At 45.0% G+C, this 119,881-nt stretch overlaps 2 protein-coding genes across 2 annotated transcripts; one reads left to right on the top strand and one right to left on the bottom strand.

The window, feature by feature from the left end:
- Positions 1-28,124: 28,124 nt before the first annotated feature.
- On the top strand, positions 28,125-47,108 carry PDX1 (pancreatic and duodenal homeobox 1). Its single transcript, XM_083500431.1, has 2 exons — positions 28,125-28,610; positions 45,022-47,108. The coding sequence occupies exons 1-2, from the start codon at positions 28,181-28,183 to the stop codon at positions 45,417-45,419; spliced, it is 828 nt and encodes a 275-aa protein (XP_083356557.1). The 5' UTR covers positions 28,125-28,180; the 3' UTR covers positions 45,420-47,108.
- A 19,633-nt stretch (positions 47,109-66,741) lies between these two features.
- CDX2 (caudal type homeobox 2) lies at positions 66,742-90,572 on the bottom strand. The gene is made up of 3 exons (XM_083499008.1): positions 89,779-90,572; positions 75,995-76,140; positions 66,742-66,947 (listed from the first exon to the last, which is right to left on the bottom strand). The coding sequence occupies exons 1-3, from the start codon at positions 90,281-90,283 to the stop codon at positions 66,747-66,749; spliced, it is 852 nt and encodes a 283-aa protein (XP_083355134.1). The 5' UTR covers positions 90,284-90,572; the 3' UTR covers positions 66,742-66,746.
- Between the last annotated feature and the right edge of the window lie 29,309 nt (positions 90,573-119,881).

The raw sequence follows: 119,881 nt of genomic DNA, 5'->3' as shown, positions 1-119,881 counted from the left end.
TGTCAAGGGGTCAGGCGATAATAAAATGTGGCATCTTTGAAACTGCTCAGCCACGTGAAAAAGGCTGTAATTGATCAAATTAATTCCGTGAAGCACACACACATTTAGGGTGCGTGTGCGTTGGAGAGGGTGCTTTCTTGGGTTTTCCTTTTTTTTTTTTACACTGGGCGGCTCCACAATAAATCGCCCTTTTTTGGGGTGGGGAGGAGGAAGAACTCCTGCTTTTTTGGAATCGGGAGCGAAGCCGGCCTGTTGTATTCGTTACGCCCCCTTTTCTGCATCGCGCTCGCCACCCCCGGCGCCTGCACACCCTCTCCCCGCATCGCCTCGGGGCATTGTGAGCTTTTTGACCTGATAAACGCGCTTGGCTGGCATCAAATAGTCCAGCTTTGACCGGTCCCATTTAAATATGTGAATAAGTCATGAAGCCTGACACAGCTTGGTGAACTTGCAAAAGGGCTGGGTCTCTCCAGAGAAGGAGCGGGACGGGGCTGGGGAGTTGGAGGGGGCGGGTAAACAGGCCAACATCAGCCTCAACACGCTCCAGCTACGGCCCTTGGGCGCAGCGGTACAGCATCTGACTTGCAGGCAGAAGGAGGTCCCAGGCTCAAATCCCCGCATTTCCAGGTAGGGCTTAGGGAGATCCTGGAGAGTTCAGCTGCCAGTCAGTTTTGAGGGCCACTTGCCCGTGGTGGGTGGGGCCAGAAGCAAAAATGGGTGCAAATTTTAGCTTTGCACTGAAGTCTGGTTTCTGCACACAGAGATCCCCTCTAACCTTACCTGGGCCAGCAAGAGGAATCAGTGTAGCATTGGTTGACGGTGGCCAGGGTGGGTGGCCAGACCGTGCAGGGGGGCACAGACCAGGTGGTGGGCAGGGTGCCACCCAGCCCTCACCGCTGACATCGCTGGAGCAACCCCACCCCCAAAGTGGGGCTATGCTGAGCAGCCTGCCCACCCATGCAGGGGGGAACCTGGCTGGCCAATGTGGCTCTTTCTGGGCGGAGAGGAGCACTGGGCCATGCTGTGCTGGGAGCACCTGATTTGCGCCCCATCGAAAATTGTGTGCCCGGGGCACAAGCCTCCATGCTACGCCCCTGAGAGGAACGATCAGAGTTGAAGGACACATTCCAGTCAAGCAGCAGGGACAGTTTCAGGGTAGCATGACAGGTGCTGCCACACTGGGCGCCACAACAATGCTGCAGAATGGAGCAAGAGAGGCGGAAGGAAATTTGGGAGCCCAGAGTCCTCCACTGCAGGCAGAAATTGTGGGAATGTTCAGGGATGCAGGAGAGGATATATTGTGAGATTATATCCTTATCCAACTTGTGCTAACAAGTTCCCAAAATAGCAGAGTAGGACATTCCCTTTTTAAGTTCACAACAGTAACGTGTTCTCAGGTTCGCTAGAACCCCTATAATAATTACTCTGATAATTTCCCCTTTATTCCCTCTTAAAATAGAAGACACGACACAGTCTTTTATAAAAGTATAAAAAGAGTTTACTCACGTTCTGTTCACAATAGGATCCCAGAAGGCAGACAGGCTTAAAAAGGTTACATACATTTAGAATCTATCTTATAGGAAGACAGTCCCTTTCTCCTCTCTTGGCTGGGAGCCAAGAGGGCATCTTTAGATGTTTCTTCTTCGAAGGAAGATGGCAGAGAGAGAGAGCAAGAGGCAAGAGAGAGATGGCTGTCCTGCCCTGTGCTTTTAGCATTACCTGCACAGGTGAGGCTACACCCACCTCTGGTCACATGCGGAGGAAGTCTGTCCCAGGAAGTTTACCTGCTGGCTGGACAGACATCCCTCCCCATGTCTCAACATGTACACTCTAGGAATGTTGTAACTGGCTGCTCCTGTGTTTTACATCCCACAGAAATGCTCAAGGAGGGCGTTGGGCAAGGAGATTCAGGGGTGTGGCCTGGAGAGAGGGGTGGGGCTGGTGTCCCAAGGGGACTAGACAGAGATGCCTTGAGGGCTCATTTAGCCTTCAGGTGGTGAGGTGCCCCATCCTCTGTTCAGTGATTCAGAATGGAGGAGCGAGGCCTCAGGACTACTACTACTCACTCGCACAGTGGTTTGCTCCTTTACTTTGGGTTTACAGTGGTACCTCGGGTTACAGACTCTGCTAACCCAAAAATAGTACCTCAGGTTAAGAACTTTGCTTCAGGATGAGAACAGAAATCACGCGGCAGTGGTGGCGGTGGCAGTGGAAGGCCCCATTAGCTAAAGTGGTGCCTCAGGTTAAGAACAGTTTCAGGTTAAGAATGGACCTCCAGTATGTATTAAGTTCTTAACCTGAGGTACCACTGTACTCTCATAGAACAACACTCTGATGGAGGCCACTGCTTTACTCCCTGCAAGTGAGGGAACAGAGGGAAAGAGAGTGAAAAACAGCTTGCCCAACAGGGAGACCCGAGTTCAAATCTCTCCTCATTATCAAGTTCATGAGGTGGCCTTGGCTCCGAAAACTCTCCCAGTTTAGCCTGCTTTGCCAGACTATTGTGAGGATGAAATGGAATAATTCCCATGACCCTTCGAGAAAGGGATGATACAAATGGATGGCATCATGATCAGCCCGCCTCACAGGGCCGTTGTGAGGTTAATGTTGGGGAGAGCCAGGTCTACTGATTTGGGAGGGGGGGTGGTGGAATATAAATGCAATACAAATAATAAATTACTATGCCTGCTATAACATATACAGATAATCAGTATAAATGCTTTCAGATATGCTGCTTCTTGGAATTTAATCTTGAATTTGTTGTTGTTCTCCCCACAGCAAAGGTGGAGAGCCCACAGCCGATTTCTGCTGGCCCAGAGGAGAAGAAAAAGAGCTCCGATGATGTGCAAAGTGTACATTTGCAGCTCTTTTCTTTTCAGGAATATCAAAGCCAAGAGGGAAATGTCTCAGCAGAAAGGTGGACTTGTGCACCTTTGTTGTTGTTGTTTAGTCGTTTAGTCGTGTCCGACTCTTTGTGACCCCCTGGACCAGAGCACGCCAGGCACTTCTGTCTTCCACTGCCTCCCGCAGTTTGGTCAGACTCATGTTTGTAGCTTCAAGAACACTGACCAATCATCTCATCCTCTGTCGTCCCCTTCTCCTTGTGCCCTCCATCTTTCCCAACATCAGGGTCTTCTCCAGGGAGTCTTCTGTGTCAATGCATTTTTCAGTTGTATGCATGCAAGTTTCAGGATGTGCTTGCTTTTGAACTCATAGAATTGTAGAATTGGAAGGGATCTGAATTGTCATCTAGCTCAACTGCCTACAATGCAGGAATATCAGCTACAGCATCCATGACAGATGACCACCCAATCTCTGCTTAAAAACCTCCAAGGAAGGAGGGTCCACAACTTCCTTGATGGGCTTTGAATAGCTTTAAGGCAAGGCTTGTAATCCAGTTGTGCCTTGACATAGTTTGCATCATTTTCCTTGGGATTGCTTAGTTCTTTTTGCCTTTTGCAGTCTGCAGGGCCTTCAGAAATTTCTCCAGACACCCACACACCCACTGGGATCTGAAATGGAACCCCCATTGCCCAAGGCTATACAGTGGTACCTCGGGTTAATTTGTTCCGAAGGTCTGTTCTTAACCTGAAGCCAGTGGCGTAGCGTGGGTTGTCAGCACCCGGGGCAAGGCAAGTAATTTGCGCCCCCTAACCCTAACCCATGGATTTGCGCCCACTAACCCCCAGATGTTGTGCCCGGTGCGGCCGGCCCCCCCTGCATCCCTCATGCTACGCCACTGCCTGAAGCTGTTCTTAACCTGAAGCGCCACTTTAGCTAATGGGGGCCTCCTGCTGCTGCTGCACCGCCAGAGCACGATTTCTGTTCTCATCCTGAAGCAAAGTTCTTAACCTGAAGCACTATTCTGGGTTAGCGGAGTCTGTAACCTGAAGCGTATGTAACCCGAGGTACCACTGTACTGTGACCCCATGGCAAGGCCCCATGACTCACCTGGAGACTCATGTCCCTCATAAAGGCAATGGCTAAAGGCATAAAAATAGGCAGACCATTAGATCGAGCTGCCTGCTATGTTTCAGACCTCTTTTCTCCACAAATACTGAGGGTCCCATGGCCTGCTCCAGTCACTTGCAGTGTTGGCCTGACCATAATGTGCAAATCAGAATGTCTACTAAATAATAATTCAGTGGCACAAATGCAAGCAACTTTCCTGATTCCACTGGGAATAAACACTGGGATGTTAGCCTGTTAAAGGCCCATGGAAATGCATGTCAAGCATTTGTTTCAACAGGGCTTGTGCAGGAGAACATCCCATCAAACCTCTTTCCAAATGTTTACTGTGGCTAGGATAAAGAGGTTGGGATCCAGTGACATCTAGTGGATCCATCTGGCTTACAGCAGGGGTCAGCAACCTTTTTCAGCCGTGGGCCAGTCCACCATTCCTCAGACCATGTTTTGGGCCGGACTATATTTTTTGGGGGGGGAAGAATGAATTCCTATGCCCCACACATAACCCAGAGATGCATTTTAAATACAGTGGTACCTCTGGTTATGTACTTAATTTGTTCTGGAGGTCCATTCTTAACCTGAAACTGTTCTTAACCTGAAACACCACTTTAGCTAATGGGGCCTCCCGCTGCTGCCACGCCGCTGCCACACGATTTCTGTTCTCATCCTGAAGCAAAGTTCTTAACCCAAGGTACTATTTCTGGGTTAGCGGAGTCTGTAACCTGAAGCATATGTAACCCGAGGTACCACTGTAAAAGGACACATTCTACTCATGTAAAAACACGCTGATTTTAGGGCTGTTTACAAGATAAAAATACAAGATAAAAGCACAAATAAATAGTTAGAACAATAACCCCCTCCCTGTTGGCATATACTGTACCACATTAACATGCTATTATAACCTGGTTATTCACCTCTGGGATTATATCCTGAGAGATTCCTTCTCAGGCTAGTCTGTTGTGCTGGTTAATGGGTGATTCCATCAAAGTATGTGAGTTTTTATTGAATTACAAGCTTTAAAAAAAATTGCTAGAGATGCACATGCTGCTGAAGCCTCAAGCATATTGGTGTGCATTTCACATTGCCCTCAGCAAAGCTGATATTGGGGCCTTTCCCAGGGCCTTGCTGTTTCACAATTACAACAAGCCTAGCAAAACTAGCTTTCAGCAGAAGCAAGGCAGGAATTCAGAAAGGCTGCTCTAAAAAGTGTGAAGTTATAGCGCCCCCTGCCAGTTTATTGCCGCTATGTCAGGAGAGTGTTCCCCGGGCCTTTTAAAAAACTGCCTATTATGAAGTTACAAAGCAAACCTTGGAGAACTCAGCTTCTAACAGCAAACCCAAAAAACACCCGTGATTTTTAAAAGAGAATTTTATTTACTTCTCTTTTCTGCATCAAAGCTGCAAGACTTGCAAAAATTAATTTTAAAATCCTTATATTTCAGTTCTGAGGCTGCCATTCCAATGGCATTTCATTGAGACTGGTGCTGAGAACATCCCTGGTGGGTTGTGCCATGTGGACCAGATCTGCCTGCTTCACATGCTGCCACCTTGAATGGTGCTCAGAATCCACCACTGGATTTTGCTCTATGCCGTGTCTATCCCTGCTCACCCATTTTACCATATAGGGGGGGACTAGATGCAAAAGAGGACAACAAGGCTCCTGCCTCTATAAGCACTGGGTAGAAGAGAGAAATTCGGCAGGTGTAGCTTGCAGGACAAGCAGCACCTGACCCTGAAACTCTCTCTTGCAGGCAACTGTTAAAAGTGAAGAAGTCATGTCCTGGTCCCGGACTTTCTCCTAAGTTTTGGGTTCCATGGTAGATGAGTTGATGCAAAAAGGGTTTCAAAAATCACTGGCCTAAACTCCTGTGAAACCTCTCCAGGTTGCAGCAGCTATGCCTCCTAGTCATGATGGCTATGTTCTGCTTCCAGGTAGGCATAGTGTTGTTGCAGTACATTTCCGAGCACAATTCAAAGTGTTGGTGCTGACCTTTAAAGCCCTAAACAGCCTCGGTCTTGTATACCTGAAGGAGCGTCTCCACCCCCATTGTTCAGCCCGGACACTGAGATCCAGCGCTGAGGGCCTTCTGGCGGTTCCCTCACTGCGCAACGTGAGGTTACAGGGAACCAGGCAGAGGGCCTTCTTGGTAGTGGCGCCTGCCCTGTGGAACGCACTCCCATCAGATGTCAAGGAAATAAACAACTATCTGGCTTTTAGAAGACATCTGAAGGCAGCCCTGTATCGGGAATCTTTTAATGTTTGATGTTTTATCATGTTTTTAATATTCTGTTGGGAGCCACCCAGAGTGGCTGGGGAAACCCAGCCAGATGGGCGTGGTAATAATATTAATAATAATAATAATAATAATAATAATAATAATTCAAATCCAGCTTGCAAGCTTCTTACAGACTGGCCACTGTGAGAATATAATGGGTGGGCCATTGGTTTGATCCAGCAAGTTCAACTTATGTTCTTACCTTCTGCCCCACCTTCCAGGTCTCTCTCCAGCTCCTCCCCATCCTGTCCCTCAAAACTACTCCTTGTCTGTATCACTTGCATAAACCTCGCCCCTCTGCCCCCCCAGGACATGCAAAGAGTGGTAAGGTAAAGGGACCCCTGACCATTAGGTCCAGTTGTGGCCGACTCTGGGGTTGCGGTGCTCATCTTGCTTTATTGGCCAAGGGAGCCGGCGTACAGCTTCTGGGTCATGTGGCCAGCATGAGTAAGCCGCTTCTGGCAAACCAGAGTAGTGCACGGAAATGCCGTTTACCTTCCCGCCTATTTATCTACTTGCACTTTGACGTGCTTTTGAACTGCTAGGTTGGCAGGAGCAGGGACCGAGCAACGGGAGCTCACCCCGTCGCGGGGATTTGAACTGCCGACCTTCTGATCGGCAAGTCCTAGGCTCAGTGGTTTAACCCACAGCGCCACCCGTGTCCCTGCAAAGAGTGGTAGATCTGTGCAACCCAATAATGTCCTTGCAATCCTGAGGACTGGCCTGCCAGTCCGTTCAGTCCAGGCTCAGGGATGGTCGATCAAAACTACATTAACATGAAAACAAAAATGTTACATACTTGATATTGGTGCTTCTTACGGGGATTTTGGGTGGGTTTGTGTGCTTAGAGAGGCACCGTGCTCAAGGAGACTTGTGGACCAATTGCACTTCCCCTTCCTGTTTTTGTTTCCTTTGAACCTTAAACATGGTTTGTTATATCAAAGCCTAATTAACCTTCTTGCAGGGTGAAGGTGCTGAGGCGGCTAGCTGCCGCCGCTTGGCAAGCAACTTTTATCAGTAGCCCACTGAATCCAGCATATATCAGGATTTATCAGCCAAGACAGTGTCAGTTTTATAAGTGAAAATCAAAGAGACAATAAATCATGTGGAGCCCAAGCAATGCCATTCCTTTGATAAAAAGTATCATGAATGCATTCGGCGGGCCACAAAGGCTTGCAAACCAGAGTAGAAACAAGGCGGTGCCTGCAGCAAAATGTTGCAGCGCTGGGTCTCCTAGTCAGGGTTCACAGCAAATTGAACTATGGAACTCCCTCTCGCAGGAGGCCACCAAATTGGACAGCTTTAAAAGAGGGTTAGAGAAATTCATGGAGGATAAACCTCTCAATGGCCACTTCCAGGCTGTGTTCTAACTCCACAGTTGGAAACGATATATAATGAATTGAAAAGGATGCTTAAAATAACCTTTGTAAAAAAACAACAACAAAAAAACAGAAGCTTTTCTTTTGGGAATTATAGGGACAGAACCACAAACTTGGCTCTTCAGCTGTTCATGGACTACAATTCCCACCATCCCTGACCACTGGCGCTAATAGCTAGTGATGATGGGAGTTGTAGTCCAAAAACAGGTGGAAGGCCAAGTTTGGCCACCACTGACCTAAACTGTATAGACATTTATTTATGTATGCAACTACAGTAGCAAGAATGTTACTCGCCCCAAAATGGAAAGAAGAAGTCCTAGCAAAGGAAGAATGGATACAAAAACTTATGGAATAATGCAGAAATGAGGAAACTTAGTGGAAGAAGAAATCAAGATAACAAACTTTTTTATATAAAAGAATGGAAACGGTTTATTGAATATTTGCAGATAAATTTCAAACACATAAAAACAATGGCAGGAATACTGTAATAATATATACTGTAATATATAAGAGTATATATTTAAAGTAGATAATTAAATGAGCAAATTAAATGCATTCGGATATGCAGAAGATATTAAGAAATAAATTTGAAAACTGCAGAAAGAGGGGGAAGGAAGTCAAACCTTGAAATGTTGAAATGATTGTAAAATTCATGAAATGTATAAATTTGAAAAGTATAATTTTTTTAAAAAAGAAAACAACCCTCCACAGTTGGAGGCAATATGCTTCTGAAACTGCAGAAGGAGAGTGCTGCTGCACTCAGGTCTTGTTCCCAATGAACTTCTGATGGCAAGAGCTCTTTGAATGAGCTACCACAGAAAATGGGTCACTCTCCTTCACTGAATGTTTTAAAACAGAGTTTGGATGACAATCTGACCCAGATTCTTTAGTTGTGATTTCTGCATTGCAGGAGATTGGACTAGATGGCCTTTGGGGAGCCTTCCAATTCTACATTGATTCTGTGATGGGCATCAAGTTGGCCACTATGAGAACAGGATGTTGAGCTAGATGGGCCGCTGGCCTGATCCTGCATGCTCGTCTTATGTGCTTATGCTTAATAGTACAGCTAGCTAGACAGACTTTGGATCACACCAAACATTTGGATGGATGCCCCAAGTCAGGGCTGAGGAATCAAGGATTATGCCAGCCTTTGCCAACCTGGTGCTTTAGGCCACGACTCCCATCAGCCAGCATGGTTGTGCAGCCTGGCACTATGGGGAGTTGTAAGACAATCCATCTGGAGGGCACCAGGTTGGAAAAGTCTGGATTATGGTCTGTTAGCTTCCTGCCCATTTGGCATTTTCACCCAGCTGTTTCAGGGCAGCTTTCTGCTTGGGGGTTATCGGAAGAATAAATAAACACTTGCCCCAGACATCTGCTCCCTGTGCATTTAATTGCTGATGTTCAGTTTCTAAAAGGAGTTGATCTGCCTGGCTCCACTCTGCCAAGTTTCAGGCCTCGGGTAGCAAATGAAACGTACGTCTTCTCGGTGTTCTTATATTTCAGCTGGCTGCTGAGCTAAATTCACTTGGTAAAACTGATCTGTTTGGATCGGCTGATGTGGCTCTTGCTTTGGACATTCTGAATGGGAGTTTTCCCCGGTTCCCATGCCTTAGTGACAAACTGGAAACATGGAGTGAATTCTCAAGGTGTCATGGGGCAAAGTAAAGAGAGACAATATGGTATGGGTGAACCCCGTGTGGTTATCACTCCAGTGCCATTGACCTTGGCTTTGTGAATCATCCCATCTTTAGCACAAAGTCTGGTTCAAAGTATTATGGAGCTTGTATGATTAGCTATTTGGGGTGGGTAGGAGGAAGTACAGTTGTAGCCAATCCCCAGAAGAGCAACCTTACAAGATCTAGTTTCTGCCAGGGCTGAGCCTCAGCATCTATTTTTAGTGCCAAGACTAATCTGAGCTATAGAAGTAACAATGGTCTACAGTGCTTTTCTGCGGGTTCAAGGTGCATTTTGCTCTCTGCTGATTTATTAAATGATGCATAAATATTGGGGGCAGGGGGCAGCTTCCAAATCACACAGTTTCATTTTCAGATACATTTGAGGTCTGGCACCTCTTTTTCCAGGAATCAAGCATCGATAATATATAGATGCGAAGATCTTCACAAACTCCACTAGGACTTCCCAGTTTACAAGCTCCAAATACGTGTTCACTCAGATCACTTCGACAGCCACAGCAGCCAACTGGGTTCTGCAGCCTCTGTTATCTCTGTGTGTGGCTCACCTCCTGTGTCCATATGAAAGTCTGCTTTATTTGACAAGTAGGACAGGTGTTTACTGTTCACTGTTCTGATGCATCAGATATCAGAAAATGCTGAATTAAAAGCACAGCAATGTCTGAAGCTAGAACATCCACTTGCTAACATGCTTCAGCGAAACTGTCTCATACTTGACACAGTGCCTGTGGCTAATGGATATTTCACAGGCACCTCCTTGGGACTGATCCAAGCTTGTACTTAAGTGGTATAGTCCTCCCATGTGACAGTGGCCATCAAAAATCAATTTTAGGAAATCACTGGTATGAAAACCAGTGGTTTCACATCCAGCCTGATGTTCCATACAAAGGACATTCTGTTTAAATTCTGAGGAAATGCCATCTCGCAGAAGGACTGTACCACATTAGGTTTTGCATGCCTCAACTAACGCTCCTTGCCACTAGAATTCCCTGCCTGTTTCTTGCACTGTTCCTCGCCTCTGTGAGCACTTCCATGTGATTTGTTCATTGAGTAAAACCATCCTGCTTTTTTTGCAGGGAGATTATAGTCAATGCTGTCTATTTAATGAACACGCATTCTGACCTGTTTGTAGGGAAACTAAATGAAGTTGCATGACTACAGTGTTATACCACACTTTCCAATGCATTTCTTGCATCACTTTCTTTATCGCATTTTTTTCGATCTTTTGGGGAAGAAGTTTTGTTGTGCAAGACTGCTCGATCACCTGTAATTGTGACATCTGAATATGCCAGTATGTGATTGAATCTCACCCCAAAACAGAGACTGCCTGGAAGTGCCTTGTGTTATAGTCACTCCATCGATCTCCTTGCTGTTACAGAGTGCTAGAAACATGCAACAAGACTGCAAAAACAAAGGTCCTTTAATCTTTTGGGATTAGCAAGCTTTTCCTTTATCCTTGTATTCACACCTTCCTTCGCAAACACTAAAAGAATCTAAAGAAGTGTGCATGCACACGAAAGCTCATATCAAGAACTAACTTAGTTGGTCTCTAAGATGCTACTGGAAGGAATTTTTATTTTTTTTAAATTTTGTTTTGACTAAAAGAATCCTTTAAAGAACTCTCAGCAGAACACAACTGAGGACATTGAATCATTCTTTAACCACTAAGAAGAAGAACACATCTGGATTCACCTGCTCTGCTTTCTGCCTTGTTTCCTTCACCAAAATACACAGAAAACATGACAAAGGCACCAAACTGTTACCCTGGATGCCTCCCTTTTCTTTAAACCTAATGCACCAATCTAGGGAAAGGCAGTGATGTTCTTCTATTACCCTGTAAAAAAAAAAAGAGAGAGAGAAAGTTTACAAGGCACACTAGCAGTTTAATGAGACATTATGGCAATCACTTTCAAGCTTGAGGAGCCTAAGTGGATAGATCCCGTTCAAATTGCCAATCCTTTATTTGTTTATCTGACAATCTGGCTCTTTACAGTATTTGTCTGGATGTATAGTTTTATGTGAAAGCTTTATACGATTGTCCATTTACCAAGAACACCTCTTCCTTAGACTTCCTGGGGCTTGTGAAGCTACATGAGGCTGTGGCCTAGCCCTGCCACTCTTCTGATGGGGCCTCCCATGCTCCCATAGATACCGTAAGTCCTCATCCTTCCAGCAGGTTGTCTACTGAAATGACCTGGATTGTTACTTAAAGGCTCAGAACCTCACCTTGTTCCCAGTGGTACCTAGATTGGTCAATTTAGATTCTTAGAGAGGAAGGACGTTATTGAGATGATAATATAGTGCTGCAAGGAGGGATGTGGGTGGCACTGTGGTCTAAACCACTGAGCCTCTTGGGCTTGCTAATTAGAAGGTTGGTGGTTCGAATCCCTGCGACAGGGTGAGCTCCCATTGCTCTGTCCCAGCTTCTGCCACTGGTCAAAGCACACCAGTGCAAGTAGATAAATAGTTGCCACTGTGGTTGGAAGGTGTTATAAGAATTTTAAGGCTATATATATATACGTAATGTTCATAACTCATTATATATATATAATGTTCATAACTGCATGTATAAACCACATGTCTGAAACCCCACAGAAAAAGTCCTGAAACCATTTTGTCCCTCCCAAATTGACCTCAAATATTTCTCTGCAAGGTCAAAGGAAAATGGAAAAGCCTCCCCATTGTCTTTTTGTTCACAAATTCTGTCTTAAGGGTATGTCTGTGTATGAATAGGGTGAGCCTGTGACCTGGCTCAGGAACTAAATATTTATCATTACAAAAGACTGGCCAGGCTCCCCAGGTAATCCAGTCAAGTGACCATTAACAAGTAACCTGCCAGACAGGAGATAAACAACGCACTCAGATTTCTGTTGTAGACAGCCTTTTCTGTGATGTAGGTATGATGTATCTGGGGGTGGTCTTGGGCTACACCCCTTCTGTGATGTATGTATGATGTTTCTGGGGGTGGTCTTGTCTTCCAGGGTGGGCAATTTAAAATGTCTATATAAGGGTGGGCACACCTTTGTTCTGGGTCCTCCTCCTGCGTGTGAGGGGAGCACCCAGTTGCAACAGCTTTAATAAAGATCAGGCTTACTAGTTGCTTTGCTTCTCAATATTCTTTGGTTGGCCTCTGTTATTTTCTCCTACCGATAGGGAACCCACTTAAGGACTCTATACGGGCTCTTGGATACCCCATAAGGGAAGAAGTGCAGGTTTTGTTTACAACAAAGGTAAACAGTGTTTCTGTGCGCTCTGGCTTCGTCATGGTGTTCCGTTGTGCCAGAAGCGGTTTAGTCATGCTGGCCACATGACCTGGAAAGCTGTCTGTGGACAAACACCAGCTCCCTTGGCCTGAAAGAGAGTTGAGCACTGCAGCCCATATTCACCTTTGACTGGACTTAACCATCCAGGGGTCCTTTACCTTTACCTTTTTATATATAGTGCTGCAAACACACCAATTTCAGAGCGGCAAGAGACTGCAGGGATGCCTGTGCACCTTGGAAAGAAGGTCAATAGAGACTGCGGTGTTTTGGGATATATGGTTTTATTTACACACATATACAATATATGATGGAAGGGCTCACAGCATTATTACTCCTACCAGTCTTGCTTCCCACTGGGTTTCCAGAGGGATCCCCAAAGCCAGAGCTTTGGATCTAGCACAGACCAAGACATGTCTCCAGTTTCTGATCCAGCTAAATCCCCCATACAAAAACCACTAACTCTATTGTTCTTCTGCTTGCAAGATGATGTCATGTTCAGCCTGGTGGGTGGGTGGAGCAATGTTAAGGAATGTGATTAAGGGGTTAATTTCATTAGAGAGGAAAGAGCTGATTCATTCTGACTTATTCCTGAGATGCACCTGGGAGGCTTCCTTATCAGTATTACTGGAAAGATTAGGCATGTAACTTTGTGTATAAAAGGGCTCAGATAATAGGATGGGTTGTGGGTCATTTGTTGTTATCTAGAAGAAGCGGATCATTGTGGGAGTGTGAGGTTACCTGAACACTCAACTGAGAAGAAGCTCATCTGAGAAGAAGACTCAGTGATTTGCCAGACTCCAGGATTCAGAGAACTCTAAGCCATTGCAAGGCTCTGTGCAGATTGTCTTATTTAGAAGATGTGTGTTCAGCAAGGACTTTGAGGTACATAAACCCCTCCAGGACCAGAGGGAGAAAAGCCTTCCAGTGTCTACATAGTGTGTGTTTTTATGTGTGCCAAGTGGAACAACTCTGCTTCAAACAACAATTGCATTGGGGAGTTTAACAGCTTTACTGAAGTTTCTGTGGCACACAGACACACAGAGCAAGAGTCATAGATGTTGAAGATAAACACACACACACCCAACAAGAGAAACTTATGCCCTTCTGGAGAGCACCATCATTTAGTGGCCAACCCTCAGTTATCCAGATGGAGGTAATTAACTTGACAAAGAACCTAATCTGGCCAGTTCAGCAGTTTCTTCTCCTAAAGGCCAACCAATCAGAGAATTGTAGAGTTGGAAGGGATACCAAGGGCCATCTAGTCCAAACCCCTGCAATGCAGAAATCATGGCTAAAGAACCCTTGACAGATGGCAATCCATGCTCTGTTTTAAGATATGAGTTGAAGGGAGAGTCCTATAACAATAGGGGACGCGGGTGGTGCTGTGGGTTAAACCACAGAGCCTAGGGTTTGCTGATCAGAAGGTCAGCAGTTTGAATCCCCGTGACGGGGTGAGCTCTTGTTGCTCGGTTCCTGCTCCTACCAACCTAGCAGTTCAAAAGCATGTCAAAGTGCAAGTAGATAAATAGGTACCACTCCAGCGGGAAGGTAAACAGCATTTCCATGCGCTGCTCTGGTTTCGCCAGAAGCGGCTTAGTCATGCTAGCCACATGACCCAGAAGCTGTACGCCGGCTCCCTCGGCCAGTAAAGTGAGATGAGTGCCACAACCCCAGAGTCGTCCGCGACTGGACCTAATGGTCAGGGGTCCCTTTACCTTTTACCTATAACAATATATTACTTCACTGACTTCAAAGATTTGTAAGCCAGCCCTGCTAAGGTTGGAGACTGCCCTGCTCTGTCTGCTGAGTGGGGCCCTGGGCAACTACCCCAAAGTCGTACTATGGTGGCGCCATTCCTTTCCTAGTTAGCTTCTTACCCCTACTAAACAATTTCTTCCTCTTCAGTGCTGCCAGTCCTTCCAATCACCCCACCTCCATTTGAGACCATCCCATGGAGGGTGTGGGGCCTGGTGCAAATCACATGGTTCAGCCCACCACAGCGGCATAGCAGTTGCCCCAGGTGCAAAATTTGTTAAGGGCACGGAATTTCAACACCCGGTGCTGCCTCAAAACAGCTTCCATCAATGGGCTCTTTTGAAAACAGCTTCTGCATGCAAACCAGGAAGTGGCCTCTCCAGACAACAGAACAACTCTTCTTTTCTTACCTCTGTGGCTGCAATCTCTGCAGTTCACCAGTCAAGCAGCATGCATGAAAAGGCATATAATATAATATAATATAATATAATATATAATAATAATAATAATAATAATAATAATAATAATAATAATAATATCTTTATTGTCATTGCCCCCTCTCGGGGACAACGAAATTACTTGGCTGCTCCATCCACCCAGGTAGGGCACTCCACACAAAATCAAAACAACTATAAAAACACTAATTAAAACAATACAGTATATTACCTCAAGGAAGATTAGATGACTTTCAAAGTCCAGGCTTCCCATTCAGGGCCGAGATCGCTCTGGGGAAGAAGCTGTTCTTAAGACGGCTCGTTCTTGTCTTCATCGTCCTGTATCTCCGTCCCAACGGCAAGAGCTCGAAGAGACAGTGACCAGGATGCGATGGATCTTTTACTATGTCCAGTGCCTTCCTATGGCACCTTGTGGCATAAATCTGCTCTAAGGTGGAGAGTGGGCAGCCAACAATGCTCTCTGCTGCCTTAACAACTCTGCACAACCCCAACCTGTCCCGGGTAGTACAGCTTCCGTACCACACACATAAGCCATAAGTGAGCACGCTCTCAATGGCACTAGTATAAATGTGCATATAAATGTGTATGTTAGTGAAAATAACCTTAAAATGCATTATATAAGAGGAAATTGCTTTGCAAAAAAAACAAACAACAGCAACAACAATAGGTGATGCATTCTGGGCAAAATTGCATGTGGTGTTGTTGTATTTATTATCCAGGGTTTCAGACAGGAATTTCTCCGAAATGTACCTGGAGATGCCAGGGATTGAACTTGAGACCTTCTAGATGCAGAGCAAGTGCTCTGGCACTGAGCTATGGCCCTTCCCCTAAATGCAGAGTAACTTTTCACAGTCTCCTATACTCATATGCACACACACAACTGGTTACAGTTTGGAATCCTCTCCAAAACCTCTTTCTTTCCATCAGTTGACTGCTCTGAACTCACTGGACCCCAGAAGTCCTTTCTCTCTTGCTGCAATCCAATATCCCTCGTTCGCAAAACATGTCTGTCATTTTCTTGCCTTTATCTCACCTTCAAAATCGGCAAGACGGCTCTGTTTTCACATGGTTATTGATTATTAACCAGCTTTGTGAATAGTTACATTTCTTCCTGATATACCACTGCAGGGACTTTGGGGGTGGGGAGGGAAGGAAATCAACCGCTAGGAAAGTTCTCTTTCTCCTTTAACTTTTCTCCCTCCTACCCTTTGCGAAGTGCAGTCCTTCCCACACTGCCTGAAGTGAAACAATGAAACCATAGGAATATTTTTAAGCATTACTGAAACAGAAGCCTGGCTGCAAAAACGGCTAATATGTTCTTAGCTCTTTCGGCCTTAGTGCCAACGCTGTTCTCCTCCAGCCTTGCACTATCATTCTGTCGTGTCTTGCTTATTTGCAGATTTGATTTTATACATTCGATATTTTATGAGAACTGCCCTGAGACCTTCGGGTATAGGGCGGTATCAGTGGCGTCACAATGGGGTGGGGCGGTGCGCCCCAGGTTCAACATCTGGGAGGGTGACAAGGCGGCACTGCGTGGGGTGCTTGCCCTGCCATCCCTGATGTCTTAGAAAGTGTTGAAATGCACAGCAATTATTGAGCAGCTTCCCAAAATATGTGGTGGATTAAAATGATGTGGGGATTAGTGGATTTACATAATTATTTTTATATGTTGAGTGTTGTACGTGGCTTAGAAATTTTTCTTTGCTATTATAATAGTATAATATAATTAATATTATAAATTGTTAACATGTTTAAATAAATACATAAATAAATTGATTGGGGACACGGTTGGCATACCTGCCTAAGCTGGTAGAAAGCAAACCTGACCTACTCTGCATCCACTCTTGACAGTCATCACTTCCTGCATCCCATATTGACAGTCATCACTTCCTGTTGCAGTCATCAAGCGACGCATTTGTAAGCTGGCCCTCGGTGGGTTTCTCCTTTGCATTTTTGAAATGCTTTGAAAAATCTGTATTCTGAAGAAAGATATAGTGAGAAGAGGCAGCACAAACAGCCGCTGTGAAGTAGCAGCTATTTCTACAACTTCTACAGAAGACCGTGCCATTTTGATTTACCCAGTGCCTGGATACTGGGCTTAAACACACACACACACACACAAGCTTTTTCTTCCTAACAGCTTCAGTTGCTCTTAGCTGGCTTAACATTCCCTTATCACCTGTTCATACAAGCAGAATTAAAGAGAATTAGCTGTAAATCATATAAAATTCATGTACTTTTAAAGGCAACTGTTTGTTCTACTAAGAAATGCTCATTAGAGAGAGTGGCTTACATCAGGACACCAGCTAATGGTTCTCCCTGGAGAGGAATCAATTTGCACTGCTTTTTATTGCCTTCCCTCTGTTTGTCCGGCTTGGCTTGGTGTGATAGTTGTTGTTGCCGCAAATGTGTCACCGTCAGCTCTGGGTGGATTTACCATTCGGAGAGAACAGCTCAAGTGAAAGTGACTTGGGGTTTTATGGAGTAAGCGGTGTTTACAGGAACTTCACTGCTGCGATCACCTGTTGTTTACAATGTATAGGGCAGATGTACCATGGCAATTGGTTGCCTTCATAATGGGAAGCCGGCCCTACCATTGGAAACACATGACAAGTGCATTTTGTCCCCAAAGGCTTATTTGGTATTATAAAAAAAGAGGATTTTATGTGGCTGTGTTCTCTGTAATGGTAGCAGACTGTTCCAGTCCTGTAGAACTCAGAAGCAAAATGGTTGCCCCACAAATGGTTTATACCAGTGGTTTCCAAGCTTTGGGGTGCTGCTACCCCCTTGGTTCCACAATGCACTCCCAGTGCCCTCTTAAACCTGCCCTTTGGCTGATTCATATTCTACAGCCTTTTACATGTGTCTTTGGAAAGGGTATTGCTTTGCTGTTTTGTTTTACTTCTTTAGTTGGTTTTATCCTGTATTTTATTCTGTGAACCGCCCTGCTATCTTATGACCAAGGGTGGTATATAAATAAAATAAGATAATAAAAACAGAACAGTAGATTGCATGACCAACTAAGGAAGATAATAACAGAATGAAATTTAAAACACTAAGAAATAATTGCACATTTCATTAAATTCCAATTAAAACTATTTTGTTTAATTAATTCAACAAAAGGGATGAACTTGATCCAGTGACACAAGCATTTCAAAAACTGAGTCATTTACACCTTCACTGTCTTCCTGTTGCCTTTTAACACCCCACTAAGTAATCCTACTGCTCTCCAGGGGGGTGGTATAATGTGGGATGTAACATAAGCAGTCAAATACTACATTTCCTGTTTGCCTAGAGTGGGCATACAGGGGAATGTTGAACTTCCTGTTACACTTGGTCTAGACTCTGGAGCATCCTTCCTTTGCATGTGACCAGGTAGGTGGGTGGGACCCTTCCAGACCCCACAAAAGGTCCAGTCACGCAGCCACCTTCCTCTTTTGATGCCTTTTCTTCACTTGGACTGCACTGCTGGCTCTCAGCCAGCAGCATATGGGATGAGTTCCCATATGGGATGAACTCAAACCCTCTTCTATAACTCTAAGCTAAAGCTTACCTTCAGGGATCCAACCGTGAACTGAATGTGAGTAAACTTCTTATTACTTTTAACCGAAGACTGTTGTGTCTTTATTCATTTAGGAGGGAATCAAAGGGGTCTTACAAGGAACAATAGAACTTAAGAGATTCTAACGAATCTGCAACTAGCTGCCTGCTGTGTAAAGAGGGGGATGTACTCTGCTGTATGAATAAACTCACTAGCATGAGTTAGGAAGGATAATATTTAATCACTATACCCTCTCCTGCTACCCACAACATTCCCACAAAGAAAACCAATCCCAAAAACCCAGGCTGGAATTTTCTTGGGGGAATCAGGTGGTGCTAGCACACAGGGAGCAACACCAACCCTGTTAAGGTAGGAAGCTGCTGCTACTACTCCTGTTTGACCTCCCAACCTGAGGCAGGAGAACTCAGACTGTATTTTAGACATCCCTAAGATCCCAAGGAGCAAGAACTAAAGTACCACTCTCTGTTTCTGGGCCTCAGGTAAAGGTAAAAGGTAAAGGTACCCCTGCCCGTACGGGCCAGTCGTGACCGACTCTGGGGTTGTGCGCCCATCTCGCTTAAGAGGCCGGGGGCCAGCGCTGTCCGAAGACACTTCCGGGTCACGTGGCCAGTGTGACGAAGCTGCATCTGGCGAGCCAGCGCAGCACACGGAAACACCGTTTACCTTCCCGCTAGAAAGCGGTACCTATTTTTATCTACTTGCACTTAAGGGTGCTTTCGAACTGCTAGGTGGCAGGAGCTGGGACCGAACGACGGGAGCTCACCCCGCCGTGGGGATTCGAACCGCCGACCATACGATCGGCAAGTCCTAGGCACTGAGGTTTTACCCACAGCGCAACCCGCGTCTCAGGTAAAAGAAGCCAAATTGCACAGTTGCAGATGTGACCCAAGAGACTAGGCCCTGGTTTAGAACCAAGGTTTAACCCAAATAAGACACCAAAATGAAGAGGTGGGTGATTTATTAGTAATAATTACAACAGCAACATAGAATGAAAACCTCTTTACCAAAGAACATAGGAAGAGTTTGCAGAATTTCAGACATCTGACAGAATTACATTTCTCCTCTCTCTCTCTTTTGTAAAAATATTTTTTATTGAATTTTCAAATTGTAACAACAAATTTTCCACAAATCTTAATTGAACAATTTATATATCCATATTTCTCCCCTCCCTGCTTCTTTGGCTTCTCCCGTATTTCCGTATTGATTTATTAAATAAATTCTATACCCTGCTGGTTTTACCTCTTATATAGTTGTGAAAGTTTAGTCAAAACCTGCTAATGGGTCCAAATCTTTATACTGTCTTTTTATATACTTTATAAATGGTTCTCACTCCTTTTTAAAATTGATGTTGTCTCTCTCATGTATCCTCTCTGTCAGCTTAGCCAGTTCCGCATAGTCCATAAGCTTGACTTGCCATTCTTCCTTTGTTGGCGTTTTCTCTGTTTTCCATACTTGTGCTAATAAAATTCTTGCTGCTGTTGTTGCATACATAAACAATCTCCAGTTTCCCTCTCTTATATCATGATCTAAAATTCTGAGCAGGAAAGATTCTGGTTTTTTAAACAAAGGTTTTATTCAACATTTTTTTCAATTCATTACATATCATTTCCCAATATTCTTTAACCTTCTTGCATTCCCACCATACATGAAAAAGTACCATCTTTTTCTTTGCATCTCCAACATATCTTAGATCCTGTTTTGTACATTTTTGCAATTTTTTCCGGTGTGATATACCATCTATATATCATTTTCAAGTAATTTTCTCTTAATAATATTCAATCTGTAAACTTTAAATTTGTTTTCCATAATCTTTCCCATTCCTCCAACTGTATATTCTGCCCAACATCCTGAGCCCATTTTATTTGTGCCGATTTTACCATCTCATCTAAAGTCTCTCCACATAGCAAAATGTTATATGCTTTCTTAAATAATAAATTCAATTCTATTCACATTTATAGGAAAACCCTTATAATTCACATTTTCTGAACTACAAGGGCCCAAACAAATAATCAAAACTTACCTGAATTTTCACAATGCGGTTCCAACCAAGCAATGTGCACTAGGATAAAGCATGCACTGGGATAAAGTGTGCATAAAAATGCACATTCTCCCGAAAGTAACTTACAAAAGTGTGCTATATTACAGGAAAGTGGTTTGCAACAATGTGCACATTAGGCAAAGCTGCATCGAAAAATGTGTCTATTAGGAGAAATGCAGATGAATTTTCATGAATACCTTCTTGGGGAAAAACAATGTGGACTGGTGTGTAAATGTGGAGAACTGAAGAATGAAAAAATGAGAAACTGAACTAGACATGTTCATCCATCCCTACTCATGAGACAAGTATCCCAACCATGGGAATATCAGTTATGAGCTCTAGTCGACAAAATAGGCTCAATGGCCTGGTTATTGGTTATATTAAATGGTATCTTAGAGATAATAGTTGGGATTTAGATTTTAGAACATATTTTGGAACGTTGTTCTCCAAGACTTTCTTTCTCTGTTGGTGGAAAACTTAAAGCCAGGATGGGGGGGTCACAGATGAGCTAAAGAAGAAGCTATAGCATCTATCTCATTCCTGTTAATAGAATGCATTTTCACTGTCCTTACTATAATTGTTTTACTGCCCTTTATGTTTATTTATCCATAAGGCCTGCTGTTAAATGGCTTGGGAGGGCAATTGCCTAATGGCTCGATATTGAATCAAATGCTCAGTGGCCTTTGGATGATATTGAGAGTAGGGGAGGCCCAAATGGGTTCTTGAAAGAAGCTTTTGCCCATCAAAATTGATCTGCTGGGTTTTTCATCCCAAGGATATAGACCTACCTTTAAGGGAAGAACTCAACTTCCTCCTGTTTTCACACTCAGTGAGATAAATTCTGCTGTTTCAAGTTATTTGTTTCCCACAGTGAAAAAGCAGCATACAATTTAAAAAACAACAACACCTAAAATCATATTAGGTTTGTTAGGGGTGCTACAGTTCCTAGGATTATTTGAGGGAAGGCATGGACGCGGGTGGCACTGTGGGTTAAACAGAGCCTAGGACTTGCCGATCAGAAGGTCGGCGGTTCAAATCCCCGTGACAGGGTGAGCACCCGTTGCTCGGTCCCTGCTCCTGCCAACCTAGCAGTTCAAAAGCACATCAAAGTGCAAGCAGATAAATAGGTACCGCTCCGGTGGGAAGGTAAACGGCATTTCCATGCGTTGCTCTGGTTCGCCAGAAGTGGCTTAGTCATGCTGGCCACATGACCCGGAAGCTGTATGCCGGCTCCCTCTGCCAATAAAGCAAGATGAGCGCCGCAACCCCAGAGTCGGCCACGACTGGACCTAATGGTCAGGGTTCCCTGTACCTTTATGTGCTATAAATATGCTTCAAATTTATGGTGCATATGCAACCATAGCCATCATAACTAGTAGCTTTGTATAGCTTCATCCTCCATTAATCTCTCCAATCCTCTTTTAAAGCCATCCAAGTTGGTGGCCAACTATGGAGCAAATTCCATAGTTTAACTACAGACTGCACAAACACATTTACCTGTCCTGAATCTTCCAACATTCGGTTTCATTTGATGCCAATGAGTTCTAGCATTCTGAGAAAGGGAGAAGAAACTTTTCTCTATCCACTTTCTCTTCTCCATGCTGTGCATAATTTTATAAGCTTCTGTCATGTCACCTCTTACAGGCCTTTTCTGTAAACTAAGAAGTCCATCATACTGCGTGGCACAGCCTCTTTGATCATTTTGGTTGTCCTTTTCCAACAGTATCTTAAGAATCCCAGGAAAGAGCAAATCTGGTGCAAACTCCTCTCTGAGAGCCAGCCCGTTCATGTGGCCATAGACCAGGGATCTTCCATGAGCCTGGATCTCAGCCTGAAAAGCAAGATGAGCACTGTACCCCATAGTCGCCTTTGACTGGACTTAACCGTCCAGGGGTCCTACACAAAAGCTTTTGACTGTGTCAACCACAGAAAACTTTGGCAAGTTCTTAAAGAAATGGGAGTGCCTGATCACCTCATCTGTCTCCTGAGAAATCTCTATGTGAGACAAGAAGCTACAGTTAGAACTGGATATGGAACAACTGATTGGTTCAAAATTGGGAAAGGAGAACGACAAGGCTGTATATTGTTTCCCTGTTTATTTAACTTATATGCGAAAGGCTAGCCTGGATGAATACCAAGCTGGAATTAAGATTGCCAGAAGAAATATCAACAACCTCAGATATGCAGAAGACACAACCTTGATGGCAGAAAGTGAGGAGGAATTAAAGAACCTTTTAAGGGTTCTTTTGAGGGTGAAAGAGGAGAGCGCAAAATATGGTCTGAAGCTCAACATCAAAAAAACTAAGATCATTTCCACTGGTCTCATCACCTCCTGGCAAATAGAAGGGGAAGAAATGGAGGCAGTGAGAGATTTTACTTTCTTGGGCTCCATGATCACTGCAGATGGTGACAGCAGTCACGAAATTAAAAGACACCTGCTTCTTGAGAGAAAAGCAATGACAAACCTAGACAGCATCTTAAAAAGCAGAGACATCACCTTGCCTACAAAGGTCCGTATAGTGAAAGCTATGGTTTTCGCAGTAGTGATGTATGGAAGTGAGAGCTGGACCATAAAGAAGGCTGGTCGCCGAAGAATTGATGCTTTTGAATTATGGTGTTGGAGGAGACTCTTGAGAGTCCCATGGACTGCAAGAAGATCAAATCTATCCATTCTTAAGGAAATCAGCCCTGAGTGCTCACACTGGAAGGACAGATCCTGAAACCGAGGCTCCAGTACTTTGGCCACCTCATGAGAAGGGAATACTCCCTGGAAAAGATCCTGATTTTGTGAAAGATTGAGGGCACAAGGAGAAGGGGACGACAGAGCTCGAGATGGTTGGACAGTGTTCTCGAAGCTACCAACATAAGTTTGACCAGACTGCGGGAGGCAATGGAAGACAGGAGGGCCTGGTGTGCTCTGGTCCATGGGGTCACGAAGAGTCGGACATGACTAAACGACTAAACAACAACAACACATATAAGCAATTATATTATGGAGCTGGACAGTCTCCTCCAACCCCCACTGTCGGTATGCTTTTGGGCAAGTGAGGTCTTGCTCCACCTACTATTGACCTCCCAGCCTTCCGCCTTGCCATTCCCAATGGGGAATTGGCCTCTACTGGGTGACCTCTACTGGGTGACCAGCCCATTGCCAGCCAAACTAGGATAGAACTTCAGGCCAAAGCATTTCAGCAGCATCTGTTCACACCATCGGTAAATGGCAGAAGTGTTGAGTCATCAAGTGATGTGGCATGAATTTGTGAACTGTGCTTTGAACAGTGGGAGAAGTGAAGTATCATTGGCCAGGTGTAGAATAACAAATAAAAGGGCCTGTACGAGAGGAGAGGTGTGGGAGAAGAGCAATCTGCACATTGTTTTCTCTCTCCCACCCCATGTGTATTTCCTCCTAGGTTCTTCAGTTTGGCCAAAGTTGCTCCCTTCATTTCTCCTCTTCTGGGTGCCAGGAGAAACCAGATGCAATGTGGGAACCCGTGAAGCAATGAGATGGGTTTAATTTTCAAGGGAAAGCTGCAATTAGGCAAAGAGTGCAAAGTCAATATGAGTAGTGCATGAGTGAGAGCGCGCAAGCGAGCGAGAGACCAGGGAAGGGAAATGATCTTTGTCCTTTGGGCAGCTTTCCGCCCCCTCATAGCCGCGTCGCCAAGTCAACCAGTCCCAGCTGGGAAGGAGCAGATTACTCATCTCCAGGGGTCAACCTCTTTCAGGCTACCAAACTAGCCCTGGGCTAATCAATGGTTCTCAATCTAGATGCACCACTACATCCATTATACAATGAGCTCATTCACAGATCCTACAGCACATGGATGGTAGTGGGTGGTGGGGGAGAAGTAACCTATCGGTCAAATCTTTACCCTGTTGTGCATTCTCTCTCTCTCTCTCTCTCTCTCTGCCAGGTGGCTTTTTCACCTGAGAAAGAACACACACCTCATAGATACCTGTGCAAAGATAGCACCTGGACAGAGAGATTTGTGCACAATAAATAGTGGCACATTTGTGTGTACTCAGACATAGGCAAGGGTCCATGAGATGGGTCTGAGTAGGCACAAATGTGCCACTATTTCTTGCACATCTCCCTGTCCAGGTGATGATACCTTTACATGTTGATATGTAGCAGAGCAGCAGTTTACAGTCGATTCACCTTGCACGCAGCATCAGGCTGTGAGAAAGCTCCTTTCTAGTGGTGATGGTGTACAGTATATGGGGAAAGGGAAAGTTGGAAAGTTCCCTGTTGTGTTCTGCAGTTCCCCTGAGTGCATTGCACAGAGGAAGCATGCCAGTGCCACCATGCTATGGGCATGAAAACACAGGCACGAAACCACTACATATTTTTCAGATCTTACTTTCCCCAGGTACTGTGGCTTTGAGCAAAGCCTTTCTATGCCCGGCACGTAGGGTGAATAACACTTCCAAACCATCCCTTAGAGCAGAGTTCAGATAAGTGGAGTCTACTCTTTTCTTTCCTCTAGTGGACCACCACCTGGAACCAGATGCCAAATAGTGGCTCAAGAGGTGGAACCAGTTGCCTACTGTGCTCCATGAGCTATGGCTATACTGGGATGGCTTACATAACAGAAGTACAAATTAATATCTAAATTGCTGCAGATTGTTGATTCTAAGTGCGTAATTCGGGATGTGTGTGCATTTCTGGAGATGCTCTTTCTGATCTACTGCAAACTCTTTCTGATCTACTGTACTGCAAATCGTTCTGTGATCTACCAGTAGACATGGGTCCATCTTCTGCCCACTGCTGCTCTAGTAGAGTATGTGCACTAGGCACATGCCCCTTTAAGAAAAACGCCATCCATGCTTGTACTCAAAGTCACTACAGGGAAATTGAGGGCAAGTTAAGGAAAACAAGGTTGAGAGTGAATTTGAAAATCCTCACCCTGCGCCAGAGGGAATTGAAGGCAGGCAGAGCTGGATGGGTCAGGTGAGTGTGGGACCCCAGGGACCACGGCTCTCCACCTCCCCAAAAGTGTCCTATTCCAAGAACAAGCTTTCATTATTTGTATGGAAGCAGTAAATTGAAGAGGCTGTTTTCTCAAAGCATCCTAATGTGGAGTAAATCAGCCCAAATGGGTTCCTAAAGGAAGCTTCTGCCCAGCAAAATGGATCTGGTGGGTTTTTAATCCCAAGGATATAGGCCTACTTTTATGAGAAGACTCTCAACTTCCATCTGTTTTCACACTCAGTGAGACAAATTCTGTTGTTTTGAGTTGTTTGTTTCAAAGATTTCTATCCCACAGTGAAAATTTTCCAGACGTTAACAAAAAAAGCACCTAAAATCAGATTAAAATCTGACCTTCATCCTTGCTTTCATATTTCTTGCATTGTGTTTTTATACTAAAAGCCTGTAGGTAGGCCTCAAATCAACTTTTGGTCGATATATTATTATTAGGCACTCTAGTAGTAATAATATTCAGGGCACAATCTAGCCAAAAATTAAGCACATTTAGTATTAGTAGTATTTTATGAAAGATTTAACCATGTGCTTAACTTTGCCATTGAAATCCACCGGGTTTCTAAATGCCAAATATTGGCTGAATTATCCCCATATTATGTAAGTACCAGGCTTTTCCTTTGTTTGAATATTCAGAGTGCTGCACAAATGACACCACTGTGATCCTGTAAGCAGCCTGTAAACTAGGCCAGGGTTGTTATACCCATTTTGCAGCTGCCAGAAAGGAAGTGATGAGGCTGAGAGAAAATACTTCCTTTTCAGGCAGCGTACAGCCCAGTCCTATGCACAATACAGAGGTTACCCTCCTCAGTAACTATGCATATGATTGCAGAGGGGAGACTGAGCCAAGGCAGAAATCTCTACTGAGACTCACAAATTGATTTACTATTAAACCAATCATAAAAATAATAAATAACAATAAATAAGAGAGGTTAACCCAAGGGCAACACATTTTTAGGCTAGAGACTGGACAGTCCAAATGACCACCCTCCTCCAAAAATAATATAATAAATGAAATCAATTTTGGGTCATTTTACAAACAGATAATTTGTTAGTCTTTAATGTTATCCAAGACGACAGCAAGCTGCTGTATATAGCAGCAACAACAATAAATATGCAAATATTTGTTAAGCATGTAAGCAAGGAATTGGAGGAGAGCTGGGAGCATGAAGAGTTTTAGGAAGTGTTTCTTTTCTGTTTGCACGCTGAGCCTCCTTGCTGCAGGAACTGAGAAAGTTGATAAGCGACTGGTGGCCTTTTCTAATCTCTGGCTGATAGAATTCACCCAGGTCGACAGGTTTCCCAGGTTGGAGGTTTAAAAAATCCAACAATCCTGGACACTTGTTGATTGAGCTTAAACAAACGTGCGGGAAAGCGGGGCCCTGGCCACCTGCCCTGTTCTCCACGACGTGGAGGACGGTCCCCCACAACTTTAAGCCCTCCCTCCCTCCCCAAACACTCTCCCAGGTGCTTTCTTGACCACACAGCAGGCGAGCTGTTAAAGGCCAGCCCTTCGAAACGACTCCACTGGACTCTGCCCAGCGCAGTGTGTGGACTCGTCAACTTGCAACGCAAAAGGCGTCCGGGAAGCACTCAGCACAGTGAGGGCGCGCTTTGCAACCGACTTCAACGGGATGTGATTTGCGCAATAAGCGATGTGGCCATGGCAAGAGACAATGGCCCTTTTTCTTTCACTCACGCAAGCCAGGATGGTAGATCCGGATTCGTTTCCATTTGTAACCCGCTCTGGAATTGCATTTGCAATGAAGAGAGGGTGAGAAAGGTTTTTAACATAATTTATATTTAAATAAAGATAAATAAGTCAGGAAAACATGGAGCCTGGATTTCCGCAATCCAGTCAATTCAATACCACTTACGGTCATCTTCCAGCCAAAGCAGCATAGAGCCACGCTGCACTTTGCGCCCCGGCAACCAGCACAGGAAATTCGTTTTAAACTAGGAAGCAGCACAGTAAACGGCCCGCGGATCGGGCGGAGGAGAAAAGGCTTGGCTGCATAACTGATACTCGAGCGCGTGCACCTATATATTCAGCCTTCTTTCTTTCTTTCTTTCAAAAAGAGGAAGTTCGTAACTACCTGAAAGGTTCTGGTGCAGTGCTGTCTGGGCAGGACTCTAGGGGCAAAAGTACAGCGCTCCACTCAGCAGAATAAGAAAGAGGCGCCCCCCACAACTGAGCAAAGCTGGCTTGCCACATTTTGAAATTAATGAATACATCCCATCTAAAGAGCGCCCGCGCTATGAAGACTATGAAATTCAGAGACTAAAACTCATGCCTCCGATCTGAAACATTCCTGTTTCTATTCCAAAATATGGTTTTAGCTATCCAGGAAGGAAAGCTCTTTGTACATGTTCGAAGACAGTCTTGGTTCAGTTACTGTTTCCCTTTTTCCGGGGGGTCGGGCTGTTGCTCCAAGCCAGCTGCAGTTATAGCACAGCCACGAGGTGAATGTCTTGCGAATACAGTGAAGTTTATTGGGGAGGGGACGCTGCTGTTGCTGTTACTACAGTTGCTACTCTCACCACGTTGCGCGCGCACTCACACACCTCAAGAAAGTGAAACTCTCAGGATCTAAGCTTCAGCAAGCGCGGATTCTTATTGGGGAGGCTCCGCCCAATGGGGGCAGCCAGGCGGGCTCACGCGCCTGCCGGAGAGCCAATGGGAAAGCTCCCCGAGATGTCCTGGTCCTCGGGGCTCATCAGCCGCGGGCGCAGGTGAGTCGCACCTGTCAAAGGCTTCGCAGCGCAGCCCTGGCCTGTGCGCGGCTCGCCCCGGTGGCTCCTCCAGCCATGAACAGCGAGGACCAGTTTTACGCCTCCAGCCAGCTCTTCAAGGAGCCGTGCGCCTTTCAGAGATCCCAGCCGCAGGATTATAGCCAGAGCCCCCCCGCGTGCCTGTACATGGGTAGGCAGCCCCAACCGCAGCAGCAGCAGCAGCCCCCGTACCCGAGTGTTTTGGGGGCCTTAGAGCAAGGCAGCCCGCCGGACATTTCCCCCTACGAGGTGCCCCCCATCACCGACGACCCAGGCATTTCACATCTCCATCACCACCCTCACCACCAGCACCACCACTCTCAACTGCCTCACTCGCACCAGGAAGCGCTCCCCTTTGCAGATGGGGCGGACTCTGGGGTGCTAGGGGAGCCCAGAGTGCACTTGCCATTCCCCTGGATGAAATCCACCAAATCCCACGCCTGGAAGGGACAGTGGGCTGGCACGGGTAAGACGCCTTCCCCTCTCTTCTTCTGGCCTCTCTCCTTCTCTCTCGGTCCATGCTGAAGCAAGCCGCGGCGTCTCGGTCGGGGTTATGCTTTCAACGTGTGCACGGCTCTATGCCTGACTGCCAAGTCGGAGAAATGGGCTTCTTTCAGTCTCTCTTGGGCAAGGGTGGGGGCGAAAGATGGTGATAACGACAACCAGCACCACCTTTGAAATAACTTGATCCCATAAATGCATTCGTAACACAACCCTATAGGGTAGTCAGGCGGGGAAGAAAACCCCATTTGGGGCTTCTTCCAAAGGGGAGCGTGCAAAAGACTGCAATCACACTTGGTAAGGAGGTGCCGCTGAAATAAAATGTGCGTTTTATTGTGTTTTTATGTGCTGGAAGCCGCCCAGAGTGGCTGGGGAATTATTAATAATAATAATAGCCACTGGAATATACTTAACCAAGCTGAGGGTTCTACATCCCACGCCATGGCAGGCAGGAAATATTTCCTCTTCTGGTTGTTAAATCTTCAGAGAGTCTTGGGACACCCTAAGGACTAACAACAAACTTTCACAATAAATCTGTGAGTCCTGAAGGTGCCACAAGCATTTTGGGAGTTACTGCTGCACATCAAACATATAAAACACATAGCTTTCCTCATAGAACCCTGAAATCTCTAGGCTGTTAAGAGTGCTGGGAATTGTAGCTCTGTAGATAAACTACAGTTCCCAGGATTGTGACTGTGTGTGCTTTAAAAGCACAGTGATTACTCAGTCTTAATGCAGCAATGCTTCTGGATGTTGAAGGTCTTCCATTTCCTGACTGGAACTGGGGGTCACTTTAATGACAACAGACCCAGTCTTGGGAATCCAGGGAGAGATTTATATTTTTACAGCATCTAGCAATCTGTATGTGATGATCTTCTTCTTCTTCTTCATGCATTTTTCATTTCAATATATTTTGCCTATGGCCAGCCTTTAAAGAAACCATTAGGCTGGATCCCTGGTTGCACTTTTCTGATGTAATTAGGAAGCAACCAAGAAAGGGAGAGAACTAAGACTACAATCCTGTATTATATGTTTACCTGGAAACAGGGCCGGCCTACACATGAGGCAAGGTGAGGCGACCGCTTCAGGCGGCAGGATCCACAGGGCAGCAGGTCCCAATGTCAACCTTTCTTCCCCACTTGTTCCTGATGTAGCTCTTCCCTTGCCTCTTCTTCCCTGGTGTGGAAGGAGGCACCATTTTGGGGTCCATCTCAGGTGCCAAAAAGTCTTGGGCCAGCCCTGTCCGGGAAACAGTTTTGTTGGATTCAAGTGGGCTTCCTTTTGAGCAGGAATGTGCATATAGGATTAAATGAATCCCAGACTCAAGTAGAGTATCATTAAGATTAAGGCCACTTGTAAAACAACAACAAAGGTGCCCCATTAACCTGGTCCTGCTACAATAGAAAACCTTACTACAGCGTGTGATGCCTTAGAACTACGCAACAGTCTACCAACAATAATTTATTAGGCAATTAATATTGGGGCAAAAAAATTATTTCTGTAATGCCATAATCCTACACAGCAAAGAAGGCAAACACTGAATCAGCTGTTCAGTTGAGAGTAAGAACTTAAAGCTGACCTTATCCAAACCGATGCTTGGTTTGCTACTGTTTTGAAAACCAACATATTTGGGAGCTAAAAATTAGATCCAAAGATGCGAGTCACCTCACACTATGACCACTGTGCGTCAAATTCAGCTTCCTTCGCTTGCAGTCCGCAAAAGTGTCTCCCCAGACTAGCTCTTCAAAAGTATTCGCCCTTCATGAGACAGTTTCTCGTTTTTGCTCACAGAGCTCCTGGAAAAAGTGGCAAGAATATGTCTTATTATTAAGACATATTATTAAGTCCGTGAAACTTACTTTTCTCTTATTATTAAGACATACTTGGCGGGGGTTTTGCCTCAATCGTAATCAAGTCCTTACTGGTTCTTGGGAATTGAGTACAGCATTTCAGCAAAATTTTAAAAGGATTCGGTTTTTTCTTTTATGTTCAGATTCTCTTGGGGCAGGTGGAGAAATCAGTAATCTTATTCCACTATAACCCCGCTAAGGCAACCAAGCCACTATGTCTGGATTTAAAGTAGTCTAGTAATCATTTTAGAAAACTTGCTTTGATAAACATTTCTACGTGTTCTCCAAAAAGGAGAGAAAGAGAAAGAAGAAATGTAAAGGGGAAATTATTTTCCATTTAAATAATTTTTATTCCAAATGCCTTGGTTTCACTGACTCTGGGCAGGTCGGAGATCTTGCATTTTTATGCAGGAGGGGGGTTTCCTGGCCCGGCGTTTGCTCCAGTTATAACAGGATCTAAACCAGAGCGTGCCAACTAATTTCCTCCACTTAGCCTAGTTACCTTCACGGGGAGCAAAGCTATCTAATATGGAAACAGAGAATTGGGAGCGATAAATTGCCAGAAACCATTTCCATAAAGATTAGCAAGCGGAACCCTGGAAAGGCAATCCACCGAACCGTTCAGCTGTTGCCTCTTGACTTTAGCCAAGTGGAAACTGATTCTGCACTCCAGTAGTAAGCGAGCCCCACTGACGTGCGCGGAACTTTTGCATTAATGCGCTGAGGATTAGACTCTTGTTGGTGGCGAAATTGTTTCCTTCGCAGTGTAATCCTCTGCACCTTTAGTCGGAGGTATTAGCCTGGCGCCTATTCCCACGAAAGTGCAAATAGAGATTGCAGTTTAAACCGATTTATTCTCAGTGTCGCCGACAGGACCAAACCGGATTTAGATGGTTTGTTGTGGACGGGGCCTTATACCGAAACCGACGAGAGGGACTGCCCGCAACTTATGCGTATCGATATGGAACTAAATCCTATTGATTTTTACAGGGATTGGTATCATTAGCACATTTACTAGGGGTTAAGCTCCGTTGAACACAATGGGCCTTGCTTCCTAGCTGTCAGGCGTAACCTTGCGCTGTTAACTTTGGCGATCAGTCTTAACTGGTTTCAGGATCGGGCTCCAGAGCCCCAGCAGGATCGCGCTGCCCAAGGATTCCTGAAGCGCAACTTGCTCTGCTTGAAGCGCGTAGTGCCCGCCTGCCCCGTTGCACCCTAACAAATGACGCTTTCTGGGCACAAGTTCTACGCACGCGTTTTGGAACAGAATCAGCATAGTTTAAAGCTCCAATCCTCTATTCAGTGACTTCGACTGAACCCAGTAGGGCTTATTTCCAATGTCCATGATCGATCTTCATACGGAATGTACTTCCAAAGGCGATTAGAAGAGATTCAGGATTCACACTCTGAATTTAAACTTATTGACTTGAAAGTAAGGCCCAGTTGTTTCCACGGAACTCTTAACAATAAAATATGATACAAAAGAAATGTCCCCGCTGTAAAGCATGTCAGTATTTTAGTACAGTATGATACAAAAAAACCAGTGCGTCTGTATTTAAAGTGTACACATTGGTAGGAATCCAGAAAGAGAGATCTGACAGCGGGAAGGCGCCTTCCTCAGACAGCCTATGGCTGGTTCCTTCCTGGATCGATCCAGGTGATCACCCTTCATCTTACCTCAGAGATGCCCTGGCTGCTTTTGATGTGGAGGGATCTGTACAGTCCCATCCGCAGCTTTGAATTGTGTCTAGTTGGGTTATCTTGAGCCGTATGCACACTGAATAAATAATAAATAATATAAATAATAAATAATATATATTCTGGCACCTCGCTCTTAAACGAATTTATTTGGGAAAGAGCCCACGGCTTCTAGTGGAAATCACAGGCGTTCTTAGTCTTTTCTCATTAGAAGAGATCCCTGCGCCATTGCCCTTAACTCGTGCCACTACAACCATTAAGGCATAAGCCCTAAGAACTCCCTTACTTTGAAATAAATATCATTTAAATCCATGAGGTCCCCCTCTCCCATTTATATTGCGTTAGGCTCTATGGAAACCCCTACAAAGTTGCGGCCCCGTACAATTAAATGGGAATGCCTGCTGACCGGCATAGGGCTTGCTTCTGAGTTAACGCATCCATAAACTCGTACATCAAATTCGATTGTAACAGCTCCCTGATTTCCAAAACAAAAGTGTTGTTTTGAGCCACTGTACAAGCTTCCTCTACGTTTGAGGCAATGTGTCTCTGAATGCCAGGTGCTGGGAATCGCTCCTGGGGCCTTTGCTCGCGGGCTTCCCATAGACACCTGGTTGGCCACTGCGCGAACAGAGTGAGCCTCTCGCCTGACCCATCAGAGCTCTGCGGACGTTGTTACAGAATTATTGTGTGTCCTTGCTGTTGCCAACCGCCAGGCCTTGTCTACTTCTCAATTCCAGATTTTCAGAGATGCCTTAGGCGGCAGCCCTATATACACTTTCCTAGGAATAAGCCCCCTTGAGCTCAGCTTATTTCTGAGTAAACCTGCATAGGGTTGTACTATACGAGTCTTATGGCACAAATAGATGTATTGTAGCGTTCTGTCCTGAGGCTCATTTTGTCAGGTGCGCGCGTGTATAATTTTCTCTCAGTCTCCCCACTTCTCCAAATATAATACGTTTCATACATCTAATAAAATGAACCCTCGTCAGCGAAAGCTTATGCCTCAATAATTCTGTTGTTCCTGAAGGGAACCACAAGCCTCTCTTATTACATCTCATTTTATTTCTACGATTTTTAATTCCACTCTTCGTATTGATTTCACACGGGTTTACAAATTGGAACGATGTCAATATTTACGGATCTATCCGTTTTGTTAGCTTCGAGCCTTCCTCTCTTTCGTTACCCACCCACCACTTTCGCTGTTTTCCAGCGACATGATCTGGTCAGTGGCCACAAGAGAAAGTCTATTTGTTGCCCCTCTTAAGAACTTTATAGGGATCCCCCTGCCCCCATGTCTGCTATCTGGTGGAACAAAGCCCTTAATGCAATATTTGCAGAAAGGCGTGACCTGGAGCGCGCAAGGCGCAGGGCCGATAACATTGTGCAGCCAGACACAGCTTGTTCCCCCAACTGCCCTTCCTTGATCACCACGGCAAAGAAAACTACAACTTCTTGATCCTCCTCCCTCTCTCCCGTTCCCTCTGGAGAAATGAATAGTAGGTTGGGAAAAGATGGTAATTTAGCATGAGCCTCATAAAATAATCCGGAGTCTGAGCCAAGTAAGTTCTCCGGAGTTGAAGCCCATGCCTAACCACCTAGGCTTGAGTCAACGGGTCAAGACTCTTATAATGCAATCCTATTCATGTTTACACAGAAGTAAGCGTCATTGAGTTCAATGGGGCAGATCTCCAGGTAAGTGCGTACAGATTTGTTGCGTAGGGCTGCAATCCAACAGATTCTTCCTCGGGGCCAAGTCTCCTCAATTTCAGTAGGATTTACCACCTCTGTAAAATAGATTGAAGACTTTTCAAAGGAGGTTCTGAATTAAGGCTGCAAGCCCATGTTCACTTACTTCGAAGCAAGCGCTATCTCCATCTAAACAGCGCTGGGAACAAAAAGCTGTCTGTTTTATCCCCCAAACAGTAACACTAACTCGGAGACAATCGGGTGGGCCCGAAGTCCTTAACTTTTCCTTTTTAGACACTCCTCGTGAAAAGAAAATACGAGATCTTCCCGAGTGCTCCGCACCCGGTATGCGCGTAATTCTGCAGTTTCTTTAGACGGTATATACTTAATTACACAACTTTATCCTCAAGAGATTCCTAATGGGAAAGAACGATTTGTGATCTACCCTTCCCCACCGGCTAAAAGTCTGGGATGTGTATGAGGGGATCTAACAGAGTTGTCGCTATATTAGGCTGAATCAGAGGGATGTTTTCTGGCAGCAATTGCCCTCGAAATCTACGGAGCTCCTATCCGTTTCAAGCATTTGCACGCTGAGTTTTCGCTCGAAATGCCACTGAAAGCAGCGTAGAAAACCTGGGTGCAGACTTAACCATGTCTACTTAGAAGTAAGTCCCATCGAATTCCCAGGTAAGTGGGGCTAGGATTGCAGCCTAAACAGCCTTCAGCTGGGATCAGTCCAGAGCTCGTTCCAACCACTGCGCATTACACAGTCCGGTTTACTCCGCATGAAGCGCGCTCCCACCGCTGGTTCGGGAAGCGGTGTGTATAAAGTGTTAGCCACAAACCATATCTCTTCTGTTGTTCCTTGGGAAATACTGCGTTTTGTTGCATTTTCCTCCAAACCAGCTTCCATCCAAATTGAGAAAAGGAACGGACTAGTTGTGTTTTAAGCATGTAATGCGTAGTCAGCGTAAGATAATGCGTAAAGACACAAACACAATATTTTTGCTCAGTGAGACGTGCTAGGCGCTAGATGTGCCCTATGCATTTAACGTGGATATAATTTTGTGTGTTTGGGGGGGGGGACGTGTGTGTACCTATATCTGCCTCTCTCATAATATTATTTTAAAGCAATTATATCTCCCCTTTCCCACCAAGGGCAGGACCCAAAGACGCACATCAGGTGCACATACTGACTTGTCCAAGCCCAAGAAGATTCTGGATAATTCCCCTTTGTAGTGCAGTCCATATCAGTGGCGTAGCGTGGGGGGTGCAGGGGGGGGCGGCAGCTCCGGGCGCAACATCTGGGGGTTAGGGGGCGCAAATCCACGGGTTAGGGGGCGCAAATCCACGGGTTAGGGGGCACAAATTACTTGCCTTGCCCCGGGTGCTGACAACCCACGCTATGCCACTGGTCCATATCATATCAAAAAGTGCTTTTCCATTTTTCCTCATTTTCAATACATTCGTCACACAGCATGGGGGATTGCTTTTTGGAGGAGAAACGTGAGCTTCAGATCTCCCTTGGGCATGAGAATCTTGCCACATGGTTCTTTGAATCCAACTCAAGGTCTTGAGGGCGGCTAAAAACTAAGATGAAGCAATATAATCCATATGTCTCACAGTAAAGCTGACACACAAACCAGCCTACAAAGTAGATGTTATTTCAAAGTAGGAGGTGTTTCAAGGTATATTTCGTATGCAATAGAAACCATTCTTTTTGTTTTCAGTAGTCCTGTTAAAGCTGAAATGAATGTGCCTATGAAAATTCTATCCTGGAATTGTTAACATTGAATACACTCTGGGTGTTGACCAAATATAAAATATTTTATATTTGCTCCTTTTTGGAATGCAGTAACCATTTCTCATTTGACAACATTTGATGATTTGGCTGCAGTTGAGGTTCACATTTGATGGCTGACAAAGGACACCCATACAAAAAAATAAGGAAGTGCCAATAAGCACAAATTCAAAGGCCCAAACATCACATTTCAAACATAAGTTTGAATTCTAAAGTTATCTTTTTCCCATTCCAAACCTGAGTGGCAAAACCAGACTCATTGGAAGCCGTTGTTGAATATTCATTTCAGATCCAGCCTAGCTACTTTTTACTGGATTGAAAATTTGCTTCACTTTCACTGGATCTGGAGATACTTTATAAATGAAAGCAAAATGCAAGTTGTATAGTGCAATCCTTTAAAAAAAAAATCAGAGTCCTGCGCATTTATTAACAACAGAAGTCAACCCATAAAGTGGTGTGAGCAATTCATTAATGCCCTCATCCAAGAACCAAAATACTGATTTTTCAGGTATACACATTCAATTATTCAGACAACATGGTTAAGACAGGAAATATCTAGGGCTTCCTTCAGACTTAAGGGTGCAATCCTGATAAGGAAGTCCCACTGAGTTTGATAGGGCCTGCTCACAAATAAGTCTGCTTAGCAGACTACAGCCTTTTAAAATCAACTGAGAAAACATCCCAAATTAAAATAATAATGCCTTTCTGCTTTTTTTAAAAAGTAAATTATTTTATTTACAAAAACCACAGATGACAATCATTTTCCTAGACAAAATATCCCTGATTATACCTCTTCCAAGATGGTCCCTACTGAGATGTATAAGGTGATATGCAACATTAGTCATACTCGGAACAGACTCATTGCAATCAATGAATGATATGATTGGGTATCATCCATATTGCACATCTAAAAACGCAGTATGCCTCCCCCTTCAAAATCTATAAATTCCTCATCCTATGCATCTCTACTCAAAAACAAGCCCAACTGAGTTAAATAAGACTTGTTCTCCGGAAGAGGGGGTTATTGGGTTGTTGTTGTTTTGATGATGTATTTTGTGGTTTTATATTGTGATTTTATCTTGTGAACCACCCTGAGACCTACAAGTATAGAGTGGTATACTAATAATAATAATAATAATAATAATAATAATAATAATAATAATATCTCAGCGATCCTTCTGAGCAGACATAAACAGAACTGAATGGGTAATTGAGGCAAACATTCTATCCATTGACTGAACTTTATTTCATGCTTCCTAATAAATATTATATAATGATATGTTGACTGCAAATAAAGAAAGTAAATATTATAGGTAAATAAGTGAATGGCATAACAGATTCATTTATGGCTGTTTAGTCACTCACTTATTTACATATAGTATAATTTAGTGTTTGACAATATCCTTTGAAGATCCTGTGCTTCTTGCCTGCAGGACTGTTCAGGTGCTTTCCAACCATCGTACCAGAGTTCCTAAAATCATAACCCCATTTTGGTTTGCTTTCTTTTTCTTTATCTTTTTCTGGACCATGAGTCTGATCCTTGCTTAACTGAAAACATCTTCAAGGAAATAGTGGGACTGATTTCTACCTAAAGTATTTTTAATCAAGGGACTAAGCTGTTCATAAATCTAAAAGTACCAGAGATTAGTGGATTTAGCGTTGTGGTGTGATATTCTTTTAAAAGCCCTAATATATTGCATATGTTGTGATGGCAACTCAGGTGCCAGTTCTGAACTGCAGGTCCTGTATTGAGCTGGGAGTTCAACTAGAGTTACTTAAAGGACAACTCCTAAAGAATCCTGGTTTAAGGGTGCTGGGAATTATAGCTGTGAGAGGCATAAACTTGAGTTCCCAGGATTCTTATTTTTTGGGTCCCAAAGCTATGCGCTTTGAATGAGCTTTAGATGTATGGTGTGCATGTGACCATTCTTCACCAACCTGGTCATCTCCAAACGTTTTTGGAGAGTATCAGAAACTGCTGGGAGTTGTAATCCAAGACATCTGCAGTCCACTAGGCTTGGTAAAGGCTGAACTAGATGACCCCTGATATCCCAACTCCATGATTCTGTGATTTCTTGAGCTGATGTGCATATACAAGAAAGGTAACAAACATGTCAGTAAGTAAGTCATCAGACAAAGCTTTCAACAACAACATGTTGAGCACTCCCAAAAGGTATCAAAGTGGGGGAGACATACAGATTGACAGAAGGGAACTGGGGGCTAAGGAAAAAGTATTCGGGGGTGGGTGGAAGACGTGATTAATCAGCTGCAGCTTTTCCAGCATTTATCTCCACAGCATGAAACGTTTTACCTTTATCTGTCCAAAGTGGCAGCTTTGTGTGTGTGTCTATGTGAGGAATATAACTGTTAAAAGAATACATGCAAAGCTAAGAAGTTGTGCTCAAGCACATTGCTATCCTCTGTGGTTCTGGAACATTTCAGACCAAGGACCTGCTTTCAGCTTTGCTCATTATTGATATGTAGGGGAATCCATGGAGACGCACAGTTCCCATCCAAAGCAACTTGAATGATGCAATTCATTCATCAACTAAAGCAGGGTATCCCAAACTTCTGTCTCCAGCTGTTTTGGATTACAATTCCCATCATCCCTGACCTCTGGTCCTGCTAGCTAGGGATGATGGGAATTGCAGTCCAAAAACAGCTGGACAACCAAATTTGGGAAACCCTGAACTAAAGCAATGGAAGGAAAAGCCAGAGGTATGGAGCATTTTCCGCAAGTTTCTGCTGCAAACTGAAACAGGTTGGCCGAGTAGCATGCCAAGGTACGTAGTTAGACTATCAGCCTCGGAATTAACGCTCGATACGTTTGAGCAATAGTAAGCCAGGAGCAAGCAAGGGTTCCCCATAAGAAACGCCTAAAATTAAGATTTGCTGCTGATGGATCCTCCTGATGTCAACTACATTATGCGGCAATCTTAAACACATTTACTTCGCAGCAAGTCCCCACTGAACACAGTGGGACTTACTTCGGAGGAAATGTGCATTGAATTGCAGGATTAGCGGCCCCAATTCGAGCTGAAATGAAAAAGCTCACAAAAACCTGAGTCTTTTTGAAATTCTGTTTTCAGCTTTCAGGGATATTTGGAGGGAGAATTTGAGTATTTTCCAACAAAATGCTTTTGCAATTTGTATCGTTATGGGCAGTTGGATCAGCAAAAGTTAGTATCGACGCTCCATTGAAACTAATAGACTTTTGGCTGAATTGACGCTTGCCTGAAGGCAATGACGCTTGCCTAAAGAAAGGGGCCAAACGGCATATTAAAATAATATACGAGTTTTCACGTCTGATGACTGGAAGGACCTTTCAAACAGGATATCAATTTCCATTACACGTAGAAGGGAATTACCGTCCTCCTCACTTCGGTTCCACATTGGGTATGGGGTTGCCCTGAGAGGATGGGAACAAGCTCATACATGCTTGCCCGCTCTTTCAAGATCAAGTCAAACTGGATTTCTTACAAATTAGATTGGCTATCAGTCCAATCCTGGACACCCTACTCTGGCAGAAAGTCCAATCGATCTTGGGCGGGGAGGGAGAGCTTTGCCATGTTGTTTTATCTTTTCTTAGACCTTACAACAATTTAACTACAGATAAGCAAATAGGATGCTAATATATATAATTTGGATTTAAAGAAAAAACACACACCACTGGTTTTAACAGAATTTGATATCATACAAATGAGTTTAGGAAACAGTCCTGTGATCTTGAGTTCTATGGAGCTTACTTCTGAGTAGCCAGGTTTACAATTGCATGGTAAGCTTGTTTTCTCCAGAAACAACATCCGAGTCCGCCTTCGGTTCTTGCGGATCTTAGAAGGTAAGCGGAATATTCCTACCTATTGTCTCGGAGGCCAAATTTAGAAGCCTAATGTTACCATAAGCACCGTCTTAGGGCAGGATCTGGCCGAACTGAAGCACTTTAGAAATTTCGTGCATTGTGGGAGGAGATGAAAAGTCAGATCCTACGAAAGTTAAGCAGGAAATAAATGTCTGTTAAATGGATCTTACCCCCACTTAAGCGTAACATTGTGCAGCCTTAACGCATGGGCTTACCGTAATTTCCCTGTTGCGACGCGCAGCCCGATCCTGGTAGCTCTTATACGCAGATCCTTTGCATGTTTACTCGGAAGTAAATCCCAGCAAGTTCGGTGCGGGGCATGCTCTTTAACGCTCCTGTTGGAGTGCAGCCTTATAAGTGCACAACTTTGGCTGAACAGCCTCTGTTGAAAGCGATTCCCACAATACGTATAACATTAGGAGACTTAGGTGAAGTGGGGGCTTAATCCCAAGTATGTGCACAAAATCTTAGAAGCGTGGAGCCCTATCCTAAGCCAATCGATCGGTATTAAATTATTTTAAGAGTTAAAATGATTGGGTTTATTATATATCAGGATTCAATAGATCAACAGTCAATCAAATCCAATTTGGTTTGCGTGCGTGTACCTCGGCGCACTGTTCAGCTGTTTAAAAAATCCGAGAATAGGGAGATCAAAACGTTTCTTGCGAACTACCACCACCGTAAGATCGATGAGACTTTTTGCCAGGGTAAAGTGGATTAGGTTGGCAACCGATTTATATACAAGAAATCCAGTTTAACAATAGCAAAATCCCATGGAATCCCACTCTCCATCCCAGCCAAGAAAAAAAATTCCAAACAAGTTTTGAGGTGATGGTCTATTTCCACGGCTATATAAACAATTAATCTCTTAAAATTAATAAACTGCACACCCGAACTGTGAAGCTAAAGAACTAGAGAAATGCTGGGATCAATTAATCGGTTAGAATAAGGACGAAATCAATGTTACTTAGGCTGTAATCCTCATCCAGTTCCAATGTTGGGAAGTGGTTTAAAGTTTATTGATTTGTTTAGGTAAGGTAAAAGCTCTGCTAATATTATTAGTTGATATGGGAGAGGAAATTGCGGGTTATTCATAGGTTTTTTTCCCTGTGTTGCGAAGTAATTTTCCAATATGCCTGAAAGATGACAACGGGAATGTGTGTGGAATTATCCTATGACAAAACAATGAAAAACTGGGCATTCTTAAATTTCATTGATTTCAGTGAACACAAGCATACCTTTTTATGTCCCACGAATTTCATTGATAGGAACTTGGGGGCGGGGGGGGCATAACACCCCAGATTTTCTAAACATAGCAGTAAAAATAGTATTTACTAGCGATTAGAGTTGAAATGTCAAAATCAGAATCCGATTTGTTTTCGCTTATAGTTTTTTTCCGTGCGGTATTTATATTGGCTTTATTGTATAGTTATCTGGAAAACTTGTCCTCCTCTGAGAGGTTTGATAAATATAATTAATTAACTGGATGGCTGAATAAATTGACGGTTGGTGATTTCAGTATGGGTTGCTTTAGAAACTGGAAATACCTTCCTTAGGAAGAACCCGCTCCCCAAATCTTGAAAGGACCTAGAAATCTAGCTGCAGCAAAAATTACTCCAGACCTCTGTCAAGTAGGGAAATAGTGCGTTCGATGTTCTCGGTAGTGAGAACAGCTAATTCTTGAAGGTCCTCAGCTGCATCCCACGGGCGCCCCATGAATTTCTTAACAAGACAAAAACACATCTTAGGGACCCGATCTGTTCACGACTTTGGTATTGATTTGGTTTTATTTACTGTGATGATTTTCGGCTGTAATTTTAAAAAGGAGGCGAAGAGTTGACGTTCAGAAAGGTTTAGCACCCACCCGCCCACCCGAGACAAATTTTCAAGTATATTGAAAGTTACTTTTTAGTAGTACAGCACAGATGGACGCAAATGCGCAGGCTGCTTAACTCTTAGTTTTAAAAATGGACCGTTCCAAGTTTGCGTCTCACTGCGCAATCCTATGCGCATTTCACCAGGAGTAACACCTACTGTGTTCAGTGGGGATTATCCCAGACATCAGTATTACAGCCCTTGAGTACTTAATTCAGTTTTTGCAGCCCCAACAGGTATTTTTCAACTCCTGGGCTTTCTTTGCTCGCAAACGACCCCATCTCCAATTTGCTCTACGCGTGTTAGAGACGATTCAGACAACCTGAATCTTAGTGTAGCTGATGGGTTGTATTGTGCTGTGGGCAGAAAGCAGCCAGCCCAAACTGTAGGCAGAGCCCAAGCCAGTGACAGGCAGAGCCAACACTTTCTAGGTTTATCTCCGTTTTAATTCCGGTTGAGTTTTACAAGAGGGATACTGAGACTAAGAAAAAGGAAGCGGACACCCGAACCTCTCCAAAGACTGGTTGCAGGTAAGGAGGCAGACAGGTGGGGGCTGGGTTGGGGTTGATGGGGTGATGCCCCACTTGTCCTAAGGGACCAGCTGCTGACATTTCCTTTCCACGAAGAATCCTGGGAAATGTAGTTCACCCCTCACGGAGCTACAGTTATCAGCGCCCTTAGCAAACTATAGTTCGAAGGTTTTTGTGTGTGTGTGATTTAAATGTGCTTTGAATGTACGGTGTATACATTGTTGTGGGCCCTTGTGCAAAACGTTTTGGTTCTTTTGGGAGACGGGCTTCCAATTTAGCTTGGTTTTCACAGCGGTATCCAATTACATGCCTTCTAATTGGAAATGAAACATTATGATGCGAAGAAGAAACTTAATTCTGTCTCCTCGGAGTGGATATAAATGACAGGTGGATCTTTATGCGTAATATGGCTTGACATGACAAAATTGCATTAGAATATTCCAATCCAATCCAAAGAACTTTATTGTACTAGCCATTGGCCAAGACAAATCTGAATCAAAAATAAATACAAGCAAAAGGAGAGTCGTGCCACAAATAATGGTCTCTTTTTAGATCTCTGCGTCTCCCTTACAGTTCACTGCTATATTTTCTGCAGTCTTCTTTCTGATCTTTTTGGAACCCAAAGCAAAATGGACAACTTTATGAATCACTGAAGCGTTAAGAAGTCATAGGACCGTCTCTGCCGTGGAGAGTATTAGAATATTGCGAGAATTTAATTTTTTCACTTTAATAACTTTCAGCTTTTTCGAAGAATGTTAAGTTTTTCTACTCAAAGGCTGGAGAGAGAGAGGACGAATTCATTAATGATTGACTATATTATATATATATATATATATATATATATATATATATATATGCATACATATACATATACATATACATATACATATACATATACATATACATATACATATACATATATATACTGTTACACATGACAAAATTTTCGTGTATGATAATTTAATAGCATTTGTGGTTTGGTGAGTCCTGGAGACACCACGCTTTCTGAACACCCTAGATGGCCACCTCAGTAAAAATCTGCCTTCTACTGAGCTAGCTTAGTATTGTCCACACTGACTGGCAGCGACTCTCCAGGGTTACGGACAGGAGTCTCTCTCTCAGCCCTAACATGCAGATACTAGGAACTGAACGTCGGACCTTACGCCTTAGCTACGACCCTTCCCCAAAGACCAACCATTATATTCCCATTTCTTTCCGGTATAGTTCAAGTTGCTAATCCCTTTCTGGTCTTCCATATTCAGAATTCTTGCTGGCTCCTTCCTAGTTTTATTCAGTTTCGGTTCGGCGTGCTTCAAACGTTGTCGGTCACGTTTGTGCTTGGTGGAGGCGAATTTTAAAGACCGAAGGAGTGCTTTAACATAAAACACACAGAGAGAGAACCCTATCTACGGTTTTACTGAAACAGAAAACGAAGCAAACAATATTTTAAATGGCATTTCTATCGGTTTATTTATTCGACATTTTAGGTAACATGCCACAGCAAAGCATGACAATTAAAACATTCCCAGACAGGTTAGAATATTGTTACAGAATTAAAATCCGCAACAAACAGCTTTAAAAGGACCGAAGTACAGCATGCGCGAAAAACCATTCCTCTCAAAGGTTGGGTGATGTTGGCGGTGGAATCAAGGTCTTACCTGTCAGCAAAACTCTTATTTAAGAGTCCGGGCAGATTGCATTTGAAGGGGAAGGCAGGTCCATAGCCTGGGGGTCTGGATCAAGGACGACCTCGGGTTCCCAGTAAGGAAGGCAGTTTCAGAAGAGCATCCGCATCAATGTTTGGGCAGGTGCATATGAGAAAAGGAGCCTTCTGTTCATTAGATTTATTTCACGCTTCCTTGTTTATTTCATGCATCTAGACTGACGTTTTAACGATAGGCTTTATTTAGAGCAGGGTTTCCCAAACTTTTGTCTCCAGCTGTTTTGGGACTACAACTCCCATCATCCCTAGCTTACAGGACCAGTGGTCAAGTGTGATGGGAAATGTAGTCCAAAAACAGCCAGCGACACAGGGAAACCCTGATTTAGAGCAAAAACCATAGCTCAGAGGTAGGAGTGTTTGCTTTGCATGAAGAAGGTCCGAAGTTAGAATCAGGCTCCTGTCTGGAACCCTGGAAATCCTGAGTTTTGAATCATAGAGCTGTTGTGTTGGAAGGAGCCACGTGGATCACCTAGTCCAAACCCTTGCGATCATGCAACACAGACCCTGAGATTAAGAAGTCTCATGGTCTACCAACTAAGCTATCCCGCAGGTTTTGCTGGGCCAGTGGTCAGACTTACAGTAATGGCAGCTTCATATATTTTGTCGTGTGACTTGGGCTCCTTGGAGGAAAGGCAGGTGGTGATAATGATGATGGTGGCGGCGGTGGTGATTACTGGAACGCAAAATCGGTTAGAAGGCAGACAAATAACCGAATGAAGCGTCTTTCACCTGCTGACAACTCTGCATGGCCGAGTCTAGAACTGCTCTAAGACTTGTTTCTGCTGAAATTTTGTTTAGAGCCACGATGGCTGTTGTGTGAGATGCATTATGATCCAAATGGTTACCTGAGTTACACACAGAATTATAGAGTTGGAAGGACCCGAGGGTCATCTAGTCTGACCCCGTGCGGTGCAGGAATCTCAACCACATCAACACAGATCAGGTTGCTAGACATTTCCTTGCTATCCTAGGAACAGCTGATTTTGGTTTCCTTGGATTTATAAAACAAAGAAAAGCGCCTTCCCGAAGATAGAGGGCCACGAGGAATTTAGATCTATCTCCTTTTTAACTCTGTTCTGTGCTTGGTACAGTGTTTACAAAACTTGGGTCTCCAGTTGTTTTAGGACTATAATTCCCACCATCCCTGACCACTGGTCCTGCTAGCTAAGGATGATGGGAGTTGTAGTCCCAACACAGTTGGAGTCCCAAGTTTGGGAAACCTTGTCTTAGAAGAAAAGTTAGAACCAGGTCGTCGCCGCCTCAAGGTTCTAGTCCTCACGAGCCATCCACGGCAACGCCCTCCCTGCGGTGCCTCCCTCTGGGTCGATTCTCATTGATCTGTTCCTCTTCCTAGGGGGCTCTTTCGTGGTGGAGCAGGAGGAGAATAAGCGCACGAGGACCGCCTACACGCGGGCGCAGCTGCTGGAGCTGGAGAAGGAGTTCCTCTTCAACAAGTACATCTCGCGGCCTCGCCGGGTGGAGCTGGCCGTCCTGCTGAACTTGACCGAGAGGCACATCAAGATCTGGTTCCAGAACCGGCGGATGAAGTGGAAGAAGGAGGAGGACAAGAAGCGAGGCGCCGGCGGAGGAGGGAGCAGCCAGGAGCCCGAGCAAGACTGCGCCGTGTCGTCGGGGGAACTGGCCGGGAAAGAGCAGGGCGAAGAGGAGCGCTCGGCGCCCAGCCTGCTCCCGGTGGAACTGCTCCCCTCCAGCCCCGACGCCTCACCCAGGCGGCAGCAGGACGCACGGTGAAGGAAGCCCAGGCTCCGGAGCCTGCGGGAAACGCAGGAGGAGCAGATCTGGCAACCTGTCTTGGACGTCTGTCACCGCCGTCCCACAAGATAAGCCCTCAGAGGTCTCTGGTCCCATCTCGTCCGAAGGGACAACATGGTGCCCTCAAGGTGTCACTGTGGACTACAACTCCCATCAACTCTAGCCACCCTGATGCCTTTGAGATGTTCTGGACTGTGAGCTCTAACTCAATTTGATGCCCTCTGGATGTGGACTGCAACTCCCATCAGCGCTAGCCGGTATCACCAACATTCCCACCAAAGGGATGATGGGAGTTGTAGTCTACAACATCTCCAGGGGACCTGCTGTAGACTGCAGCATCCCTGGGCGGGGGCAGGCGCAAAAAGAAGGGAACTCTCAGGTGTGGGGACCGGGGGATCCTCCAGGTGTTGCTACAACTCCCCAAATCCCTGACCATTTGGTCATACTGGCCGGAGCTCTTGGGATCTGGAGTCAAAGGTTCCCTGCCCCATGACCTAAGGAAAGAGGGAGGGAGGAAAACATGAGTATTTTCCCCTTCAAATTTTTAGTGTCTTGTTTCTTTTCATTTTTTTAAAAAAACAATCTCAATTAAGAAGCCTTTTTTTAACGTGCTTGTTTAAAATGTTTTTGAAAATTGGATATTTAAGAGATTATTCTATATTAATAAATATTCAGACATTGGGGGGAAATTATGTAGGTGTAAGTGTAAGGACATCCTTTAGACTCCTTGCATTAGAATGGAATTGGGAATATCATTCCCTGGTAAACAAGGAAGACACGACACATGTTTGGTGACTGGAGTGTGGGGCTCACTGGAGGAAAGATGGTTGGAAATGTAGCAAGATATTTTTTGCAGTCCAGCAGCCTGCAATAACTGTTACGGGATTGCAACGCTAACAGTGTCTGTACATAGAAAGGTGCTTTCAAGTGTTTTAGAATATTGGCCCATCTATATTATTCAAGCAAGCCTTTCCTGGAGATGCCCAGGGACTGAACCTGAAATCTTCTGCATGCAACACAGATGCATGAATGCCTAGTTGAGGCCCTTCCTGTGGGAATGTTCAGGGATGCAGGAGAGGATATATTGCTTGATTATAGCCTTTCCAACTTGTGTAAACAAGTTCACAATTTAGCAGAGTAATATTCTCCTTTTTAAACTTGCAGCGGATGCGTTTGCTCAGGCTCGCTAAAGCCTCTGTAATAACTATTCTGGTATTTCTCCCTTATTCCCTCATAAAAGATAAGACACAGTCTTCTATAAAAGTATAAAAAGAGTTTACTCACATTCTGTTCACAATCGGATCCCAGAAGGCAGACTTAGCTTAGAAAAGTAACATACACATGGAAACTATTTCATAAGGAGACTGTCCCTCTGTCCTCTCTTGGCTAGAAGCCAAGAGGGCATCTTTGGCTAAGCAAATGTTGCTTCTTTGATGCATGTAGTAAAAAAAGAGAGATGGAGACCCTGCCCTGTTCTTTTGTCGTTACCTGCACAGGTGAGGCCATGCCCACCTCTAGTCACATGCAGAGGAAGTCTGTCACAGCTCAGAAGGAAACAGGAAGTTTACCTGCTGGCTGGACAAACATTCCTCCCCATGTGTTCACTCTAGGAATGTTGTACTTGACTACTCTTGTGTTTCACATCCCACACTTCCTTCCTCATTCAGCAGTAAAATCGGATGCCATAAACAATACTGGATCCTAAACATGCCTACCTGAAAGGAAATCTCATTGGGTTTACTTTCCTGCGAGTATGTTCAGGCTACAATCCCATGCCCTCTAACCTGGGAGTAAGCTCCATTCAGTACAATAGGAGACACTTCTGAGTAGTGCTGAAAGGTTTCCAAACATATGCATATTTACTAAGGAAAGGAGGTCCCAGCATGCAATGGGGCTCAGTCCAAAGTCAGTGTGCTTTGTAGCCATAAAAGCATACATAGGTCTATCTTGTCCCAAACCCTGTGTTCCACAGCAGCTAATAGAAACATCAGGCAAGCCCACAAACAGGGCATGTATGCATGTATCTAGCTCACTATTGTATTCTAATAGCAGAGATTATGGCCACAGTCAGATAGGTTACAGAGGATAAGGTAGGTTGGATGTCTCATTTTATTAGAAAAGAAGAGATCAGAATTTTGGGTTTGTTTTCAAGATGTGAATTTATACAGGACAAGACACTTGGAGCATAGTTCAGCCAAAGTTAAAGCATTTTTTCTTGCCTCATTTAATTACAGTAATGGGAGAATTAACATATACTTAAGGCTGCAATCCTTTTGCTCACTTACCTAGGACTAAGTCCCATTGAAGGCAGTGTGGCTTTCTTCTTAGTAGACAGGCACGGGGCTGCACTGATCTTTGAATTCAAGAGGACTAGGGAATCAACTCCATACATATCTATTCAGGGGTAAGCCCTCCTGAGGTTCCAGGGGTTTACGTTTGAGTAGGCAGGTATCAGATTATACCGCAGGTATAAGGTTTTTCATTCCAGTTTATCCCCCAAATGTATAAAGTGAAAGCCAACTCAGATCCAAGCCTGGCTTTTACTTCCTTTCATGTGAAACTTGTGCAGAGTAATTTCTACTGATAAGAAGGCAATTTGTATACATTCCCAGAATGGACAGCTGAGACTCTTGAAAACAGGTTACATAGCAATGTGTCTTGTGCGATATCAGATCATTTCTCCGTCCAGCTCAATACTGCCTTACAATGAGTGACAGCACCTCTCCAGGGTTTCAGACAAGGGATTGGCTTGGCACTAGCTGGTGATGCCAGGGATTGATCCTAGGACAAGGTCCTGTTTTGTGCCCAGAGAACTGACTCAGAGAGTGAAAAATTCAGAGAGATCTTTGATCCAACCAGGTGAGAAACACATCAGAAAGAGTTTCCTTGTTACATGGTTGTGAAGTGGCCTTTATCAAGGGCTGGGTGACTGGGCAGTGGTGTAGCTACAGATCAATCGTAGCACTGAAATTCAGAAAGCAAAAGATGGTGGAGGGTGGAGGCAACTACAGTGGTACCTCGGGTTACAGACGCTTCAGGTTACATATGCTTCAGGTTACAGACTCCGTTAACCCAGAAATAGTACCTCAGGTTAAGAACTTTGCTTCAGGATGAAAACAGAACTCATGCTCCGGCAGCAGCAAGAGGCCCCATTAGCTAAAGTGGTGCTTCAGGTTAAGAACAGTTTCAGGTTAAGAAAGGACCTCTGGAATGAATTAAGTACTTAACCCGAGGTACCACTGTACAAACAGGCCTGGCATCAGCATCTGGGGCCCTCCAGTGTTAGCATATGGAGTTTATATGGAACAGCTGAAGTTGAGCTTAGTTATGAATCCTTGTCTGGAGCATGCTTTAACCCTGAAAGCAATCTTTGAGTATGAAAATAAGAAAGCTAAGTTTATTATAGGAAACACATGACTGATAGAAAAGAGCTTCTAGCTAATTAAGCTGAAGATGCAAAGAACCATGCTTGCTCTTTTATCTCTGTGGTGGGTGGGGGTAGAGACAGAAAGAAGATGTCTCCTCACTTGAGGTAGGATGATGAAGAGCAGGAAATGAGGTAAAGACTACTAGTATCAGTCTCGCATCTGAAGAAAGGTCAGTACAGGTTAGGTCAGAAAGATGGTCTAGGAAGTTTGGAGGTTCCCTTCTCTCTCTACTATGCAAAACCCCATCAGCCTTAACACAAGTTGAGTTACATCCCAACACTTTCACATGGTTATAGATGCTCATTTTGTTATTTTTAATTTACATATATATTGTCCTTTTCTACAAGTAAATGGATCAGGGCAGCAGGGCAGCAGAAGGAAAGCCCATTTTATTTTTGGAGTTCTGGAGGTGCTCTGATTTAATGAGTTTAAAATGTACAACCACACATTCCCAGGGTATTTCTTTTTAAAGAGGATTGGGAAACTTTCTAGTTTCTTTTTGTTTATCAGGAATGCAGGAGCAGTTGTAAAGTATGGAATGATTGGGTAATCCTTCCACATTCTTCTCTTATCTAGCCAACACTTAGGTGTTAGTCCCACGGGAATCCTTGTTCTCAACACAAAGAGAGTTCATTATGGGATGTGGTTTTTGCAGTGCTGACCAAAACTGGTGACAAATCACCCTTGTTGCCATAAAGAAGCAGCAACCCAGGTTGTGCATTTTCGGGGATCCCACCTCCTTCCTGCCATTATAGTCCATAAAGTAGATAAGGCTGCTGCAATCCTAAACACGCAAAGAGTGCAATCCTATACAGTGGTATCACAGGTTACAGACGCTTCGGGTTACAGACTCCACAAACCCAGAAATAGTACCTCGAGTTAAGAACTTTGCTTCAGGATGAGAACAGAAATCGTGCTCTGATGGTGAGGTGGCAGCGGGAGGCCCCATTAGCTAAAGTGGTACCTCAGGTTAAGAACAGACCTCCAGAACGAATTAAGTTCTTAACCCAAGGTACCACGGTATACACGTCTACCCAAAAGTAAGCCACAGTGAATTCCGTAGGGCTTTCTCTTAGATAAGTGTGCCTGAAATTGCAGCCTCACAGGAGAATAAGCCCTACTGAACACAGCCAGTCTTATTTCCTTGAAAACTAACAGGATTGCACTGCAAGCCTAACTATCTTCTTATTTAATTTGGTCTTATGGACTCAGTAATGTAAGAGGAATGATGCAGGTTTCCTAGCTGATGCCTCCAAACCTCAGCCCCTATTTGTTGACAGGGGAAGACAATAATAATTATTAATAATTATATAATAATAATAATAATAATAATAATAATAATAATAATAATAATGCAGTGGGAGAGCACCTGTCTTGCATGCAGAAAGTCCATACTAATACTAATACTAATACTAATACTAATACTAATACTAATACTAATTTTCATGTCACATTGTCAAGTTTCAGAAGAGGAACTGAAGCTGGTAAGCAATAGATTGAATCATAGAATCACAGAATCATGGAATTGTGGAGTTAGAAGGTACCCTAAGGGTCATCTAGCCCAACCCCCTGCAATGCAGGCATCTCAGCTAAAGCATTCATGACAAACGGCCATTCACAAATTCACAGATTGCGATACCTCCATGCTCAGAACTCCTCAGGAGCAAAATTAAATCTGACAGGAGTTCGCTGGGGGAAAGTATATAACTTGCATCTGAAGACGCTACAGATTATTAATATCTTGGATAGTTTATTTCAATTTTCTGGCATTGGAATTGGGTTAAAATTGGAAAGAAATACAGTGGGAATGGGAAAATGCACCTCAAAATCGGAATGTTTGGTTATGCCACTGTCAGGATCGGTCCAGACATGCAAGCATGTTCTTTGCTGGCAGACAACAACAGCAGCAGTCAAATCCCAAGCCCTGAATAGAATTCACCCATTCCTCAGAATGTCAGCATAGCTGGCTGATATGTTCCTGATCAGGCTTACTTTGCATAGATGCATGGAAAGGTGACAGGTTTGTGCTTATTACATTTATATACCACCTAAGGAGCAAAAGGTGGGGTACATGGCTCTTCTCCTCATGTCATCCACACAACAACCCTGTGAGGTAGTGTCAGGGAACTGACATCAGAGAGAGAGGCGAAGGTGAGGCTCTTGGATTCTGCGGGCGAGGGACCCAGCACCAGGGGGAGAAGGAGCTCGGTAGAGGGGGAAGGAAATCAGCGCAACACCAGGGATAAAGGGGGGCAGATGGGGGAAGCGGAGAGAGAGCTCCGGGATTCTTCTCTGGACATCAGTGAGGAGAGCACAGGTCCTCCACTACCCACGCCCTCCCTGCGCAGAAGACTCCCGCGCAGTGAGAGGAGGAGGCGACTGGGAGTCAGACAGCTTCTATGTTGGAAGAGGTTTAAGAAACGCCCACAGACAGATTCTGCCAGCGACTGAGACAGCCACACGGAGATGGGCTGTGCAGTCAGGACGGTTTAACTAAGGCAATTAAGTCTAGAGAGGCGGCAGTTTACGCACGAGTAACTCATAACCACTACAGGTAGTTTAGGCCAAGAGATGGTAACTGGCCCAAGCTCATCCAGTGAGCTTCATGGTTGAGTGGGGTTTCAAACCCCGGTCTCCCAGGTCCAACAGATCCATGGGAGAGGTGACCAACACAGCATGCCAGGTATGAAATGTTGTCAAAACCATGTTTCACGTCTGCTACCAACATCCACTCATGAAAGCTGCATTCATGTTGGCCGCCCATTCATATGTTCCAAACAGACAACTTGATCTTTCCATTGATCCTGTTTAGCTGTGCAAGTGCCTAATAATAATAATATATTATTTGTACCCCACCCATGTGGCTGGGTCTCCCCAGCCACTCTGGGCAGCTTCCAACAAAGATTAAAAATACATTAAAATGTCACACATTAAAAACTTCCCTGAACAGGGCTGCCTTCAGATGTCTTCTAAATGTCAGGTAGTTGTTTATCTCTTTGACATCTGGTGGGAGGGTGTTCCACAGGACGGGCGCCACTACCGAGAAGGCCCTCTGCCTGGTTCTCTGTAGCTTTGCTTCTCACAGTGAGGGAACCGCCAGAAGGCCCTCGGCGCTGGACCTCAGTGTCCGGGCTGAATTATGGGAGTGGAGACGCTCCTTCAGGTATACTGGGCCGAGGCCATTTAGGGCTTTAAAGGTCAACACCAACACTTTGAATTGTGCTCGGAAACGTACTGGGATTATGTCTCAAACATGTTTGTTACTGCACCCCACCCACCTAAACTAGCACTTGGGCTGAGGCCTGCAGGCTGTGAGTTGTGGAAACTTCGGAATTCACAGGCAAGGGAGGTGGTAGGAAAACAAGAAGCATCAATTTTCCCACTCACCTGGAAGGAGTTTTCTGGTCCGGCTCCCAAGTAAGAGCCAACACTGCCATCTAGTGACCTTTTCACACCACAGCCATGATTTGAATCCTCACTTGCCCTTGCCAACAATCTCTCATGAAAACAAGGGTTATGGAATCCAAACACTATTTTACTGTCGGTTGACTTCCCTTTTGCCTCGTCTTCTTTGTGTCCCCACCTGCATCCTGATATGTAGAGTACAAAGCAAGAGTTCAGGCATAATAAAGTGATCCAAGACTTGCTTAAGAACATGAAGAGGCCATTGCTGGTTGGGTCATGTCAGTATTCACCATGGTAAAGGTAAAAGTAAAGGACCCCTGGTTAAATCCAGTTAAAGGTGACTATAGGGTGTGATTCTCATTTCCATGTGCTCTGTCCACACACAGTTTTCCGGGTCATGTGGCCAGAGCACAAGGAAATGCTGTTTACCTTCCTGCCACAGTGGTAACTATTTATCTACTTGCACTGGTGTGCTTTCGAACTGCTAGGTTGGCAGGAGCTGGGACAGAGCAATGAAAGCTCACCCCATTGTACAGATTCGAACCACTAACCTTCCGATCAGCAAGCCCAAAAGGCTCAGTGGTTTAGACCACAGCACCGCACGCTCCCTAAAGATGTCATGATGGTAACATCCTTTGAAGACTCCCTTAAGCCAGCTTGCAGTAGGGCAGGGTATCCTCAGGCCTGGGAGTCAAAAGTGGGTCTCCCTCTCTGATCCCTGGAGCTATCCCAAGGTCAAGCACCTTAACCAGGCCACATCCCTCACAGGTGTAGTTTGCCACCTCCTCAGGTGCTTTTGCTTAGCTACAATGTGTTAGCTGTGATCATGCTTCTTCTTTGCCTAGATGGAAGATGGGCAGTCAGATGTATGTGTGTGTTTTCACGTGTAGAAACCTCTGATTTATGTGTGCCTTCTGCACACGACAGGCATGATGGCATTCTGAAGTGACAAGGGCAGGCTGTTCTGAGTAACCCAGCTGCTCCTACTACTAATCTGCTTATTTTCATTTATGAAGCCACTTCCCATTTTTTAAAAATAATCACAGAGCAATTTAAAAAGAAAACCATCAACAAGAAAAACATATATAGAAATGCTTTGAATTCCAATGCAGACACAAGCAGCGGTTTAAAACAAACAAACAAAGCCTCCTTTTAAAAGGCTTGTTGAGAAAAGAAAGTCTTCAGTAGACTTTGAAAAGATAGAGATGACGCCTGTCTGATATGGTCAGGAGGGAGTTCCAGAGAGTAGGTGCCACCACATTAAAGGCCTCATTCCTACAGCAGAGGCAGCAGACCTCCTGATGAGATGGTATCTGCACATGGCCCTCTCCTGCAGTGTGTTTTGTGAATCAATCCCCAAGGATGTTCCCCCTGAATTATAATTTTTAAAAACTACTGAAGGAATCCATTTGAGGTAGACTGACGGTCTGCCAACCTTTTAGGCAAACTCTTGCACCCATGCAGTGGCGTAGCGTGGGTTGTCAGCAACCGGGGCAAGGCAAGTAATTTGCGCCCCCTAACCCGTGGATTTGCGCCCCCTAACCCTAACCCCCAGATGTTGCGCCCGGTGTGGCCGGCCCCCCCTGCACCCCCCACGCTACGCCACTGCACCCATGTTAACCCCAGAACTATTGATGGTTGGCTTGTCTTTCGATTCCCCCTGAAAGGCGAGACAGAACTTGAGTAAACTTGGGTCCCCACATAATAGAGATGACACTTTGTCCTTGTTTCCCCTGAGAGAAAAACAGAATGCCTATCAATACCTGCAAAGATGGATGGCTCTAACAATGAAGGGTCAGCAGCTGTTGTTATTTTTAAACAATGCATGCGGCTGCTGAGGACACATTACATGCCACTCTGAAAAGTGTGCCTGTAAAGTCCAGAACACTAGAAATTAAGACATGTCCCCGATTTTGATAGAGGGATTCAAATAAATGCCCCATTTTCAGACTGCTTTTCTATATAGCAGAATTATATGTGCCAAATTCCAGCTTCCTAGCTGATGGAGAAGTATTATAACTATTTTGGGAAGTAGCCTAGAAGCATCTTTTGCAAGCATATTATTTACTATGACACTATTGGAACAACCTATGGAGAATGACCCTAGTTCCTTGCCCTCCTCCATAGCCACAAGTATTTTCACTTCTGGAAATACATTTCTGGTAATGAGAATTCTGCTGAATCCATAAAAAAAAGTCTGAGTCCATGTTTAGTTAGGTTTGCACACCAGAAGAAAGAAATAAAATTGCTCTAACAATATGTGTGTCCTGGTATTTTCTAATGCGTCATTCCAAGCTGCAAAGCCCTGTGTAATCAATGAGAGTCTTTAGGAGAGTTAAGGAGCAATGTCCAATTTCAAGGTAAGTAAACTGGAAAGTTTCCATTGACTTAAAAAAAACCCACCCCAACCATTTAGATTAGGTCCTGCAGGAGTTTTCAGTAACCACCCTCTTAAGAACTCAGAGGTTAATGGAAAGCTGACAGTGTACATTGCAGGGCTGGCTGAGGGTTTCTTCAGATCCTGCTTTATATATTAAAATCGCTCTTCATTTTCTGTCTTTAAAATGGGGATGGGAAATCTATTACTCATCTTGCAGGGCTGATGTAGGAATAATAAAGAGTGGAGATGATAAAGTATTTTAGGGTTTAAGAGTGCCATGTGAATGATCAACAAATAGTAACGCTGGTACTGTAATAACAAAGTGTTGCAGCTTTTCAGGTACACTGAGACAAAGAACATAATTATTTTGCTAAATTTTGTAGAGTAAATCAGTGGCAGAGATCAACGTTCCACTCTTCCTCAGTTCCTGGCATTTCACACTTTCATGACACTAGACGGCGCTAGTTCTAAGCCTCAAATTACAATTCAAAGCGTAATTACTTCAGAGTAAATATTGCAATCAATGGGACTTGCTTTTGAACAAACACGGCAACAACTGGGAAGAAGGCACCACCAATTTGTGCAGGTTTGTGTCCAGCATTTTATTCACAAATAGATTCATAGGTGGGAGTTGAAATGATCTGGCAGCCTTCTCCACCATTCAGCAGGCTGCAACTCTTCTTCAGAAGCAAAAGCAGCAGCTGTTGTTGTTGTTTAGTCATTTAGTCGTGTCCGACTCTTCGTGACCCCATGGACCAGAGCACACCAGGCACTCCTGTCTTCCACTGACCATAGCTTTAACAAAACAGCAGTACTGGCACACAAAAACCTCCATCTTCCCTTTGCAAGTGTCAGACAGAGGCATTTGCTCAAACATAGATCTGCTACATGGCAGAAGACAGGGAAACTCATGGGTGGGGCATCAGCCTTGCATGCAGAAGGTCTCAGGCTCAACTCCTAGTATCTCCAGGTATGGCTGGGAATGTCTCAAATGCTGGGCAGCCACTGTCTGTCAGACCAGCCAGTACTGAGATAGATGGACTAATGCCCTGGCTTCCTATGTTCCTGCCCCATGCAGGAAACAGTAAGTTGGAGTGCCTCCCTTCGAGTAGATGTACTCTTACAAGCCACTGCCCTGATTCAAGCAACTAGACTACAGTTGCCATCATCCTCATACCTGTCCATACATTGAAAGGAACACTTTCTTGGAGAACTGGCTTTCCCACAGCAAAACACTGTACCTCCGAGGCAGGGCCAACTTCACACCATGATGCAGCAATGCAAGAACACGGGGCTCCAGTATTTGTTTTGCAGCAGGAGCCATTATCAGTGGTAGGCGGCTGGTGGGAGGTGGTTCTGTGCCTGGCACAAGGTCACCCAGTAAGCATCATGGTTTATCTGGGATGTCAGCCCAAGACTTTAACCAAAGCTGAGCATGCTTTGCAAGCTCACTATGCTATGACTGTCACCTGATCCTAATAAAATAAGTGTTATGCTGTATATCTCCATGCTTTGGAATATGGGGTTTGGGTGGGTGTGTATGTGTGAGCTGCTGTTTGGAGTTAACACACAACTCGGAAGCTTGGCTGAATCATTGTTAGAGGAGCACACTTTACCCTGGATATCATAACACCGAGACTCTGAGTTTAGAAAATAAGAAAGCTAAGTTTATTCAAGGAAGCACATACTTGATAAGAAAGATCCTAGTTCTGTCTGAGTAAGTTGGCGATACCAAGGAACCAGAGAAAGACATCAAGATGTCTCCTTTCCCAAGATAAGGATGAAGAACAGGGTAGAAGGAAATGAAGTCAGCAACCCTCAAAGCAGTGCTTTTTTCTTGAGTGGAGTCAAGGGTAAAGGAAAAAGGGACCCCTGACCATTAGGTCCAGTCGTGGAGGACTCTGGGGTTGTGGCGCTCATCTCGCTTTACTGGCTGAGGGAGCCGACATTTGTCCACAGACAGTTTTTCTGGGTCATGTGGCCAGCATGACTAAGCTGCTTCTGGCGAACCAGAGCAGCACACGGAAACGCTGTTTAACTTCCCGCCAGAGTAGTACCTATTTATCTGCTTGCACTTTGATGTGCTTTCAAACTGCTAGGTTGGCAGGAGCAGGGACCGAGCAACGGGAGCTCACCCCGTTGTGGGGATTCAAACCGCTGACCTTCTGATTGGCAAGCCCTAGGCTCAGTGGTTTAGACGTCAGGGGTACGCAGTACCAACACTTTTCTTTTTCAAATGTTTAAAGTGCGGCACTCACTGTAACAACTTCATGGTGAGTACTGGCACCTTTTCTCTTTTCTTTTTAAAAAAGCACTGCCTCAAAATATCAGTCTAGCCCCTGAGGGAAGGTCAGCCCAGGTTAAAGGACCACCTAGGAAACTTGGAGGTTCCTCTCTCTCTGCTCATTCCCCTGCGGACACATCAGCCTCCAGCGCAAGCTGAGTTGCATGTTGGGCAGGCTGGCTTCCAGCTTATGAACCTCAGCTACACTCCAGCCCAATATTGGCTAGGCACTTTTGAAATGGCTTCAGTTTGGTTCCCTTTGTAAAAAAAAAAAGGCTGCAGGACTCCTGCTGGAAATGTAGCTGGAGGAGTTAAACGGATCACCTCAGTGTGACCAATATCACAAGTCATATGCACTGCACAGGAAGTGACTTTTGGTGATCCAATCAATGCAACCCAAAAAAACACTGCAATTGTATGGCCCTCGGGAGAGGAGCTCATTGTTCAAAACTGGATCGAATCAAACTAGCTGAAGAGTCAATGCCGCCAGTGGCATAGCGTGGGTTGTCAGCACCCGGGGCAAGGCAAGTAATTTGCGCCCCCTAACCCGTGGATTTGCACCCCCTAACCCGTGGATTTGCGCCCCCTAACCCTAACCCCCAGATGTTGCGCCCGGTGCGGCCGGCCCCCCTGCACCCCCCACGCTACGCCACTGAATGCCGCCACCTGTCTCCGCAAAAGAAAACACTTTCACACAACTCATACTAAGCACAGGAAATGAGGAACACCACCCTGCTCCAATTAATGTTGGATTTTGCTATGAAGCGTATATACAAGAGTATAAAAAACTCCAGACTTCACGGGGGGGGGGGGGATGATTCTAGTTACCTTGTTCCACTATAATAATAAATTTTATTTATTTATACCCCGCCCTCCCCAGCAAAGACTGGGCTCAGGGTGGCTAACACCAAATATAAAAACAATTGAAATCACTTGCTGAATCATTTAGCCAGTCAGAACTCTTCAGCTTTCCCTTCACTATCTCTGGTTCCCCACTTATTTCAGCTGCTTCAAAGCTCATTTTAATGGCTCTGTGGTTCCCATTTGGCCATTTCCTGCAAACCGCAACAACCTGTCCCCACCTGATAACATATGGGACTTCAGAGGTGGGGCAGGTAGAAGTGCAGCTCTTGCGCAGTTGATCCCAGCCAGAAGTCCAACCTTGCTTCTTCACTATCTCCCCTGTGGGCCAACTTTGACAGATGGGCACAACCACCTACTTGTTAGCCACCGGACATAATTAGGACATCAGATGATGGACAGACAGGTGGTTCCTCCACATGTCAAAGTAGGGCGGGGGGGGGGGAATAAAGATCTGGCCCACCAGGCCAAAAAGGTCCTGACCCCTCTGTATCAGTATTGTCTACAATGCCTGGCAGTGGCTCTCCAGGATTTCAGACAGAAACATTCCCAATTCCGATTTGGAGATCCCAAAAACCTTCTGTATTCAAAGCATGCACTCTGCCACTGCACTATGATCCCTCCCCATAACTCATATCTTCCAATGTTACAGCAGCTCCCTGCACTATTGTGGAAAGAGGAGTTAATTTCAAATTGGAAATTAGGAAACCTGCCTTATACTGAGTCAGACCACTGGCTCATCTTGCTCAGTATGGCCTGACTAGAAGCAGCTCCCCAGGGTTTCTGGAAGTGGTTTGTCCCAGCCTTACCTAGAGATACTGGGAACTGCAGCTTGCAACCTTCTGCATGCAAGGCAGATTGGCTACGGCCCTTCTCATCATCATTGTCAGCAAGCAAGCATCATGTTGGGTCAACCCAACCTCAGCCTGACACCCATGTCTTGGACAGTGCAATAAGCAGAATTTTGGACCATGTCTTGGACAGTGCAATAAGCATAGCCCTGCAGATGGGAGAGGAAGTGGTGCTTTATAGGCTGAAAACCCACAATATGGACGGAGGAGGGTGGCAGGGGAGTGTCCCATAGCTGTGTGAGAGAGCATCTGAGCCCTCTTCCGAGGGAACAGGAAGCAGAGTGGAGCGCTGCTCTTTAAAGCAAATCTACCCTGAGCCCATTCTTTTCCAAATTCCAGCCTTCAAACAAAACCAAATGTCCAGAGAAGCCTGGACCAGTGCTTCCCCTTTGAAGTCAGGAGAGGCAAAGGGAAAGGAAGAAGGCCCAGCCCAAAGGCAAGGACCAGAAGAGCTCACAATGGCCTCTGACATCAAAGAGCACCTGGAGGATGACAAAGGAGCCTAGGATGCTCCCAGGGAACGAGGCCCTTGGGTTTTGTATGCTAAGCATGTTTGCTGCTGCCGTGTGTTCCCGCTCCGATTGCCTGACCTTTCCCCCCTTCGATGTTGCTTCCTCCGGCCCTCCTGCAGCCAGGTCTGCTAAGTGATTGGGTGCTTGCTTGTTGTTGAGCCTGCTTTTTTGCATTGGGGTAAAGGAGCTCCGAGAGTGTGCTAATTGTGCCCGATGATATATATATGCTGTGACACTAATTGTTTCCAGTACTAGGGGTCAATAGATTGTAAACGGCCAGCTGGAGGAAGAAGGGCACTTCTGAAGAAGGGGAAGTCACTTCTGTTAATTAAGAAGAATTGAATGGATGGGTCACTTCCATTGCAGATAGGATTAGGAATTATCTGTAATGGATAACCATCCAGAGCAAGATTAAAGGGCAGGGAGGTGAGGCCTTCTTCTGGACACACACAGAGGCAGGGTCTCCACAATAAATGTGTGGCTTTGGAAGTGTGAACACCAGTGCTCTATGCATTTGTTGCTGTCAAAGTGCTAATGTGTTACTTAGGAACGTTTTCAGCTCATAAGGAGTGCATTTCATAAAGAGTTCTATCAACTTTTTCAATGAATCCACATAATGAGGATGCAAATGTATAATCAATCAATTAATCATTTTATTTGCATGACACCTTTTTAAAGTTAAAACCATGCTGAAGGCGGCTTACAACATATTAAAAAATTTGCACAACTACAAACCCTACCAAAGTACTCATAAACAATAAACGTTACAAAGTACACAACCAAACCAAACAATTTCCACATAACATACAAAAAAAAGCAACAGAAAAAAACCCTAAACAATACCCGGGCCCAATATTTTGCACCTGAGAATATGCCCCACTGAACTCAATAGACCTTACTCCTGAGTAGAAACATACAGGATTTAGCTGTTAGTACCTTGTAACGGGCTCCTTAAAAACATGTTTACCCAGGCTTTTCTGCACTGTGATTCGTAATTTTGATTTTTTTGCTTTGTACACCGCTCAGGTTTATCTGTGTATATAATTTTGTTCTGTTTTTACTTAGTTCTTTGGAATCTCATTGAATGTTATTGTTTGTACTTTTATTATTCCCTATGTAAACTTCTTGGAGATCTTTATTAGATTAAGTGATACAATATTTCAAAAGTAAATAAAATGCATGGCATTATTATTCTCACATTAAGAACATAATGGATGAGGTCCGTGGCCCGTCTAGTCCAGCATCCTGTTCTCACAGTGGCCAGCCAGATGGGAAACCAGCAAGCAGGAGTCAAGGACAAGAGCACTCCTCTCCCTTTCTGCAGTTTCCAGCAACTGGTATTCAGAACCATTGCTACCTCCAAATGTAGAGCTTTGCCATCATGCTTAACAGTCATCAACAGCCCTCTCTGTGGATTTGTCTAATCCTCTTTTAAAGCCATCTAGGTTGGTGGACAGCACTGCCTCCTGTGGCAGACAGTTCCAGAGTTTAACTGTAAACTGCATGAAAAAGGACTTTCTTTCGTCCTGAATCATTCAGCTTCGTTGGACATCCATGAATCGTAGCATTATGAGAGAGGAAGAAAAACTTTTCTCTGCTTTCTCCACACCATCCTTGCATATTTTCATATAAACATTGGTGTTGTCACCTGTCTCTTACGCCGAACATCTACAATGTGGGGACTGTTGGCATTCACAAAGGAATGTTATCAGTCCCGCATGTTGCCTTTGAACAGGAAAAACCACCCACTTGTTTTCTCGGGAGCTGCTCGTTCCACTTCTTTGGTTCTGTTTGTGAGACTTTGTATTTGGGTTTCTGGGTGTTCTACCGGAAGAACTAAATGACCAGAAAGGAATCAGGCCTGCTGTGCCTTTAACAGCAATTTACTGCGCAGAAGCCAGGAGACTGAGCTTTTCACAGCTTCAAGACAAATATATTTGCTAATATTTGCACATCAGGCTGCTCTTTTCATGTCAGCCAGAAACTCTCACTCTTCTATATTTTGGTTTCTTTTCCATTATTATACTGTTTCACTTATTGTGTCTCCTTTTTTGATACTGCTCCTTTATTTCTTTATATTGAGCTTTTATATACTGCTTAGAGACATTTAATTATGTAAGCTGTTTTAAAACATCTTTAAATAAATTAAATATATAATTATGTATCCTGGCATGGGGAGAGCCATGGAAAAGGGTTAAGTCAGAGGGTGGAAAGGTATTTATTGATGGAGACGAAATGGGCTGGTGGGAGAGGGATTTCAATCTGCTGATGTATTGCTTACATGCTGATTGTTTTGTTAAAATACTGGTTATTAAAACATGAACTGATAAAAATTGGTATGTACATTTAAAAAAATTAATCAGCAGCTGGATAATTTTGCAGCATGGAGACAAATATTTTCATCTAATGTCTACAGATCAGCCACTGCAAATGATACAAGAGCACGGACTGGGTAAAAAATAAAAGTTGGCGATTTCAAGAAAGTTCAGGAGTGAGGCATTTCCTCCTGCTCCTCTTGTAGGAGAAACTACATCCCCATTTGCCTAGTCTGGAATGAATGTGTACAGCTCTGGGGTTATAACTATGAAACAGTGGACCATAAAGCACAGTGGTTCCCAGGAGACACAAAAAGGCCAGGAATGGAAACAGGGATCTTGGAAACAGAGAAAGCACATACGTATACCCCAAATCTGTTAGTACTCAAAATAGCACTAAAGTGACACTATCTAGAGGGGATGGAGAAGTATCATATGAACCCTAGCAACAACTCAAAAGGGAGCTTGCACAAAGAAGCTCTGATTTGTCACAACACCTGCACATTCCTTGTGCAATAAGCAACTTCTGGACAGATGCACAATCTGCCCTTCTCTTATGGTTCTCAATGGATGCCTATTAGGCTGGCCATGTGTCCTCCTTTGCAGAGGACAGTCCTCTCGTTTGAAGGGCTTTCCTGTCCATGTCCAGTTAAAATATAAAAATCCATAAAACTGGACATCAAAAGCCTTGGAGTTAGCACCTGTTCATGTCTACTTACATTTTAGTCCTTATTCCTGAATTTGTATCTCCCTCTACAAATTAGCATGTGGAAATTATATACAAACAGGCATCTTTTTATGAGGCATCGCCTCCTTTTCTGGCCATGCTTAAGTAGCCACCCTAATGGCTGCCGGTTCAAAACTGAAGTCCCACATGCTCAAAACGCCTAAGCAGGACGATAACGCCATAATCCTATGCACCTGTCCTTGCTCTGGAGTAAGGCCCATGGGACTCACAGCCGGGCATATATTTCTGAGTAAACAGGCTTAGATCATGCCGCACCTGGAGCTTTAATGAAACCGCTTGCTTTCGATCGATTGTTTCCAGACCAATCCTATGCGTGTTTACTTAAGAAGGAAGTCCAAAGGAGTCCGGCAGATCTTGTTCCCTGGCTTTAAGTGTACCTCGGGTTGCAGCTTTGCTTCGTAACCCAGTTTGCCTTAAATCACATTACTGATGAACCTCAGGGTCCCTTCCATCTCTATAGTTCTGAGATTCTTAGGCCCTCATCCTGAAAAGCAGGAGGCATCTGGGGAGCTAAAGGTCCTTGGTGTGAGCTCCCCCCACCTTGGAAACTCTGAAAGGGTGCTTCACTTTCCCTCTAAGAATAACAATAACCAGTGTTTTTTCCCGGGGGTATGCACGGGTACGCATACCCCTAAACATTTTGTGAATCTTTGTACTTTTGTCTATTTATTGTATTTATTTTTCCGGATTTGAATGTGATTTTCTTGAGTCAAAATGAGAGTAACCCCAAACATTTGGGGGGGGGGAGCACTGATAATAACCATAACGATAAGCTGCTCAGCGAGCAACGCTCCTACGGATTGGTATGAAATCAAACAGGAAAATTCCAGGGCAAGTTATGACCCAGAAGCCTTTTCGCGCCCTGGGCAGATTTTGCGCTCTTCGCGGCCTGCTTCCTCCGGGCTACAGAGCGCGCAGGCTGCGCTGTTCCAGAAGCTCTTGCGCTTGCTCTCCAGCTGCGTGGCTGGAAGCGCGGATGGCCGCGGCCGGGGCGCCCTCGAGCTCGGGCTGCGGAGCCTCCTGTCTCGCCCTCCCCCCGCGAGCCCCGCTGCCAGTGGGACAATGCCGACTTTTGCACCTCTAACCACTAAGCAAACAGACCTTGCGCTTCGCTCCACAATCCAAACACGCTTTATTGACCTGCGTTCCATAGCAACGGGGGCACACGAGACTTCCTCCGTCGCCTGCCTGCCTGCCCAGGCTCCGGGTGTGGCTGCGGCGGCTTCCAGAGCTGCCGAGCAGGCCAGCTTCAGCTGCGCCTGCCCTTGGCGCCCTGCACCGCTATTAGGCGGTTATTAATCCCTTTTTAAAGAGGTGCCGGGGCTCCAGCTTGCCTGGGAGAAACAAATGGGGTTTGTTTTTCCATCCTATATTATGGCCCTTCCTCCCCCGCTTCTCTGCCACAGGTCTTCTTCAAAAGGGACAGAAATTCAACAGGTGAAGGTTTGGCCTCTGGTAGTAATGGGGGAAGTTGCACCTGTTGGATTTCAGCATGTCAGGCGGTGGGTGTGGGGAAGATGTTAATCTTATTACAGTCGTTTGCTTCCAGGACTCGGATGAAACTCAGTAGGGAAAACGTGGCACTCTGCACCTGCCTAGAGGCAGTATTTTATTGCTCCTTTTTACTCCAGTGCTGAACTGGTATAGATGACTTACTAAGCAGATCCTGCTTACTAGGCAACGACAGATAACTGGGTTTAAGTCACAAAGCCGATACTATGAAAATATATAAAGTGGTTTTTTTAATCAGATCAATTTAACCAGAGGTATTTATTTTATTTATGCTATTCATATACCACTTGGTTAACAAAGTTAATTAAGGAGCATGCCAGTTTCTTAATTTGGAAGAACTAACCATGTGATGAAGAGCCTGGGTTCAAAACCTTGCTGGGCTCTGACCAGTTGTGATCAGTCTAAGGCGGCTTCACAGGATCGTTCTGACAGTGGAATGGCACATAACTGCAAGTGGTGAAATCAAGTGCTCCTTTGAGCATGTAGGGGATACAAATGTGGAAAAATACAAACTGAACTTGAACATAAGCACGCTACTGAATCAGTAGTCCAACATTTCCCCCTTACACTGGCCAACCAGATGACTATAGGAAGCTGGCAAGCAGAACTAAGCTCATGTTCGCCAGCAACTGGTGTTAAGAGTCATCCTGCCTCTTAGACTGGGGGTAATATAACCATCACGACTAGTGACCACTGATAGCTTTATTCTCCATTAATTTGTCTAATCCCTGTTTAAAGTCGTTCAAGTTGGTGGCTGTGGCAACATCCTGTTAACTATGCACAGTGTACTTTCTTTTCTCCTGAATCTTCCAGTGTTCAGCTTCATTGAATTTCCCCGAGTTCTAGTGTTAAGGGAGAGAAATATCTCTCTCCATGTTCTCCACAGCATGCATGATATTATAAACCTGTCATGACCATCCCCCACCTCACATTTTTTCGAAACTAAAAAGCCTCAATATCTTTGCCCCTTCGAAGAGTTTTTCCAGCCCCCAGTAATTCTGCTTTCTCTTTTCTGCACTTTTCCTAGCTCTACAATAACCTTTTTGATGTGTGGTGAGTGACCAGAACTATACACAGTATTCTTTTATTTTTATTTTAAAAACAAACAAAAAAAACCCCTTGGATATTACCTGGAATTTTGGGGACCAATTTGGTAATCTCATAATCTCCATTTTTTAAAAACAACCTTGTTCCAAATAGATCCAGTGAAGTCAGTACAAACCACGTGGATGCTTCTCACATGGTAACTGTAGCATCGAGTTATGACTTGCACATGTGAATGAATCAATCATAGATACAATATCCCAGATAATTATTTTCCTGTCACCCAGTGTTGTATAATTTAGGGTTGCCATATTTCAAAAAGTGAAAATCCGGACACAAAAATTGTTGAGCTTCTTTTGCAAAATCTCAAGAAGAAGTTTCGGAGCTATTTTTAAGGAAATTTGTCACTTCCGACATGGATTGCCATACGTCAAGGTTTTCCTGGACATTTTTGACTGCCGAATCCTGGCTATGTCCAGGAAATTCAAGACATATTGCAGTCCCAGTACAGTGGTACCTTGGGTTACAGACGATTCAGGTTACAGATGCTCCAGGTTACAGACGCCGCTAACCCATAAATAGTACCTCAGGTTAAGAACTTTGCTTCAGGATGAGAACAGAAATCGTGCAGCAGCTGCGCAGCGCCAGCGGGAGGCCCCATTAGCTAAAGTGGTGCTTCAGGTTAAGAACAGTTTCAGGTTAAGAACGGACCTCCGGAACGAATTAAGTTCTTAACCCGAGGTAAAGGTAGAGGGACCCCTGACAGTTAAGTCCAGTCGCGAACGACTCTGGGATTGCGGCGCTCATCTCGCTTTATTGGCTGAGGGAGCCGGCGTCCAGCTTCCGGGTCATGTGGCCAGCATGACTAAGCCACTTCTGGCGAACCAGAGCAGCACACAGAAACGCCGTTTACCTTCCCGCCAGAGTGGTACCTATTGATCTACTTGCACTTTGACGTGCTTTCGAACTGCTAGGTTGCCAGGAGGTACCACTGTATAATTTAAGCATGCCTCTTACTCCAGGTAGGTCCCCAAATAATTTACTATTTAAATCCATTGCAGGGTACAATATAGTTGTTGTACTATTCAATGTAGGAGCCGGGAAGTGAACTTGGGATGTTCTCCATGCAGTACAGATGCTGTACCGCTAACTGTGGTCCTGAGTGCCTCATATAAGTTTTCTGCAGATGTATAAACCCTGTCTTTTCAAAGCATTTGCTGCTTGAGTACCACCTCCTGATCAAAATGGATTTGCTTCTTTCCAGTTTGCAATGCCACAGAGATGCATAAATCTGAAGAGATGGCCTTCAGTGCCAACTTTGCGATCTCTTGTGCAAGCAATTTGTATCAAGCCATTTCTTTGGAGCATTTCAGCTGCTGCTTATCTCAATCTTCCCCGCAAGCTGTCATGTAAAACAGTGCTCCTTTTGATATATCTAGAGTACCAGGAAAACAAAGTGAAATATGCTTTAAACCCCCCCGCCCCCGTTTTCTTCCACCCACTAATATTTATCATTTGCTCAACAACATTGGTAATAAAAAAACAGGAATGACAAGAACAAACAAACAAACAACAACAAAAGGCATTCCAGGCCCAGTTCCCTGAGATAGCAGTGTTTTTCATTTGCAAAGGGGAGTGTCAGTTGCGTGGCACCTACCACAAGCATGGAAACAAAGTGAAGTAAATTATGGGGGTGGGGGGAATCAAATCTCCTCCCCTCCCCTGTTGCCGCACAATGTGGGTTGATCACAGTACATTTTGTACAAATGCGCAGGAAACCAAAAGCTGGAGTGTGGTGCTGTGTATAGAAGTCCAGGTGGAACGCAGAGCCACAATGTCCCCGTATCAATTTCACCAATGGACCAGTGGCCTTTCCCCACCAGGGGCTGGTGTGCATGTGTGCCTCTCCTTCAACAAAGGAGAGCAGGACGTATCCAGCTGCTCAGTCTTTTCTCCCCAGCGGCTGTCACTGTGCAGTGGCTGGCACTAAACCGGGAGCACTCAACACTCCTCCATTGGGGCCGGAGCCAGTTGTCCCCGGCTGCATGGAGGACACTGGGCTCATGGGTTCTGATCCACTGTGCACACCCCCTGGCTGAGACTGTTGCAACTTCTTCTTGTTGATCTTCCTCTCCTTTGCCCGCCTGTTCTGAAACCAGATTTTCACCTGGGGGAAGAGAAAGACAAAATAAGTTCCAGCAACTTAGTGCTATAGACCCATGAAAATGGCTCTCCCATTATCCCACTTGAAGATACTGGAGAACTGAACCCCAGAGCTATGGTCCTTCTGCATTACGTGTTTCCTCAATGTGTACTAAGAAGGTACTTTATGGACTACAGCTAAGACTGCATTCCTGTACATGCTTACCTGCGAAGGAGGTCCACAAATACAGTGGGACTTACTTCAAGAAAAGATTCAGAGGATTGGGCTGTTTGAGCAAAAAATCTTCCCGTCCTGCAGAAAAGGACAGGGAGTGGAGAATGTGTAGAAAGAGGGTGGGCTCCTCATAAATTCCTGAGAATCTAAGCTCTCCTTTTCAAAGCAGAAAGATAACATGTTTTTCAGGGGGAAGGAGGGAGCAAACAAACTTGTATTGTCATGGGGATGGAACATAATTTCCATATTGTTAAGTTTGCATCTTCTTAGCAGAACTGATAGGATCCTGAATTATTAAATTAGGAGTATTTCTTTTTCTTCACACCAAAATGTAAAATTATAGTCGGGTGATACACTTCTGAGCCCCTTTAATTCAGTGGAAGGGTGTTAAAGAGTGCATTCGGACATACCTAAAACACTTTAGTGTCTGCACTCTGGAATCACACTCATCCTAGTTTGACGCCTACCACAGGCCTAATTAGGTTCCCCAGGCCAGGTCATTTTTGGGCTAGCCACACCCACATTTCTCAGGCATTAAGTCCAAGCAGGCTAAAGGAAGACTGGGCTCAGGAGAAACTGGTTCTGTAGTGTGGAAGAAGGAGCCAGTTACTCACAGAGCACATTGGCTGATGAGTGTGGTCCTACTCCCACCTTCTCCCAGAGCAGTTTTGCAACTTAAAAAAAAAAAGATTGAGGTTTACAGTCAATAAATATGTTTTCCAAAAAAGCACCCAGTGAACTTCTAGTCACATAAATGATGGGCACTTTTAAAAATATGAAATGACAGCACATGATCAATCTGAAGCACAACAGAGGGGTAGACATGACGACTAACCCACTGTTAGAGGTTTTAGGCCAAGTGCTCCCAGTCTGTGATCAGGGGACCATCAGTAATCTGCAAGCTTTATTCAGGTGGTCTGCAGCATGTCTGTGGATTTGTGGTTGAAGATAAGAGATAGCACACTGTTTAATGTTTGGATAAGATATAAGGATTTGTTAGAAAATAAAACCCCAAGATGGTTGTCACCAATGGAAGCAAAGGCTCAGAAAAAACTCAATATGGAGGCCAAATGGCCGAAGTATTGGGAAATTTTGGAACAAGAAGGTGATAGATTAAAACTACAGAGCTTTGAAAAATTAAAAAACAGAGTACGAGATTGGCTTCATTATTATCAAATAATGGAGGCATATAACTTGGACAAAAAATTAGGCTTCCAGGTGGAAAAATCAAAATTGGAAACAGAATTGTTAGACCCTAAAGTTAAGAATTTGTCAAGAATGTATAACTTGCTGTTGAAATGGAATACTCAAGTTGAAATGGTGAAATCTGTTATGATTAAATGGGCACAAGATGTTAGACATAATATTATGATGGCTGACTGGGAACAGTTATGGACCACTGGTATGAAGTTTATGGCATGTAATGCCCTAAAAGAGAATTTAATGGAAATGATTTATAGGTGGTACATAACACCAGTCAAGCTTGCAAAAATCTACCATTTGCCCGATAATAAATGTTGGAAATGTAATGAAACTGAAGGTACATTCTTTCACCTTTGGTGGACATGCCCAAAGATTAAGGCTTTCTGGGAGATGATCTATAATGAAATGAAAAAGGTATTTAAATATACCTTCCTGAAGAAACCAGAGGCCTTTCTTCTGGGCATGGTCGGCCAATTGGTGCCAAAGAAGGATAGAACTTTCTTTATGTATGCTACAACAGCAGCAAGAATACTTATCGCAAAGCACTGGAAGACACAAGATCTACCCACCAGGGAAGAATGGCAGATGAAGTTGATGGGCTACATGGAACTGGCGGAAATGACTGGCAGAATTCGAGATCAGGGAGAAGAGTCGGTGGAAGAAGATTAGAAAAAAATTAAAGTATATTTACAGAAACATTGTAAAATCAATGAGTGTTAGAAGGATGCTGGAATGAAGCTATATGGTTTTAGTAGAAATGTAACAAAGAATTAAGTAAAAGCTGATTGATAACGGGCCAAAATGAAAAAAATTAAGGTTAGACTGTTAAGATAAATTATAGAACAAAATTTGAGAAAGATGGAAAGAATTTGCTGAAATAGTGAATTGAACTAGAATACAAAAAAAGGGAGGTGTGAGGAGGTCGATGAGACAAGTAAAGGAAAGGTAAAGATATGGAATATTGGATGTGCATTTTTTTTCTTGTTTTTTTCTTTTTTGTTGTTTCTTTTTGCTGTATTGTTGAATTGCTTTTTATGTTTTCTTTTTCTTTTTTATTGTTGCCTGTTTTTCTTTATTTTTTCTGTAATCTTTAAATTTTTAATAAATATCATTTTTTAAAAATGAAGATAAGAGATAGCACACTATTTGCATTAAATGCTTAAACTGCTTTTAAACTGAATTTTAACTGCTTCTTTTATTTCTTATGTTGTATCACTTTTTCAATTCTGTGGAATAGCATTCCTTTTGAAATATGACAGATGCTCACTAGGTGCATATTCTGGAAATACGGTAATTAAAGACATTTTTGTTCTGAGGTACTTCCCAGCTGGATAAATGAGTCTTTACCATGAGTGTCCACTTATTAGGGTTTTAAGTCTTGTTTTAAATGTATTTGTTATTGTTGTGCCTTTAATTGTTATTAATTATATGTAAATCACCTTGAGATAATGGTTTAGAAGGCCAGTGGTAAATTAATCAAAATGGAGATAACAGTAACAACACTAATACTAAATACATAGATAAGAAATAAAAGAAGCAATAAAAATACAATTAAAAATCATACAGCATCTAGCACAGGGCATTACAATTGCTACCACAGCTAGAAAAAACATTAAGTGGTCCACCAATACCCTCAATAATTTAATTTTTTTAAAAGTAGTCAGTGGGTAAACATTAATTGTGGGGGGGGGGATGATTGGGAGGCTCAATTCACTGGACTGAAAAGTGTACACACCCTTGTTTTTAGATACATATGTACATAAACTTAAGCATGTTCTTAATTTTCCATGGAAATCAAACAAAGCCAAGTCTAATTCACTTGGACTGAATTGTGCTCCATGTTTATAAACTAATGTGTGAGCCTCCAGAGTTAAAATTTCAAGCAAACCAGGGCAATATTATTTCTTTGACATGTTCTTCAACAACAGCTGTTGAAAAGCTAATAAATCTGTTGCAAGTCAATGCCTATATTTGGCGGGTATCAAAAGCAGAGAGTGTATGTTCAGCACAGGAAATTGCCTATGTCTCTAGATTACTTCATTCAATGTAAGGGAGGCCCGTGACACACCTCCTTCCCACTTCAAGGGTCAGCCCTGTAGAAAAGAGCCTTGTCATGTGAACACATGGAGCTGCCTTATTATGAGTCAGAATTTAGGTCCGTCTTGTTCAGTATTGTCCACATGTTCACCTTTCCCCATAGTGAGGAAGACCTAAGGTGCCCAAAAGTATGTTAGTTGTGGGATGTGATACATAAGTAGCAGTCAAGTACAACATTCCATGTTTTCCTAGAATGGACATGCGAGGGAATGTTTGGTCCAGCCAGTCGAAAACTTCCTGTTTCCTCCTGGTTGGGATATACTTCCTTTTGCATGTGACTAGAGGTGGGCGTGACCTTACCTGTCCAGGTAATCTAAAGGACAAGGCATGCTGCCACTCTCTCTCTTTGACTTCCTCCATTTGTTGAAGCAGCAGCTTTTTAGCTAGAGACACTGGTACTATCTTCATATGGGATAGATCCACATGTATATACTTTGTAACTAAGTCTGCCTTTAGAGATCCAACTGTGAACTGAATGAGTGAGTAAACTACTTTAATACACTTTACTCAAGATTGTGGAGTGTTTATTCTTTTAAGAGGGATATAAGGGAACTTACCAGGAATCTAATATTGAGAGGCTTAAACAAGCCTGCAGCCAACTATCTGCTGTGCTTTTAAAAGGGGAATGTAAAACTCTGCTAAATTATAGAAACTCTGCTAAATTATAGAACTTGCTACCACAAGTTAGGAAGGATATTAATAAACAACATATCCTCTCCTGCCTCCCTGAACATTCCCACATTAGTGACCCCAGTTCCAAGTATATGATCTGTATTGTGTTGTATGGTTACATTTTACATATCCCCCCCCCCCCCTTGCTGGCATTACACATATCATATTTTAAATTTAATTGTTACAGAGGTTTCTGTCCTGTAAGGATTTGCTGACATTTTTTTTCTTAGGGCTACCAATGACTGTATCCATCTTCTTGTCAAGCAAAGCATTTGGGATATAATAGCCTGTTGAAAGAAAAATGCTATGCATTCTTGTGTTTTGATGTTGTAAATAGCCCTGTGATCTTCAGATGAAGGGCAATATAGAAATTTAAGAAATAATAATGTTTATGGGTAATTTCATTCTTGTAGTTCTCTATTTTCAAATCAGACTAGAACCAGGCAGCCTTTCAGACAAGGGACTGTCCTCTCTAAATTAGGAGACATGTCAGTGCTACCTGCATAAGAAACACCCTTTATTCAATTATGGGGGGTTATAATAAGCCTTCCATTTACATTTCTCATTACTCATTACCTTAGGAAGCTTACTAAGGGGACAGGATGAGGCATATCTATATTTAGGATTGGAAATTGTCTGGGCATGCTGAACATTAGTTTCAATTTAGAATGGTTTGCTCATGGGGACTATTTTTTCAAAGTGGTTAAGCTGGGTTTCCCTCACCCCATTTTAAGGGAATATATATTTGGAGTGGGAAACTAATGGCAAGCTCAAAACAGGAAGAGTGGGAATGGGAAATAAATCCCAGGTTTATATCCAAAATACAACCGCAGTAGCAAACGGATATGGTACATTAGAGCTTAGCTGATTTCTTACGGCTTTCATGGCCAAACAGGGACTCTAGAAATCAATGCAGCCATCATCAAAACACCAGCCCTTATATAAGTGACAGAAGAAAAGAAAAGCCATTATGCACATGGGAGCCTGACTCAGAACTAATGCATTTCCAGGAAACGCAAGGACACTCGGAACAGGGGTGGCACTCAGAAAAGTTAGAAACACAACTCTCTTGGACTTTGAGAACGAAGGTGTGTGACTTTTGTAATATCCGCAAAGACTGCAGTTAGGGAGGCTGCCTGGAAAGTCTCTTAAGGTGATCGGAATGGAATAAACAAACTCTCCCTCCTGAGCATGTTGATATATACAAAGCAGCCTCATAACCCAATATGTGAACTGGATATATGAGCATACATGGAGTTGTCATTTCCGCCTTAAACCTAAAACACTGTCCAGGTGTGCCAAGATTCCGTGGACACCAAAGGGATTTAAGCAAGTTCTCAGTGCTGCAGCTAGGTCATTTCAAACTCTGGACTTAAGGGTCAGAATGCCTCATGAGCATAGACAGAGCATACCTTCTCAGCACTAAATAACCACAATAGATTCTCCACACTTCTGTAGGATCACAGGAAAAACATTCCACATCAGAGGCGCTTTCCCCATCTCCCATCTTGCATGAAATGGGAAGTGAAATAGTAAAGGCAGTGATATGGCCCTCATCGCTTTTAGATTGGCCACATTGTGTTGAAACTTTAATCCAATATTTTATATGTTTCTGGAGCCAAGCCCAGTGGCTCCCTTTGGTGAGCCACTTGTTTCAAAGTAGTGCTGAAGATCTCTTAAAACTAGGGAAGGGGAACCTTTGGCCCTCCAGATATTGATGCCTGGCCAACAGACAACACCAAGGATTATGTTCAAGAGATAGTGCCTAAAGCCAAAATTGTGTGTAGTCAAAACACATTAGGTTCAAATGCAGGTGGGATTACCAAACAGTTTTTCCCCCAGACACCCACCCCAATTTTAATGTTTTTTGGAGTTTTTTGCCAAGTGCATAAAGCTGAATGTGCCCAAGTTAAATGCATGTAAATTGTGAATAATCTGTGTATCACTATTTGAATGAAAAGCAAGTGCAATTCTCAAGCCATGGACTCCAGAAAGGGGGGGGTGGGGAACGACGACAAAGGGACTTGCCCTCATTGTGCATTTACCTACTATATTTATAAAGCCTCATTGCAATAAAGTATCAATACACTCTGGAGAAAGCCCAACCAGTGAAAATAGAATACTCAAAAGCAAAAGAAAAATGGTTAATAATGCTTAAAATTACAAACTATAATCTCTCTACACACACCCCCCTACCTCATTTTTATGTTTTGCCCAGAAATCATATCCTCTAAGGAGAAAGTGATGATACCTCTGGGTTTTGTGTAGTGAGTGAGAGTAACGCTGCATATCAGATGCTGAAAGGCACTTTTATCTTGGATGACTTCTTAAATTCCATAGCCAACATCTGATTTTATAAATAGGTTATGGGCCAGTCAGGAACCTTGCTTGCAGTTTTGATTAAAGGCATTCAATTCTCTCTCTCTCTCTCTCTCTCTCTCTCTGTGTGTGTGTGTGTGTGTGTGTGTTTAATCACCTGGGCCTGATTAGGTCTATCAGATATTAGACCTTGGAACCTTTTCATACAGAAGTCTTCAGTGCAGCCCACAACACTCCCAACACATTCCACATAAAATTGTGAAGCCACACAATGAGTGCTCGCATGGAATGAGTGCTCAGCCACATACCATACCTGTTTTGGTAGTTGGCTTTTGGGGTGATAGTGCTACGTTGCACAGCAAAGCAAGTCCATGCATACATAACAACTTTTTTTCTTATCATGCTGAATGTTTAAAGAACAAATAACCTGCCAGAACTGAAAGGGTAGTGATGCTTTAAAAAGGGGTGGGGGTGCGGATGACATCTAATTGGAGTGGATTGAACGGCTTGCCATCAAATTCATGGGGAGTTGACACTGTTCACGAAACATTGTGATGTGGTCTCTGCAGGGTGGTCTGCTGACCAAAATGTGACACCAGGACACTTGCCCTAGATTGTGGCATTCTCTTGGAAATAGATACATTCAGGGAAATCCTATGATTACAAGTGATCGAAGGAGCAGAAGTGCTGATTTGCTCAAAGTCATTTCCTTTGACTTGAGCTGGTTGACTCTGGAGTGAATCTTTGTACAAAATACTGGAAGTGTAGTGAGTTGTTCATACCTCCATTCAGCCTCGAAACCCACTAGTCTTTACTAGTTAGAACCTCATAGGGTCATTATGAGGATAAAAATGGGAGGTGGGAGAGCTTAGTACAAATGCTGTGAGCTCCTTGGAAGTGAGATGATATAGCCATGTAAATGAACGTCCCTCACTTCCACTGCCATAGAACTTAGCCTCATACCTACCTAACACTTTCAGCACAAGGACTTGAAAGGATGTTTTCAAAGAGGACACATAAACATGCCTTTTAACCCGCATTTCTAAATGCATGCATTTCTAAGTTCATGCAGATGAGAAAGCCATTTTGAAATCAATTGCATGCTTTAAATCAGAGGTGGGGAAGCTGTGGTCCTCCAGATGCTGAGGGACTGCAACCCTATCAGCCCCAGTCAGCATGGTTAGCGGTAAGGGATGATGAGAACTAGGACCACCCCTGCCATTAGGCAGAGTGAGGTAGCTGCCTCAGGCAGCAGATTTTAAGTGTCTGGAAAAGGAAGCAAATTCTTAAATTTATTTACTATGATTTTGCTCTCCAAGAGGCACTTAAGGGATTTCTTTGCTTCAGATGCTAAAATAACTTAGCTGGCCTGGGGTATTGTATGGCTTCATCTTTTCTGGAGCAGGAAAAAACATTGAGCTAGCTCTGATGGGAGTTGTAGTACAAAAAATTCTGGAGGACTAAAAGTTCCCTGCTCCTGCACTGAATAGTGTTAGGGTTAGCATTACAGGAGGAAGGGGTATAAACAGCTGCAGTTTGTTGGAAGTTTTGTTCCTCTTCAATCTGACCTTTAGCTGATTAATATTCTATGGGCTTTTGAATGTGTTTGTGGGAGTGGGGTTTTTTGTTTTGTTTTGTTTTTGTTCTAACTATTTAGTTGTGCTTTTATCTTGTATTTTTATCTTGTAAACTGCCCTGAGATCTTTGGATAAAGATAGTAGTAGTAGTAGTAGTAGTAGTAGTAGTAGTAGTAGTATTTTAGCAAAAAAGAAGTATAGCACAAAATATTTTTTAAGATACATTTTAAAGTTAGATTTATATCTTCCAATACGAAAGTGAAAGCTATGGTTTACAATTCCCTGGAGCCAAGCAATTTCTCTTGTTCCTTACAGAATCCAGCTTTGCCACTTAGCGTATACACAATAAGCAGCCATAGCCAGCTCCTGGCTTGCTGGCAAATATACCTATAGAATAATGCCTCTCTAGACAGAAAGGCCAGAGCTTAATGGGAGAGCACATCCTTTGCATGCAGGAGGTCACAGGTTCAATCCCTGACTGGTAAACACCCCTGTTCAAAATCCTGGAGAGCTGTTGCCAGTCCGTATCACCCTTAATGGCTTAGGTGGACCAGTGTCTGATTCAACAGACGGCAGTTTTCTAAAGACACCATGTGCAGGAAGTCCCATGCTTTTGTTCTTGGAAGGACATTAGCTGACATACTTTAAAAAAAAAACATGAGGCTTTTAAGAGAGCAGGTGGCACAATGAGTCAGTGCATCTGGCTGTTAAACAGAAGGTTGGTGGTTCGAGCCCACCCAGGAATGGATTCCTGCATTGCAGGGGGTTGGACTAGATGACCCCTGGGGTCCCTTCCAACTTTACAGTTCTATGATTCATGGGAGGACCTTGGCCTGACTGCTTCATGGATTGTACTGATAGGTCTTTTTTTTTTGGACTGAAGCTAAAGCACCATGCCAAAGAGGATTTTCTGGGAGGCTGCAGGGGCCTTGGACATCTTACAGAGCAAAGAAATAGCCAAAGTCGCACCTGTCTCTCTGACAATCCCAGATTGGCTGCCAGTTCAGCTTTCCTCCGAATCGTGATGTAGCGGCTGTAGTGAAACTCCTTCTCCAGCTCCAGCCGCTGGTGATCTGTGTAGACCACGCGGTACTTGTCTTTCGTCCTGGTTTTCACTGGGGAGAGAGATGCATGTCCGTTAAAGGAAGTGCGATTACAGCACCATTGCTTTGGAGCATTCTTTGGACGGTATATTTGGAGAATGTTTGGCTTTAGCAAGAAGCTAGCCCCTGTGAAAAATCCCCATGAGTCTCTAGCAACTGAGGCTTCTGTAGACAGTTGACCAAAGCAAAACAAAACATTTCAAAATATCCCTGCTTGGCATGTTTATGCAGGAGGGATTCCAATGACCCTGGGCCTTTACGGTTTCCAAAACTTAGCTGTTGCTTATTTCCACCCCATCCCCCAAACACAGCAGGTTAGAAGGGATCCCTCTTCTTCCTGCTAGTTTAAATTATAAGCCCTCAAACGTCTGGCTTCAAGAGGAAGTGATTTTCAAACAATGCACGCTTGTAAAAAGGAGGCAGCTGCTGGGTTTATGGCCCCCAAGCCAAACACACACAAAAACACAACCGTAAAGCAATGCATTGGGGGGGGGGTGCACCTTCATTTGTGCATCTGTATTATTATTTGGCACTCTGTAATTTGGCCTGTTATGACTTCTACAAACTTCTACTTACTTGGAATGGAGTCCCAAAACTTCAATAGAATTAATGGGTGGTATTGCACTAAGTGTTACTCAGGGTAGACCCATTAAAATTAATAGAACAAACTTAGTCATGTTCATTCTACTACTTTTGAGTAAAACCTAGTGGAGTGCCACTTCTCCAAGTAAATGTGTTTGGGAGAATAGCTCTCTGATATGCACAACCCAGATAAACAGGCACTTTAAACTTTAGTGGGAGGTATTTAATGCACATACTTCATTTTTCATTTTACTTTCAACATGCTTGAGTTTGGCTAGGTCTTGTCTCTGTGGTTCAATCCAGTGGGAGATTCTCCTGCACTCATAAACCCCCTTGAAATGAACTGAAACTGCAGGCAAGCATAGTTCATTTCATGTGTGCAGTCTCACTAGATCATTTACGAAGTATCAAAACAAGCCTAGGTACCGTGTGTGTTTTTTTTGTAAAGGCTTGTTAACAGTTTTACCTTTGTCTCAAAACAGATCACTTAATATTGGAGATCAAAGTATCAGTCATTCAAATTGTGCTTAATTTATATCACAATAATAAACATTTTTAGAACCTGGGAATCAAGTCCCAACCATTTCATCACTTATACAAATATGTATAAACTCAGGCCTCCCCTTTCCCAGGCCTGATGCTCAACTCTCTGTTAAGCAGTGCTGTCTTAAGTCACAACCAAAGTGAAGTTTGGCCCTTTTAATTCCCATTTATTTCAAAGGCGTGGGTGGGAGAGTTAAATACATGTTTTGCCCTATTTCCAATGAATTATATTTCATAGAATTGTAGAGTTGGAAGCGACCTTGAGGATCATCTGCAATGCAGGAATATGCAGCTGCCCCGTATGGGGATTGAACCTGCGATCTTGGTGTTATCAGCACCACACTCTCACCAACTGAGCTACTTCATTGCCTTTTTACACAAACCACCACCAACAAATTGTGTGTCAGTGTGCAATTTATAAAATATATATAATTCATTACTTGGTCAAGATGTAATGTGCTATACTGTTTATTTTCTCATTAAACTGCATATCACACATATCACATTTCCCCATAAACTATTACCTCTTTAGTCATGGGCTGTCTACTAAGATGGGAGGATAAAGTTTTGTGGTATTGGGGGGGGGTCACAGTTGAATTGGATGTGGGGTGGTGGAGGAGGAATGTACCCCTCTAGTAATGGAAATTTTACACACATAAAATCTGCAGACGCTCCAAGGAGGAAACTCACACATTTCTCACACATCTGATGTATGATGTGTTGTCCTTAGTTTGCAGGTGTATACATAGGTACAGAGGCGAAAGATGTAAACAATGGGGCCAAAGGTCATGACATGCAAGAGGCATAATAGTCTGCAACATTTCAGTGCAAAGATCAAGTGCCTATAAAGATAAGTACGTTCACAAAATGGTCATTTCCACAAACACACTACAGTACAATAAATCTATTCACATTTTAAGGAGCCACAAGACTGTTGTTGTTTTTCCTGGAAAAGACTAGCATGATCCCCCTTCTGGAAACGGTGTTGCCCTGCTCTCGGAGTGGGTAAGCAAAGGCTGTTGTTTGTTTGTATTTAAACTGTGAGGCAGCTTCTTCCTGGAAAAGAAAGTAGCTGCCTGGTCCTTGAAGGCAAGAGCTCTGAAACGGAATCCACAAATTAAAACTTCGGATACACGTACTTTGTTATCTATGAGCAGTCAAATACAAATCCCCATTAAATATGACTCTTTTTTGGCAGAGGCTGCCTTGCCATGGTTATCTGTGCCCTGGTAACCTTTAGATTAGACTGTGGCAGTTCAATGTAGGTAAGGCTGCCTTTGAAGGTTGTCCAGAAACAATGGAGATGCACGATAACTACCTGGAATCTTTATGGAATGCTTTCCCCGTGAAGGCTTGCCAGGCACCCACTTTGTAACCTTTTTGGTGTTAGGCTAACAGAGCAATCCAAACCAGGTCTACGCAGAGGTTAAGTCCCATTGAATTCAGTGAGGCTTACTCCCGGGTAAGAGAGGCTAGGATTGCAGCCTAAGACATAAATGCTTACCCAGACATTTGAATCTTATGTATGCTTTAAAGGGTTTCCTCTGTTGTATTTTATATTTCATTGATTGTACACTACCCATCAGTTTCTTAGTAACATGAAGGGTGGTATAAGAATTGTTAAGTGTCGATTAGGAATATACCACACCAGCTCTTGAACAGTTGCACTGGACCCTAGTTCATTTGCAGGGCAGAATTTACAATGCTGGCATTGATGCTTCAAGCTCTTCCTGACTTGGCACCTTGAAGGACCTCCTGCCGCCACACCAACCTGCCAATAGACGAAGGTCATGATCACGGAAGGGTGTTCTGCAGGTGCCTTCATCAAAGGAGATGAAGTGGATGGAACCAGGAAATACAATCTTCTTGGTGGTGGTACTCCACCTTTGAAATCTCTCTCCAAGGAGAGCCTTTTTAAAACTTGGAATTAAGTCACAACAATTTCCTTCCTTCCTTCCAAGGCACCTATATTTGGTTCTGTGTGTGTGTGTGTGTGTGTTTTAAAAAAGCCCTAAGTTTGCATTGATTATAAATCACACTCTTTCCTGTTCTATTTTTATTATTATTTTATAGCTGTAGTTATTTGTATTATGCTATTTTAATTTCATGTTGTTTAAACTGTACCTTTTAAAAAAATAATTGAAAAGTGATATCTGAGTTTATTAGTAATTATGAAGTGATTTATGTGGCTCCACAACAAGCACTCTTGCTTATCAATAAAAGTTCATGTAAAACAACTGACTTCTTTCCAAAAAACATGGAGGCATCAGTGCCATTCACAGCAAAAGGATTGAATTGATTTAAATATCCAGGCAGGCACTATCTGGCTGGGAGATCGGCTCTTTTCTCCTGCAGTTTCAAGGGATTGGAAAGCTTTGATTTAAACACTGCCAGTTGTAAATGAGATAAACCACAAGAAACAATATTCTATGATTCTATAAGGTGGGTTTTACTCAGAAGGCATTCAAAAGCCCGCTTAGGAATGAAGCTTAATTTACACCAGTACAGTATTTCTTATTGCAAGTCATGTACTGAGATGGCAACAGGAACAGGGCAATCCACAAAGTCAATTTTATGACGAATGTAGGAGCTCTACAGGCATTTAGGCCTGGGCTTTTTCAAGCAGAGCTATACACAAACACATTTGGGCCAGAGTAAGAAGGAGTGACTTCTACCTAAATTTCCATTTCCCCTCGTTTGAAGGTTTATTTATCTCGTTATAAAACGTAAATGCAAGAACTTGCCAATTCCAGTACTTTTCTACATTTTTTCTCGTCCTAAAAGAACCCTGACTGCCCCATTCCCTGGGGAATTTATTCCCAGGACAGCTGGCCAAACCAGGAGCATAAATTGCGCCATGACAATTTCAAATTCACTGCGCTTTCCAAATTCACTGCGATTCCCAGGCAGCCCTCCAGCGCGTCTGTTTGCGCCTGGCCTTTGGTCTTTTCTCCCGCTTCTCGTTTAACTGGTTCTCTTCTTAAACAGACCCCCACCCGCACCACAAATAAATAGAGAGATCTGAGCTTCTTCTGCCTGCCTGTAGGTGTTTAATGGCCGGCAGGCTGGCTTTGGTGAGGCTAAACAAAAACAAAAGGGGCAGAAAGGCGCGGCCCCTGCAGCCCCCAGACAAAAGCTTCCCCGCCACGAAGACAAGGCTGATCAGAGGGAGCTCCCTGGAGCCGCTCAATGGAGAACACGAGCGCCGACAATGCGCTACAAGGCGATCTTATCAAAGCGAGGAGCCTCCGGAACGCCCCCGAATCGCAGGCGCAGGCGGGTTGCCTGGAACAAATGGGCGGCAGGCGCTTTCATTCTCCCCTCGCGCTCTGCGCTGCGCATTTGAATGGAGACAGGCAGGTCCCTTCCCCTCCCCACTGCGGGAAAGGAAGAAAGGGGTTCGGAAGAGGTTGGGCACCTTGAATTCAAATGCATCTGGGGGTGGGAAGCAGGGAGGGGGCTCCTAATAAAACGCAGAAGACCTAGTCCTCCCAGTTTCAGCCAAATTGCCCCCTCCCTTTGAAAATAAAACAAAAAACACAGTAGATGGGGGAAGGGGCGTCCAGAACAGAACAAAGGAGGCGGTCTTCCACTGGGCCAAAAAAACCATTGTTGCATCTAGCTCAGTGGTGAGGACACTGGCGGGCAGCAGTTTCAGGCTCTTTCTCAGATGCTGGGGAGAGAAGCTAGAGCGTTCTGCAGGTCCAAGCTCTGCCTCTGGGAGTTTATAATATGACTCTTCTCCGATGCAGGGAGATGCCGAGCCGGGTGGATCAGGCCAATGGATCCATCAGCCTGTTTTCACAGCAGCCATACAGGTTGGGCCACCTACACTTCCCCCGAATCTGAGCAAAGTTGGAAAGGGAGAGAAACATATGGCAACCACTTTTCCCAAGCCACAAAAATGATCTTCTTCTTTTGTGAAATTATTTAATTTTCAATTACAAAAAGTCCAATATACGCCATATTATATCAATACCAAATAGCAATCCAAATACCAATCAATTACACAGCCAATTATACAATTTATGTGGCCTCCCACCTGCTGTACTTCAAGGTCTGATTCCCTTTAATTTTGCCTCCAGACTATTTTTCAAACCAAATACAATCTTGATAAAATGACAGTCTTCTTTAAAACTTTTTAAAACCACAAGCCCATTCAGACTTGGACTTGCGTCTGGAAATCTGTTCTCCTAAAATGGCAGAAGCATTTCAAGGCAACCCTGAAAGGCACCCTATAAATATAGTTTGGGGTTTTGTTTTGTATTTATATGCAATAATCATTTTTAAAGGGTCTGAGCACGTGCAATGCACATTTTCCACATTATTGATAACAACAGCCTGAGCTATTGTGGTATCTCAAGTTTCATGGGTTTTTTAATAAGAGGGAAGACCCAGATCCAAACCACAACTTTACAGAATTGTTGTCCAGGTTAAAATAATGCAACTATGTAACTACGTTGAGTAAAATCAATCAAGGACCAATTAAGGCTTTTAAGGGACTGAACCCCGGCACCTCAGTTCAAAACACCTCAGCACAAACCCAGCCACACTATTCCACGAAGTCACTCATATCATATATCATATCATATCATCATATATCAGCCTTCACCAACTTGGTGCCCTCCAGATTTTCTGGATTACAACTTCCATCAACCTGGGAGTCCAGAAGATCTGTGAGGCAACAGTTTTATGAAGTCTGAAACACAGTATATTCACACAAACTTCACTGCTTGCAGTGACTTTCCCCAGCGAATCCCAGGATCTCGCTAACTGCGAGAGAGATTCAGAAGACAAATGATTTAAGACAGAATGAACTGGCAGAATTGCCACTTTTTGTTTATTTGTTTGGGTTGCTGTTGTTTTTAACCCCAAGTCCTTATGCTTTTTTAACACCTGGTGAGTGACACCCCAAACATTTAAGAGACCAGCCATTTCCCGCAACTGGGGGAAAACTTCATCTGCTTGGGAGCAGGACATGAGCAGGGGACGAAGACAGCCTTTAAGAACGAGGTAGAGCTTAGAGAAGAGAAAATAATGGCCCTGATCCACTGGAAAGTTTCCCTGGATTGTGTCGGAATGAAGATATGTCAGTTAACCATTTGCAAATATTTTGTCAGACTCTCAAGACAGGAGAAAAATAATAAAAGCTTCTTTCTGACTGGATTGCTATCTATATATTTAAGTGATCTCTCTCTCTCTGGGATTCTTAAGGGTGATTGCCAATGTTAGTTATACTCAGAGTAGACCCATTGAAACCAAAAGACTTAAGTAACTTTAGTCCACCAATTTCACCCTAACAGTACAATCCATGTCTACTCAAATTAAATCCTATTGCATTTGGTGGGGCTTACTCCCAGGTAAACCTGATAAAGACTGCAGCCTGACAATTTTGCATTGCATTATGTAAAGGTGCATTTAAAGTGTTTAGTATTGTACTAACATTAATGTTATTAGTGTGACAGCACTCTCGTCTTTGGGAAGTCCCTGCCTATTGACATCAGACAGGCCGCTTCACTGTACCTTTTTTCAGCGCCTGCTCAAAACATTTTTGTTTAGGCATCCAGGTTTGTTGAATTTTGACATGTGTTTTAATCTGGTTTTTACTTTATCGCTAAAACATCGTATTTTTTTGAATTTTTTAAATAGCTGGTTTTAACTGTTTCCTCGACTTACAATTTTTATTTTTGTAAACCACTTTGTAGTGGGGTTGTTTTGTGTTCTGGTTTTTACAATCAAAATGCATATACGTTTTAGGAAATAAAGAAATGATAGAGATTCTGTGATCACCACGTGGGACCCACATAAATAATAATGCCTCCTAGAGAGGACTGCAGAAAATCAACCACTGGTTTGCTTGGGGTGAAGATACAGGGTGGGTGGGCGGGAGAGAGATTTTCCCTGTTGATCTACTGTGGAGAATTTTGCAATCCACCCAAGGTCCTGTTCCCACTCTCAGCTGCTGCAGCCACCAACGCTTCCCCCTTCCCCCACCCAGGAAAGAGAGAGAGAGAATGAGAGAGGAATGGCAGATTTCAATATTGACTGCGAAAGTTTCTGTTCCACCTCCCTCTCCTTTCTCTTCTTTTCCGGTGAGGGGCGGTCAGGGAAGGGGAAAGCGGGGGACAATAGCAAGGAAGGTGTATATCAAAGCAAGATAGGTTTAAAGCCCCCTCCTCATGACAGATGAGGGTCTGCCAAAGAGAAGGGAGGAACAATATTAGCATCACAAGTAAGGCGAAGGGGGCGCCTGCAGGACCCTCTTGCCCTCTGCGACCTTTTCCTAGGCCATTAGCATCCGAGGTTGCTTCTAAGGTTGCTATCCTAAGGACACTCACTCAAGAGCAGGTCGCGCCTATCTCAGTGGGACTTTCTACTAAATAAGGATGGCGAAGGGTGTGCTGTAGGATCAGCCTTCCCCAAGCTGGTGCCCTCCAGCTGTTTCGGCCTATCTAACTTTAGCTGAGATGGATGCTTTAGCTGAGATTGCAGGGGGTTGGACTAGATGACCATTGGGGTCCCTTGCAGCTCTACTTTTCTATGATTCTAACTCCACTCAACCCCCAGCCCAGCATCTGCTTGTAGGGCCTCAGAATGGCAAAGGCCAGCGCTGGATTTAGGGTGGTTCCTCTAGCCGAGGGAGCGCAAAATAAAAATAATAAAAATAACCTATATTTAGATGGGTACCTATGGAGAAGATCCATTTAAAAAGCAGCTCTACCAAAAGGAATTATTGTGAAAACAAGAAATATTTAGGGTATGTGTGACGAGTTTTGTCCTCACGCAAGGCACCATATTACCAGTCTGCTCTTGCAAAGGCTACTGTAGATGCAGGACCTCCTGCTACAGCCATGATTTCTATTTATTATTTCCAATCTACCCTTTCATTAAAAGAATATCACGGTGGTATGCAACGTGTAGTAATGAAACCAGCAAAAAGCACCCACGAAACTTTAATAAATACCAACTGGTTAAGAAGAGAACATTCATACTGCAAAGGCCCTTCCAAAACAATGTAGTTTTCAGAGCAGCTCTGAAAGAAGGGAGGAATGGTTTCTGGCAAACCTCTACTGGTGGGGAGTTCCACAGGCCCTGGCTCAGTCTGTAGAGAAGGCCAACCCAACCTCAGAGGTGCAGGGGGCCACCAGAAGTGTCCCATCTGAGCATCTCAGATGACTGAGGTGGAGCATAAGGAATCAGATGATCCCTAAGGTCCTTTGGGTCTGAGTTGTTTAGGGCCTTGTGAATTAACACTAGTACCTCAAATCTGTTTCCCATTCACCCCCATCACTTCTGTCTCCCTCTCTCATGGGGATAATAATGCAGGCATATAAAGTCAGCCAGTACTTATATGTGAGTGTTATTAGTCATTCCCACGTTGCAAAAAGTGAGTTCATCGCAGGGATGAGGTGTACATTGACCAGGTCTCACTAATGTATTGGAATTCAGATTGTTATATTCTGGTCTAGCTAGTTGCACTCAAACACGCTTTGGGGTGAGATATCTGTTTACAGCAGGATCCTGTGCATATCTACTCAGAAGAAAGCCCCACTGAGTTTGATGTAGGGTTGCAGTCTCTGTGCTTTTCAAGGGCATGGTCCAGTCAAAGGGGAGCAATTTCTTGGCTCTCAATGGGAGAGTCAAGCACATATAGGATCCTTGGGACACTGAGGGGGGGGGGGGTTGCATACCAAGGAGATGCTACTTCCCAATGTCTTCAAATGTGCTTACTCTGGAAGTCAGAGGCAATGGGAAGCCCACCAAGACACCCCCCCCCCAGCGATTCAGAACAGGCTTTGGAAAGGAGGGGATCTTTCTTGAGGAAAGGAAGGAGAGGAATTGCTCATCTCTGGCTGGGTGGCCAAGCCCTGGTCGCTGCCCTACGGGGCTGCAGAGAAGAACTGCCCAGCCGCGGATCAACTCCTCTCTGCACGGATTATTAGCAGCCCAGCGGCATGTGCATATAAAGGTATGCACTGCCCAGTGAATCAGAAATCAATGCACAACCAACCGCGCGCACCGGCCAATGATTTAAGGAAGAAGCCTGGTATCAGCTCGACGGGAAAGCGACCTGCAGGAAGGCCAACGTGCGCGGAGGAGCGCAGGGGACCCCCGTTGCCTCTTACTATTCTCAATCCAGAAAAAGTGCTAGATCCCACGGGATCTTCAGATCAGCCTCTTGCGTACAAGAACGATGCCTCTGCGCTTCAGTTAAGAGGTTAGGAAGCCAAGCAGCCTCGCACAAACTGGATCGCACTTTACTCTGGCAAGGAGCAGGGGAATCGATCTCTCCACTACAAGCTCATGCACATTTTATACCGCAGGACCCTACCGATGCTGTTGGACTCCAGCTCCCATCAGCCCCAGCCAGCATGCCCAATGGTCTGAGATTATTAGATTTGTAGTGCAATAGTCACAAATTCCCCATCTCCACGCTGTGTCCTAAACCAGTTCTCAGGAAACTTGGGTCTGGTCTGGGCTGTACAGCTTCAGACTAGGGGGGGGGTCCCCCATCGTGGCATGTTCATCTGTAGAAAACAAATCTCTGCCGAGAGAAATCTAGCAGTTCAGGAAGAAGGCTGGGCGAAAACTTCCCAGCATGCTACTCAAGGAATCTGTTCTTCATATGGGCGATTATTCCCTCATCCAAAATCTGAAGTGGGTACAGCCCAGGCAACAGCCCTTGCATCTCAGTGACAACTATAGACTGCTTCTATAGCAGTCCAATGTGGATCCGGGTCATTCAATGTGGCCTGTGTCTTTGAAGCTGCAAATACCCTGATTTAAAAAAAGAAATAAATAAACCACCGGAAGTTCTCCTGCGCAAGCGTAGTTGAAAATTCAATGCGAGCAGCAGCGCAAAGCCTTGCCAAACTCGGATTCATTTTAACGCGTCTTGCTCAAGAGAACTTTCCAGTCGTTGAGGCTGGTTCCTTGCGCGTGTCTGCACTTCCCAGTATGTTTTGTCCTGAGACTGAAGCTTCGCTAGAATTAGCGAGCTCATCAGAAGAGCATTAGAAGCAAATGGACCCACATTCGCAAGCGAAGCGCACTGCAAGAACGTGGAGACTTCCAGGGCCTCTGCGATTATACAACCAGTTTCCATTAAAGCAAATGTTTCAGGGTCAAGGCAAAACAAGAATGCATTAGGTTAAAATAAGAAGTTCAGTATTGTTCTGACAATCCGACCCTACATACATTTTATCTTTTCGTGTGAATAATTCTACCCCTCTCTAAACTCTCAATATTTTATCCACGGGATTCTGAATGGATGACTGTATCATGGACTTCAAAACACTGCTCATGGAAATTGTATAATTTACTAGCTCAGCCCTAGGATAAAAACCGGATCCTACAGGCATTACTCAAGAGTAAACCCCGGGGATTTTCATGAAGCTGCCTTCTGTTTCGGATTAGTAGAAGGATTAGGGTTTTAAAACCGATTCCAGTCCTGCTGAATTCCAAAACGTGTGCGTCAAGACGGCTCTAAATAATGCGCCTTACGCTTCAATTCTAAACTTAAATTCAACTGCAAATAGATTACATTACTTGATTTTCAACCGCTCTTCTTGAGTGCTTTCACTGCGGGTTACCGCTTTCCCTTGTCGGTAACAATGTATATGCGAATTTAGTGGTTTTCTTTTAAATATTGACAATAAGGAACAAAGGTTGTTTTTTTTAAAAAGGAGTTGCATATTTCCTCTTCAATACCACCACCATCACTGCCCCCCCCCCCAATTCGCAAATACACCAAAGTTTCCAAAGCAAGCCTCCCCCACTCTCTGCAGAGCCGCCAAGCGGGAAGTCCCAGAAAACTCCCTGCCTTCTACGGTCGCGCGTCCCCTGCGCAGGGCAGCAGCCGATGCGTCGCTCAGATCCCTGAACCACACACAGTCAGCAGGTCATCCGGCTTCAAATATCACTAGAGAAGCAACGTCAGCCGAGACCCTCTCCTGCTCCTGGTGTTTGATCCTTGCTCCCGGAAGGGTGTTCTCAGTTGTCTAATTAACTCCAGCAACTTGACGCGTAAAGAACAGAGGTCCGCGCATCGGCCTCAGCCAGCAGTGGCCGGCTCCCTGTTGTTGTTACACACACACATGAGCTAGATTCTCCAGCAACAATCCCCCACGGAAATCCCCACGCCGCCATTATGGTATAATCCGAAGCATATTCACTCTGGTTTAACTCCCACTGAATTCAATGGGACTTGCTTCCTATCCAGGCTGCAATCCATCACAGACGTTGCCCACAGCGGGGACTTACTTCCGAGTGAACATGCCTGTGATTTGCGCTATTAAGTGTGTTTATTAGGACTGCAGCTTTTCGGGGGTTCCCGAGCTTTTAATTTCTGCCTGGGTCATGCCTCCCGCGTTCATCCATGCCCGCCTACAGATGTGGAACACATTCAAGTCTCCGGGGCGCTGCGCCTCGCCACAGTATCCCTTCCTTACAAAAACCCAGCGACGAGAGAGGGGAGATAGCTACCTATTCTGCGAAGCTGGATGGAGACACCGGTCCGGGGACCACCGACAGCTAAAACCACAGATCTTCCCGCATCAAGTAATCCTGGCCTCACCTACCCTATGATCAAAGTTACGGTAAGGAATGTCAGTACAATAGGTGGAGCGCGTGGAGCGCTCGAAAGAACCCTTACAGAAGCCAAATTATTTATATTAGCGACAAAGGTGCATAGGATCAGCCTTATTCAGAGTCAGACCATTGGTCGCATCTAGCTCAGTGCTGTCTACACTGGCTGGCAGAGGCTGTTCAGGATTTCAGACACGGGACATGCCGGGGATCGAACCCGGGACATTCTGCATCCAAAGCAGGTGGTCTCCCACGGAGCTATGGCCCTTTCCCCGAAAGAAAACGTCGGTGGGAAACCTCCCTGCAGATTGGAAAGGCCTTAGGGGGACAGTTCCTGCCAGCCACAAATTTCAGCTCGACGGCAGTGCTTGGATTTATATATGGGGCTTGACCTCGCCAGGTTGAGAAGCTCAATGAAAGGGAAAGTCCCATTAATTTGCAACGGGACGGATTTCCCAGGAAATGTGTGCGTGTGTCTCGTGTGCTTAGAATGGCAGTTTTAGTGCCCACATGCTTCAGTTTAACTGGCTCGGGCGATAAAGATGCCTGTCTCCAATCAGATCTGTAGTTTTGTACAGTCTGGAAACTCACCAGCCCAACAAGAATGAATCCCGGAGGAAATGGGCCAGCATGGAGAGAGTCTGAGAACCTTTCTGGTGACAGCCCGGCTCATCCAGGCTAAATCTGTGAAATAGTTTAAACGATATTGGAGAAGCGCAGTTGCAGAGGAGATCATGAACGCGCAATTTCATTTGGAAGGAAGTGCCCCTGCTTCCCACGGGATTTACTTCCATGTAAATCCTGAGCTGGGATCCTAGCACAAATGTAGGGCATATCAATTCAGACGGGGTGGATCTGAGATTCATGCTCCCTTGAAGGGCAAAACACCCGTTGGTTTTAAGAACTGTAGAGAGTCACGAAGTTCAGTTTTGTGGATTGCAGTTTGTGGATTTGCAGCCTGTTAGGTTTATTTGCCGCCGCCTTTTACACTCAGATCCGAACCAGAGAATGTGCTGGCTCGCTCTTTGTTCCTTTGCCCACCATTAATGAACTACCTCCCCCAATATTTAATGCACGAATCTGGCTCAATCCTGGCCTTGTCAACTCAGGATGGAAGTCCCGCTGCTTTCACTGGGATTTACTCAGTGTAAGCAAGGCGTACAGCCTTTACCTCCGAGCAAATGCCTTTTAAGGGGACGCAGAGGTATAATAAATTGACAGGGCGAGGTATTCCCAGCACGTAAAGCGCCACTGACGCCAGCGGACTTACTTCCGAGAAAGTTTATATGGAATCTGGAGTAGCGCATGGCTTTCAAACTTAGCAGGAAATAATATTCGTTTTTAAACTGTCACGGCCTTAGGCTAGCACAGGAAGCCTATCGATTATGACATTCGTTTTAATGGTTCGGCTTTACGAGGGAACTGGATACTAAAAGCAAGCAGGCGCGCGCAGGACGGCCCAACCCTCCGGCCTCTCAGCGCTGGCGATCGGCTCCACCATCCCTGCAAGGCACGCCAACTCTGGATCCAGTCCGAATATATGTTTATTTCCAAAAGGAGGCTCCGTAGGATGGCTGTCTCGCTTCAATTCGAGAGAGACCCTCACACCAGGTCGTCGGTCCCCGACCAAATACCCCCACACCGGGCTCAGTTTGATCGAGGTGTGCGCGTCACCTTAACCCTTGAAACCAGCAAGACCAGCCGCGGTCCCTTCCAGCGTCCTTGCTTTCTTAATTCTTCCATCTTTCCCCTCCCACGGCAACCGTGCCCCGGCGCTGGTGCAGAGTGGCGCTGCGTCGCCTGAGCCCCACTGAACAACTTCCTCCCGGTGCGCCTGTAGCTGATGAGGTGACCGGGCTTCCTCCAGGCCTGCGCCCCACAGCCCCTTCCTCCGGACACCCAACGAGCCGCCCCTCCCTGCCCCTTCTCCTTCCTTACCGGGTCCCCCTGCCGTGGGTTTCCTGATCCAGTCGCAGGGGTTCCGCCTCTGGCCGCCCGGAGAAAGGTGCTCGGCGCCGGGCGGCGAGTTGAGAGGCTGCATCAGCCCCCCGGAAGCGGGGACTCCGCAGGGGGGCGCCGGCGGCCCCTGCGCAGGGTGGTGGTGGTGCGGGTGCGGGTGGTAGTCCCCGACGGGGCTGTAGGCCAACCCTGCCGCGCCGGAGGATCCGTGCACGGCGTTGGCGGCCGCCCCAGGGACGCCCCCCTGCCCGTAGCCGTTCCAGTCATCGCGCAAAGGCGCCCCGTAGGCGCCGGCCCAGGGCGATCCCGGGGACTGCGCGTTGTCCAGCCCGATCCCGGCGGGCACATGGTAGGCGCCGTAGTCCGAGTACTGCGGGGCGCCCACGAAGTTCTGCGCTGCCGCCAAGTTGAGCCCCCCGGCGTGGCGCACCGAGCCCGGGTACATGGAGGCGCCGTCTTTCTCCAACAGGTAACTCACGTACATGGTGACCGGAGGCGAGGGGCTCTCCTCCACATACTGCTGCGAGGGCGCCGGCGATGGGCTCCTGGCCTCCCTTCCCTGGGGGGGAACCTGGTGCGTTGCGAGGCTCGGCGCCCACCCCGTGGTCGAGGCGCCCTCCCTGTGGGCGCAGAGGAGCCGAGAGCGCAGCCGACGCGCGATGGTCAGGGAGCCACCGGTTCCATCGGCCGGCCAGGCTCGCCGCGCTCGGGACGAGGCTCCGCGCTGTATGTTGACAAGGCGCTCTGAGCAATGGCCAGGCCAGGCCCAGCACCCAAGGCAGGTGACGTGGAGAGGGAGCGGGAGGGAGGGGAGAGAGGGAGGGAAGGAGGGAGGGTGGGAGGCACCCGGGTAATATAGCTGCTCCAAGCCCCCAAAGAAGATTTGCATTTAAAAAGATAAGGCAGAGGGCAGCGACCTGATCACAGAGACATATTCGGGCCTTTATTGTTTAAGAGCTTCCTTCTCCCATTGCAACCTGGTGCACTTTAACCTCCAATCACAGGTTCAAAGAATGGGAATCCGAAGAACTTGCAAAAGGGAGAGCGGAGCGAAGGGGAGGGTGGGCAGTGGGCGAAGGTGGAAGCGCACCGAGGGTCTGGAAAAAGAGCGCTTCCCAAGAATAAAAATAAATGATGCGCCTCTCTTTGATGTGAGGTCTTGGAAAAGGCCTAAGAAGTTGGCAACGCTGAGAAGTGCCTTCCAGAGGAAGAAAATAGAGGCTCTGTGCTGGCCAAAACAGAGAGAGGTTTCCAGGCCCAGTTACGCACGTTTCAGCCTCATCTAAAGGGAGAAAGTTAAAAGCCTAGGAAGTGGGGGCGTTAGGCTAGAAAACGGATTGGCTAGACTCTCTCCATAGGTTCGAAACTACTCCCCCCCCCCCTTTTAAGTGTTCCCTTAACATTTTAAAGCCCGTTTACTCATTAATAACCAATTGCCAGGCTAATCCCGGATAAGGAGGCGGCAGGCACAAAACGCCAACGCGTCGCACGATCCCAAAAGAGAATTCAGAATGTCGAGGGATTATCTTAATTTCTTTAGGGTTTTGTCGTGTGGCAAGAAAGCCCCCGATTCCCTTATCAAGGTGCGGACCTGAACACATTTAGGAAAGTCCCGGGTTGCACTCACGGAAGAAAAACACACACACTGAGGCTCCTTACAGACTATACGTTTTTTATTTATTTCATTTTATTTGTTGCTTAAAAGTTACCAAGGGCTGGTCCTATATATTTTTCCTGGTACAAAGCTATTGAGATTATATTTGACCAGTCCGTTCCATAGGCTTCCCTCCTCTCTGAACCTTCCCATGAAAAGAGTGGCTTTTATTTATATATATTTTAAAGCACCTGAATCCAAGGCAAATTTTTAAAGACCAGTTGACTCTCGAGCCAGCTAGATCAAAAGGACAAAAAGAAAAGAAAGAGGCAGAGAGTCGATGTTCTTGGGGCGAAAAGGTAGGAGAGTCAACTGCTAATCAATTTCATACCATTTAAAACCTAAAGTTTTTTACTTTTAAACTAGGCTGATCTGACTGTATATTTCAGTACTATTCTATGGAGAGATGGATCTGTTGTTGTTGCTGCTGCTGTTTTACAGCAGAAGTCCCGAAGAATATAATTCTAACAAAGGACAGTCTGTCAATATACAATGAAACCCGAGCAGAAACTGACCTTCTCAAGGCACCGGAGAAGGAAAAAGACGAACTTTAAGTCCATCAATTTGCACACACGAAGCGGGAGGGATGAAGAACGGAGGGTGGTACTTTCAATCTTCCCAATAAGAGAGAGAAAAATGTTGGTTATTGAGACTCTGGCCTGATTTATTTTGTTAACCCCATGAACTGATCCGGTTTCGGGCAGCTTCTAAGCCCGATCCAGATCGCAGAGCCTCTGCGGTGTAGATAGGACCAGGCCACTTTGATATGAGCATTCTGCCGCGCGTCGCGGCGCAGACACAAGTCGCCCTTTGAAGATGCGGCAGGCGGCCCCCGCTTCCCCCGGCTCCCCCTCTCAATCCCAGCAGATTCACTCATTGTTTCTATGCTTTAACTTTTCACCTTGAGCCGGGGACAATGCGGGGAGGCGCAGGGTACATTTGCATCCCTTTAATACACACAGCAGCCAAATCTTTTGCTCAAACTGCCGGCGGTGGTGGAAACTTTCCTCCGTTCCCATCGCGGGCCGGCGGACACGAGCGCCAGCCCCTTCGTCTCCTTCTCGACCCCGGCTAGAACAATCGTCTGCGGGGAACCAGCCGCAGCTGAGATCGCGGAGGTGAAGTCGCCTTAGGGGCAATGAGGCGGCGAAAGCTGTGCAAAGGGCAGAATCCGGCCAAACCAAAGGAGGGGAACAAAGGAGGTGTGGTATGCATGCTTGCTTAGAAGTGAGCCTCACTGTAACTACAGGATCGCGCTGTTCCTGCGCCGCCAGCTTTCGTAGGCTCTCAGCCTCCAAAGCGTATGTCACAACATAAACGTAATGCAACTCGATCCTATATGATGCGTGTGTTTATTGGGAATTCCCACGGTGATAATTGACGCCCGGGTGCATAGGATAGCAGCCTTGCAGCGCAACCTCACGCGTGTTTGCTCGGAAATAAGTTTCCGCACCAAGCTAATTCCCAGGTAGCGAGGTAAAGGATTGCGGCAAATAATCAAGTATCCGCAGTAATAAGTAGACGTAGGATCGCGCGGTCTGTCTGGTAAGGTTTTGTATAGATACGGATGCACTCACATATTATAGACACAAACACACACAATTACTACTACTATTTATTAAATTTGCATACCACCCTTCATTTGTAGATCTCAGGGCAGTTCGCGGGGGGAATACAAGATAAAAGCACAAAATACATAATAAAAATAAGAACATAACAAACCAGTAACACCCCCCACACCATTAAGTTTAGTGGGAAAACGGGACTAACACTGGTGGCACAGCCAGACAAAGTTAATCCAAATTAAAGTCTTGAGCCTCGGTGTATGTTTCGAATCGACATTATTTATTAGCAGCAGTAACGCAGCACCATCGATCCAGCTTCATTCACGTTTAAGTCGCACCTCAATGGGCAGAGATGAGCCCAGATATGCCTCCTGGGAAATAAGTAGAATATTTCTGAGTGGCGAGCCACGTGCTTCAGAATCGCAACATTTCTTATTGATCGTTTGTAGTTCTTATAATAGCTGCTTTATTGTGTGTGTTTTTCATGGCGTAGTGAACTGCTCTGAGCTCCGTGCTCCGGCAGAAAGGCAGCTGCTGAAATCTTTAAATCATAAATAAATAATATTGGATGAATAATTTGGAGATGCAGGGCCACACACACGCCTTTCGCTTCTCCCTGCACTTCAAGTAGGTGCAGGATATACGCGCGCACGAAGTGTTGTAACCCGACTTGGGGCTTTGTGACTAAGGACAGAATTGTAAGTTTCAGAAATGAAATAAAAGAGCCCCGTTGATTTGAACGGGGCTTCCTTGAAAGCTAGCAATGTGCAGGGCCGTGTTTGTACGCTTAAGACCCCCAGCCAAACCATTAAGATTTTTAAAGCTATATTTTTAAAAAACTGTGTATGCTCATACTGTATACAGCTACCGATCATTATAGCTGCCTATCTACACGCGCTGCGCTATCACGCGATCAACTTTACTAACCTCTCAACTGTCTCTCTTTCCTCCGATTCATCAAATGCAGCTAGCCAGCTGAAACAAATGCTCAGTTCAATTTCAAAACAAACAAACAAACAAACAAACGAATATTGAATGAAGATAATAGAAGGCCACAGTCTCCTCTCCTTATTCTAGACCACCTCCATTGATTTTTTTGCAGAGCTGCTGCGGAATAAATGAATGGAGAGTTGCAAATAGATTTCCTGAATGAAGAGCGCAAACAAGACATTTAATTCATTGGAGGGATCAAGAGGTGTGAATAAATGGCCCGATATTCTCAAGATGGCAGCTAGAACCTCCGAGGAACTCTGGATTTGAATTTCCATTTGTAAAGCGATTTGTTACTTGACGCTCTTAGATCTCGGCTCCTGTTTATCTGCCTGAGGTACAGAGAAAAGTCCATCCTGCTTGGCAGAAGGTCCCAGGTTCCTTCTCCGACGTCTCCAGGTATGGCTGCAAAGGATTTCATGCTGAAACCTTGGAGAGCTGCTGCCAGTTGATGTGGGCAATTCTGGGCTGAATGGACCCATGGTCTGACTTAGGGTATAAGGCAAATTCTCTTGTTCATCGAAGTGATTGCAGCAGCTGGGATGAGCTAACAAGATTTCAAGGAAGGAAAGTCCAATCTACATTTATTTCTTGCATTTCACAGAATCATAGAATTGTAGAGTTGGAAGGGACCCCGAGGGTCTTCCAGTCCAACGCCCTGCAATGCAGAAATCTCAGCTAAAGCGTCCATGACAGATGGCCATCCAACCTCCAAGGAAGGAGAGACCACAACCTCGGAGGGAGACCGCTCCACTGTCGAGCAGCTCTTACAGTCAGAAAGTTCTTCCTGATGTCTATATCCCACCTTTCTCTCCAGGGAGCTCAAGGCGGTATACAGCGTTCTCCCCATTTTATTCTCACAACAACCCTGTGAGGTAGGTTGGGCTGAGAGATGGTGACTGAGCCAAGGTCACTCGCTGTGCCTCCTGGCCCAGTGGGGATTTGAAGTCTAACCACTGCTCTGCACTGGCTCCATCCATAAGAGGAGTCGAGTGTTAAGCAGAGATGAGAGACAGGAATTCGGCTTAATCATGGAAATCATGGGGCTGAGCACACCTTGACAGGCACATCGACACGATGCACGTCTACCAAGTGAAGCTGGTTTATTTTGCATGGCTTCTCTATAAGAAAAATTTACTATTTGCAAAGAAGGCATATCAAACACTGCCTCTGAAAATGGGTTTAATAAGCACTTGCCTCTTTCTGGGGGAATTATTGTCCTGTGTGGCCAGGGGTATGTTGACAGAGCATGTTCAGCACAGCTCAGAAACCTACAGTTCCCAGAGTTCATGAAGGAGAGAAGCGACTACAACAGCTAAAACAGGTCTAACAACAGGGATGGGGAATTTTTTTAAAAAAATATTTTTTATTAGGCATTTAAACAAAACATATTAGCTTACAACATATCATCCTTAATCCCCCCATTTCCCCCCTCCCCCCTAAAACAACCCACCCCCGACTTCCCTCACTTCCAGTCTCTGGTTTCTTTGCAGATGCTATTCTCTGCATGTTACAAAATTGTACGAATCCTTAATTTATCTGACTAGTTATTATCAATAAAGAGTTTGTGTTTATTCAAAGCCTGCCAGGGAGTTCAGTTCACTTTGTTGCTTCTTTAAGTACTTTGTAAAAGGTTCCCATTCATCTTTAATGTCACAGTTATCCTTGTCCCGCAATTTATGTGTCAATTTTGCCAGTTCTGCATAGTACATCTGTTTCTCTTGCCATTGTTCTTTAGTCGGGGGTTTTGGGGGGGATGGGGAATTTGTGGCTCTCCCAAGGTTGTTGTACTGCATTCCCTATGAACCCTGACTATTAGCCACACTGACTAAGGCTGATGGGAGTTGGAGTCCAACAACCTTTGGAGGGCCACAGGTTCTCTAGCCCTGTGATACAGAATGATAGAATCTCAGTTGGAAGGGGCCACAAAGACAATCTAGTCCAACCCCCTGCAATGCAGGGATCTTTTGCCCAATGTGGGGCTCGAACCCATGACCCAGAGATTAAGAGACTTACATTCGTCCAGCTGAGCTATCCCAGCATACATATATAAAATGCATATAAGCTGGCAATGGAAAGATGAGTTCTTGGAGTCCTCAGCTACATGTTCTTAACCGCAGGAACTTGCATGGTGCACTGAAACCACTGCTTGGAGGAGCACGCTGGGACATTGATGGAGACACACTGAGACTCTGAGTATGGAAAACAAAAAGGCAAAGTTCATTACAGGAAACACAAGTTAGGCAGAAAAGACCCTGATTCTAGCCAGGGTGGAGATGCAAAATTAATGCATGTGGAAAGTGGGGGAGGGGAGAAGAGGGGAACTGCCAGCATCTAAATCTTTTTAATACAGTATTAGTTTGATCTGTAGCAATAAGCAGGTGGTAGCTTTAGAATCAAAGAGTTTCAAGGGACCTCCAAAGGTCATCCAGCTCAACCCCTCCCACCGATGTAGGAAATTCATTACTACAAGCATCCAGCCTCTACTTAAGAGCCTTCAGGAGGAGAGTCCACCACCTTCGGAGCTCACATTTTCTACCATGGAACAGCTTCAGTGGTCTGGACTTTCTTCCTGAAGTTTAGTCTAAATTCCTTCCTTTGTAATTTGAACCCATAGGTTTGGGTCCTACCCTCTGGCGCAACAGAAAAACAAATGTGCTCCTTCATCTCTGCGCAGCCCTTCAAATATTTGAAGTTGGCTATCGTATCGTCTTTTAATCCTCTCTTCTTCTCCAAGCCAAACATAACCCAGCTTCTTCAACCTTTCATCACAGGACTTGGTCTATTATTTGAAAGACCGCCTGCCTCAGCAGGAACCTGCCTCAGCCTTGAGATACATCTCAGGGGCCTTGCATGTGGGCTGCCATCCTGATCTATTATGGAGAACCAGTGTAGTGCAGTGGTTAGAGTGCTGATCTAGGGCCTGGGAGCCCAGGGTTCAAATCCCCACTCAGCCATGAAGTTCACCGGGTGATCTTGGGCCAGTCGCTCTCACTCAGTCTAATCAACCTCACAGGGTTGTTGTAAGGACAACATGGAGTGGGGGAGAAGTATGAAGGCCACATAGAAGAAAAGATGAGCTACACATGTAATAAATAAATAAGAAAATAAATATATTAGATTGGCAGGAATCAGAAAGTCAGGGCCTTTTCTATAGTGGCCCCACGCTGGTGGGATTCCCTCCTGGAAACATTGGCTTCATTTACAAACTCCTTTTTATTATGTGGTATTGTTTTAACTGCTAGTGTTTCAGTGTCTTCATCTCCCGGATTGTGGGATCTGATGAATTATGGTTTCCATGCAAACCTTCCATGTGGCAAGGTTCAATCCTGAAAGGCACCCTCCTTCACTGTTTTTGCATGGCTAGGAGGTATCCTTGAACTCTGGCTATGCTTCTTGTTTGCCTGGATGGGAGGACAGAGAGGTGTGTGTGGAAACTAGCCTGCTGTACAAAGGTGAAAAAATTTACAACCATCGCTCTGCCCACTTTCTCCTTCGGCTCCACCCACCCCTGGCATGTGGCTCCTGGAAGGTTACCCAGGAGGGGATGAAAAAAAGGTTGCCAGCTCCCCGACTGGTCACTGTGACAAACAGAATGCTGCGCTACCCAACCTTAGATCTCAAACCAGCAAAGCAGCCATACTTCCTGTGCTTAGGAGTGGTGCCCTCAGGGCAGGACTTGGGGGCAGGAGTAAAGGGCCCCACTCAAGAGGATGAGCAGCCCCCCACAAGAATATTAAGAGGGGTCCCCAAACACAGTAGGATTGAGAGCCAGTGTGGTGCAATGGTTAGCATGTTGGACTAGGACCTAGGAGAGCAGGGTTCGAATCCCCACACTGGGTGACCTTGGGCCAGTCACCATCTCTTAGCCTAACCTACCTCACAGGGTTGTTGTGAAGGGGAAATGGGGAAGAGGAGAACTATGTAAGCCACATAAGAGATATTTGGAAGATAAAGGTGGTACAGTGGTACCTTGGTTTACAACCATAATCCGTTCTGGAGGTCCGGTTGTAAGCCAAGGCGCGCTTTCGCCAATGGGGCCTCCCTCCCCCAAATTGGCTGTAATCCCCCCCCCAAAAAAAGGGATACACACTTCCGGGTTTGACGTGGTTGTAATCCAAAACGGTTGTAATCCAAAGCAGTTGCAAACCAAGGTACCACTGTATATAAATTAAAGAAAGAAAGAAAACAAGGATTGGCTGGCTACCAGTTGAAGACATTTGCATTATCACCTGTAAGAGGAAGCCCAGTCCCCTACAAGAATATTAATAAAGGCCCCCAAATGCAGCAGGACTGGGAGCAAGTGTGGTCCAGTTGTTAGACTAGGAGCTGGGAGACCAGGGTTCAACTCTCCACTCGACCATGAAGCTCAATGGGCAACCTTGGGCCAGTCACTTCCCCTCAGCCTAACCTAGTCTCAGGGTTGTTGGGCCGATTAAATGAAGATCTAAATATAAATGCAATAAGTGTGATGTAAGGTTAACGGCATCGCTGGTTCTTAATATTAGATCCACGGAGTTCTTATCTGCCCTAGCCCAAGTCGTGCCTGGAAAAGACATGGCGCCACCATAAATCAGTCAACCCCCCAACTTTACTCGCGAGGAATTCCCGTTGCTTTCAGCTGAGGGAGTTTATAGCGTAAATCCTTGGCCCTTGGAAGAAGGAAGAAGTTAGCATGCCTAGGATCTGGCTGTAGCTAAAGTCCGTGGAAGAAATCATCTCATTTTTTTAAAAAAAACTGCGATAACAGGACTTGATCCTCTGGAATTAGCCAGCCTACAGAAAAAAAATTACAGGAAGGCCCCCGTTTCTCAACAAAAGCGCCGAGTTGTTTTTCCTTGCTGAAAGTGGGAGGGGGGCTTTAGAGCTTTCTTTTTAAAGTCCCCCCCAATCAACACTTACCCCCCCTCCACCTCTGCCAGGACTAAAGGATTACAGCAGACCCACGAAAGCCGTGTCATGTAATCGGCTCTGCCGATAAGCGCGAACAAAGCAGATCTATTGGTATGTGTGTATTGGATGAAGCAGCAATAAACTGGAAAACAAGGCCATTAAACTGACAGAGATCGGGACGCAGCGTATTGAAAGGGGACAACTGCATGCACGCTTTAGAGCAGCTCCACGTGGGGGTCTCCATTCACTTGTATTTAATAATGCTGCTGCTGCTGACGTCACCATCCTCCTTGTGAATCAAAGATAACTTGGGGGAGAGAAAGAGAGAGAATCCTGCGACTGATGGAGGGGAGAGAAGATTCGCTTGGGACAATCTGGTGTTCAGTCTCTTGCGAGCGTCTAAAACAGGGGGGTTGTTTTCCGACTATGTTTGCACGGGCCTGGTCTGCACGAGGCTCAAACACTGAAACACACACAGTCAAAACCTCTGTCCTAGTATAAAAGCGGAAACCAGGAAACGCGCTCTGTTCATGCTCAGTGATACTTTGTTCTTTCTGGAATTCTGGGTTTGCATACAGATTCCGCCGTTCACTGAGCTCTGGTTTATCATCTCAGCCTGAATGTGACCCGACGGTCGTCCGCATCCGAGCCGTTTAAATGGAATTAGTAGGATGATCAGAAAGCGAAATGAAAAGCACCTTTACCTTCAGGTACAGTATGTAACTTCGGGAAATGAGTGAAAGGAGGAGGGTTTGCTTCGCTGAACCTTTGGAGTGTTTTCTCATTGGTTTCTGCAGGAGTTGGCGACCTGCCTACTCACACTTACCTCAACGGGGCTTTACTTCTAAGGAGGCGTGTAAAGAAACGCACTCTAAGACTACAAGGCTAAGCATATGTCCTACCAAGCCAATCTCACTCAAATCAAAGTAGTTCCCTCGCCCCAATACATGTTTAGCAGCGTCTATTAATTCCATCATCAACAGGCGCGCACTTCCTGCGCAGGATTCTGGAACTCCCTTCCACTGGATACTTGCTCGAGCTCAAGCTTGGTCGCGGAAGCGTTAAAATCCAGACGGGCAAATGGCAAAGAAATGGATGTAGTTCATTCTTCGCCAACCTGGTGCTCTCTAGACGGTTTATGTTACATGCAGGGAATGTTATCCAAAAACATCCAGAGGGGTGGCGAAGGCTGGTGTGCTTTATAAATTTATATCTGGCTTCTTTACTGCCTTTGTCTGAATCAAGAAAGAGAGGAAGAGCTTTGGTAGAAAACAGTCTGGTGCTGTGCGTGCTTACTCCGGAGCTAAGCCCATTTGAGGGTTAAGTAATGCTAGGTGCGCGCTTGCTGACTTCGGATATACGCTGCCAAAAGTATACACATTTATCTGCTGAAAATAAGTTCCACTGAACTCGGCGAGACTGAGTAAGATGGGCATAGGATTGCTCCGTAAATCTCTCAGAGGAGCTGTCCAGCTCCCGAATAAAAAAGCAGAGGATCGAGCTGCGCGCTTGTTTAGGATTGGGCCCCAAACCTATGAGAGTTTCGGTTCTACGCTTCTGTTGACATTCATGGACTGCCTGGCAGTCCATGAATGGATTGTATTTGTGTAGATCGCTGCTGTCCATGAATGGACTGTATTTGTGTAGATCGCTGCTGTCCTCGCCACGACATTTTGTTAACCCTGCTTCTTCACAAAAATTGCGCCCGGCGCGTAGAAATCAAAGGACAACAGCACAGATGAAAGGCACAACGCAGATCAAGGCGCAAATAAACATCAGCATTTCAATAAACATGTCGATATTTGTACACTGGGGCTGAGTGGGTTATACTTGAGGAGCGAGTGGACACACACGCAAGTACGTTTAGGGTCAGGATTAGGTGTGTGTTTGTTGCTGTTTAGTCCTTTAGTCGTGTCCGACTCTTTGTGACCCCATAGACCAGAGCACGCCAGGCACTCCTGTCTTCCACTGCCTCCGCAGTTTGGTCAAACTCATGTTCGTAGCTTCGAGAACACTATCCAACCATCTCGTCCTCTGTCGTCCCCCTCTTCTTGGGCCCTCAATCTTTCCCAACATCAGGGTCTTTTCCAGGGAGTCTTCTCTTCTCATGAGGTGGCCAAAGCAGTGGCGTAGCGGGGGGTGCAGGGGGGGCCGGCCGCACCGGGCACAACATCTGGGGGTTAGGGTTAGGGGGCGCAAATCCACGGGTTACGGGGCGCAAATCCACGGGTTACGGGGCGCAAATTACTTGCCTTGCCCCGGGTGCTGACAACCCACGCTACGCCACTGGGCCAAAGTATTGGAGCCTCAGCTTCACGACCAGCACTCAGGGCTGATTTCCTTAAGAATGGAGAGGTTTGATCTTCTTGCAGTCCATGGGACTCTCAATAGTCTCCTCCAGCACCATAATTCAAAAGCATGTGTGTGTTTAGGTGTGTGTTACTAAGATTGCACTATTTTGATATTGTGTCTAGCACCCTAACAGCTATAAACAAGTCTCAGGTGGTTTGGTACATAGGTGCCAACCATAGCTGTCAACGTTTTCCTTTTTTTAAGGGAAATTCCCTTATCCGAACAGGATTCCTCGCAAGGAAAGGGAAAAGTTGACAGCTATGGTGCCATCTCCTAGGGGCCTAGGGGTCTTCAGTCCCCCAATAAAATATTTGAGGGGTCCGCCCGCCCCCGTTGATTGGCATTGCCATTCAAATAGTGTCCGCGCACCACGTCATGTGATCGATCGTTAGATTGTAAAGTTGGAAGGGACCTCGAGGGCCATCTAGTCCAACCCCCTGCACTGGACTCAAACCCACAACCCTGAGATTAAGAGTCTCATGCTCTACCAATTTGCCCCCCCCCTTCCCAATATTTTATTCAAGTTGGCCCCGCTGCTCTGTTATCTACTTTTCGTTGTTCCCAGGGTTGTTGTTGGGTTTCGTTTCGTTTTTAATCCAGGGAGCGCTTTGTTCCCAGCGCTGCACGTATATCTGGGCCCTCCCTGCCTTTGCAGATGGCGAGAGGACCTTTGGAGCTGCTCAACGCCTGCCGTTGCCTGGGAGCTGCTTGGAATCAAAGGGATATATTCCTCCAGGTAGAATGACAGAGAACCAGTGCCGCAGAGAGAATATTGATCCAAAAGAACGATGATCCACAAGGAGTGTGTGTCTGTGTCTGTGCATGCTACATATTAGGACTCCCAAGCCAGGTGCAATTGTTCCCCCCCCCCACGCCCCCACCCCACACACAAAAAAGGAAATTAGAGTTGCTGTACCACAGGAAAAGAGGAAGGGATTGTTTGTTTACTACATATTTATGAAATGCTTTTATCCAGCCTTGTTTTCCAGGGACAGCAGGCATGGTTTCTACACACACACACACACACACACACACACGGTCACACCATATATTTAAAGCACACGGCTTCCCTCAAAATATCCTGGGAACCCACAGAGCTGCCTCCTCAAATATTTTATGAGGGGGGTGGGCAAACACCCCTTGTCCCCTAGGGGTTGGCTCCTACCCCCATAATATATCCCTCTACCTTTGATATATTTCTGCAAGTCATGAGGAGTCATGATCTGGTGCCTATCCAATGGTACAAAGGGAAGCACTTTTAAATCTCTTCGATCACACGGGAAGAGCTAGGTAGGGGCTTGCCTACTCAGAAGTAAGCCACACTGCTTTCAATATTCCCAAGTAAGCAGATAGCGGATTGCAGGCTAATAGCTCAGTCTTGACCATGTATTCTGAGAAGTAAATCCTATAGACTTCCTTGCAGACACCTCGGGCCTGTCAATGTCTACTTAGAAGTAAATCCTATAGAATTCAATGGGGTTTACTCCTGGGTAAGTGGAGTTAAGATCACAGTGTTGTCTCTCCCGTCAAAATCAAAGGAGCGTTGTTATTATTATTAATTGAATTTCTATACAGCCCTATACCCGGAGGTCTCAGGGCGGTTCTGTTGGCTAGACCGTGGCTTTGACGTCCTTTGACTCTAATCTTCTGTTCTCGGTTCGTAGTAGTCAAATCAAATACAACGTAGAACAACCTCCACTGAATATTCTGTGGAATATTCTGTGGAATATTCAGAATATTAGAGGAATACCTAGTCAAGTCGCATTTAACTGAACTGTTTCAGTCTCCAAATAATTGTGGCACTACGATTCAATTATTCTCGTATTATCTGGGGGTTGGCTTCGCTTTCCGGCGAAATTGTAGTACAGCACTAGGGTTTAAGACTAAACATTACACATTTGTCTCCAAAGGTACCAAAATCGCCCGGAGAAGTCGTCAAGCGTCGCTTTAAACCGATTGTGGAAAGCGAGATTTTCTGCTCCGGGAATAAGATTAACACGGTAGAGGTCAAAACACGCTTCCGATCCGTACCGTAAAGTTTGCAAATGCCTTGACCCCGGAGGCCAGTAGCTCTCGCAGTTACTCGGCTAGCTCACTTTCCTGTCTGCTGTGAAGCTGTTGAATGAGGGAAATCTATTCACTGAGAAGACCTTTCAGGCAGACGCGATCCACAAGCCTCAAGTCCAATGTTTTTGAATTTTTAGCTGCCTCTCCCTCATCCAGCGCTGGCTGCCAACGTGCCAAAATCGCCTCCTCGAATCCTGTTGATCTCCGCAGGATTCTCGATCCGGCCGAAGGCTTAACTTGCCATCTGTCGTGGATCCTTTAGCTGAGATTCTTGCATTGCAGGGGGTTGTAGATGACCCTTCCAACTCTACAATTGGATGATTCTGTGCCACGGAAACCGTTCAGGCTTTACGCGTACACATTTCCTTACTTATTTAAACCTGCCACGGTTCGGAAATATTGTGACCCTATGCAAAGGGAAATGGAAACAAACTTCGATATGTAAAGTTAAAACAGGCCAATAAAATAAAATAGAAATCCTCCTTTAAACGCGCGCCCCTCGCCAACTTAGTTGGGCCTGTGTAAAGGTACAACATGGATCGGAGTCGTCTTGTTTCTTTGCCTGGATTTTGCGCTTTTATCTGCTCCACTTGGTCACGGCGAAGCTAGCATGCAGGCAAGAAACTTATACCAGGAGGATAGCTAATAGCTGGCTCCTTCCAGATGTTGTGCACTGCAATATCCCAGCCAGTGACGTCAATGGTAAAGGTGATGACAATTGTAACCCAAAACGTCTGAAGCGCACCCCACATAGGCTACCGACGTTTCTACACACTACTTGGAAGTATGTGGCGTTTATGGCACAGGATCTCCCCTCCCTTTCTGCTGAGCACAGAGGTAATACAGAGGTATTGTATTGTTGAAATGTACACCCCGCATTTCAATACCATTTAGCCTTGGGAGAGGAAATATTGCTTATTTATCAAACAGTAGCATAGCGCAACAGCTGAGTGCAAGGATAAATCTCTCCCGGAATCAAACCTACACTTTAAAAAAAATAAGTAAAATAAAACAAAGCGTTTAACATGAATCCCCCCCCCCATTTCACTTTCGTACGTTTCTCTCCGCCCCCACCCTCCAAATAAACTGGGGCATCGCATCTGGCAAGGAAAGGTGAGGCTGTTTGGGTTTTTCTTGCCAGAGAAGCGCTGGGCTTGGTGTGGTGGGTTGCATAAGTATGATTAATTCCGCAAAGGATAGCGAAGCCATTCTACTGCGAAGTGTCTGTGTTCTGCATCGGAGTTATATTCGATAAGGTTGGGGTATGCGCCTGTTTCACTTGGTTTCTGGTGTGATTTGTGACGAGTGAGGGGCAGAGCACGACCCCCTAAGATTATTCTGCGGCTGCTGGAGGTCTTTCCTCCGTCGCGAAAGGCTGAGCGCAGGATCCAGCCTCCCGAGGCAAATCTCTCCGCACAGCTTTTTACGCAGCCCGATCCAAGCAAGTTTCCTCGGGAGTAAGCGCTATTGAAGACAAATTATATTCAATAAACCAGCATGGCTTTACCGGGAGCTTTTGCTGGCTGAAATTCTGAAATCCCCAAATAGCCTTCCTCAAACTTAAATCATCCTCGGTAGAGGCTGTGTGCTTGCTTGCATTTATATTCCTGCCTCTTTCGCCAATGAATTCAACACATGGTTCCCCCTCCTCATTTAATCCCCACAAACAGCTCTGTGAGGCAGGTTAGGCTGAGAGGCAGTGACTCACTGGTCCAAAGTCACCCCGTGAGCTTCATGACCCAGTGGGGATTTGAACTCTCATCTCCCAGGTCCTAGTCCTCCACTCTAACCACTGTGCCATACAGGCTGGTTGCAGTCACTGCAATGAGGACGTTTGGGGACACGAGGCTGGAGAAGGCGCAGTCAGTGAGGCGGGAGGTGTGGAGTAGAGAGGCGCCTTCTTCATTCCGAAGCAGGCAGCTACCTGGATACCAAAGGTCTGGGCAAAGCAAGGGTGTCACAGAACTCTTCTTCAGGCTTTGCCGCAAGAACAGCTCTGTGTAACTCCAAGGCTTGCTACTCCCAGCAGCACGCGAGAAAGTGCTACCTGAGAGCTGTTTTAAGCGTCCTGCAAATAGAAGATAAATTAAACTGGGAAATCTGAATTTCTAGAGCTATTTACTGGAACTTCATGGCTATTAATATTAGGCAGGTGCCTTTGCCTCATTGTTTTTGGCAACAGCTAAAAACGTTTTTGGTTAGGCAAGCGTATTACATGCAATTTGATTACGTTTATCTGTTGTTTATATTTTAATGCATTTAAAGTCCATTTGTTTTTAACATTTATCCGTAAGTTTGCTAAATATTTTATATTGTCTCATAGAAACCTCCTAGTTTCCCCGCATTGAGCAGTATATAAATCTTGTCAAATAAGATCTGAGGTCCAGCACCGAGGGCCTTCTGGCAGTTCCCTCACTGCGAGAAGCCAAGTTACAGGGAACCAGGCAGAGGGCCTTCTCGGTGGTGGCGCCTTCCGTGTGGAACACCCTCCCACCAGATGTCAAAGAGAACAACAACTACCAGGCTTTTAGAAGACATCTGAAGGCAGCCCTGTTTCGGGAAACTTTTAATGTTTGATGTATTATAGTATTTTAATATTCTTTTGGAAGCCGCCCAGAGTGGCTGGGGAAGCCCAGCCAGATGGGCGGAGTATAAATAATAAATTATTATTATTATTATTATTATTATTATTATTATTATTATTATTATTATTATTATTATTTTAAAAAACAAACAAACCCAAAAACTTGCAAATGCCAATGAGCTCAGAGAGATTTACACCTGATGAAATGCGTTTTGGGAACTGTAGGAAACCAGTAACTAAATCCCACGTGCAGCTGGATACTATGGAACGTGTAGACCCAATTGGCTTTAGCGAGGGTTTATTCTAAAGTACGTAAGTGTGCTCGACCTCGCGGCTGTGGAGCCAGATCCTACCCGCGTCTGCAGTCTTCCACACATAGGTGCCAACTTCCTGGGGCCCTGGGTATCCGAGCACCCACAAACACATTCCCCATGAAGGGGCCAGGCAGCCACAAATTTCGGCTCCAGGGGCCATGCACGCTGCATAACACCCACGACCCCGGGCACCCACGGTCAGTCGCGGGGGCAAAGCAGGCACTCCTGCTTCCACAGATTATAACGAGGCTTGCGCGCAAGTTTTGCTACGAGCCACAATGGCAGGTCGGAGTTTGCAATGCTTCTGAACACCAGTTTCTGGAAACCGCAGGAGGGGAGAGGGCTCCTGTTCCGGGGTCCTGCTCGCGGGTTTCCCACGGGCATCGGCTGGACCTCTGTGAGAACGGGATATTGGACTAGATGGGCCGTTGGCTTGATCTAGCTGGTTCCTGCTGTATAAATCACTGCGACTAGGGCTTCAGCTGGTGGCTAAGGGCGTGAGCTGCAAGAAGGAAGCTCCCGTTTCAACTCTCACCTCCCTCGGGGGATTTAGTAGATGCAAGGCACTCTGACACGCAGCTCCAGCCTGCTACGAATTTGTGGGACAGGAGGAATAACGCTGGTCGAACTTGCAGGGCTGTTGCAAGAGGCGAGGCATGCCTCTTGGTTTGGACTCTTTCTGACCCTTATGTTTCCCTCCCCTTATGGTCTTGATTTATCAGCTACTTTAAAATGAGGCTGCATTTTAAATTGCATTTTAACCTGTATTTTAAATTGGTTTTTCTCCCTCTCTTTCCCCCCCATTATGTTTTTACTGTGATTTTACTGGTGTTAGCCACCCTGAGCCCAGGGCTCTGGCTGGGGAGGGCTGGGTATAAATTTTTATTTTTATTTTTATTTTTATTTTTATTTTTATTTTTATTAATTTTTATTTTTATTTTTATTTTTATTTTTATTTTTATTTTTATTTTTATTTTTATTTTTATTTTTATTTTTATTTTTATTTTTATTTTTATTTTTATTTTTATTATGTGGCATGCTCTGAGCCCTTGAAATGGACTTTGTGACCCACTAAATTCCCCCTCTTCCAAATAGGAGCCTCTTCACACACACACTCTTATGCCACCCTGCCACTCCACCTTCTGCTTATAGACCTGTTGTCCTCTCACCCAACCCTAGGCAACTTGAGGAGACCAGGGTTCAAATCCCCACTCCGCCATGAAGCTCATTGGGTGACCTTGGGCCAGTCACTTGCTGTCAGCCTTGCCTACCTCGCAGGGTTGTTGTGAGACTGGAATGGAGAGGGAGAGGAACCACGTGGGCCAGCTGGAGCACCTTGGAGGAAAGGTGGGCTATAAAGACCATAAATAAAAACAAGCTGAAGAAGTCACTTCACTCCTCTGACCTAGTGAATGTCAAAGTCTTTAGTCTAACCTGGGGCTATTGCTAAATTTTATTTGCCCCCCCCCTTCATCAACACGGCTGTATCTCTGGAATTCAAAGTAAGGGAATGCTTAGCAGGCAGCGGAAGCTCTTTGGGGGGGGGAATGCATGAACTGAGCAGAGCTGTGGATCTTCCTCTCTCCCCACTCTAATTGTGTATCTCCATTGAGGACCAGGCGCTTGCGAACAACAGCAGGAATGTTTATGGCCTTTCGGCTTCCGGAGCCTCCTGGGTTATGGTTGTCGGGACAACATGGGCCTCGCCAGTTAATCTAACATGAGGCCAGCTCAAGCTCTGCAAATGAACCTAGGCCAATGCAGAGCAGAAACCCAGGAGAGCTGGAGATGATGGGAGCTGCAATGTTAATTACACCTGAATGCACTTTCTGTAGCCACCTTTCTCTTCGCAAAAGCTAAATGGGAGAGAAAGGGAGGAATTGCTCCATGCTGGTTAAATCACCAGCAGAGCCACACATCCCTGGGGGGGAATCATTTACTCTCTTGCTTGGGCTCCGGTAGGGTTGAGCAATGTCCCAGGGGAGGTTTGCCAGAGTCCTGGCCTGAGCATAAAATGCAATCGGGGTCATCCAGCGAAACTGAATGTTAGGCAGATTCGGAACAGAGAAAAGGAAGTGCCTCTTTGTACACTGCAAAGCTAAGAATCCCAAGCATGTTCGTATTCCTGTCTCAGCGACGTCTATGCTGGCTTGGTCATGTCCACAGAATGGAAGAGATGGTAGGATCCCCAAGGATGTGCTCTATGGGGAGCTGGCTTCAGGTACCAGGTCCATGGGCAGACCAGCTCTGCTCTACAAAGATGCCTGCAAACAGCTGGAAACTTCAACCCTGCTATGTGGAAATCTCTTACAGACGACCGCAGTCCCTGGAGACAGGCAGACAGGTTGTGCATCCAGCAGCGACCAGAGGAGGAATGACCATTGGGAGGAGTGCAGAAAGAAGAAACAATTATATTATATTATATTATATTATATTATATTATATTATATTATATTATATTATATTATATTATATTATATTATATTATATTATATTATTTTCAATATTCATAGATTACATATTTATCCATCCATATTGCCTCTGATATAAATTATTTATAAAACATGTCCACCCTTTAAAAAATCAGTAAATAAAATATTGACAGGAAAAAAAGACAGAGCAGAAAAATAAAATCTAAAAGCAGAATAAAGCCAGCAGCAGATAACAGTATCTGTGTAGCAGATCTAAAGAGTACTTAAAAAACAACAAAAAACCAAGACTGAGAAGCCTGGAGGAACTTTAAGTAAAGCTTTCCCAGCATTGAAATCACCATTTTGCAGGTGCCAGGAGAGCTAGGGTGGGGGTTGCATAATCTGAGTGCCAGCACTGAATACGCCTTCGCTCTAGTATATGGTTACCAGATATTTTTCAATGAATCCAGGGATACTTAAAAAAATATATTAATGACATGCTTTATAATCTCTAATTACATCTATACATCAGCTGTTTTGCTGTCTTGAGAAGTCCTGTGGAGGAGAGAAACCTGGGGGGTGGAGTTGGAAGCAGAGTTTGAGAAGAATAGGATTGTGGGATGATCACAGATTTGGAAAGGACCTCTATGGGGCATCGAGGCCAACCACCTGCAGTGGAGGTATCTCAACTCAAGCAGCCTCAGCTTAAAAGAACATAAGGCTGCCCTGCTCCAGTTTGACTTCTGCAGTTCCCGGCCGTAGGGGACACGCTCTCGTTTACGCTTTCTCTCCTGCCGCCTTTCCAGTTGGCTGAGGGCTAGCTGCAGTTTCCAGATCGTCTTCAAATGTATGGCATTTTTCAGGAATCCCACAAAGCGTGGTTGCAAGGCTATCTGTGTTGAGATATGGTTGTGATTGGCATATCAGCCTAAGCTGATAGAAGGTGCTCTGAGCTATCGAGGCCACCTGTGCCTCCAGCACACTACTGGATCCAAGATCTCCCCCCCCCCAATTATAAATGTGATCCTTCAGGGAAGGGAAGGGAAAATTTCTTCAGCCACTTTCCCTTCTGGGTCACCTTCAGGGGGTGGGGGAAAACCGTCAGTAGTGGGTGGGGCCTGAGGCAAAGTGTGTGGAACAGCAAATGCCATTTTTAACTTTTGTGCAGTAAGTTAGCCTCTCCTGGCTCCATCTTGTCGAAGAAGAAGCATAATGAGAGATCAAGGATGTTTGCCAGGGATGCAAAAACTAACCAGCCAACCAACAAAATCCCAAGGAGGCTGCTAAGGGTTGGTGAGGACGTACTAGGCTGCAGAATGTCCCAAGGGCCGAGGAAGGGTACATTTGAGTCCCACTCCTTCACGGAAAGGGCACCCCCCCCTCCAAAACAGGTTGAATATCACTGAGCAGAGCAGACAAACTGCTCACTCGTAATTCCTTTGCCTGGTCAGTAGTCCAGTTCAGGGGTCAGCAAACTTTTTCAGCAGGGGGCTGGTCCACTGTCCCTCAGGCCTTGTAGGGAGCCGGACTGTAATTTGAAAATGAAAATAAAAATGAATGAATTCCTATGCCCCACAAATAACCCAGAGATGCATTTTAAATAAAAGGGCACATTCTACTCATGTAAAAACATGCTGATTCCTGGACCATCCGTGGGCCGGATTGAGAAGGCGATTGGGCCGCATCCGGCTCCCGGGCCTTAGTTTGCTTATCCGTGGTCTAGTTCATATACTTATTCAGAAAAACCATTGCCTCACCTGAATTAGAGGGGAAAGACAGATAGAGCTTTGCATATTGGTGACACCTCACTCTGAACATGCCAGATGACCTCTCCTGCGAACTGTAAAGAACATGTGAATAACACAGAGCCCTCTGGTGCCCCATTGTATAACAGCCAATGGAAAGAGCTGGAATCCCCCAACATCACCTTCTAGAACTAATAATAATAACAATATTCATTCATTCATTCATTCATTCATTCATTCCCCGACCATCTGGCTGGGTTTCCCCAGCCACTCTGGGTGTCTCCCAACAGAATATTAGAAACACGAAAAAACATTTAAAACTTCCCTAAAGAAGACTTCCTTCAGATGTCTTCTAAAAGTCAGATTGTTGTTTCTTTCCTTGACATCTGATGGGAAGGTGTTTCACGGGGCGGGTGCCACTACCGAAAAGGCCTTCTGTCTGGTTCCCTGTAACCTCACTTCTCACAGTGAGGGAACCGCCAGAAGGCCCTCGGTGCTGGACCCCAGTGTCCAGGCTGAACGATGGGGGTGGAGATGCTCCTTCAGATATACTGGGCCTTCAGGTATACTGGGCCCAAGCAGCTGCAGCACTGCTGAGATGTAGTACCTCCAAATCCAGCCCAAGCAGCCAGCCTATCCAGAAAGATACCAAGGTCCACTTGGAGGTCTGTGAGAATCAACAGGACTGTAACTCACCTGGTTCCTCTCTCAGCAAAGCCCATCCCCAAAGGCCAGCCAAAGCAGTTTCTGCCTGGAAACAAAGCCTGAAGCCTGTCTGGAACAGACCTAGAAAACCGAAGGGTTGCAAGAAGAGCCCTGAGAGATCAGTTCAAAGGCCTATGCAGCCCAACCTTCTGTTCTCACACAGTGGCCAACTAAAGGCCTCTGGGAAGCCCCCAAGCAGAAACGCTTCATCCGAGAGTGGCTGGAGTATAAGGAAGGACATTTCATCCCAGCAGCACTGTGAGGGAGGGGTGGGGGTGGGTTTAAGTCTTTCCCTACCAGGATTCTTGGCTGTCAAAATCGATTCCTTCCTCACAAGCCGGCTTTCCCACCCATTGAGGGAGGAAATATGGAGTCCTGCAGAAGATTCTGGGAGGAAAAACAATAACCCACCTTAAATTTTGCACTGGAGATAAACCCAAGGCCCAATATCTGCAATTAGACTTGTCCCTGTTATTTAGCTACTATTTATACACAGCTTTGTGAGAGAGGATGCACTTTCTAGGTTAAGAATTGCACAAAAAACACCTCTCCAGGCAAAATGAAGATGGCTTCTCCTTTATCGAGGCAAATATTTTTGCCTTCAGGAAGTCTCACTCAGAAGCGCACGGATGAACACGCACACACAAGCGATTGTGAAATCTGTGTAGCCTAACCAGAAGAGATAATAAGAGTGACCTATATACGTATGTCTTATTAGAGATGCGGCCAGATCCTTCCTGTTGACAATAGAAATTCTCAATCGTACAAGTTCTAATCAAACCAAGAGGAGGTTTGATTGCTATTTTTTAAAGCCTGGTGAGTAATATCCATCAAAGGCTATAGTCCTGATCCTTGTTATCTTGGAGTAAGTCCCATTGAATTCAATGGAACTCATTTTTGAGTAGAAATATTTCAGATGGCATACTTACAATCCATTGTTTTCAGTGGGTCTACTCTGAGCATGACTAATGTTAGATTTCACCCCATATAGTTTTCAACTTCATGAGCAAAATAAAATAAAAATGCTTTGAATTAAAAATAGATGCTACTATTGATGCCCTCAGAGTTTCCTTCTCAAACCCAAACCTATAGACATGATACACACAAATTGAGTTTCTAAACTCCTCAACTGGTGGGTGGGTGGGGAGTTTGCATCTGAAATAATTTCCCCTCTGCACCTTGGCCTCCTGACATGCATACAATTTATGAATTACACCTTCTTGATCAAATTAGAATCCCTTTTCAATTTCTAGTACTCACAAAATGTGTTTTCAATTTAATGGACTTGCAAACCAAGTTATGTTGTAAAAACATAACAACCTTGTGTCAAGAATTTAAGCTTGTAGCCCTCAAGTTGTTGAATAGAAACACATGAAGTTAGCCTTTGCCTTCTTTTTTTAAAAAATATTTTTTTATGAAAGGTTTTCTTGGTTTACAAAAGTACATGCCTTGTCTCTTTTTTCAGGTCTTTCTTACAAATCAGTTACATTTGTTGTGAGACATTACTGTTGAGTGCAGTATAAGGTTGAGGAAGAAGACGGGGGAGAGGAAAGGTGGGGTGGTGAGGCTAGTATTCTTTTATGTAGTGTATGCGTGGGGTTTTGTGTCCACGTCAACTGGGTAGGTTCTCTTTCTATTCATTTATTCCATTTCCTTGGTAGTGAGAGCTATTGGGGGCAGGGTGTGGTTGGTTGTCTGTGGTTGTCTGCCGTGGGGTTTGTTTGCATTTCGTGGGGGGGGACTTGTTGGGTCAGGTAAACCAGATTGATTTGTATGCTATCAGTGGATTCTTGTTGCTGTCTTGTTGGGCTGTGTATGTGATAAAGGGGAGCCAAACTGGGGTGAAGGCAGGCATCAGTTAGCCTTTGCCTTCTTGCAGGAAATACAAGATTCTTGGCAAGACTTAAAGTCCTACAGTTGGATATGAAGATGAAATCACAACAAGGAAATCAGACCACTGGTGTATTTTAAGAACATTTTTAGTCTTTTTAATATCTCAGAATAACTAAGGTTATCCATGCAAGGCAGTTAGACTACCCCTCCTGCTTTTTAAAGGAAAGGTTTTTGTGTTTCTGGCATGCATTTTTTTTTAAAAAAGTAATTTATTGGGCACCTTCTGTGCCAACTCCTGCTAAAAACTTTTCCATTCTACCAGGCCAGTGCAGGCAATTAAGATCGCATCCCCCAATGGGTTACTGATCTCTGTCTTTAACTTTTTTGTTTTTCACTTTGTTTTCTTTCTATGGTTTTAATGTATTTTTTTGCTGTTATAAGCCGCTTTGATATATTTTTGTGCCAAAGCGGTATATAAATATTTTTATAAGTAAATAAGTAGTAAGACAGATGAATGACAACAGAGCATAGATACACTGAAGAATACACTGAAGATACACTGTGTATCTGAAGAAGTGTGCATGCACACGAAAGCTCATACCAAGAACTAACTTAGTTGGTCTTTAAGGTGCTACTGGAAGGAATTTTTTTATTTTGACTATGGCAGACCAACACGGCTACCTATCTGTAACTGGATCCTAAGGAAAGTTTACTTCAAGGAGATACAGAGAGCAACTGTGTCTCATCCTGCCCACCAGTCAACACCAGTCAATTGGACCTCCCTGTTTGCACAGAATATTGTGAAGGATGCGCTGCTTAGGTATAGGGATGGGGACATTTATTTAGGGAAGGAGGGTATTTGCATCTTAGGCTCCAAGTCACCCTGGCTATTTCGTTTTATTTTTTCACCTGCTGATGCCCAGCAATGGCAGCAAGCTCAGGGGAGCTCTCTGGGGCTGTCTTCCCCTCCCTCTCTCCCTTCCTCCCCCACTTCCCTTGGGGGGGTTTGTTTGCAAGTTCTATGTTTGAACCACTCCCTCAATGCCTTTGGTGGCCTAGGAAGAGGAGAAGAAAAGGAGAGAGCTTGTGGGAAGAGCAGCCTGTGGAATTTATGGCTCCCCCTAAGCACAGGCCAGATAAGAAGTTAAAAAGCATCTTGGGCCTTTTCAAGACGACTGCCCCCAGGGCTTTGATGTAGATTATGTTGCAGAATAAGCCAATACTTTTATCCTGAGGGACGATATTAGGCTTGTTGAAATACACGCCTCTGGGATCGCAGGGCCTGCTCATCCGGGAGGAGAAGCAAATTGGTTATGGAGCTGGCACAATTGGGCATAAATTAGCGAGCTCAACAAACCTACAATAAAAAAAGAGAAAGAGAGCATATTTAATTCATTTGGCCCAGAAGAAGGCATATAATTCAGGAGACAGTGAAGGTGTCTCTTAGTACCTCACCTTCCCGCAAGTTTTTGGCTTCTGAAGCTGAATTTATTTATTGCCTATATCCCACGTTCTTAATCCAAGGAGCTCAAGACAGCGTACACGGTTATCTCCCTCCTCATTAAATCTGCACAACAACCCTGTGAGGTAGGTTAGGCTGAGAGGCAGGGACTGGCCCAAGGTCACCCAGTGAGCTTCATGGCGGAGTGGGGATTGGAACCAGTGGCGTAGCGTGGGGGGTGCAGGGGGGCCGGCCGCACCGGGCGCAACATCTGGGGGTTAGGGTTAGGGGGCGCAAATTACTTGCCTTGCCCCGGGTGCTGACAACCCACGCTACGCCACTGATTGGAACCCTGGTCTCCCAGGTCCTAGTCCAACACTCTGACCACTATGCCAAACTCACCTTCGATGTACATATCTGTTTCTTTAACCACAGAAAAATAATCTACTATAAAGCTCATAATGACCCACTCTTCGGGGAGTATTATGTCAGTATGACTTGGGGAAGGGGAACCTTTTTCAAACCAAGGTCCACATTCCCTTCTGGACAACTTTCCAGGACAAACATACTTACTATGGGCGGGGCTAAGGGCAAAAGTGGGTGGAGCAATGTACATGACTCTTATCTTCTTCTTTTTGTCTTTTTTTTTTTAATAACAGGCTACCCTTGCAAAAGTCAGAGGTTTCTCCATACAGAGGTTCCCATGCCCTCAGTGCAAATTGCCTTCTCCCAGAAAACGCAGCTCTCCCCAAGCTGAAGGGAGCCGATGATAAACAAGTTGGATAGCTAACCAACTTGAAGGAGAAACTTGTTGGGTGATCATCAGTGTAACAGTTCAACTCCACCCCATCCTCAGTCTTCTGCCAAAGAGCTTTAACCAAAAAAGAAAAGAGAGAGAGAAAGAACAAGCAAGCCCCTTCCCCCAGGGTAGATCTCTCCCTCCCAGAAAGAAGTTCCAGGTTGTTTTCTGCAGTTTATGACACCCTCGGCCTAAGCTCATTTCCCAGGAAGTGAAGCCCCCCTGGATTTCAATTGAACTTCCTTTGAAGGATGTTCCACACAAAAGGAGAGCTCACAGCTTGACAGCTGAGCCTGATAAACTCCTCAGGCAGCAACTGAGGCCTGGTTTCCAGGATGAAGCAGAGTGAGGTGGTATTACAGGGGTCCCCAAACTTTTCTTGGGCCCAGAGGCACATTTGGAAATCTAATAAAATACCCATTTCACAGAAGAAAACCTGCTGATGCTCAGAACCAACTCTCCTGCAAGCAACAGGCAAATAACACCTCCCACCCCCGAAAAAATAAATAAAACACGGGCCAGAAAAACCACCACCACTAGACAACTCTCCCCTCAACAGGCAACACCCCACAAACCAAGAACAGCAACAACGGAGCACTTTTTTTAAAAAAAGGAGACAGCCTTGGAGGGGCGTAAATGAGACCTTCAGGGGCACTATAGCTGTTTCTCACTCCCATAATGATAGCTCCCCTGCTCTCAGGGAGAATGAAGGTCTGGAAAGGAGAGCATCGCTCTGAGGATGGGCAGCACAGTTACTTTGGAAGGGACCTACTCCTTTGGGGGACAAAAAGCTGTATCATTTTGTGCTGAGGATGCTTCAAGGTGTGGAAGGATCCTGGTAGTTAATCAATAAAGACATAAATAGTTGGGTGTGTGGCAGGCATACAGACCACAGGGTGAATTGTCTGCCTGGTACGCAGGTTAAGGATGTTGCCCATCATCTAGATAGCCTGGTAGGTGGTGCTGAGGAGCTGTCAGTGGTCATGGTGTATGCTGGCACCAATGACATGGAACAACATAGTCTTGAGGGCCTGGAAACCAAGCTTAGGTTGCTAGATAGGTAGAATGGTGAAAGCCAGGACCTCCAGTTAAGGTAGCTTCCCCCCCTGAAATGCTACCAGTTCAGTACTCAGAGACAGCTAGACAGGTGCGGCTTGGTAGTCTCAATGCATGGACCAGGCAATAATGTCAGGAGGAGGGGGTTGTATGGCACTGGGGAACAAGATTTCTGCATTCTGGTGCAACGGGTGACTAATAATTGTGGTTCACGCATGGCTATAATCTGGAAAATGGTGTGCTGTTCCAAGTCTCCTATGACTTAGTGAACCTAGCAGCAGATAGGTCCTTTTGAACAGCTAAAGTCTTGGAAAAGTCACAGTCCCTGACCAAGACATAGAGATGTTCATACTGGTTGCAGAGGCATCCACATGTGTATGGGGGTGGTACTTGCAGACACAATCCCCACACTCTTCTAGACGTACCGACTGTATACATCAGGGATGGGGGAACTGCGGCTCATCTCCAGTCTCTATAAACCTCAGTCAGCATAATCAGTGGTCCTTGATTCCCACTGTATGCTATAGGATGTACTTTGCTGCATTGCAAGGGGTGGCTACATGGCCCGTAGGGTCCCTTCCAACTCTACAGTTCTGTGATTCTTAGAAGACACACATGCAATTGTGCTAAAGGAAACCGTACCTTGCCCAGGTGAATCCAATGCTGTGCTGGGATTTGAACCCAGGTCAAAATCTGCCATGCTGCCCAGCACAGCACATAACCTCCATTTACTGCTTGGCATTAACTACAGCTTTGTAGTTTCACCAATTCATTTCACCATTTCACATTAACTCCAGATAGTCCTCTAAGAGTTGAAATATCCCTTTGTCTCTTTTCTTCATGGGTGTTTTTTTTCTCCCGGGGGCGGGGGCGTTGTTTCAGAAAACATAAGCCAGTGTTTTACTACTAAGCAATGGGCAATAAGCAGAATGGTAAATATAGGTGGAGTAGCTAAACCTGAGCATTGAAATCTATGGCCAAAAACACAGACACAACTCATTGGGCGAGATCGGACAGGACATGTCTGCCTGTGCTTTAAATGTGCCTTAAGCGTGCTTTAGACGTGTGGTGTCAATGTGACACTTATCATGAGGTGCTCCTCTAGACATAGCTGTCAACTTTTCCCTTTTCTTGCGAGGAATCCTATTCGGAATAAGGGAATTTCCCTTAAAAAAAGGGAAACGCTGACAGCTATGTCCTCTAGAACCTTGAAACTGGTCTCTAAACCGAAGATATTTGTGGATTTTTCATTAGAGCTATTTAGAGCGGGAGAGGTGGCAGAGTCTATGCACAATTCCACCCTCTGTGTAAATCCCTTTCTCCAAATCTCCAGCAAGCTTTTTGAAATTGGAGGAGTTTAGGAGCACCTTTTAAAAATAAAACTTAAAAGGATGAGGTTTAAGAAAAACAAGTTTTGCATCCACTCATGTGTTCCTTGGCATCCTGATTGTGGTCTTTAGCAAGAACATAACCAGTCTCCCCACCCTGCTTTTCAGGTTCCACCTACTTTTATATAAATAAGGCGTTTTATCCCTTAAGGTATCTGAGGGATCTGCAAGTAAGCGTAACTTCCCCAAAATATGTGCATGATATGTGAAGCCAAAGATATCACACACACACACACACACACACACACACACACTTTTCTTTTAGTACAGCTGCATAATAGCTAATTTTTAAAGTAAATTGCATTTCCTTGGCTTTTGTAGACAGGGCACCACAAGTAGGCTAATAAAGTTATAGTCTTAGGGTCTTGTATCTTTTAGACCAGCAGTTTCCCAGCTCAGCCACAAAGTTCACTGGGTGAACCTTACCTTTCCCACAAGGTTGTTGTGAGGATAGCATACATGAGGCCTCTTGAGTTCCTTGGAGGAATTATAACATTCGTGACTTTGCTGCAGCCAAAGCTAGGATTATTTTTTAAAAAAGAAATTAGCATAGCACATGATTTATGTTTTATTTTAAAAAAAATTAAGAGCAGAATACATTCATTAATTTCAGAATTTAATTTTTTTTTATTTAGTCAAACAATTTATATTTAGCTTAATTACAATAGCCTCTAAGTAGCTTATAAAGGTACAACAATATGTTTGGAGTTTGTGTGTGTGTGAATATAGGGTACATACTACTTAGAGGCAGTGTGATGTGGCAGTTAGAGTGCAGGATTAGGACCTGAACAGACGTCTGTGGGATGTCCTGGGCTGACATTTTACATACCACTCGGTATGAGGACTGAAAGAAAATTTCACACACCAAAAGTCATTTTGGCAAAGTTTCCTGCTGTATCTCTCCGGTAGTAGCATCCGCAGTTGGAAAGATTAAAAACAATTGAATCAAGAAAATACAAAAATACGCATTTCTGAAAGCAAATTCGAGTTAGGAGATTCTGCTTCAGAATCTCTCACTTCTACCCAAATTGGTTCTGTTCTCATTGGAAAGCAAACAAGACACGTTTATTTTCGAGCGTTCTGCAAATACCCATCTACAAAAAAATGAGCTTACAGCTCCACCTAGTGTTTGCAATTGGAAAACCAAACGCAAAGTACCCTCGTAGAAGTGGTTTGCTAATTGGGTGACACCTCATCACCAGAGGTGTGATTCAGCCCAGCCCTGATGCTTTAGAGGTGAGTTGTGATTGAGCCTCTGCTGCTGCACCAACTTGGAGAAGAAGATGGGTTAAAGGAGGGCTGGGGAGCCTGTAGTGGCTAAAATAACCACCATCCCTAATCACTGGCCATTCCCCATTGGCGATGGGGGAAAAGTACTTCTGCATGCACTGCAGAGTTAAACTATGGAACTCACTCCCACAGGAGAAATGGGTGGCCACAGAGCTGGATGGCTTTACAGGAGGATTAGACACATTCAGTGAGAGGGCTATCAATGGTTACTAACCGTAATGGCTGCAGTAATGATTCTGAATATCAGTTACTGGAAGCCACATGAGTGAAGAGAGCTCTTGTGCTCTGATCTTGCTGGTTGTGATGGCCTGGGACTTGGGCTCGGACTCGGAACCAGAGGAGTCTCAGTCTGCACCGGATCCTTTGCCTCAGGTGGCGTCTGAACCTAGTCTGGGGCTTTATTCTGAAGAGCCCCCGTCTGCACAGGTTCCCCTGCAACAAACCCCAGCTGGGCTGAGTCAGGGGCCTGAGCCTGCCCTGGCTCCGGCTCCAGATGCGGGGATGACCTCGTTGCCTTCAGCTGGGCCATCACTTACAGCTGCTCCACTACCAGTTGGGTCAGGAGAGGCTGAGGCAGCCCCTGGGTCTAGTAACCTACCGACATCTCCCGAGCTGCAGAGACTGAGGTCTTAGAGAAAGAGAGACCTGAGTACTCGCAGGAGGAGTGCTCGCCTTCGGGCGAGACAAGGTGGCGAGTCACTGGGGTATCAGGACCAGCCGTTACCCCGTCAGAGATAAAAGGCTTCTGGACCCCACCCCAGGTTGCAGGAGTAACATTGCTGTATGCCAGATCCTGCCTGAGACCCTGTGCCTGACCTTGCCTGGTTTCCTGCCTTGGCCCTGTCGGACTGACTCCTCACAGAACCCTTGGATTCAGGATCAGACCTGGACCGCGTTACTCAGGTTTCCCACAGGCCACTGTGAGAACAGGATGCTGGAATAGATGCACACTGGCCTGATCCAGCAAGCTCTTCTTTTGTTCTTAATGCAGTCGG

The sequence above is a fragment of the Podarcis liolepis genome (genome assembly GCF_965112155.1).
Source record: "Podarcis liolepis genome assembly, chromosome: 4".
NCBI classification, from domain to species: Eukaryota; Metazoa; Chordata; class Lepidosauria; order Squamata; family Lacertidae; genus Podarcis; species Podarcis liolepis.
This window is presented reverse-complemented; position numbering and strand designations above follow the sequence as displayed.

Coding starts and splice junctions, on each gene's coding strand:
- CDX2 (XM_083499008.1), bottom strand. CDS start 90,283: ATGTACGTGAGTTACCTGTTGGAGAAAGACGGCGCCTCCATGTACCCG. Junction 76,141..89,778: donor ACCCACGGCAGGGGGACCCG/GTAAGGAAGGAG, acceptor CTCTCTCCCCAG/TGAAAACCAGGACGAAAGAC. Junction 66,948..75,994: donor TGGGATTGTCAGAGAGACAG/GTGCGACTTTGG, acceptor CTCTTCCCCCAG/GTGAAAATCTGGTTTCAGAA.
- PDX1 (XM_083500431.1), top strand. CDS start 28,181: ATGAACAGCGAGGACCAGTTTTACGCCTCCAGCCAGCTCTTCAAGGAG. Junction 28,611..45,021: donor GGGACAGTGGGCTGGCACGG/GTAAGACGCCTT, acceptor TCCTCTTCCTAG/GGGGCTCTTTCGTGGTGGAG.